The 144,179-nt window shown below is 44.9% G+C and overlaps 1 protein-coding gene across 2 annotated transcripts; it reads right to left on the reverse strand.

The window, feature by feature from the left end:
• Positions 1-8,303: 8,303 nt before the first annotated feature.
• On the reverse strand, positions 8,304-91,990 carry KCNT1 (potassium sodium-activated channel subfamily T member 1). 2 transcript variants are annotated; one of them, XM_063144792.1, is made up of 32 exons: positions 91,743-91,990; positions 69,369-69,410; positions 63,975-64,054; positions 61,332-61,428; positions 60,797-60,856; positions 58,965-59,013; positions 57,619-57,678; positions 56,208-56,282; positions 54,135-54,218; positions 52,487-52,581; positions 51,574-51,754; positions 46,481-46,645; positions 44,706-44,842; positions 42,826-42,889; positions 41,619-41,727; positions 38,008-38,116; positions 36,006-36,155; positions 34,815-35,053; positions 33,245-33,461; positions 29,825-29,930; positions 28,742-28,914; positions 27,915-27,986; positions 26,854-26,988; positions 24,900-25,011; positions 23,776-23,877; positions 22,353-22,436; positions 20,978-21,100; positions 18,843-18,862; positions 18,087-18,394; positions 16,180-16,242; positions 9,556-9,640; positions 8,304-8,424 (listed from the first exon to the last, which is right to left on the reverse strand). In XM_063144792.1, the coding sequence occupies exons 1-32, from the start codon at positions 91,892-91,894 to the stop codon at positions 8,304-8,306; spliced, it is 3,669 nt and encodes a 1,222-aa protein (XP_063000862.1). In that variant the 5' UTR covers positions 91,895-91,990. The 2 variants fall into 2 exon arrangements, with proteins under 2 accessions (XP_063000862.1, XP_063000863.1); XM_063144793.1 differs by lacking the exon at positions 16,180-16,242 and having other exon boundaries at positions 20,972-21,100.
• Between the last annotated feature and the right edge of the window lie 52,189 nt (positions 91,991-144,179).

A 144,179-nucleotide genomic window follows, 5' to 3' on the forward strand; every position in this document is an offset into this window, starting at 1 on the left:
CTTGGCTCACTCCACTCTTTGCTTTCCATTTCTGCCTGAATAAAAAGCTTTGCCAAAGGTGAAAAGGATGCCGCCTCTTTCCTTCATGGAAGGTGATTCTATTAATAATAATTTTAAAAAGCAAAGAGATTCTCCCCAACTTGGGTTGTTTTAGCTTGTGACCAAAACCATCAACAGCTAATCCCCTTACATGCAGCTGGATACAACACCAGAGTCAACCCAACGTCGCTCAGGTCTTAGCTAGACCTACCTTTTGTTCCGGGACAGAGGAGGGGAGATCTCGCGTTGGGATTAACACGAGATCTCTCCCCCATTTACATGTAAGGCGCGACGACCTCAGGAAGAGAGGCGTCACGCCCGCCATTTTTTATTTTCTTAAAGTGACGGCAGCGCATGAACGGTCGTGCGCAAAGGTAAGTGTTTTTTCTTTATAAAAAAATTAAGTTAATTTCCTCATTTCCCCCCTCCTACCCCCGACGGGCGCAGCACTCCTGGCTCCACGCGATTACTCGTGGAGTAATCGTGGACTGTGGAAAAAGTGGGCCCAAAGGGGATGGCTCTATCCCGGGGCAAGGGAGGGATGATCCCTCACTGATCCCGGGATCCCCTGTGTATCATGTGGACGCACAGGGACGATCCCGGTGTTCGCCCCGGGATAAAGTCCCGTCTAGCTAAGGCCTAGACTATTAATTTATTTTGTTATATTTTTTATTCCACTCTTCATCGAAAATGCCCAGAGCTCTGTAAAGGCTTCTTTGTATGCTGTTTAAATTATAGTAACTATTAAATTATAGTAACTATTTCAAAAATGGCATCTAGACATATGAATTAGCACCTTGTTTGATGCAAATCAGTGTCCTCTTTTGGGGGGGGGCGATACATAAATGGCTATGCTAGTCCAAACCACTGTGAGCTTCAATGGCATTCTTTCACATCATATTTCTGCTTCTCAGGCTACTTCTACACTAAGGCCCTTCAGTGCTTCAGAGGCATTGCATTTCTGTAACCACCTCTAAACGGAAACAAAGTAGTGGTTCCACATGGCACTTAATATAGTGCTATATTATCTAACAATGCTGATCTCCATGCTGAATATCTTTCTGTAATGTTTATTCCAAAGCTGCCCCTTTCAGGAAAGGTCCTCTGTAATGTTAGTTAGAAGTTTCCTCCTTGTAGGTTCTCCCTCTTTTAATACTTCTGGTCCAGTGAAGCCACCACGTTGCTGATTAACCTGTTCTTAACCAGTGCACAGAGAAAAATTAAATCTAATGAGAAGTTTAACTTAACTAATTGCTGCCTTTATTGAAACATTCAAAGTGTAACATCTTTTATCTTTATAAAAGTTCCTTAAATACTACGTTGTTGGTGAAGATTCCAGGGCGGCTACTGTAATGTCCTAGTTCTACTCCATCAACGACTTGAATCTTGAGGTTTGCCAATGAACGCACACGACTCATGGCAGAAGACAAGTGTAGACAGCTAGATGAAAACTTGGTCCCTAGTGACTCTGTTCAGACAACACGCTAAGCCACTTTGGTTAAGCATTTTGAGCTAAAGATTATGGCTTAGCATGTCATGTGAACCATGACTTAGCGTGTCACGTGAACTGTTCCTAACCATGGTAGCTACATAAATAAGGTTTAAACACGCACACTCACCATTTGCTGCAAAAGGGTTAGCAGCCTAACCATGGTTTATCGTGTTGTCTGAATAAGACCAGTCTATCCCTGATTTGTTTACAGGCCATATGAGACTACTTTGGCTTGCACCTGTGTTTATAAAGGTGTACAGGAGCTTTTTGTGTGAGTTCACATTTCATTTTGCTCCAGTTTGCAATTAGCTACGTTTGTTTAATTATACTCGATGTTAATATTAAAAATAAAACTTTATAGTACGTTGTTATAGAAAACAGTCTGATTCTTAAAAAAAGAAGTTTACGGACATAAATTCCTGACTTTGAATTATAGTGAAAGCTATTGTCATTCATGGAATCTGCATGTAAAGAGACTTCCAATGAAGTGTGCTTCATGAGAATTGGTCAACAGAAAGGCAGTCAAAAGGGATGATCAACTAACTCCTAACTTTGAATATGTAACATTATCCCGCAATTAGACAATTCTTGTTTTCTGAGGGCAGTAGCTTTAACTACTGCTTAAGGTGACCATACAGAAAGGAGGACATGTCTCCTGTGACAGTTGTATAGAAAAGGGAATTCCAGCAGGTGTCATTTGTATGCATGCAGCACCTGGTGAAATTCCCTCTTCATCACAACAGTTAAAGCTGCAGGAGCCCTGCCGTCTTTAACTAGAGTGACCAGATATAACAGAGGGCAGGGCTCCTGCAGCTTTAACTGTTGTAATGAAGAGGGAATTTCACCAGGCGCTGCATGCATACAAATTACATTTGCTGAAATTCCCTTTTCTGTACAACTGTTAAAGCCCTGTCCTCCTTTCCATATGGTCCTCCTAGTTACGACATTTTAAAGTAAGTGAAATAATTTACATTATTGGATAATGAGTGTCTGTAAGTTTGCTCTAAATTTCAGGAAGTTATTTGGATTTTTTTTAACCCAGAATGAAAATATTTATGACACTGCAATTTTGAGTTCAAAATTACAAAGGATTCTGAATGATTTTTTTCTTTATTGCCAACATGTTTTTGTTCAAATACAATTTTTAAAAAACACAAACAAATCCCGCCCCCCACCAAATATCTCTACAGTCTGACAAAAAGTTTGTTTGTTAGAACAAAGAGCCTCTATTTCTGATGTAGGCCTATGAATTGAAGTAAGGCTTTCCTTACGTACACTGCAAATCTATGCATTCTTTGAGTATAATAAAAATGTATATCATTTTATGAAGGGATCAAATTCCTCATATCAATAATATAACTGAGTGAAGGTACATTTTTCTTGACAGAATGTGTAGTAGATAAAGTCTCCCAGTTAGGAATGTCCACATGGCAGGACTATTACAAAAATAAAATATTTATTTTACATAGGTTGTCAGTTTGAAGGAATTAGAAAAGCAAGCATTTTATCTCAGTAGTCCGTTAACCATAGCTAAATACATTGCTTAAATCATTTTACACCGCATTAAGATGTAAATTTACACTGTAGAAATGTGCAAGGTAAGGGGGGTACACAAGCATTGCTTTATATAAAGATTAATAGAACTAAAGGAGACCACCAATGAACTATGGTGTAAACTATCTTGTTTTAAACGTTATTTAATCAAATGGGTGTGTGTGTGTGTGTGTGTGGGTGTGTGAATGAATTTGACTTTTTGCAGTCATGTTGGTCCCACCGAATGAAAAACGGAGTAAAATTAATGTGTATCTTCAAAGTAGGGTGACCATATGGAAATGAGGACAGGGCTCCTGTATCTTTAACAGTTGTGTAGAAAAGGGAATTTCAGCAGGTGTCCTTTGCATGCGTGCAGCACCTGGTGGAATTCCCTCTTCATCACAACAGCTAAAGCTTCAGGAGCCCTGCTCTCTTTAACTAGAGTGATGAGAGGCAAAAGAGGGCAGGGCTCCTGCAGCTTTCACTGTTGCGATGAGAGAATTTCACCAGGGGCTTCATGCATGCAAATGACATTCTGGCTGCCATCCTGTTCTCCAGCCAGCCCCCTGCCCTGGCGGAGGGCGATCAATCACAGGTCGCCGTCCACCGGGAACACCCAGGAGCAAGGCTCCTGAGTGATGACAGACCAGCAGAAGAGCAGGGCTGCCCTCGCTCTGGCTGGAAAAGTCAGGGTAAGTCTCCGGCTTTTCAGCTGCACATTTTCAGCTTTTTGCCCTGGGGTGGCTTTGAACCCGCTGTTGCGTCATCTAAACAGATGCTGTGGCAATTGGAAGCCACCCCGGGGCGAAGAAGTCATCAAGACAGCCTCCAGTTATCTAGCATGATGCTTCTGGAGAGATGCCTCCATTGTCCAGGTGAGTGGAAAAGCCTCCATGTGGCTCGAATGTTCTTGGACAAATTTGAGCAACCTGCATTTGTGGTTAATGCCTGCAGAGGGTATTAGAAGTGATGCAAAATGTTGGTGTTTCCTAGCGAGCAAAGTCTTATGGCACTTCCAGTTTGGATGTGATTAGAATCACAGTGAATCAATTGTGCTCTGGAGTTTAAAAAAAATGCTTCCATATGTGGACAGGTATCACAACATAAGGAATCCTCAACGCCCTCTGCGCAAATCCCATGTGGAATGCCAAGCACGAGGCAAAATTGAACTAACTGGCACCTGCTATGACCATTTTTACTCACCTAAGTTTAACCACCATCTCAGGATCAGGGCCACAGGGCCCTTTAATGACACCTACCGAGAACGATGTTCAATAATACACTACCGATGAAAAAGGAAAAACAAAAAAAAACAGGCATCCTGGAAAAGGCATAGTAACTCACAGCATCCTTTTAGTCACGTTTACTCAGAAGTAAGCCCACCCTTAGCACATGCTGGCTGGGGAATTCGGGAGTTATGGGGCTTTTTTCCTATCTAAACATGCATGGGATTGCAACCTAAGTGTGTTAAAGGATTGCAGCCTTGAAATGCAACCCGAAGTCAAACCTATTGAATTCAATTGGGCATATCTTTAAAAGATGATTATCTGTTGGCATGTTCTAATCCCCTGACCCTTGCTACATCTGGCCATCATGGTCCTCCTTTGTTTTTCCTTTGCCCTCGCTGCTTTTTAATCCCATTTGTTTGCCAGCGAGTGGATGGTCAACAGGGATGAAACGACCTGGGTTTGGCAAATAACTGTTCTGTTGCATTCACTTTTAGTTGGACGCAAATCTCACAGGACTATCGGTCAAAGTGTCGCTTGTGAAGTGGCCTAAAAATTAACCTGGATACTTAATGAGGGATACTCTTCTTTTCTCATGTTTTTTGGAGAGTAGCTAAGGATGAGAACGGGGAATAGATTTCTGCTTTCTAATGTCCAGTTCACTGCCGTCATTCATTCCCTCTGTTAGGGAAAGGGTGAGAAATCAGAGGTGTCCCTGGGGAAAGACCTTAGATTGGACACAGATTTAGTCATGCTTCGAGTAGACCCATTGAAATAAATTGGACTTCAGTTAATCGTGAGCCAACTTAAGTCCCACTGATTTGAATGGGTCTACTCTGCGTATGACTGAAAGAACTGAGCATGTTTAGCCTTGAGAAGACTGAAGCACTCTTCAAATACTTGAAAGGTTGTCACACAGCGGAGGGCCAGGATCTCTTCTCGATCACCCCAGAGGTCAGGACATGGAATAATGGGCTCAAGTTACAGGAAGCCAGATTCCAGCTGGACATCAGGAAAAACTTCCTGACTGTTAGAACAGTACGACCATAGTACCCATGACCTAGGGAGGTCATGGGTACTCCCACACTAGAGGCCTTCAAGAGGCAGCTGGACAGCCACCTGTCAGGGATGCTTTAAGGTGGATTCCTGCATTGAGCAGGGGGTTGGACTTGATGGCCTTATAGGCCCCTTCCAACTCTACTATTCTATGATTCTATGATCCAACGCCTTAGGTTTTGTGAATGGTGGCATACTACAATCGTTACTAGAATAGAATGAGTTGCCTCCCTGCTTCCATACAAACCGAAGGTGCCTACAGCAATAATGGAACTCTCTTCTTTGACAGTTTTCTAGAAAAGTATAAATGATCTGTTTTTGAGCCTGCTTCAGATTATGTCTTGCCATCTCGTGGAAAGTGGTGTTAGGGCTTTTCTTCACAAGATTGTTAATCCGCTGCACCTACTTTTGGTTTTGTTGCAGCGTTGAGATTCAAGCGTTACAGGAAGAGGGCGTCCTGCTTTTCTGTTACGTAACCTCTAGGTGGCACTATGGAATAGCGTAAGAGAAAAGAGCACTTTCTGTTGCTATCAGAAATAATACCCTGATCTAAAAAGAAAAAAGAAAAACCTTGCAGAAAATGCTGTTTACAAACAGAAGTGGAACAGGAGGGTCACAACATTGTCTAAAGAATTTGTAAACAACCATAAGTAGAGGACGATGAGCGCAGAACCAATATTTCACGTACAGAAGCCTGTAGTGATGCCAAGATATAGATGTGGAGTTTTTCTAGATGAGGCTTTTATTGTGTATTTGGTGTGACATCCATGGATGTTTAAAGGGCCTTTCGACTTCGTTGTTATCTTCCTGTGATCCTCTTGTTGTCTCCAATGTTGTCTCCTCTTGTTGTCTCCGTTTTTTTACAGAACGGGGAAAATGTGGTATTTGGGGAGGAATCATAAAACTTAAACCAACACCATTAGCCATTGTAGTTGAAGTTCTAAAGTTGTGCAAAGCGGCATACTAGTAAAAATAATAATATTTTTTTTTAGAATTGCACACATGCAGAACCGTGTGCAAGGAAAGATGGAGTTTCATGGAGAGAAAGGGGAGGAAGGAGCTCTATCCGAGGGGGTGGGCAGTGGGCAGGCAATGATTTCGATATTTTGGAAGATCCCGCCAGGCTCCACCCACCAGTATAAATAGTGGTACCCAGCAATATGCAGCAAAAGAAAAACACAACACTGGATAGAGGACCCATCAAAATCCCACATGCGTTTCAAAAGCAAAAGCAGTGGTAGGTGGCGTGTTAAAAAGCCACATCTAAAAAACCTCCGGATTTCCTGCATTGAGCAGGGGGGTTGGACTAGATAGTCTCTGAGACCCTTCCAACCCTAGGAAGCTGTGCGCAAACCACATTCAAGAACTCTGAGAAGGAAGACAGCAATTATGACTAAGCAAAGTGGGCCTCCAATTTCATTCTAGCTTTTCTTTTGTAGGCTGGGGGGCATGTCTACGATTTTCCAGGGAAGTTGTGACGTTTCCTCTTCTTACGGTGGTCCCTCCGGCAGCACCCATTGTGCTCTGAGGTGCTGTTGGGCGTGTTTAAAAGGTTTTTACCCAGAAGTCACTAGAATGCGGGCAGGAAGCATTGGGCATATTTTGATTTTGCTTGATGAGCCAAACTTCACATAACCAAATTTCATTGGCTACGTGAAGCAAATCTGCGTGAGACCAACGAGAAGGATCAGGAGTCTGGAAACAAAGCCCTATGAGGAGAGGTGGAAAGATCTGGGCCTGTTTAGCCTGGAGAAGAGAAGATTAAGGGGAGACATGAGAGCACTCTTCAAAGATTTGAAAGGTTGTCACACAGAGGAGAGCCAGGATCTCTTCTCAATCATCCCAGAGTGCAGGACACAGAATAACAGGCTCAAGTGACAGGAAGCCAGATTCCGGCTGGACAGCAGGAAAAACGTCCTGACTGTTAGAGCAGTACGGCGATGGAACCAATGACCTAGGGAGGTCGTGGGCTCTCCCACACTAGAGGCCTGCAAGAGGCAGCTGGATAGTGGTGTGTAGAAACTTACACACACACACACACACACACACACACTACCGTTGAGTTGAGTAAGTTTACTCAGAAACGTGTGGCTCAGATTCGATGAAATGCCTAGTAGATGAATGCCTGTCACAACTAGACACATTTGATTAGTTTACAGGATACAACTAGTAGACCTCTGTTAACAGAGAGAGGTGTTCTTCTTAACCTGTAGGGGTTGGCACTCAAGAAACATATTTAGCCAAGACTCCCTATGCTTTCAGTGCCCATCCATCAGTTTTTATCTGAGGGGACATCTTGAATCTGGTAGCATTGTTGATGGGCAGCTGTTTTGGCCGTTTTGAACACTTTCAACATGTTCTCTTCGGTCTGCCAGATTTCCTTTGAGAGGTCGTGTCAATGCACACGTACACACTGCACATCAGTGTTGGGAGAATCAAAGCCTTGGCAAAAGACAAGTGGTGGCTACAAAAATGCCACATGGATCTTGATGTTCTTCGGCTTTGTCGAACGTGACTTCACTTCCGGATCCAAGAGCTGAGGTTTCTTTGTGTGCGAGCCTGCAGTCTGTGCCAATGGAGATATTTCCACGAGTTGTGGGACGTTTTTATCCTTCCCGCCCATCCCTCGAAAATGAAAAACAAAACCTGGGAAAACCAAGACTTGTAGGCACCATCCAGTCTTCGATTAGATTCTGAACCCTCTTGGGTCTTGCCACTGGACTCCCTTTCGGGCGACACGGAACGAGGTTGGGAATGTGACCTTTCTCAGTGCCTCAGAGTTAGGATCCCAACCAAGTGGTCAACTTCATGAGCCTTTCTGACAGAAGGTCCGTCTTAAGTCTGCTCAGAAAGCTCCTCCTCCCTTTCAGCACATAGTTCATCATTCGTTCTGTTGTAGGTCCATGCATGAACGGGGAGGGGAGGCCAAGGCATTCCATGCAAAAGAGTGGAGGTGCTCAGAGCTGTGTCTCGTCTCTTGTTTCAGGGCTACAAGGGTCCAGTTTGTTACTGCAGCTGCTCTTTCGACTGTGAGCTTCATTTTCCACGTGAGCTAAGGGATCAGGTCGTATTAAATACCTGGGTAGAAACGAAGAAATTGACACTGTAAGTAAGCGATAGGCAAACTTCAGGCTTGCAAGATCTACTTCGTTTTTTTTTTTTACTTGAACCCCAAGATCTGTTAACCAAAGCCTGGTGCAGAAGAAATGCACTTAAAAGCCAATTCCTGGGCTCAGTTTCTTTGATTCTGTGAACCAGAACTGAACGGAGCTCACAGTCCTTCCGTACAAAAATCTACTCCCGGCCACCCCAAGTTTTAGTCATGTCAGCAATATAATTTTGGCTAGGAGAGGCTGAGTCACATTGTTGTTGTTAAACTAGCCTTTCCCAATTTTGGCTCCCCAAATGTTGATGGATTTCAGCTCCCATCATCCATAATTATGCTTTCTGGGGATGATGAGAGTTTATTTATTTATTTATTTATTTATTTATTACATTTTTATACTGCCCAACAGCCGAAGCTCTCTGGGCGGTTCACAAAAATTAAAACCATAATAAAACCACCAACAGGTTTAAAGTAGTATGACAATGGAACCAGTTACCTAGGGAGGTTGTGGGCTCTCCCACACTAGAGGCATTCAAGAGGCAGCTGGACAGCCATCTGTTAGGGATGCTTTAAGGTGGATTCCTGCACTGAGCAGGCGGTTGGACTCGATGGCCTTAGAGGTCCCTTCCAACTCTACTATTGCAACCTAATGCAGCCATAACGCAACCATCCATCTGTCAGGGATGCTTTAAGGTGGATTCCTGCATTGAGCAGGGGGTTGGACGCGATGGCCTTATAGGCCCCTTCCAACTCTACTATTCTATGATTCTATGGATTGAGTCTCAGTTTATTGGCCTAATCTAGCCCATTACTGAATCCAATCTTTGACGCTTCGGAAAAGCAACCAGAGTATCTGGTCTTGAAGAAAAATTCCTGCCCGATTTTGAACACCAGCGTCAACACGTATTGGTCTGTCTGATCTCCAACAAGAAAAAAGGCAGCACTACTGTTTGATTTGAAATACTGATTCATCATTCTATGCCCAGCTCATATATAGTTAGAGAGACCTCCTTTCATACTTTGCTGGCTTATTCGATCTTGGTCCATTCACACACAATATACGGCTTGGGCTCATCAGATTCTTCCGTCAATTTTATACATACACGATGTCGTTGAGTTCCAGCCGTGTGTCAGGAGGAGGGTTGATGAGGACATAGGACAATGTGTTCTGGTGGTCGTTCATTTCATCTACAAGGAAAGACGCAGATCACTGAATCAGTGGCTAGGTAAAACAACAGATGCTAGATAAAGAAGGGTAAACCTTTGGGGCCATTGAACACTCTGTCTTTAAATCATAATCACAAATAAAAGCCATTATTATTATTATTATTATTATTATTATTATTATTATTATTATTATTATTATATTTATTTATTTATATAGCACCATCAATGTACATGGTGCTGTACAGAGTAAAACAGTAAATAGCAAGGCCCTGCTGCATAGGCTTACAATAGTGTTCAATTAGGGTGACCATATGACCGGATTTGCCCGGATTTGTCCGGGGTTTTGGTGACAAATCCGGGAGGGGGAGGGGAAATCCGGATTTTTCCAATCTTCCCCAGCCAAAGAGCAACTCTAATGGGAATTAACAAAAATGTTTATAACTCCGTCATTTTTAAAGATAAGGACATGAAACCTGGCACGATGGTAGCTCATAGGAAGGGCTTTAGGCATACCAAATTTTAAACAGATCCGTTCATCCATTGGTTTTGTAGGAATTTTTTAATAATTGAGGTTTTAAAATGATTATTTTTATAATCGTCATTTTTAAAGATAAAGAGGTGAAACTTTGCACCATGATAAGTTTTAGGTAGAGCTTTAGCCATACCAAATTTGAAACAGATCCATTCATCCATTGATTTTTTAAGGATTTTTTTAAAAAATTGAGGTTTTAAAATTATTTTGTAGAACAGATTTGTCTTAAATGTGTGCTGAAAAATCAGACACGTGACCAAGGCTATGTTCAGGTGGGCACGCCCCCTTGGTGCTAGACACGCCCCCTTGGAGGCCGACCATGTAGTCCTCCTTTTTGGTTTCCAAAATATGGTCACCCTAGTTCAATGAGACCCCTCAGATCTACCTCAGGTAGAGCGCCAGGCATGCAGAAGTAGCCACGGTCAGGCTAGGCCTTACGTCTTGCAGTTGTCTTTAGTGCAAAACAGGCCACACGGAATCCCACCCAGAATGGCACGAGTTTGGCTTAAGAGCAAGCACTCCTCCCCAAAAGGGAATGGACAGTTTCAAAACTCAAGTCTGAGAAACTGGGGCTCCCCCCACCCCCCTGAGAGGTGGTGGTCCACAAAGACAGAAGCATAGACGAAGAAAAGGGGGCAGATGTTCATAGCAGGAAGAGCATCAACGTATCACAGATGCATGAGTGGAAATGCTTGTACTTGTTCATAAGGAGGACGCGCACTCTTCTTTCAAATGTGGACTTTTTGTTGAACGGGTGCTATGGCATTATTATCTAAGATGGGACCTTTGCGGTGGGTGCCCACATGCTAACTGATTCTATCCAGCAATTCTGTGTCTGAATGTCTGGAGCCCATTTTGACAGGCTCATCTATGGACAACTTCAAAGGCCTCCAGTGAGGAGGATCTTCAGAATCAGAGGCTATGCTTAGGACGAGGTGAGAGGTCTCCGTGGGCCAGGCTGAGCCCCTGGGCTGCCTGTTGCTAACCCCACCTGTATACCATCCGTCCCTCTAGCCATGCACCACCGTCCTAACCACTGCTGATTCCTCACACATATATACCTTTCATTTTTGCACAAAACTGTTCCGGCTAGTGGGATCTTTTTATATCAGTAAATCGATATTGATTTTATGCAGAGGGAAATGGGGGACCCACGACAAACGTGGTGGTGTATCCAGGGTGCATCTGTTCAGAGCTCCCACCAGCCTAAAATAAGAGACTTGTGGCACTTTTGGGGGGTCTGCAGACAATGGGCGGGGGGAGAGAGAAAAGGCATATTTTTGTTTTTCCCATCCTCTTACAAATCTTCCGTTATGTTTGTATGTGTTTGGCTGCTGCTGGACACACAAGACATGGGATGGACACGCTCCCCCCAAAGGTGCATTCTGAATGGGATGGAAAGCTTGTAAAAAAGATTAAAAAAGGAAAAGGGGTGGCAAAGGGCATGCCATACAGATTACTGCAAGGCTTTTGACAGGGCAAAGTACCCATATAGTAAAACGTTTCAATATTAAAAATTCTGGGCGCAATTCGTCTTTGACAGGATTGAGGAGACCTGTGGCAAAGGGCCATTCTGTGGGGACCCCCTGCCGACAGGCATTCCCCCTCCTATCCTTGACAGCGGCCAGATTGATAACTGGAACCAGAAGGTTCGAACATATAACACTGATTCTGGCCCGCTTGCATTGGCTGCCTATACATTTCCGAGCCCAGTTCAAAGTGCTGGTTTTAACCTATAAAGCCCTACATGGCTTGGGACCACAATACATGATGGAACGCCTCTCCTGACATGAACCTACCCGTACACTGCACTCAACATCTAAGGTCCTCCTCCAAGTGCCTCCTCCGAGGGAAGCTCAGAGGATGGCAACAAGGGAGAGGGCCTTTTCAGTGGTGGCCCCCCAATTATGGAATGATCTCCCCAATGAGGCTCTCCTGGCGCCAACGTTGTTATCTTTTCAGCGCCAGGTCAAGACTTTTCTCTTCTCCCAGGCATTTAACAACATTTAACAACATATGCTAAGTTTGTTTTTCAACGGACCCCCAGAACTGTTGTTCTTTAAATGGATACTGTTGTTTTTATATTTTTGATGGTTTAAAATTTTGTATATTTCTTTTTAATGTTCACTGTTAACTTTTGTAAACCGCCCAGAAAGCTTCGCCTATGGGGCGGTATATAAATTTAATAAATAAATAAATAAATAAAATAAAATACATCTGTCTGGGGCCCTATTTAATTCAAGCGCTATGTCGCTTCTGGATGCCATTTTGAATTTGCCCCTACAAAATTTGCTACTGCAAAAACATGGTGTGATTTGGTGGGCCCTCTCTTTCCTCCCAATAACACTGTGTTGCCCATCCTCCCCTCACCTAACTCTCCAAAATGGCTGGGAGGAGATCCAAGCCAGTGCCTGGAACCTGTTTCGTACTGGAGCACTACAGGAAAAAGAAGTTAAACAATTTTAACTTTAAAATGGGGCTACGGGTAGGGTGACCATATTGAGAAGGAGGGCAGAGCTCCTGCATCTTTAACAGTTGCATAGAAAAGGGAATATCAGCAGGTGTCATTTGTGTGCATGCAGCACCTGGTGAAAGTCCCTCTTCATCACAATGGTTAAAGCTGCAGGAGCCTTGCCACAGAGTGACCAGATACGCGCCGACCCTTGGCAATTTTGCCACTGGAGCATAGAGGCCAAGCAATGGATGCCTGAAATCTCTGCTTCGGATGTCACCTCTGCCACAGACTCACTAGGTGGTCCTAAGCGAGACTCTCTCTCTTTTAGCCTCAACTGCCTGTGTGCAATATGGGGACAATGATACTGGCTTAACTTACTGGGCTCTTATAAGGACCGTTAAGATCACAGAATCATAGAGTAGTAGAGTTGGAAGGGGCCTATAAGGCCATCAAGTCCAACCCCCTGCTCAATGCAGGAATCCACCTTAAAGCATCCCTGACTGATGGCTGTCCAGCTGCCTCTTGAAGGCCTCTAGGGTGGGAGAGCCCACCACCTCCCTAGGTAACTGGTTCCACTGTCGTGCTGCTCTAACAGGATGTTTTTCCTGATGTCCAGCTGGAATCTGGCTTCCTGTAACTTGAGAGGTTGGTTCCCGATTTAGCCATACTTAGAGTAGACCTATTTAAATTTAGTCATGACAAATTTAAGCCCCATTGATTTCAATGGGTCTACTCTAAGTACTGTGATATCTGGAATCAATCAGTTGTGCTGGTGGACGTGAACTTCTCTGTCCTCCTTTCCACAGCAGTTCCTCCACAGAGGACCAGGAGACCCCGTTGAGATGAGCTGGAGTATGTGTGGGAGAGGGGAGGATCAACCGGAATCAGGCAGAGGGACCTTTTGCAAGAAGAACCTCTCCTCTTGTGGATGGCAGATCCTGAATCCAAACCAATGTATGTGAAACACTTTGAACACTCAGTAGTGACTGCTACTACTAGGGTGATGAGGACATCAACTACTAAAAACCCAGCTTCTTCTGGTCTGGTGGTTGAAATCCAACCATGAACTGTCCACGCCTTCCCACGCTTGAGGGCTAGCAACTTGATGGATTTTTTTAAAAATCAACAACAAAACCAAACAATGAAAGTTATCTGAGATTTTCAAGGATGCTGATGTCCAAGTTCTGTGCAACGGTGGCTTCGTTACATACGCATATAGTGCGATTCATAATCGTGAACATTCCTCTGAGGCAACTGAACTGGGCATCAGTAACTCTTCACATTTGCCTTGGAAATGGTATTGTCACCCTGAAAATGAGGAGCGTCATGACAAAGCCAGGCTAAGAAGCACAGGATGACAGGATGAGGACTGCAGGGATCTTCGATGAACGAAAACATGCATGTGTGAATGTGAACCAGCCAGCCGTTACAATGAGAAAGTTCAGCCTAACTCATTTCTTCCTGTCTGGGGTTTCTCGGTCCATTATTCCATGCCTTGGACTCCGCAGACATGGAGAGAATAATGTCACTTAGTGGTAGAGCACATGTTTTGTATGTGGACAGCCTCAAATTCAAACCCCAGGATGTCTAGCTTAAAGGACCACAGGTAGCAGAAACGGTTAAAAAACACACGACCATCTGGCTGACACTGTGAAGGTATGAATCTGCCTCATACAGAGGGCCTGTTCAGACAACATGTTAAACCATGGTTACACGGCTAACCCTTTTGCAGCAATTGGTTAGTGACCATGTTTAAACTATTTATGGAGCCACCACGGGCTCACGCTGCAAGATGGAAAAAGATATACAGGAATGGCAAGAACAGATGGATATGAAAATGGCAACCAGCTACAATTAAAGCTTCCTAGCAATTTTTCTGCACAAGCAGCTGAACTCGTAGCATGCACAGAGGCCCTGAAACTTGCTTCAGGCAAAAGACTAAATTTATTACACACTGAGCGTGTCACACGACATGCTAAGCCATAACGTTTAGCTCAAAATGCTTAACCATTGTGGTTTAGTGTGGTGTCTGAACAGGGCCAATGTAGAATTTTAGGATATTTTAGTATGTTTTTAGGATGCTTTTAGGATGTTTTTAAACAGTATATTCCATGTTTTTAATCAGTATTTTATGTATTTTATGCTTACTGTTGTTCTCTGCCTCGATCCAATCAGAGAGGTGCGTAAGAAATATATTATTATTATTATTATTATTATTATTATTATTATTATTATTATTTAAAATGCTTAACCATAATGGCTTAGTGTGTTGTCTGAACAGGTCTAATGTTTGACCACTGGTCCATTTATACTGGAACGCTGTACTCTGTTAGACAGTAGCTACGGATGCCAGGGTGTGGGGAATTCATTTGGTTTGCATTTTAATGTGCAATTCCCTAATTTCACACTTTTGAAACAATACTTCAAAATTCACATTTCTCCAAATTTTGATCTCCAAATATATATATATATATATATATATATGTATTTATAACGGCACACAAAAATGCTTTTATTGAGGAACACAAGAATGTGCAAATTAGAAAAAATAAAATGCATTGTATTAGAATATTGCTCGCCAAAAATATATATATGGTAGTTGTGTATGTCATTTGTTAGGCAAAATGGCATACAAAAATGCATGTATTAGGAGAAACTCGCACAAAATGCATGTGAACTTCCAAGCAAATTTTTAAAAATAAATCCTCAAAGTTCAGAACGAACCAAATTTAAGATTGGAAAAATGAAAAACTCGAATAAACTGAAATTAACAGATTCAGCTGCAGGTCTTGGGCAGAAGTTCCTGAGGTTCTGAAGGTGGGCCTTCTGCATGCAACGTACGTGCCCTAATCACCGGCCACACAGCCCTTGAAGAGCGAAGTAGACAACTATCAGGCAGTTGTGTACGGATAAGCACCTGCGTTGCACGCAAAAGCCATGGTTCAATCCATAGCATTTCCACTTGCAACCATTGTAGGTAGCAGGTGACGGGGAAGACCCTTCCAATGCCAGAGAATCAAGAGAACCTACTCTAAGCACAACTAAGTCTATAGCCAACCTGATAATTTAAAGAGAAATACAAAACATCTCACTCTACAAGGGAAGACTATGGATGTCTCTATATTAAGGAAAAAACCCTGCATCCTTACCAGGGTTTCTTCTTCTGTAGTTTTTCTGTCTGGCTCCTTTAGATGGCAACCACTTTATTTTGAATTGAAAACTTCCCCTCTCGGCAATGCTATTCTGTTCAATGAAACAGTGCCGTCTAGTGGTGGAATTATAGCACTATGCCAGCTTTACACACTGGGGACAGCCTGCAATTATTTTAAATACTGGGTTATCTCTAGGTTGTGTTAAAAGCAAGGTTACCAGGGGAAAGTGTGGGAGACATCCTGGAGGTTGACAGCATTATGTAAAGGACTCTCAAACTTCCATGAGTGGTCAATCACGAGCAGGCAGTCATGGGCCTCCCATCTGGCATGCATCTCATGTGAGAGGCCTGCAGCTGGCATGTTCATTGTCATGCTGTTATGCCACGAGTCAAACCTGACTCCCAGGGGAGATGAAATTTACCTTGCAAATATCCAAGGTTTACCCGATTCATCACATCACAGGCTGTTAAATTTGCTACATCCTCTACAGAACATACAAAGAAGGGAACAGAACGGAACAGAATGAAAAGAAAAAAAGAAAAAAAAGGCACAGACATAAACAGAGAAAAAGAGAAGAGAAAGATCAGCAAGCAGCGATTCAGAAAGTATCCAGAAACCAGCTTTGGTGATTACATGGGCAAAAATGTAGTAAAAGCTATATACAGATACAAAAGGGGGAAAAAGAAACAGAAAGAAAGAAAGCAAAAAAGAAGGAAGCCAGACTCATGTGTTCGGTCCATGGTGTTGTGCAGATTTGGACACTAACAGGTGATCGCAAGAATGGAATCAACAGAGTACCATTGAGATTATCAGTTGCATTGATCCATGATTAATCCTTGTAGCCGCCCTGGGCTTCTTGTGAGGAAGGGCAGGATATACATCAAATAAATAAATGATCCTTTCTCTCCCCTTGCACGCTGCTCCACCCCGTATTTTCCATCCTCACACCCACCATCTCTCCAAGATATCTTAGCTTTGGGACCAGTTTTGTCTGTACGTTATTTTCACCGAGTTTCTATAATCCTGACTGGATTCCTGTTTGATGATTAACATTCCTTTCTGTATCTAGCTAGGTGTTCCGTGGTTCATACTTGGTTATTAGATATGAAACCTTCCAGTTCCTCTTCCTTTATGACCTGGTCCTTTTTGCCAAATGGTTTCATTTGGGGAAAGGATCTTTCTAAAGCAGTGCACCCTTCCCTAGTACACACTGAGGACAAGTGGCAGAAGATGGGTATTACCCTATGTCATGCTTATGGGATTCCACAAACACACAGGAGGCCTGTTCTTACTGGTCTTATATCTGTACAAAACTGTGCCATGCTGACTTTTTAAGGGAGAATTCAGCGAGGAAGACTGGCACAATCCAGGCGGAGAGACCTGTTGCTTCAGGAAGGCCAATGAACAGGCAAAAATGTCATTTTGGAAGCTTCATAGAAGACTAGAATAGTAGAGTTGGCAGGAGCCTATAAGGCCATCATGTCCAACCACCTGCTAGGAATCCACCTTAAAGCATCCCTGACAGATGACTGAGGGACAGAAGATTGAGGGGAGACATGATAGCACTCTTCAAATACTTAAGAGGGTGTCACACAGAGGAGGGCCAGGATCTCTTCTCAATCATCCCAGAGTACAGGACACGGAATAACGGGCTCAAATGACAGGAAGCCAGATTCCAGCTGGACATCAGGAAAAACTTCCTGACTGTTAGAGCAGTACGACAATGGAATCAGTTGCCTGGTGAGGTTGTGGGCTCTCCCACACTAGAGGCCTTCAAGAGGCAGCTAGACAACCATCTGTCAGGGATGCTTTAGGGTGGATTCCTGCATTGAGCAGGGGGTTGGACTCGATGGCCTTGTAGGCCCCTTCCAACTCTGCTATTCTATGATCCTATGATTCTATGACTGTCCGGCTGCCTCTAGGGTGGGAGAGCCCACAACCTCCCTAGGTTATTGGTTCCATTGTTGTACTGCTCGAACAGTCAGGACGTTTTTCCTGATGTCCAGCCAGAATCTGGCTTCCTATCACTTGAGCCCGTTATTCTGCATCCTGCACTCTGGGAGGATCGAGAAGAAATCCTGGCCCTCCTCTGTGTGACAGCTTTTCAAGTCCTCGAAGAGTGCTCTCATGTCTCCCTTCAATCTTCTCTTCTCCTGGCTTAAACGTGCCCAGTTCTTTCAGTTTCTCCTCATAGGGCTTTGTTTCCATACCCCTGATCCTCCTCGTTGAAATCCCTGCAAGAAAAGTAAAAGGCCGCGGAACCCTAAACTGCACCGGATAGCAGGCGAACGCAGAGGCCCTGCTGAAGATGAAGGGAGGCCCACTTACCGTACCCTGCCGTGGGCAAGCCCAGATGTTTCATCCGGTTCTTCACCAGCTCTGACAGCTCCTGCCGCTCCGACCGCCGGTAAAGGCTCAACCTCTGCTGGTTGATCCACTCGGCGGTTTTGGCCGTGGGCTTGTGGTTCCCTTTCCGGCTCAGCCTGCGCGCCCACTGCATGCTCTTACGCCGAAGCAACGGGTGCTCCGTCGGGTCAGTGGAATACGAGTTTCGGTGGTGATTCGTTTTGGCGTTCCAGTACTCCTTCACCTCTTTGGTGTCCTCGCAGTCTTCCACATTGATTGAAATCTGTGATGGGGAACATCAGTAGGCCATGAGGGAAAGCAAGAGAGGTTTTTTCAGATCCCAGGAAGGGTTGTGCCTCCATGGCATGATAGGGAAAGCCTTTCATTTAAACCACCGCCACCGGCAAGCTTTTCTTGGGCAGGGGGGCACCGCTCAGCAGAAGACTCCACTAGGGTGAAGCCAGCTTTTCTATGCTGGGGAGGATTTGTCTGTATCAGCTCACACCTCCAGTCTGCATTGTAAGCCCAGAACGAAGATGCAGGATTTATTTCAGATTAATGAAGCTAACAATGCCAAGTGAGATCTTGAGGACATGCCCCAGAAATGATGGTGACGTTTGCACTGGTTGCAGCAGAAAGGGGAAGACATCCTTCTTCTGCCATTTAGCAGGAAAGCCTGAACTTTTAACAGAACTTTTAGCAAAGCAGATACGTTTTAAGCAGAAACCCATACTCACCTGGGTTCTGGTGTCATGAGGCTGTGGGAAGAAAGAAAGAAAGATAGAAAGAACTTGAAATTTTTTACTTGAAGAAGTGCATCATTGTTTTGCCCTGGTAACCATTTGCTGAAATCTAGTGTGGCCCTGTTCAAAAGACACCTTAAGCCATGGCTTTAACCACTGTGGTTAAGCCAGAAAGCCAGGCTGTGTTCAGAAGACACCTTAAGCCATGGCTTTAACCACGGTGAATAAAGCAAAAAGCCTTATTTACTGTGATTAAAGTTGTGGTTTAAGTTGTCTTCTGAACACAGCCTGGCTTTCTGGCTTAACCACCATGGTTAAAGCCATGGTTTAAGGTGTCTTCTGAAAGGGCCCTATGAAGAGGACCCTAGTTTAGGTGCCCAGCACTTTAATTTTTCTACTCCATTCTCATAAAAATGCACAATATGTTGAAAAGTGCCATCTATCAGGTATGGTGTAGTTGCATCCTGCACTGAGTGGGGGGTTGGACTAAATGACCTCCAAGGAACCTTTTGACATTTATGATTCTGCTTCGCTTGTCATTTGCAAGCCCCACTTAGTCACTGGCAACGTTGGACTCTGTGAAAGGACCTTCTAGAGCAGGCTTCCACAACCTGGGTCCTCCAGATGTTTGGGATAACAAATCCCATTATCCTGATTGTTGGCCATACTGGCAAAGGCAGATGGGAACTGTAGCCCCAAACATCTGTGAGAGGGACTTGACAATTTGACCATGGAACTAATTACCCAGAAGGGTGGTGGGTTCCCCCTCGCTGGAGGTCTTCAAGCAGAGGCTGGACGGTCATCTGTTAGGAATGCTCCAACCCTGTATTTTCTGCATCAAGGCCTCCAAGTGGGTTCTAATATTGAATGTTCATGAACATTCCAGGCCTTTATTCCATGAACATTCCAGACCTTCATGAACATTCCAAGGCCTTCAAGTGGGTTCTAATATTGAATGTTCATGAACATTCCAGGCTGTTCAGCAATGGAACCTTGACATATAATCTAAACCATGCTCTGGGCAGAGAAAGAACAGGCAGGCAAGGGGGCGTGTGGGTTCTAGAGGACCATGAATGGTAACAGAGGTGGAGGTGGGTGACAAAGAGATCTGAATTTCACATCCTAATTTTTGTAATGACAAGGCCACTCTTTGGCTGCAAGTCCCAGGTTGGGGGGGAAAAACTGATAGCAGAGAGGAAGGAGAAATCTCTCCCTAAAGGATCGGGTTTGTAGTTTGGGGGTGCTCTTGGATCCAGAACTGTCACTTGAGGCACAGTTGAACTCAGTGGCAAAGAGCACCTTTTATCAGCTCAGGCTAATATACCAGCTGGACAGAGATAGCCTAGCTACAGTGATCCATGCTCTGATAACCTCTCATTTGGATTACTGCAATGCGTTATACATGGGGCTGCCTTTGAAAACGGTCCGGAAACTTCAGCTGGTACAAAACAGGGCAGCACGGTTACTAACAGGGACTGGCCTGCGAAACCACATCACGCCAGTCCTTTTACAACTTCATTGGATGCCAGTCCAGGTCTGGGCCTGATTCAAAGTGCTGGTACTAACATTCAAAGCCCTAAACGGCTTGGGGCCAGGTTATTTGACGGAACGCCTCCTCCTATATGTACCTGCCCGGACCTTAAGATCATCCACAGGGGTCCTCCTCTGTGAGCCCCTGCCAAAGGAAGTGAGGCAGGTGGCTACTAGGAGGAGGGCCTTCTCTGCTGTGGCACCCCGGCTGTGGAACGAGCTCCCCAGAGAGGTCCGCCTGGCGCCTACACTGTATTCCTTCCGTCACCCGCTGAAGACCTTTTTATTTTCTCAGTGTTTTAACACCTAATTTAACTTAAAATTTAAACTTTGCTGTTTTAATTCCGCATTTGAATCTATATCAATTTCTGCTGTGTGGTTTTATCCTGGTTGTGCTTTTTATATTGTATTTTGCATTTGTGTTTTCCGACTGTTGGTTGTTTTATTATGCTTTTCATGCTTTTAATTTTTGTGAACCGCCCAGAGAGCTTCGGCTCTTGGGCGGTATAAAAATGTAATAAAATAAATAAATAAAATCTGGATTTCTGAGGTGCTGGCAGGGTGTAAGGAAAGCTGTTTCTCTCTCCTTCTTACGTCAGCAGTAGAAAACATGTGAGACTCAGTCCTATAGATGCCGATGGGGATTTCAGCACTAGAAGAGCACAGCTTCTGGAAGAGACGCCCGTACGTTCGGATCCACAGGTCATTTTCAGTGATTTTCATCTATCCAATAAAGGAGGAAAGAAAGAAAGAAAGATTGAGAAGTCTTCTGTGCTCTTTCCAACAGGGAACAAAACAGACACGTGCTTATTGAGAGAATTGTGCTGAGGCAGATCAAGCAAATCTTTCATATTTGAATCATCTAATCCCCCTGCTGCTCAATTAGGAAATTCTGCAATCAAATGCCTGCAAGAGAATTCTGGAATTAAAAATGAGAGATTCCCCCATGGCTAATGCAACACAGCTTAACCTCCTGAGTTGCGAATAATGAAGACGCCTCTGTGCCCCTGTTTTGGGAGAAGGTGTTTCAGGTAATCAATCAGAATCAGATTCAGAACTAGAAGACATAGCGCCAGACACCAGCCAGCCTGTACCAGTGGGGGAGGAAGCTCTCACGGGCGATTCCTCAGCTGGGAGTCAGCTCTCTCCAGAGCTTATCTCCTCAAGGCCAAATCCTACACACTCGGTGGGAAGTGAGCTTTCTTCTGGAGGTGAGCGTCCTGACAAGCTAGCTGATGCTAGGGTCTGCCGGAAGCTCAAACGCACGGGGTAGAAGGGAGGCGTGAGAAAGTCAGTTTGATTATGCCAGAACCTGCCTCCGCACCAAGCTCTCTGAAGTTACAGGCATTTGGGAAGTGGCTTCCTATTCTTCCTGAGTGGACAATTGTCTTGCTTAGTTTGCATAGTTTTGCCTAGGGGGATGTTTCCAAGAGGTTAGACTCTCTTCAGGTAGAAGAGACGTTTGTTGCTTAATAAAAACTTTGTAGATTACTTAGCAAGCCTCGTCATTTTCCTCCCATCGAAAGCAAGAGTTTTCTGCGAAACATGACAGTATGTAATCTTTACCTCTTAAAAACAAAACCCTGGTTTTGTTAATCTGGATGATATTGTTAGCTGCTCTGAGTGCCATTTTTTTTTTTTTGGTAGAAAGCTGCACCAGAAATTAAATAATTAAAGAATGAAAGAAATTTGCATGTAAGAAAAATGTTTATTGTTTTTATTTTTATATATTTGTATGGCAACTTTAAGGGCTACCAAGCCCTTATCATGAACCAAGTCGTGATATGTTCGTATGGTTTTATTATCACAACATAGTGATAATAAAACCATGCGGCCATCTCACTTCTCCGTCCATGACATGCCGGACTCCAGAATCAGGAATGCAAAGTATAGCATTCGATCATGCCTCCCACAATCAAGAGAAATTTGGATGGGGGGGAGGGATTGGAAAAGAATGGGAAAATTAAACACTTACTGCACAGAGGTAGCCAGAACCTGGGGTGGTGTCAAGGCCTAGAAGCAATCTTGTGATGGTGATCATGTAATCCTTCACAAACGACTGTAAGGAAAAAAGGCAACACCCATCAATCATTTGCTAGAGGTCTGTCTGAGGGCTGCAGTCCTAAAATCTCTTCACTGGCTGCCGATTAGTTTCCGGGCGAAGTATAAAGTGTTGGTTATCACCTTTAGAGCCCTACATGGTTTGGGTCCAGGCTACCTGCGGGATCGCCTTCTCCCGTACAATCCGCCCCACACACTCAGGTGCTCTGGGAAGAATCTACTTCAGCTAGCAAGAACTAGATTAACAACTGTTACCCAGAGGACCTTCTCTTCTGCTGCTCCCAGACTGTGGAACGGCCTGCCGGAGGAGACTCATCAACTTAACAGTCTACTAGCATTCAAGAAAGGATCAAGACTGATCTCTTCCGGCAGGCCTGTCTAGTGGAATTTTAGGATATTTTTAGGATGCTTTTAGGATGTTTTTAAACAGTGTGTGCCATGTTTTTAATCAGTATTTTGTGTGTTTTATGCTTGTTGTTCTCCACCTTGATCCAATCGGAGAGGCGGGTAAAAAAATAAATTATTATTATTATTATTATTATTATTATTATTATTATTGGATTAGATTCATTGATTCAGTTCAACATTTGAATTGATAAAAAAGCCCCTCCGCCAATTAACCAAGGAGCAAATATTTCATGTTTTTAAATTATTTTTAATGCAAGTACTTCTAAACCCTGCAGACGACAAGTGGCAGATTTAAAAAGGAGGCTTTCCTCTCTGCAGGAGAGAGATGAAGGAATGCCTCTCCCTCATTATGCATGCATGCATCACCTAAAAAACAAAATTCACGGGCGTATTCTTTCTCTCTTTTGAACATCTGGGCAAATTTATGTAATATGTGAGTAAATCAACTCATATTCATATAGGACAGGGCCTTTTCTGTGGTGGCCTCCCAATTTTGGAATGATCTCCCCTATGAGGCCCGCCTGGCACCAACATTGTTACCTTTTCGGCACCAGGTCAAGACTTTTCTTTTCTCCCAGGCATTTAACAGCATGCATTGAGTTTTAACTGACTCCAGAACTAGCTTTAGCCTGGCTAAGCGTTTAAAAATTGCTTTAAATGTTAGCTGTTTTTATGGTTTTAAATTTTGCATATGGGTTTTTAATGTTCAGTCCTTTAATCTTTGTAAACCGCCCAGAGAACTTTGGCTATGGGTCGGTATATAAATGCAATAAATAATAATAATTAATAATAGTTCATTAACCAACATCGCTTTAACCACTAATAATAATTCGAAGGAAACAGGTACGTGGGATGAAGCTAAAAGAAAGACCTAAGGGCTCTTGCTTTAGAAAGGTGGGGTAAAAATTGCCCACTTCTTCTTTTCTGACCTGGTAAAGCAGCGTGTCCAACATGCTGATACTGAAAACTCTGCCAGCGGCAAATGGGAGCCGGAACATGAAGGCCAAGTTGGAGCCATTCTCTCGCTCTTTCTGCGGAGGACGAGAATGTAGAGATAAGGGGAATAGAACTGCCTTGCTGGATAAGACCATGTAGCCCAGTATTCCTGTTTCTAACAATAGGCAGCTCTGGGCATGAAGGCAACCCTTAATGAGAATTGAGGATACTCAGAATGCAGGGTGTCTGTTGCGGGGGAAATGGAGTGGAATATCCTGGGAAAGGGCCTGGCTGCTAGGGTGACCAACCGTCAGGATATCCCCGGATTTGGCAGGTTTTTTTTCTACCCTGGGTGTCTGGGGGGATTTTCTGTAAATCCCTATAATGTCTGGGAATGACGCGCTTTCTCCTTTAAATCCACCATTAGCATGAGGGAGGGAATGACGTGCTTTCTGGAGGCACATCATTTTTGCCCCCCACTGCTCCAATCGGGGCCTTAAAGGGGAAAGTGTGTCATTCCTAGATATTCTAGAAAAGGCCCCGATTGGATGCACTTCCTGAAAGCCCCGAAAAGCACACTTACCTGCCCCTCCCCAGGTATCCTCTTTTTTGGTTTCCCAAATATGGCCACCCTATGGGTGACACCCTCCCACCCTAGAACATTTTTTTGCAGGTCCCACTTGAATGTACAATTCTACTTTCACACATGTGCGCCCTTCTTATTTTCTAGTTTAAGCCACCCTGATGAGCAGCACATGTCCGTAAGAACTTGTGGCATTCTCCCATGAAGAAAGGGCAGAGCGCAAGAAAAACAGCACTTCGCCATGTGCCCTGCAGCCTGTGAGATGCTGCGGCGAAATCTCAGCATGAAATCCCATAAGAAAGGGATGGACAGGGCTGGTATTGGAGTTGTAGGACTGGGATTAAAGTACAACAAGAAAAGCTCGGAATCGAGGAATATTTGCACCAACGTTAGTTTTCTTCAGCGTTGGGGATCTCGGGATGGGGGTGGGGTGGACAAAAAAATCACTCCAACAAAAATATGCTTTTCTCTGAAAGGCCGGTCACCTTAAATTGGGACCCTAACAACTGGTAGGACAAGTTTTTGTTTTGTTACCTTTTCTAGCTTCGAAAGGGCCAACGAGTAGCTGTCCTTGGCCCGAAACTGCATGAACCTCATGTTGGATGGATGTGTCAGCTCTGTAATGATGCTCAGGCTTGGGAAAAGCCTGGAATAGGACAACAACGACAGTAATAATCAGATCAGATTTTGTGAACCGCCCAGAGAGCTTCGGCTTATTGGGCGGTATAAAAATGTAATAAATAAATAAATCATTTGGCCATTTCATGAATGTAAGAAGAGACCTTCTGGATCAAACCATCACCATCCTGTTCCCAGAAGTGAAATGTGGAAATGTTTAAAGTTCAGACAGTCATCATGAGAGCCATGCCCCCAAACGGAGTCCAAAAATTCAGGCAGCTGCATTGATCTATATCAACGGTAAGCAACTTGTGGCCCTCCAGATGTTTTGGCTCCAGATGTTTGGGTATATAACGCCTATCAGCCAGCATAGCCAATGATGAAGGATGGTTAGGGTTTTAGGCCAAAACACCTGAAGGGCTACAACTTTTACATTCCTGATGCAAACCTGTGGGTGTATGGATATATGACCCCACCCACACCCACACCCACACATACATATATCCCAAGAAGTAGCACAATACCCAATATATTAGGAGTAGTCCTAAAATAGTCACTGCCAAAGGTCACTGTAGTGTTTAGCATGTTAGACGTCTCCTGGAAAGACATGAGATAGCACGAGAAAGGAAAAGAGAGGGACAGAAAAGGTTCCCCAAGCACGGTAAGATCACCAGCTCGGGATTTTCAAGTTTCTTTTCCCAGTGTAAGCTAGTCCTAGTAGTATTTCCTCTTCATCCGTAGTAGGTCTTTTGTAAAGACGATGGGTCTAAACTGCCTATTCAAAACCAGGCCACTCCAAAACACACTGCATTGCAACAGGTATAGCTCACTGCAATATACAGTTGCGGAGAAAATCCATTTTATCTCACAGCTACTGTAAGGATTGCAGGTGAGCTCAGAGGGAGCAGGGGGTGGTGGATGACATCACTGTCCCTGCTAATCAAGAATCATAGAATCACAGAAAGGTAGAGTTGAAAGGGGCCTATAAGGCCATCGAGTCCAACCCCCTGCTCAATGCAGGAATCCACCTTAAAGCATACCTGACAGATGGTTGTCCATCTGCCTCTTGAATGCCTCTAGGGTGGGAGAGCCCACATCCTCCCTAGGTAACTGGTTCCATTGTCGCACTGCTCTAACAGTCAGGAAGTTTTTCCTGATGTCCAGCCGGAATCTGGCTTCCTGTAACTTGAGCCTGTTATTCCATGCCCTGCACTCTGGGATGATCGAGAAGAGATCCTGGCCCTCCTCTGTATGACAACCTTTTAAGTATTTGAAGAGTGCTATCATGCCTCTCCTCAATCTTCTCTTCTCCAGGCTAAACATGCCCAGGTCTTTCAGTCCCTCCTCATAGGGCTTTGTTTCCAGACCCCTGATCATCCTGGTTGCCCTCCTCTGAACACGCTCCAACTTGTCTGCATCCTTCTTGAATTGTGGAGCCCAGAACTGGACGCAATACTCTAGATGAGGCCTAACCAGGGCCGAATAGAGAGGAACCAGGACCTCACGCGATTTGGAAGCTAAGAAGTCCCGATACTTCAACCCTGTGGCTCCTGGCTCCGACTACATCAGTGCTGGGAAGAGCAGGGCATAAAGGTAAGACACCCTCCTTCTACTTTTTGCCCCCTAGCAACTCAGAGCTACACTGCTTCTGAAAGGAAGGTACTATTTAGTCATCCCCAATTACTAAGGGGAAACATTTTGCACGTTGTCTCTTTTTCTCACATGCCTTGGAGGCTGATTTGTTGAGCGAGAGCCTCCTTTCCTAACCCTTTAAAAACGACAACCAGCTCCCCCATTTTGGTATGCCAGGGAGGAGACAGATACCTGAAGCAGGCACCACCAAAAGCCAACCAAGCATGGCTTGACTCACCTGAACATGGTTTGGACATTGACGATGGTCTTGGCGTCAGCCATGTAATCCTCCTCTGCGCTCATGGTGCTCTCCTTGTCCACCACCACCAAATTGTCGGCATAAATGATCCCGCACTGCAGCAAACTGTCCAGGCTGGAAGAAGCCCCCAGAGGGAGGTGGTGATTTAGGGGGGGGGTGTTTCAGAAGGAACAGCAACAGCTTTGAGGAGTCCAGGGCTTGGAAAACACTTTTCTGGGACGTTTACTGAGAACGTTCTGCTTCAAGCTCTTCTTGAACTGTTGGAGAACCTCAGATCCACCTCCCCCCGCCACCCTGGGGAATATTCAGCTATTATTATTATTATTATTATTATTATTATTATTATTATTATCATCATCATCATCATCATCATTTATATACCGCCCCATAGCCGAAGTTGTCTGGGCGGTTTACAAAGATTAAAAACAGTGAACATTAAAAACAAATATACAAAATTTAAAACCATGAAAAGCATGAAAACAGACAATATCCATTTAAAACAACTATTCTGGGGGTCAGCTATTACCCACCAGCCATGAATAGAGGTTTTTTGTTGTTGTTGTTGATCTCTATGCTTGATCTCTCATTCTACCTCTGCTCACACTTCCATTCTAGCTAAGGTGTTGCCCTCCCCCCTCCCCCTCTCTTCTCTCGCCGGCAGCAGGAGCCACTCAGCGGAAGAAGGTGGGGCAGAGAGCGGAAGAAGCTCTCTGACCCGGGTGGCTTTTCGCTGGCAGCAGGAGGCCAGCAGGGAGGTGGGCGGCGGCGGCAAGGACGCGGCCGGATTCCCCAGCCGCCTCCTCCTCCGCCTCTTCCTTCCAGGATCTACACAATCGCTTTGGGGGCGCACTGAAGGCGCACGCAAGCGCCTTCAGTATGCAGTGTAGATCTGCTCCCAAAGGCAGAGCTTCTGTGCCTATTTATCAAACTGACGACACAACATCAGCTTAAAAGAAACCACAAATCCAAGTTTCTATCCCTCATGACAATGGTAATAGACTTGAGTGCTCTGAATGCAAAATAATAATAATAATACTTACTTATCGATTGTGCCTTCCATATAATAGACCATTGGGAAGCAGCAAATGGCTTCCAGAAAGTGGTGGTCAGGCCTGCAAAGGAGAGGTAAAAAAGCCGGGAGTTTCACAGAAGGCTCACCAGTATCTGGCACTCCGCTGTACAAAATGATGCGTGATGTACAAAATGATGCATGGTGTGTGTGAAGGATATGGGGCACTGCTGGCTGTACTGGCTCTTCAATTGTATTATTCTTCATTCTGTATCTGTTCTGGTATGTCTTATGTAGCTATGATGCTATATGAAGTGTGGGTGGGAGTGTGGAACTCTACGGGGTGTGGGGGGAGAGGGTTGTTAGGAGCCAGGCAGAGCTGGGGTTGGTTCGGGGAGGTCATGGGGCCCTAAAGTCAAAAAGGGGATAAAAATTTATTTATTTATTTATTTATTTATTACATTTTTATACCGCCCAATAGCCGAAGCTCTCTGGGCGGTTCACAAAAATTAAAACCATAATAAAACAACCAACAGGTTAAAAGCACAAATACAAAACACAGTATAAAAAGCACAACCAGGATAAAAACCACGCAGCAAAATTGATATAAGATTAAAATACAGAGTTAAAACAGTAAAAATTAAATTTAAGTTAAAATTAAGTGTTAAAATACTGAGAGAATAAATAGGTTTTCAGCTGGCGACGGAAGGAGTACAGTGTAGGCGCCAGGTGGACCTCTCTGGGGAGCTCGTTCCACAGCCGGGGTGCCACAGGTTTTGTTGTTGTCTTTACATGAGGATCTGATACAATGGTGTGTGTGTGTGTGTGTGTCGAACTGAATGGGAAAAAAGTACTTGCTTATTATCCAATAACAGCACGATGGGGTTTAACTCTTTGCGTGACCGATAGTACGCACGGAGAGGGACGATGAAGTTATACAAGCCGTTCCCAGCTGTCTCCGCCGACACAATGATCAACTTGTTCTTAAAGCCGTAGGCCTTGGCGTCTTCATAGCTGTTGTGCTTGCAGCCCTGGAGAGACATGGGAACGCATCGGATCTTTATCAATCACCTTTGGATGTATGCAGCCATATATTCCACCCTGTCTGCAAGGCTCAGGAGAGGGGGGAAATATTTTAAAAGTTTCCAACTGGAAGGAGAATGGACAAGTAGAGCCATCAAGCGGTTGAGTGACAGGGAAATCTGAAAAACCTTAAGACCCCTGACTGGGAGGAGATCTACCCTAGTCAAGTTAGAACGTGTCTTACCGTTTTTAAGTGTGCGTTTGGTAGTATTTTGCCACATGACGTATAGTTTGTGACGTTTTATTGTTGTCTGTTCTCCGGTTTTTATTTTGAACTTCTCTGAAATAAAGTCGTTCTATTTAGTACGATGTGGCCGATTTCATCGCATTAAATGGGTTTCCTGTAGTTCTTAATTAGCCAATTGCATTCCGGGGGGGGGGGCATGTTTATGTAATTTTCATGCCCAAAGTTGGAGCCGTTTCCTCCCCCCCTTTCAAGCCTCTTTTTTGCAGCCACTTCGAGTTTCACTTTTGGGAGGCTGCTGGCTGGTGGAGGATTGTCTCGGAGAGAAGAGGAAGTTAGCTTTCCCCCAGCTAACTGGGTACTCATCTTACCGACCTCGGGAGGATGGAAGGCTGAGTCAACCTGAGCCAGCTGCCTGAGAACCAGCTTCCTCTGGGATCGAACTCAGGCCATGGGGACAGTTTCAGCTGCAGAAACTGCTGCTTTACCACTCTGCACCACACGAGGCTCTTAGCAGGTAATAACGGCCGGGGAAGGCAACGGCAAACCACCCCGCTATAAGGCCTGCCAAGAAAACGTCAGCGAAAGCTGACGTCCCTCCAAGAGTCAGTAATGACTCAGTGCTTGCACGAGAGAGCTGAAGAACCTGTTCAGAAATGCCATGGAGGCTTTACCTTATCCAAGCGCAAGCAGCAGAATGGTGCTTTAACGGGCAAAAGGTGGCATAACGTTGGAGAACTTCCAATGTAGGGAGAGTTAGGAGGGTAACCTTTCACGTACCTATAGAATAAAAAGAGAGAGATCAGGATTTGCGCCACCATTTATTTATTTTTTTGGATGGTGGCCCCCTATTCCCATCACCACTGTCCCTTGGAACAGGGCATTCTGGGAAATCTAAAATGGCAGCTGCCACCCCAACAGGGCTTCATGAACTCTGGTCAGTTTGCCTCTTGCAGCCCTCAAAATAGTCAAACCCTGCTTTCACAACCTGCAAATAGGGCCACAAAAGTCAGGAGAGCCATTTTCACTCTGCCCTCAATTCATTTTAAGAATCGTTTACGGAGCGCTCAAACAGTTCGGCTATCGCTGACATGTCCATAAGATGGCAGTGCGGCATCATCTTAAAAACAGAACGGAGTTCCGTTCTCTTTAAATCTTTGGAATGGCAGAAGAATGCCACCCAGCAATGTAGCTGAAATGGAGCAGAAAACTGTTAATGGGAGGCTAATTTATGTAAATTGATCATTGGTGCAGGGCATCGTAATACATTTGCATGGCAGCACTTACACAGAATGGCAAACTGGATTTCTGCTGGGTCTTTTCATACACAGCAAAATCCTGGTGGCTCTTTCCTACGCTCCATTGAGCACCAGTGGCCACCTGGACTTTTTTCTGTGAATCACTGCACTTTGATATAGATAGGGTGGCCATATGGAAAAGAGGACGGGGCTGCTGTATCTTTAACAGTTGTATTGAAAAGGGAATTTCTGCAGGTGTCATTTGTATAGATGAGGAAACTGGTGAAATTCCCTCTTCATCACAACAGTTAAAGCTGCCCTCTTTTAAATCTGGTCACTCTAGTATAGCTCCTGCAGCTTTAACTGTTGTGATGAAGAGGGAATTTCACCAGGTTCTCCATATATAGGGAGACCCTATGAAAAGGAGGACAGGGCTCCTGTATCTCTAACAGTTGTATTGAAAAGGGAATTTCAGCAGGTGTCATTTGTATATATGGGGAACCTGGTGAAATTCCCTCTTCATCACAACAGTTAAAGCTGCCCTCTTTTAAATCTGGTCACTCTAGTATAGCTCCTGCAGCTTTAACTGTTGTGATGAAGAGGGAATTTCACCAGGTTCTCCATATATACAAATGACACCTGCTGAAATTCCCTTTTCTATGCAGCTGTTAAAGAGACAGGAGCCCTGTCCTCCTTTTCATAGGGTCACCCTAATTAAATATATATCCTGCCTTTCCCACAAAAATGGAGCTCAAGGCAGATCATAAAGAAAATGCAAGCTAAAATACATAATTGTAATCAAAACAGAAAAGCAATTTCATTTTTTAAAAAATGGGTCTTCGGTCATCCCAAGGCACAGCAAGCAAGATGTCATTGTCAGTTACTGGGTCATAGAGCTGTGCTTTCTCCTCTCCTTTATCCATTAGCCTTCCCTACAGCAGGAAGTGATTTTTTTTTTTTTGCCTGGTCATTCCTGGGAAGGACCAGCATCCCCGGGTTAATTTTCAAGGCAGTTTAGCCCCCTTTCTGCCCCCATGTTCCAGGATCCCTGACAACACATAAAACTTGGAATGGAGCAGTAGAATCATGGAATAGTAGAGTTGGAAGGGGCCTCTAAGGCCATCAAGTCCAACCCCTGCTCAATGCAGGAATCCACCTCAAAGCATCCCTGACAGATGGTTGTCCATCTGCCTCTTGAATGACTCTAGTGTGGGAGAGCCCACCACCTCCCTAAGTCATTGGTTCCATTGCCATACTGCTCTAACAGTCGGGATGTTTTTCCTGATGTCCAGCCAGAATCAGGCTTCCTGTAACTTGAGCCCGTTATTCTGTGTCCTGCTCTCTGGGGTGATGGAGAAGAGATCCTGGCCTTCAAGTCCTTTTAAGGACTTGAAGAGCGCTGGTAAGGTCGACCCAGGCATGCCTCCCCGATTCCTTCCCATCCACATGCCTTTCATGGGGAAGTTGTTCTGCGCTTGCATGCCTTGTACGCATGTATGCGCATAAATGGATAGTGAAGCTGAGCTCTGAACAGGGGGAAAACATCCCCCTGAACATCCTGTAGCAGCTGGATGGATGCTACACAAGGCTTGTGTTGCTAGGCAACACACTACAATTACATTTTAATTTGGGCAGTGGAGGGAAGGGTAATTTTGCATTGCTGCTGTTTTTATCTGGTTGAGCTTTTATATTGTATTTTATATTATGGTTTTATACTGTTGTTTTATACTTCGAATGTTTTTAATTTTTGTGAACCGCCCAGAGAGCTCCGGCTATTGGGCAGTATGGAAATGTAATAAATAAATAAATAAATAAATAAATAAATAAATAAATAACGCAGCCAGGAGCAGGTGTTCGTTGCACTCCTGCCCTGAAGACACCAGCCGTCCCTGCGTGCACTTTTGACAAATGGTCCCACAAAACTGTGCATGTGGGATTGGAGTCTAGTTCCACAGTGGCCCCATTCAGAAGACACCTTAAACCATGTCTTTAACTACGGTGAATAAATCAAAAAGCCTTATTCACTGTGGTTAAAGCCATGGTTTCAGGTGTCTTCTGAACACGGCCTGGCTTTCTGGCTTAACCACCATGGTTAAAGCCATGGTTTAAAGTGTCTTCTGAACGGGCCCAGGGTGTCCACGAGAACCCCAACTCTGAAATCACGCCGGGCACCAAATCACTCGCAGCTTCCATGCATTAAGGCCTAGTTGATCAGAGGTGAGGGGGCGGACGGATGGTTGGGAGCAGAAGAGGGCGCCTACACTGTACTCCTTTCGTCGCCAGCTGAAGACCTTTTTATTCTCTCAGTATTTTAACACTTAATTTTAACTTAAATTTAAATTATACGGTTTTAACTCTGTATTTTAACCTTATATCAATTTTGCTGCGTGGTTTTATCCTGGTTGTGCTTTTTATATTGTATTTTGTATTTGTGTTTTTAACTTGTTGGTTGTTTTATGATGGTTTTAATTTTTGTGAACCGTCCAGAGAGCTTCGGCTATTGGGCAGTATAAAAATGTAATAAATAAATAAATAAATAAGAGGCGCTTCAATGTCCCTGGATTGTATCGCTACAGACTGTGGGGGAAGGTGTGGCACAATCAAATTCTTCCCCAAGTCAACAATTCCCTACGTTGACTAAACTAACAGACTGGGAAGAAGGTTAGGCTAGAAGTTGTCTCCATGGCATGTAAATGTTCTATATGCGGCATTTAAAGAATAAATAGAGGGAGGTGCTTCCGGTCATGCATTCCACACACCCTCCAGCAGTCTGACATGGTAAAATCCAGGAACTGGCCCAACCATCTCAACTGCTTGTGGTTTGAACCCCGCCTGAAACCAAAGAGATGAACTGACTCTACAACAGTAAGGCCTTCGTCGTCTGACTGAGTCATCTCGTCCTCTGATTGGTCGCTGAGCATGTCACATGGTAAGAGGGAACAACTGTCGGCCACCTCCAGGACTGGGGCAATGCTGGGCCTCCTCTTGCCAGAGCCGTTCTCCGCGGGCAGGGTGAGCTTGCTGTTGCTGATGGGGTGGCACTCGGTGTTCTGAAGGTCCATGGCTACCGTGCCTGCAACAGAGGGAGAGGAGGATCAGGCACCGGCTCCTTCTTCACTGCGCCACAGGGACAGCTGGCCTGGAGGGGGAACACGCCTGCTCTCGTAGGAAACTGCCCTGTCTTTAAGATGTTCTCTGTCCCGCCCATCCAGGATGATAGGCAGGTGAGTATAGGTGACAGGGCCTTTTCGGAGGAGGCACCATAATTGTGGAACTCCCTCCCAAATGGAGATTTGCCAGGCGCCGTCCTTTCCTATCTTCCAACACAAGATTAAAAGAAAAAGGGTTTAAGTCTGTTGTTTTATTGAGATTGGTTTTGCTGTTTTATCTCATAGCCTGTTGCTGCTTAAATCTCCCTGACGAGGCTCGCCTGGCACTTTTCTCTTCTCCCAGGCATTTAACAGCATTTAACAACATATGATAAGTTTGTTTGTTTTTTAACGGTCCCCAGAACAATTGTTGTTTAAATGGATACTGTTGTTTTTATATTTTTGATGGTTTTAAATTTTGTACATTTTTTAATGTTCACTGTTTTAACTTTTGTTAACCACCAAGTGAGCTTCAGCTATGGGGTGATATATAAATTTAATAAATAAATAAATAAATAAATAAATAAATAAATAAATAAAATTAACATATTCACGGTTACTACATAGGGGTTGGTTGCAGTAATCTAATTTGGAGGTTACCAGAGCATTGTCAATTTCACTTTTATACACTTTCTCCTGCTCTCTACCAGAATTTTGCTTCAGCCTATATACTCATCAGTTTGCAAATTGGGCCAAAATAAAATCAGCATGAAAAATCATAAGCAGTTTCATGCCCATTTCCTCTAATATTTCTGTACATTATATCCTGGTGTGTACATATTTTTTTTTTTGCAACACTAAAACACCACATACCAAGTATATTATTATTATTATTATTATTATTATTATTATTATTATTATTATATTATTATTATTATTTCTTACCCGCCTCTCCCTTTGGATCAAATAAGAATATAAATAAGAATATTTATTGTTGTTGTTGTTATTATTTATTTCATTTATATATCGCGTCACAGCCTAAGTTCTCTGGACGGTTAACAAAAGTTTAAACAGTGAACATAGGGGAACCCTTCCAACTTGAAGTCTGTGTCCAAATTTCATATTTATAGTATGTCAATTCATTCATTTTCTACAATGACGATTTCTGGGAATTGGTTTAAAAATGAAATAATCTAATCTGGAAAGGACCTGGAAGCCACCAAAAAAAGACAGGATGGAGGAGACCTACTACTGGTTTTAAAATATAAGACTACCTTGCAATGTACCAGAGTCCCTGGGTAGGTGTTGCCAATCAGGGTAGACTGGAGAAAACTCACCCATGCTAGCAATGATGCTGTGGACTGGCAACCTTGAGGGCCCATCATAGATGCCTCTGCCCGCAAATCCTTTCTTTTTTTGCTTCTCTTCCTGCTTGAATATGAAAGCTGAGTTCTCCTCCTTCGTGATGTTGATGTAGAAGCAAGTGTCCGAAGCTGTCATGATGTGTCGTGGTCCAGGGTTGAGCAGGATGCTCTTGTTCTCCTCCCTCCTCACCCCCATCAAACAGACACCATACCTGAAAGGAGCATCGGATGATCTTTGACTAAAACCGCCACTGGCATGACCCAACACCGAGCCGCCCTGTTGATCTATGTCATGGGGTGGGGGAAATGGAGCGCGAAGCATTGATTGATCGCAGTGTGTGTGGCGTATCTTGCATTTTCACAAAGTGGTGCCCAAGACAGTTAAAATGCAGTTTGTGGAAAGGTCAAAAGAAGGTTCTCAGCCCCTCTTTGGAAGTTTCTCCTCTATATGTCCTGTCTAGCCCGGCTCAGGATTCCTAGGGGAGCCAATCTAAAGAAGTCAAGTCTAGCACAAGATGTGGTGATGGCCACCAATCTGGATGGCTTTCAAAGGGGTTAGATAAGTTCCTGGAGACAAAGGCTATCAGTGGCTACGAGCCTTGATGGTTGGTGTGCTTATTTGAGGCAATAAGCCCGTGTGCACCAATTGCTGGGGGACATGGGCGGGAGGGTGCCGTTGCACCATGTCCTGCTTGTTCATCCCTGGCCGATGGCTAGTTGGCCACTGTGTGAACAGAGTGCTGAACTAGATGGACCCTTGGTCTGATCCAGCAGGGCACTTCTGATGTTCTTATGGCATGCAGAGTCAAGTTTGGCATGCAGAACGGCAAAGGCCAGGAGTTTCAGGACCCTGGACAGATCTCTGCTGGTTAAAACTCATTCGGGAAAAGCTGTTCTCAAAGCAACAAGAGGGGAAAATCCCGGGGGACATGGGTTGGAGGGTGCTGTTGTACCATGTCCTGCTTGTGGGTCCCTGGTCGACAGCTGCTTGGCCAGAGCACTGGACTAGATGGACCCTTGTTCTGATCCATCAAGGCTCTTCTTATGATCATACCAGCATGCAGAAGCCTTCTGAAGCCTGGCAGGTCTTAGCCTGCTGTTACAGATGGGCACTTTCCCCATGGGACTTCCCCAACCCAAGAGTAACCTGGCTTTTCCGCTCACTTTTTGTGGGCATGGAAGGATGCATAGGTGAAGCTCTTCCCCTCGTACTCCATGAAGAACTTGCTGTCGCCCATACGGATGTGGTAGACCTCGTTGCCTGAGCAGCGGCCGTACATCCTTTGCCACTGCTCGGGAGATTCCTGTCCCTCTCTGGAAGCATGTTGAAGAAGGGGGAAAAAGATACCTGTTCACAAACTGATGTGGAAACGCGATATAACAAATGGATGTTTTTATTAAAAATGTGAATGTTACAGAAGTGAAACAGACAGGTTTGCCCATCCTGTACTAAATTTTCACCTTGGGCAGCAAAATGACTTGGATGTGCCTTAGAATCATAGAATCATAGAATAGTAGAGTTGGAAGGGGCCTATAAGGCCATCAAGTCCAACCCCCTGCTCAATGCAGGAATCCACCTTAAAGCATCCCTGACGGATGGTTGTCCAGCTGCCTCTTGAAGGCCTACTGGTGTGGGAGAGCCCACCACCTCCCTAGGTCACTGATTCCATTGTCGTACTGCTCTAACAGCCAGGAAGTTTTTCCTGATGTCCAGCCAGAATCTGGCTTCCTGTAACTTGAGCCCGTTATTCTGCGTCCTGCACTCTGGGAGGATCGAGAAGAGATCCTGGCCCTCCTCTCTGTGACAAACTTTCAAGTCTTTGAAGCGTGCTATCATGTCTCCCCTCAATCTTCTCTTCTCCAGGCTAAACAGGCCCAGTTCTTTCAGTCTCTCCTCATAGGGTTTTGTTTCCAGACCCCTGATCATCCTGGTTGCCCTCCTCTGAACATGCTCCAGCTTGTCTGCATCCTTCTTGAATTGTGGGGCCCAGAACTGGACGGAATACTCTCTCCTGCACTCTGGGAGGATCGAGAAGAGATCCTGGCCCTCCTCTGTGTGACAACCTTTTAAGTGTTTGAAGAGTCCACAATGGGGACAGAGCAGGCACCACCTGGATCGAATCTTGTTTGACCCCCATGTAAGGGGAAGCTTTCTGGACTAGCTTCCAAATGCCAAGAGGTAAGAAAAACAACTGGCTAAGGTTGCCAAGCGACACACCATTGCCCTCCTCTAACGCTTTGATTTTTTTCTTCATTGCTCAAAGCCCGCTCAGCCGAGACTCTAAAATGGCAGTAATAAGTAACCCACAGTGTCATCCATCATGATGTGCAGCAACAGAATCAGTCACTTAAAAGGATTTTATTGGCGCTTGCAATGTGTGACCAGGAGAGATTGGGCTGGAGGTGCATGAATCAAGCAGCCTGCCACGAAAACCCACAGCGCCATGAATAAAGATTTTTCCGGGTTTTCCTCCACCTCCCATCTTCAGAATGATGTCTTCTGGAGAATACCGTTTTATTCATTTTATTCTATGACCCTGCTCCCCCACACCCCTCAACAGCAACCCACTGCATCTTTCTACCTGCATTTTGATGATGAACATCCTGGCAAATTGAACATATTTGTAATTCAAGGCAATATAATTTCAATAAGAAGTGTGTGGCGATACCCACCTCTCTGTCCCTTAGGTATGTCTGAATTTGTATGTCTAGAGAGTGCGGAATGTTTGACTGAGTGGGTGTGGCTAGTGATGCGGTGAAAGAGGGGGAGGAAGGAGTATAAATAGGTTGGCTGAGGGGATTGTGGTCTAGTTTGGTCTAGTCTTGTCTGAGTCTGATTCTGATTATTATTCTTGTGGAGTGTGCTTAGAATCATAGAATAGTAGCTTTGGAAGGGGCCTATAAGGCCATCTAGTCCAACCCCCTGCTCAATGCAGGAATCCACCCTAAAGCATCCCTGACAGATGCTTGTCCAGCTGCCTCTTGAAGGCCTCTAGTGTGGGAGAGCCCACAGCCTCCCTAGGTAACTGGTTCCATTGTTGTACTGCTCTAACAGTCAGGAAGTTATTCCTGATGTCCATCCCAGAATCTGGCCTCCTGTACCTTGTAATCCAAACCATCTATAGGGCACCTGGTTGGGGCAAGTCTGGATTACTGCATTACTTACTGTCCTCTGGAAGTGTGAACGAGGAGAGTGATGAGCGTTGAGGTGGCCGGGCAGACACAGTTCAGAGCCAGCATGGCGTACTTGCATTCCTCTTCGCAAACCACATGATCTGAAAGTGAGAAGGGTCCTGCAATTATGCCCGAAGCCCAATTCGAAACATCGATGCCACCACCAGGGTTGGTCAGCACTTGAAATCATTCAGGTGGGCCTTCTCTGCTGTGGCACCCTGGCTGTGGAATGAGCTCCCTAAGGAGGTTCGCTTACACTATATGCTTTTAGACGCCAGGTGAAGACCTTTTTATTCTCCCAGCATTTTAACAGCCGATAAATAAATTTTAACTTGGTGTTTCAAATTCGTAATTTTGCATTGCTGCTGTTTTTATCTGGCTGAGCTTTTATATTGTATTTTATAGTAGGGTTTTATATTGTTGTTTTATACTTTGAATGTTTTTAATTTTTGTGAACCGCCCAGAGAGCTCCGGCTATTGGGCGGTATAGAAATGTAATAAATAAATAAATAAATAAATAAAATAAATAAATAAATAAGACCCTGGTCCTGGCCCATCTCCTCTTCAAGTCCCACCACCCAGTTCCGCCCACTCAGCCCCAGACTTTCCCACTCAGTTAACTGGGCTGCACTCACCTGGTCCCTCTCCCTTATTAAAATTATTGATTTAAAGTATATTTTACTGATAGACATTTATGCTCAGTGTCCCAGTGTGTGAGTAGAGTCACCACTGTGCATTCCTGATAGTAAATGCATATTCTTGACTGTGTCTCTGATGCTGTAAGCGGCCATTTCATATAGTTCTAATCTATTCAAATTACAAATTTGCTGAATTTAATTTTTAATTTTTAAAAATATAACTCTAGTTTTACGAGCAGACTAAGTTATGCATAAAATAGCTTCAGGAACAGAAAGGTTGCTCTATGTTCCTAAAGCAGCCCTCCCCAACCTGGTGCCCTCCAGATGTTTTGGACTACAGAGCCCAGCATGCCTGACCATTGGCCACGCTGCCTGAGGCTAATGGGAGCTGAAATCCAAAATATCTCAAGGACACCAGGTTAGGAGAGGCTATTTTTAAGCGACAAAGTGCCTTTAGATCTGTAAAGAGCACTAAAAAATAAGTATTGCTTATTTTTCATTTCCCACCCACCCCAAAATTTCCTTTTTCCTCCTGGAAAGAAACAGGAAAAAACAAACAGGTTTTTTTCCCACGGCCTCAAAATTTCTGGAAATTTTACATTTCCAGCCTGTGTGGGTGTTACGTTATTCAGGAGAGGCCCTTCTGTTGACACCACCACCTTCAGAGTAATGTTTGGTGGTTATGTGAGAAAAGGGCCTTCTCATAGTTAATTCGCCCTGCCTGAGCACAGCTCAGCTGCAATGCCTGTTCCAGGCTGGGGATCTCTCACGCAGTATGGTCCCTGCTATTTCCATCCATGTCTACGTCTCCGGCTTACATAAGCGCAATGATTGGCAATCCCTTTTTCATTCTATTCCATTTTGCCATTTCCACACAGCAGGGATCAGACACAGCTAGCAAACAAAGCTCACAACAGGGGAATCCAGACTTTGATTGGTTTAATGCCCCAATTCCTACTCAGTCGCCTGGCGTTGATTAGGCACAGGAGACAAAACACTTCAAGTTTTCGTCCCCCGTCATCCATGTTTTCGGCTGATAAGGTTTTTCAAAAGGGGGAAATCTACCCATGAAACAAATGAAAAGTGGGATGAAATAAATGGGAAATAGACTGGCAGTCGTGTTTCTCAGAAAACTCCTGCTTTTGATGGGAGACAATGACGAGGCCTGCTAAGTAATCTACAAAGCTTTTATTAAGCAACAAACGTCTCTTCTACCTGAAGAGACTCTAACCACTTGGAAACGTCCCCCTAGGCAAAACTATGCAAACTAAGCAAGACAACTGTCCGCTCAAGAAGAATAGGAAGCCACTTCCCAAATGCCTTTAACTTCAGAGAGCCTGGTGCGGAGGCAGGTTCTGGCGTAATCGAACTGACTTTCTCACACCATCCTTCTGCCCTGTGCATTTGAGCTTCCTGCTGATCCTAGCATCAGCTAGCTTGTCGGGATGCTCACCTCCGGAAGAAACATCACTTCCCACTGAGTGTGTAGGATTTGGCCTTGAGGAGATAAGCTCTGGAGAGGGCTGACTCCCAGCTGGGGAATCGCCCGAGAGAGCTTCCTCCCCCACTGGTACAGGCTGGCTGGTGTCTGGCGCTATGTCTTCTAGTTCTGAATCTGATTCTGATTGATTACCTGAAACACCTTCTCCCAAAACAGGAGCAGTAGGGTTAGACATAACACTGGCAAAGCAACCACAATCAAAGATGGACCACCGCGGAGGAGAGAAACGCAGGCAGGTAGAATGGGAAGCCAGTTTGAAGTAGTGGTTGCACCAAACTTTCCTCCTGGACTGGGGCCCTCTAAATGTGTTGGACTGCAGCTCCCATCATCCCCAGTCAGCACGGCTAAGGGACTACAACTCCAGTGCTGGTGGGGAATGACGGGCGTTGCTGTCCAACGTATCCCAGGAGACTGAAGTGTTCTGCCACGCTTTATGAATGTGGCCATTTCTGACACCGGACTTGTGACCATCCATTATTTTCCATAGAGACTAGTACAGAGGACTCCCGTGCAGCACCTTCCTGTGGGTTTTCAGTAGGGGGGCTTTTCCTTTCCCAACTGAGCAATTTCTCTATAAACAGGAATGAAAAAAGTACTCCCTGCTGAGAAACAGATGGTGTGTGTGGGTGTGGGTTTGTGGGTGTGAAATCCATTCATCACCATCAAGGACCCTGTTGCCCCAAAGGTCCTTGGTGTGTGTTTGTAGCAAACTTTGTCCCCTCCAGCCAATTTTCAGCAGGATTGCTTTTTCCTGCTCCGTGTAAATGAATGGGGAAATTGCTCCATTCACTTGCATGGGGATGCGAAGAAAGAAAGAAGGAGGGGTTAAGGGTGGAGAAAGAGAAAGGGGGCAGGCAGAAAGAGAGAGGGAGGGGCGTGGCCCCACCTTGTCTCCACCTTGTCTCCACCTACTGACCCCTGTGGCCCCACCTCCCATGCAACCTCCAACCGTTTATGCCTCCAGCATGCAACCTCCAATAGTTTACGCTTCCAAGGGAACACGGCCTTTGACAGGGAAAAGGTGTGAGTGATGTGTCATTTCCAGCTGAGGCTGAGCAGCCATGAGGAGCTCCCAAATTTTATCAGACCAGCTTTGAATTGAGGGAGGGTTTTTAAAGCATTTCCAACTTCGAGATGATTATTTATTTTAGTTATTATTGCATTTATATCCCGCCTCTTTTCCTGCAAGGAACCCAAGGCAGCATACATAATCCTCCTCCTCTCCACTTCATCCTCACAACAACAACAACCCTGTGAGGTGGGTTGGGCTGAGAGTCTGTGACTGGCCCAAAGTCACCCAGTGGGTTTCCATGGCCGAGTGGGGACGAGAACCCGGATCTCCCGACTCCCAGTCCGACGCTGTAGCCACTGCACCACACTGGCTCCCAATGATGACGTCCCCCCTCCCCTATCATTTCAGCGAACAGCACGACAGACAAGCAAAGAGGTGGGGAAACACCCTACCAGCAAATTTTACATGGAACTTATTCTCCGGCTTCAAGATCTGGACGTAGAGGGGACAGTTTGGAGCAAAGTCTTTCACCGCCCAAGCCCTGAGAATCGTCTGGTGATCCTACAGAAAGGAGAGGAAGACACCAATCAGAAACCTCTTTGGTGCATTCTACAAATCCCATCTCGGCCTTTTCCAACCCTTCCAGATGTGTTGGACTATAACTCCCATCATCCCTGGCCAGCAATGATGGGAGTGGTAGTCCAACACTTCTAGAGGGTGACGGGTCTGGGAAGGTGGAATTGCATCCTACGGACCCTTGGTGTGATCCCGCAGGGTCTTATTTTATCTTATGGTCTTATTTATTTATTACATTTCTATCTATGTCATCAGCAGAGGCCCTTCTTAACTGCTCCTTGCTAAGGGCAATTTGGATGGTGAGTTCAAGGGAGATGGCCTCCGTCAGCTTCCATCAGGTGGGTTGACAGGGCCCCTTCTGCACAGATTTTCAGGAGGGCTCTGAAGACCCACATGTTCACAGTGACTTTTCCATACTCTCAGGGCTGGCCATTTTATTGATGTCATCTCTTTTTGCTTTTTAAGTGTCTTCGCACATTTTGGGGGGGGGGGTATTTTCATCTTGTATGCCACGTTGAGAGGGTTCTACCCTTAAAGGCAGCCAAAAAAAATCTTTTAAAATAAAGATACATAAATATTTCACTATCCTGAGAATAGCCTGGAGCAGGAGGGGGCGGTGCTGTTTACCGTCTCAAAATTGTCAAGAGCAAAACTGTGAGAATAAATCATAGAATCATAGAATAGCAGAGTTGGAAGGGGCCTACAAGGCCATCGAGTCCAACCCCCTGCTCAATGCTGGAATCCACCCTAAAGCATCCCTGACAGATGGTTGTCCAGCTGCCTCTTGAAGGCCTCTAGTGTGGGAGAGCCCACAACCTCCCTAGGTAACTGGTTCCATTGTCGTACTGCTCTAACAGTCAGGAAGTTTTTCCTGATGTCCAGCCGGAATCTGGCTTCCTTTAACTTGAGCCCGTTATTCCATGTCCTGCACTCTGGGAGGATCGAGAAGAGATCCTGGCCCTCCCCTGTGTTTCAGCTTGACTTCTTTGTAGATCCAGATATTCAAAGCCAGTTTCTCAATGGTGTAAACCTCTTGGTTGTTAATCAGCAAAAGCTTTACCAGCCTCAAAAGGGCCCACTTACAGCAGCCGTGCGGTCCACCTCATTCCGGCTGCTCAGAATGAAGCAGGCTTCTCCGTTGTCCATCCTGAAAACATTAAAAAAAAAAACCCAAAAAGTTCTGTTAATCATACACTGCAAGAGACCAAAAGTCAGATCATCAGTTTTAAAATCTCTTGACTGGCTGCCCATTAGTTTCCAGGCAAAGTATAAAGTGTTGGTTATCACCTTTAAAGCCCTACATGGTTTGGGTCCAGGTTACCTGTGGGATCGCCTTCTCCCATACAATCCGCCCCACACACTCAGGTCCTCTGGGAAGAACTTCCTTCAGCCAGACAAAACTAGGCTGACAGGTATTACCCAAAGGACGTTTTACCTCTGCTGCTCCCAGACTGTGGAATGGCCTGCTGGAGGAGATTCGTTAACTCAACAGTCTTTTAGCATTAAGAAATCTATAAAGAATGAGCTCTTCTGGAAGGCCTATCCAGTGGAATTTTTGGTATTAACATTTAAAGCCCTAAACAGCTTGGGGCCAGGTTATCTGAAGGAACGCCTCCTCCCATATCTACCTCAGGAGTCCTTCTCCACAAGCCCCTGCCAAAGGAAGTGAGGCAGGTGGCTACCAGGAGCAGGGCCTTCTCTGCTGTGGCACCCCGGCTGTGGAATGAGCTCCCTAAGGAGGTTCGCTTGGCACCTACATTATATGCTTTTAGACGCCAGGTGAAGACCTTTTTATTCTCCCAGCATTTTAACAGTCTATAAATAAATTTTAACTTGGTGTTTTAAATTCGTAATTTTGCATTGCTGCTGTTTTTATCTGGTTGAGCTTTTATATTGTATTTTGTATTGTGGTTTTATACTGTTGTTTTATACTTTGAATGGTTTTAATTTTTGTGAACCGCCCAGAGAGCTCCGGCTATTGGGCGGTATAGAAATGTAATAAAATAAATAAATAAATAAATAGGATGCTTTTAGTATGTTTTTTAAGGAAGTTTTAACAATGTATACTGTGATTTTGATCAATATTTTATGTATTTTATACTTGTTGTTCCCTGCCTCGATCAGGATGGAGAGGCGGATAAGAAATAAAATTATTATTATTATTATTATTATTATTATTATTATTATTATTATTATCAGGCAACCAAGTGCAGCTTATAGCCAGAGCAAACACCAACAAGTAACATTCAGTACAATACAGTATATTAACAGTTAAAAAAATCTATCACAAAGTTAAATTTCCGTATACAAATACACAGGAATATATAATTGCAGGGACCACATTTCTCAGAACAATTGTCCTCTAGGGCTATTCTAAATTGGTCTGCAAATCAGCTGTGTTTAACATAATGAACTTGGATGGACTTGACAGCAAATACATAATTTTATCCATATCATTAAAGTCAGTTACCGGTGCTAGACATCTCATGAAGTATTTGTCTCTTGGGATTTTATATAACTTACAATGTAACATGTAGTATATAGTATCCTTAACCACGGGACTACCACAAATATGTATTTATTTAATTTATATCCCACCTTTTTTCCTCCAAGGAACCCAAGGTGGTGTACATAATCCTCCTCCCCTCCATGTTATCCTCACAACAACAACCCTGTGAGGTAGGTTGGGCTGAGACTCTGTGACTGGCCCAAAGTCACCCAGTGGGTTTCCATGGCCGAGTGGGGACTAGAACCCGGATCTCCCGACTCCCAGTCCAACACCTTAGCCACTACACCACACTACATAGACATTGTTCTCTAGGGATGTTCTTATAGCTCCCTTCTCCAAAGTTAGTTTTCATTGTCTGTGAAAGCCTTGCAAAGGATGTGATCTGAGACAGATACTTCTCTTCCCCATGTACTGTTGTTAGGGAAGCTAAGCTCTTCTCGCCTTTCCAACTCACTTTGCTCTCATGAGATCCTGATCTTTCAGGGCAGATCCCTGGAGATAGATCACACGCTGAGACCATAGTGGGATCTGAAGGACCCGTCGCACCTGAATATCCATCTCTGTCGGACAAAGGATAACCACATAATAATCCTGAAAGAGAAAGCCGGGTGTGTCACCATTAATTAAGGATCACTGTTTAACCTGGGTCTCGCTAGGGATGCTTTCAGCAACCAAAGCAGGTGACAATGTAACATTTTAGGGTTGCTTTTTGTAAAAAAAAAAAAAAAAACGGACCACAAACCTTTATGCTATTTAAGGGCACATTTACACAACTTGTATGTGTAAAATATATTTGAAACTTCCCACCCTACAAAGACACCGAGGAATTGTAGGTCTACGTAGGATGATATTAAATTTAAAAAGACCGCTTGCATCTTTTCACAACTGCAATTCTGAAGGTCAAAGAATATGATACATTCACAGCATCATTGCATTTCACGTGTCGTCTTTTTTTAAAAGCCACAGCAGGGCCCAATCTGGTTCAGGTCTACGGGATGGAGGGTAGGGAGTTAAACCTTTCTGGCAAAAATTGTGCCCTGAGCCTGCTACTCCAAGAAGGAAGAAGAGCTTGTAGGGAGAAGAGTTTTCATAGGGACCACAATATGGGGATCGAATGGAATAACTACCTTCACCAATTTCCTGGTCCTGTCCCCCACCACCCCACTGAGGGGTGCTTGGCTGTAGGGATGGCTGAGAATTGGGGTGGGTGGGTTGTTTTTTTATCAGAATTTACCAAAACCTACACATTTCTTCATGAATAGGACAAAAAAAAATTATTTTTAAAAAAATGGATGCAGGAGAAAGAAAAACTGTCATATTTGTCCACTCAGGCCCAGGGTTCAATTCTTAAAAACCTGGCTCTACATGCCTGTGCACTCAACCATGGTTATGGTGCTGAATTTGGGTTGCCTTTCCTAACAGGTTCATCTTAATGGCAGGCAGGTGCAACATAATCCCGTCCAAGCTGGGAACAGCGATGCCTATTGAATCTGACTGATGCAGACGGGTAAACAATTTCATTTAGGGCTTTTTGGGATGGAAAGAACTTGTGTGTGGAGGGGGGGCCGGAATTCAACAAAAATCAAATGCGGGAAAAAGTGAAATTGACACATTTGTCCATCTCTGGTTTAAGCAAGTACATTAAATGCATTTAATATTGCCTACTTAAGAACGTAAGAAGCGCCATGCTGGATCAGACCAAGGGTCCATCTAGTCCAGAACTCTGTTCACACAGCAGCCAACCAGCCGTCATCCAGGGGCCAGCAAAGCAGGACAGGGTAAAACAGCACCCTCCCGCCCATGTTCCCCAGCAACTGGTTCACACAGGCTTACTGCCTCGAATACTGGAGATAGCACACAATCATCAGGGCTAGTAGCCATCGATAGCTTTTGACTCAAGAATTTATCCAACCCCCTTTTAAAGCCATCCAAATGGGTGGCCATCACTATATCTTGTAGTAGCAAGTTCCATAATTTAACTATGCACTGTGTGAAGAAGGACTTCCTTTTATTTGTCCTGAAACTCCCGTCAATCAGCTTCCTTGGTTAGGAACTTGCCGGTTAAAAGAAGTTCAAAAACTCTGCTTTTAAACTTCTTTTAACTGGCAAGGTTCCTAACCAAGGAAATCCGGTCATGAATTTTCAGGCTTCCAAGCCTGGCTGCCTCTCTTTTTAGAAGCTAACACGTTGCATTGCACTCAACAGAGTCAGCCACAGCTAAGGGTTCACCTGCAGTCTAGGGTGAGCGTAGAATTCATTGAGGAAGTCCATGAGCAGGTCAATCTTGAGGGAGCTGACACAGAGGACCACGTGCTTCTCTGTCTGTGCCCGGTGGCGACTGTAGTTCCCTCCGGATTTCTGCCGCTCCATCCACAGGTAGACGAGTTCTTCAAACTGCGGGCAGGAGGGCAAATGGTTCACTCACCAGGGCGTCAGCCATTCAGGAAGCGGATAGGGTTTTCAGTCAAGGCATTGGTTTATCAGAGAATGAGATTTGAGCTGGGTAGACTTGGGGCCTTCCTACACCTAAGGGTTATCCCAGGAAAATGGAGGGATCGTCCCTGCCTGCTCCTGGGATCCTCTGTGTGGCATTGGGATGCACAGGAATGATCCCAGGACGATCCCAGGATATAGGGCTGGTATAGACATGCCCTCTGGTTCAAACCTCACACACCCATCCCCAAGCTCACTTGAGTCACCTTCACCAGACGGGGGTTGAGGCTCAGAGATATTAGGCCCTCTGTTGGCGGAAAATGCCACTTTGCCGCTGAGGATGCTGGGATGTGCAGTCCCAGCATGCCCCTCGACAGGAAAGGAAGTTCTGCTGATAAGCTAGAGCCATTTCCACAGCCACTGTTTCACCCTTCTCCTGGCCTGGGTTAAATTAAGAGGGACCTGGGTGGAACCATGCCGTGGCAGAGGCGAAAAAGGACATAATGGTGTGGTCTGAGCAGGGCCTTGCCTGTAAACGGGCTAATAAGTTGAAATGCACCCCACCCCCACAATACAAATAATAATTTCCCACCGAAATCTGCTACTTCTGGCTGGCAAATTATTATTATTATTATTATTATTATTATTATTATTATTTCAATAAGATAATAACAATAGTGATGCATACATTGCATTTTGTCAAGTGCATCTGAAGGTGCATTTTGAATATAATTACACACTATTAAAATCCCCTGAATTATTATTATTATTATTATTATTATTATTATTATTATTATTATTATTATTACATTTGTATACCACCCCATAGCCAAAGCTCTCTGGGCGGTTTGCATAAGATTAAAACACTTCCAAACATTATGCGAAATTTATTATTATTAAATAATAATAAAATTCTTATTCTTATTATTATTTCAATAAGATAATAACAATAGTGATGCATACATTGCATTTTGTCAAGTGCATCTGAAGGTGCATTTTGAATATAATTACACACTATTAAAATCCCCTGAATTATTATTATTATTATTATTATTATTATTATTATTATTATTACATCTGTATACCACCCCATAGCCAAAGCTCTCTGGGCGGTTTGCATAAGATTAAAACACTTCCAAACATTATGCAAAATTTATTATTATTAAATATTATTATTATTGTTATTTCAATAAGATAATAACAATAGTGATGCATACATTGCATTTTGTCAAGTGCATCTGAAGGTGCATTTTGAATATAATTACACACTATTAAAAACCTATTATTATTATTATTATTATTATTATTATTATTATTATTATTATTATATTTGTATACCGCCCCATAGCCAAAGTTCTCTGGGTGGGATTTACATAAGATTAAAACACTTCAAAACAATATGCAGAATTTAAAACTACAAAAACATACGACGTACACAGAAACATACATTTAAAACAACTATGAACGCCTTTAAAAACAAATCTAAGGATCAGTAAAGCTCATCATCTATTGCTAAATGCCTGGGAAAAGAGAAAAGTTTTTATCCAGGTCTCTCGCTAGAACTTACTCTGAATGATTGGGAGCAGAAGCCTCAGGACTGGATTTGTGCATACCTGGAATCTGTTTCCTGAGCCTATGCAGAAGGTTTTTCCCCCCTCCCTCACCACTGAGTAATGCACAGTTTTCCACTTAACATGAAGAATCAGTTTCCTGGGTCGTTGGCAGGGACATGTAGGGTTTATTACTCTCTCTCTCCCCACCGCATGGTCTTTTTTCTTTAGAATTTAAACCACTGGAATTGGCAGAGATGGCAAAACTTACATCAATAATGAGAGAAAGGTCTATATCCACGTTTATATCTGAATGGAAACCTCTTGATAGAATTTTTGCAAGAAACAGAGAGAAACGATGCATTTGTCTGTGGATTCGATGTATGAGATATAGTTAAGACAGAAGAAAGAAATGAATCTGCTTATTGTGTTAAATGTACTTTTTAAAATTTTGGTAAGAAACAGAGAGAAACGATGTATTTGGTTGTGGATTCAATGTATGAGGTATAGTTGAGACAGAGGCCACAGCTAGACCTAAAGTTTATCCTGGGATCATCCAGGGTTCACCCCTGCCTGAGGACTGGATCCCCTGTGTGTCACCTAGATGAACAGGTTTGACCCCTGGACGATCCAGGAATAAACCTTAGGTCTAGCTATGGCCAGAAAGAAGAAATGAATTTGATTCTGTGTTAAATGTAATTAAGCAATGAGAGAAGATAGCTCGCATTTCTCATACGAAGAAAGCCGAAAGTACACCTTAACCTTTGATGTTTTTTATTGTGTTTCTGTGTGTTTGTATTTCTGTTTGCGTTTTATGTAATGACTTTGTGGCATGTATATCTAGGAGGTTTGAAATAATAAAATCATTTAAACCAAAGAACTTCAACCACTGGAGAGCTCACACTGACAGCCAGAGCTCTGAACAACAAAACCCAACGGTCGTTCAGTTTTCTCCCTGGCCATCCACCAGCCACAGCTCAATGTTTTTGTGACAGTTTCTCAGCCAAGTGAAAACACTGGGGGTCACTGGGTATTGGCTGGTGAGAACACTTGTCTGCTCTGAAAGGTCAAGCCACGTCAACTTGGCCAGCCGAGGAGAACATCTCCTATTGGACCTGTCCAGCTCAAAAACCGCAACAGGGAACTATATGCCGACAGATCCGGCAACTTGCCCTGCTTTGCTCAGGATACATCTGGCCAACGTCACCCTTTTCACCACTGGTCTCCTAGCTGGGCTCCGTTTCCCATAGATTTCCAGAGATTATGTTACTGGTGACCAAGCCTGTGCAAAAGCTGAGCTTGCTAAATCAAAGCAAAACATCTTGCCCCACAGCACAGCTGCTTTGCAAAAGAGCAAAGCCGTCCTGAAAAGTACATGCGCCTTACTTCTGGACATGCACAGGATTGCGCGGCCTGCACTTATAACCTGGGCCATGTCTTGATGGTGGGGCATCGGTGCTGTGAACCCTCGACCTCTCACATTTGCGCTCCTCCCCGTTATCCCCATGGCAAGGAACGCAAGTGTTCAAGAAGGACGCAGACAAGCTGGAGCATGTTCAGAGGAGGGCAACCAGGATGATCAGGGGTCTGGAAACAAAGCCCTATGAGGAGAGGCTGAAAGAACTGGCCATCTTTAGCCTGGAGAAGAGAAGATTGAGGGGAGACATGACAGCACTCTTCAAATACTTAAAAGGTTGTCACACAGAGGAGGGCCAGGATCTCTTCTCGATCCTCCCAGAGTGCAGGACACGGAATAATGGGCTCAAGTTACAGGAAGCCAGATTCCGGCTGGACATCAGGAAAAACTTCCTGACTGTTAGAGCAGTGTGACAATGGAATCAGTTACCTAGGGAGGCTGTGGGCTCTCCCACACTAGAGGCCTTCAAGAGGCAGCTGGACAAGCATCTGTCAGGGATGCTTTAGGGTGGATTCCTGCATTGAGCAGGGGGTTGGACTCGATGGCCTTGTAGGCCCCTTCGAACTCTGCTATTCTATGATTCTATGATTTGCAGGAAGGAGCCGCCGCTGTGCCCATACACCCACGCCCATCCACTGCCACACGTCATCGCACGTCCACGCATCCCCACTTTGTAAAGAATATTTTAAAAAAATCTTTTACGTTTATGTGCCTCTCCGGCATGGCATCCTTCTGCCACGCCGGAGAGGCGCAGCAGCATTATTCCATGGGCGGCTCAGTGTGTCTGCGCATCCCCCAAGGGGGAGCTTCTGATATATATCACATGATGTTGAATTGTCAATTCCCAGATATGGGAGGGTTAAAAATGAGTTGGGAACATGATCTGTGCACCAGTTTCACTGAAGGTGAATGGAAAAACTTATGGCAATCAGCACCCTATAAAACAATATCAGCAAAAGTTAAAGAGCTCACTCTGAAAATCACTCACAGGTGGTATATCACTCCTGTTAGACTGCACCATATTAGTGGTGATATATCCCCGCTCTGTTGGCGTGGTTGCTCAGTTCCTGGCACTTATATTCATCTTTGGTGGGAATGTCAACAGGTCAAAACTTTTTGGTCAAAGGTTTTCCAAACCATTACAAACATTATTCATGTTGAAGTAGAAACTGATCCAGCATTGGCTCTACTTTCTATTTTTAGGAATGCCAATAGAAACATTATTCCCAAAGCCTTGGTCACCCATTTGCTGGTTGCAGCCAGGTGGGAAATTGCCCAATTCTGGAAAAGCGACAGACCTTTTGACCATCAACACTGGTTTGATAAGATTTGGAAACTAGCTTGAAATGATAAGTTGACACAACATAGCAGGTTAGCAAGAGGAGAAATAACATCAGACACATTTGTGGAAAACTGGTTGGACTTTTTCACATGTGTTAATATGAATCCTGGTGAACCTAGACCCCCAATGACTCAGGAATCCTTTTGGTCAGAGGTTCTAACTTAACCTGCATCTTTTTCTGTACCAACTGCTTATTGAAGGAATGAACACCCAGGCTTTTTTATAGTGGTGCTGCGGGAACATTTATATTGTTATTGAGTGTTTTCTTTTACTCTGTGTGTTTATTGTATTTGTCCTTACTTGAAAATCAATAAAAATAGTATTAAAAAAAATCTTATTTTTGCCTTTTTTTAAAAAACATTTACGTGCTTCCCCAGCCCTTCTGCACTACCGAAGAGCTAAATCGGCTAGATCAAAGCAAAACACTTGTTGCAAGATTACTGCTGCTTTGCGATGCTTTTTGCAACTCTGTTCTGGGGCTTCGTGAGCTCAGCTCAGCTCCCGAACTGCCTTAATTCTACAAGCACATCGTAATTATAGATCATCTAATAGTGCCATAACTATAGGAAGTTATTCTTACCTGCAGCGGTAATACCACCAGGGCCACGCATATCATAATCACCACTAACAGCTGGGACGGCCAAATCTTGGGTGTGACATCGCCGTAGCCCACCGTGGAGAAGGTGACAATGCAGAAATAAAACGACTTGAAGAGGGACAGGTTTTCACCAGCTCTTTCTAAGTGCTGGATGCCACAAGTTCTGGATAAAGTGGAGGAACAAACAGCAGCGATAATAATAATAATAATAATAGTAATAATAATTATAAATTTTTGAGCCTCGTGTGGCGCAGAGCAGTAAAGCAGCAGTTTCTGCAGCTGAAACTCTCCCCACGGCCTGAGTTCGATCCCAGCGGAAGCTGGTTTCAGGCAGCCGGCTCGGGTCGACTCAGCCTTCCATCCTCCCGAGGTCAGTAAAATGAGTACCCAGTTAGCTGGAGGAAAGGTAATAACAGCCGGGGAAGGCAATGGCAAACCACCCCGCTATAAGGCCTGCCAAGAAAACGTCAGCGAAAGCTGGCGTCCCTCCAAGAGTCAGTAGTGACTCAGTGCTTGCACGAGAGGTTCCTTTCCTTTCCTTTCCTTTCCCAATAATAAATTTATTTACTACCCGCTTCTCTCTCTGGATCGAGGCAGGGAACAACACCAAACACAATATAATACATAAAATATGATTCCATGCACAAAACTAGGACTCGTCCTGAAACGGATGAGAATTTGAACCCTGCCGAATTTTCAAATTCAAAACACACACTTTTATTTGGAGCCACAATTTCCCACGCAAACGTTCCATATTTGGGAATAGTTTAAGGATTCCGCATCTCCCCATTCACTGTGCCCGGGAAAGAACAGCCCATATGTGTTCCCCCAAAAGGAGCATCCCCTGTTGTTGTTGTTGTTGTTGTTTAAAAAATTCATCCTAGCGAGATCTTACCCAGTGAAAACAAGACACAGCAGGGTGCAAATCAAAATGAGCACCTGGTTGAACATAGCAGATTGGGTTCTTTGTATCGCTCGGTGTAGATCATTCTGGAAGGAAGGAAGGAAAGAGAGAATCTCCATATGTACCAAAATGGGGTAATTGTCATGTTTCTCAGAAAACTCCTGCTTGCAATGGGAGGCAAATGACGGGGCTTGCTAAGTAATCCACAAAGCTTTTATTAAACAACAAACGTCTCTTCTACCTGAAGGGAGTCTAACCTCTTGGAAATTTCTCCTTAGGCAAAACTGTGCAAACTAAGCAAGACAATTGTCCGCTCAAGAAGAATAGGAAGCCACTTCCCAAATGCCCATAACTTCAGAGAGCCTGGTGTGGAGGCAGGTTCTGGGTAATTGAACCGACTTTCTCATACCTTCCTTCTGCCCTGTGAGTTTGAGCTTCCGGCGGACTCTAGCATCAGCTAGCTTGTCAGGACACTCGCCCCCGGAAGAAACCTCACTTCCCACCGAGTGTGTAGGATTTGGCCTTGAGGAGATAAGCTCTGGAGTGGGCTGATTTTCAGCTGGGGAATTGCCTGTGAGAGCTTCCTCCCCCACTGTTACGGTCTGGCTGGTGTCTGGCGCTGCGTCTTCTAGTTCTGAATCTGATTCTGATTGATTACCTGAAACATCTTCTCCCAAAACAGGGGCAGTAGGGTTAGACATGACAGTAATAGGGCTAGCTTCAAATTGTTGCAACTACTTCTGTCTTCCACCATCCACAGAGTGAAAGGTACCATATGCGGTCCTGTGGCTCCTGCCCCCAACTAGGACTGCCACTTCTCCATCACCCCAAAGCCTGTCACCCCACCAGTGGGGCCTGGTGATATCTCAGGCTGGCCAACTCTTGACAGTGAAAGATGACGTGATTTGTGGGTTCGGTTTGGGAGAATGTCTCAGCGGCAAAAGGGTGGAGCTAAATGGGGTGGGCGGGAGGATAGGTCAGGAGGTAACCCACATTTTAAATAGTTTTTGGGACGGGTGAGAGAGAAAACTGAAAACCTCTTGTGAGTGATGAGTGAGTTCCTTTTTGAGCAAGTCCACCAGATTCATGTGCTTCTCTGTCCAACAGGTTAGTGGCAACGCAGACGCCACACACCGCATCACTACTTTTATTTATGGCAATTGCTTCTGCATGAACAGCCTCCATGTGGGATAATTACCCCAGGCAGGCTCGTGTCAGCAAGAAATGTGGGGAGAAAGGGGTTTATTTGGCTCGCATTTTAATACGAATTGGCCTAATTCACAATTTCCAAACTAATATGCAATGCAAACGCTGGTCCGTTTCCGAACGTTCTCCAATCAAAACATATTCACACTCTATGGAAAATGAGGTATAAAATGAACGGATCTGAAGGAATTGCTTGCCAAAAATATATATGGGGATATTGGAGAAATATGTGCAGTACTGGTTTGGCTTCATACTTCTTTGCAATCATATGCTCTGGAAAGGTCTACAAAGACCATCCTACGGCTCTTGCCTTGACCCACCTTTCCCCAAATGGACCATTCCAATCCAGTGCAGAGAAAAACACAAGAAATGAAGGGACCTGAGCAATTCTACCTGGCGAAGGGGTGACGAGAGTTGTTCTCTGGTTACTTACAATCATGTTTTCCAAAGCGTGCTTTGCCAGCCAGCAATTCAGGAAAACGGGAATAAATAAGTTGCGTAGAGGCGACCAAAATATCTAGAAAAAACAAACTCTGGTTAAGGGCATGTTTGCTTTGGTGCGTTTTTGCACTGCCATGTTCAAAAGCAACAAGCTTCATTTTGGAGTGGCTTTGGTTCTGCTTGCCAATCCGCAAGCCCAAAACCACAGACAAAGCAATGGTTTGTTTGATCACGAAACAAACACGAAACATATCTATAATAACTACAGAAGTAGCACGACTAACGTGCTCCCTGCAAGTAACTTTCAACTTTAAAAGCTTTATAAAAGCAACTATGCAGGTTGAACCGCCCAGAGAGCTTCGGCTATTGGGCGGTATAAAAATGTAATAAATAAAATAAAAAACAAGCTGATACAAGAGAGAGGTGGAGTTTACTGTATCAGGCTACTTTGAATAAGGACACAAGGTGCTTTTGGAATATGGTATCTAAAATATCAGATAAGAAGGCTCCTGACTGTTGTATTTCGACTACGGTGTGGGAGAACTACTTTGCTGAAATCTTCCTTGACTCTAATTGTGTAAATGTAGCCCCAATTGAAATGACAGACCATCTACCAGATTGGCCTGATGTCCGTCCAAAAGAGATTATGGATCAAATTAGCCAGCTCAAAAACAATAAAGCTTTGGACCTGATAGTATCCCATCTAATGTATTTATTTATTTATTACATTTTTATACTGCCCAATAGCCGAAGCTCTCTGGGCGGTTCACAAAAATTAAAACCGTAATAAAACAACCAGACAGGTTAAAAACACAAATACAAAATACAGTATAAAAAGCACAACCAGGACAAAAACCACGCAGCAAAATTGATGTAAGATTAAAATACAGAGTTAGAACAGTAAGATTTAAATTTAAGTTAAAATTAAGTGTTAAAATACTGAGAGAATAAAAAGGTCTTCAGCTGGTGACGAAAAGAATACAGTGTAGGCGCCAGACAGACCTCTCTGGGGAGCTCATTCCACAGCCGGGGTGCCACAGCGGAGAAGGCCCTGCTCCTAGTAGCCACCTGCCTCACTTCCTTTGGCAGGGGCTCACCGAGAAGGGGCCCACGGAGTGGGTGGGCCTCTCTTTTAGCACTTTTCATTACATTGTGCAATAGTAGTAAGTAAAGAAAGTTTATTTGTGTAGCCGAAGCCATTACAAACATATATATAATCAAATAAAACAGAATAATCAAATATATTACAAATATATAAGATTACATTACAAGTCACACAGAAGAGGGCCAGGATCTTGTCTCGATCATCCCAGAGTGCAGGACATGGAATAATGGGCTCAAGTTAAAGGAAGCCAGATTCCGGCTGGACATCAGGAAAAACTTCCTGACTGTTAGAGCAGTACAACAATGGATCCAGTGACCTAGGGAGGTGGTGGGCTCTCCCACACTGGAGGCCTTCAAGAGGCAGCTGGACAACCATCTGTCAGGGATGCTTTAGGGTGGATTCCTGCATTGAGCAGGGGGTTGGACTCGATGGCCTTATAGGCCCCTTCCAACGCTACTATTCTATGATTCGAGGATTCTAGGACAGGCCATCTCCCACATATTTGGTGCAAGGCAATTTTAGTTCCCATATATAAGAATGGTGAGAGGCAGGACCCCAATAATTCCACCCCACCCCCCATTAGCCTTCTCTCTATAATTGGGAGGATTTACACCAAACTGCTTTTGAAGTGTCTCTTGGAATGGATGCATGGTTCTGCTTTGCCTCAGGACCCAACAGAACCAGAACCAGCTCGATTCTGCTTGGGCTGCAGTCTTGGCCAGAATCCGACGTTCATCCTTACTAGCAACTCTGCTCTTGCAAAGTGCATGCGTATTTTGGATGAGCTGGTGGTGGTGCACAATACCAGCCACTGTGCTCTTGCCAAGACCGTGTATATTTTGAATGAGCTGTGAGAGCAAAGCTCAAGAATGCTTCGAACGAGCAAGAGGATTTCTCCAAGAATTGGGCCCCAAATCAGCTTTGGAAAGAAAATTGTCGCGTCAGTCACACAGAACTTACTGTGATGATGAAGGGCACAGTGTTGATCATTTCAAGGATGAAGGACACACGGAAGACCTGCTCCCAAATGTTTCCCTGAAATGAGAAAGCGGGTCATATTTGGCCTGGGTCTGCACATGCACGTATCATCAATGGTTTGTTAGTGCTTGGAGGACAGCAGATTGGAGAAGGCTGGCAGAAACCCTATGATGTAGAGGACTGTGATCGCATGATGGATTCCATACCTAACTCTGCATATTCTCTATGTACTCCTGACTTCCATGCAGTGGTCACAACATCTACACATTGGCCTATGCGTGAAGGCAGAAATTGTGCGAATAGCAGGCTACAAATTAGGAGTTGTATCAGTGTCACAGTCACCATCAATGTGCCATTATGTACATCAAGAGGCAGCTGGACAACCATCTGTCAGGGATGCTTTAGGGTGGATTCCTGCATTGAGCAGGGGGTTGGACTCGATGGCCTTGTAGGCCCCTTCCAGCTCTGCTATTCTATGATTCTATGATCTTCTGAACAATTCATGGAGGGTCAGGAATGCAGAGGGTCAAGCGATGGGCGGCACCAGTGGAGCAAAATCCCCTCCTCACCACAAATAGAGAATATTATCTACACAGGACACTACTAACATCAGACGAGCGTTATGGATGTTCACGGGTCTTTTTGATTACGACATCCGCTGCCCCGCCCCCCCATACGTTTACACTCCTTTTTGCCTTCTTTCCATCACAAAATAGACCCCTTTAAATCCATTTTTTTTAAAAAAAAATGGAATATGATACCATTTCCTCCTAATTGCAAGAAAAGCGGCACGATAAAAACAGCCAATGAATGGGCCACGTGGTCATTGTTTACTTCCTCTTTCTTCTCCTGTGCGAAGAAAGAGGAAGTATCATGGGACAGGAGCAGTGGGGAAAGCGACGGTAAGGAAACGCGATTCCTGCCCCGTCTGATGAGGCTCTGGGTGTATGAATAACATCCATTGGACACATTGGCAAAAATGTTAAGAAGATGGTGAGATTTGGATATTTGTGGCCATGTCATTCATGTGCAGGGGTGGATCTACCATTGCGCTAACCTGATTTGGAGTGTCATGATAGGGCAGCAAATTTTGTGTTATTTCATATATTATTATTGTTGTTGTTGTTGCATTTATACTCCTAGGGAGAGGTGCTTGGGGGATTTTTTTTTGCTTCAGGTGTCAAAATAAGTTGCCCAACCTTAGCTACTGTACACCTTGATTTGGGGTAGTGGGAGGGGTACCATCTGATGTTCTGCCACAGGTAGAAAAATGTCTTGGGCCATCCCTGATGTCCTCGCTTGACACTGACACCTTTGGGTGACAGCCAAGAGTGCGTGACTCTTGCGTGTCAAGGTGTGTCTCAATCCAACTCCTTCGACACCTTCTTCTTACCTTGTAGCTGAGATAGATCAGTAGCATTGTCTCGAGGAAGCTAATTATTGCTACGCTGACCTGGAAGGAGAGGAAAGAAGTCACAGTGTCACTGGTGGACACGATAGGAACATTCTGCAACTTGTTTAGCCCGGGGACGGTCAACTCCTTAGGGTGTGCACAGACATATGCAGTGGTGTCATGGTAAATAAAGTGCTGGAACTCATCATGGAATAACGGGCTCAAGTTACAGGAAGCCAGATTCCGTCTGGATATCAGGAAAAACTTCCTGACTGTTAGAGCAGTACGACAATGGAACCAGTTACCTAGGGAGGTGGTGGGCTCTCCCACACTAGAGGCATTCAAGATGCAGCTGGACAACCACCTGTCAGGGATGCAGGTGGATTCCTGCATTGAACAGTGGGTTGGACTCGATGGCCTTATAGGCCTCTTCTATTCTACGATTCTATGATTCTATGACAGCGCCCATACCCAAGCCTTCTCCAACCAGTGGTCATGCCCCCATCTATAATATAATCTCTCTCTATAAAATGCTAAGGCAATGCGTGGCCCCATGGTTTCGAGGGAAAACCATTTGTTGCTAAGCAACAGGAGATATGAGAAGAACGTTGTGTTCCTCAGCAACCGGAGATATAAGCAGGGCTGACACAGCTGGCATTGAAAGATGCCATTGCTGAACCAGGGGAGGGGAGTGGCTGGGACAGGGGGCGGAGTCCAATGGACTCCCAATTGGCCTCGTGCCGAGGGTAACTATGGCAGTCCAGAGAGGAGGCCGGGAGACTCACAGGTGTGCACAAAGGCCTCAGGTAAGTCCTACGGGTTGGCAGGAAGGTGAGGGGGCAGCTGCTAGTATTGAACTGGGTGGAGCATGGGGGAATGGCTGGGTGGGGGGGGTGTCCAATAGACTCCTGGTTGGCCTTGTGCCGGCTTCCCCGTGTGCCTACGGCCACCCCTGCATGTACAGAGAAATGTATTATACTGAGCAATAAAGTACTAGCACACAAATGCTCTGTGCAGGTCAAGCTAATATAATTCATCCCGCTTTTCTATTAGTTATACTCAAAGGAGCTAACACTCTGATTAAAAACTTCGGCGTAATTCACAAGCATCAAAGCCAAACAAAGCACTAATAAAACATCATTACGTTTAGAGACCATTAGTGCAATTCTATGCATGGCTGCCTCGGGGTTCCTCTTCCACTATTCCTCTGTGTTTTGCGTTAAGAAAAAAATATATGTGTCCGGAAAACTGTGCTGATTACATTCATTTGTAAATCTCAGCTGAATTTATGCCTGAGGATCTTTCACACACACACACACACACACACACACACCATTTTTACTTACTTGTATCGCCCATAACGGTTTGTTCCGGTCCACCCACACGATCGGATCCCTGTTGAGAATATTTGAAGAATAAAAAGACCAAACCTTAGTTCGAGAACTTGACATTACACCGGGCAAGGAAATATCATTTGGTTTGGCCATATTAAACTAAATCCCCATTTATTTATTTATTTATTTATTACATTTATTATATTTATATTTTCCTCTTCCAAGATGCCTTACATGAGCCTCCTCCTCTTCCGCTCCATTTTATCCTCACAACAACAACCCTGTGGGGTGGGCTAGGCTGAGTGTCAGTGACCGGCCCAAAGTCACCCAGTGGGCTTCCTGGCTGAGTGGGGATTTGAACCTGGTTCTCCTCACCCCCAGTCTAATAAACTAACCACTACACCATATTGGCTCTCACTGAACCCGATAGGGCTTAAGATAGATTTGGTTAAAGTATTTTACCCTGCTTCTCGGTGAAAAAAGGGCTTCCGCGGCAGCTGACAATCAATCAGCAAAGAAGACGGACCCTGGCCTCAGGCTTACAATCTCAAAAAGACACGGCACACAAAGAGGGTGGCATGGGAGATTGGATAAATTCCTGGAGGAGAAGGCTATCAATTGCTTCAGTATCCGAGGCAGTAAGCCTGTGTGCACCAGTTGCTGGGGAACATGGGTGGGAGGGTGCTGTTGCACCATGTCCTGCTTTGTTGGTCCCTGGTCGACAGCTGGTTGGCCACTGCGTGACCAGTGGACCCTTGGTCTGATGGACCCTTGATGGACCCTTGGTCTGAGGCTTTTAACTGATGGCTGCTTTCACCTGTTTTATTATGCTGCTTTTGTTTGGATTTATATGGATTTAAATTTTATTTATGTTTTTATTTTATAGAGCCTCGTGTGGCGCAGAGCGGTAAAGCAGCAGTTTCTGCAGCTGAAACTCTCCCCACGACCTGAGTTCAATCCCAGCGGAAGCTGGTTTCAGGCAACCGGCTCGGGTCGACTCAGCCTTCCATCCTCCCGAGGTCGGTAAAATGAGTACCCAGTTAGCTGGGGGAAAGGTAATAATGGCCGGGGAAGGCAACGGCAAACCACCCCGCTATAAGGCCTGCCAAGAAAATGTCAGCGAAAGCTGGCGTCCCTCCAAGAGTCAGTAATGACTCAGTGCTTACACGAGAGGTTCCTTTCCTTTTTATTTTATAGCACCCTGAGAGCTATTAGCTATAAGGCAAATGATACATCTTTTCTCTTCTCCCAGGCAGTTAACAGCATTTAACAGCATATGCTGAGTTTTTAACTGACCCGAGAATAGTTGTTTTAAATGGATATTGTTGTGGTTTTATACATTTGGTGGTTTTAAATTTTGTATATCTGTTTTTAATGTTCATTGTTTTTAACTTTTGTAAACTGCCCAGAGAGCTTCGGCTATGGGGCGGTATATAAATGAAATAAATAAATAAATAAATAAATAAATAAATAAATAAAATCTCCAAAATAAATAAACCAGTGACGCATTGTGCGTACCAAATTTTCCTGGGAATAAAAGTGCAAAAGGGTGTACTGCAAATGGCACTGTATTTTGTTAGAAATTACCAACCACCAGCAGAATCAACGATAAAACTTTTGTTAGACTGTACGACTTCTGGCTAAGCTAGTACAGCAGGAAAAAGGATTCATCTTAAAACTCCCTGAGATGCTATTTTCCTATGCGCAAGAACGATGTTTTTGGGAAAGCATTCAAATGTGCAATTCCCCTGCACCCCTGAAGTAGTTCTGCCTAGGAAACGTTTGCTTGATTTTACAAATGGTATAAACTGAGCCATAGTTGAGAAAGGCTGAGAATGACTTACCAATTAATTATTGTAGACGACTGGTTGAAGGTTGAATAATTGTGTTTTTCACATTCCCAACTGAGTCAAAAGAAAAGAAAAGAAAAGAAAAGAAAAGGTGTTTTAGAAAGGAAATGTTGGCCTTGGGAAGTTGTAGCAACCAAGCAATGATTTAGAAAAAGGGATAAAAGGCGTAAACCGAACAGAGCAGCAATAAAAACAGGTTCTAACGCGCACTTGGGGAACTTGGAGAAGGTCCTTCTGTCCAGATTGTTAAATCTTCTCCGTCTCTTTCTTGCTAACTCATCCCATCCCCCAGCTGCAATTAACCAAGGGGGGAGGACTTCCATTGGCATCAATGGAATGGGCTTGTTAAAGATTTTTGTTTCAGATTGCCATGTGGAAGGAAGGGTTTTTTTTTGTGGGGGAGGGCAAAGCACACCGGGACGAGAAGATTCCTCCCCATGGGGTCAGGCCTCGCAATGTGCCTGCAGGGCTCCTATGTCTTCAAAACTGGCCCATCCCACACAAAAAGAGCATGAATGACGGCTCTCACCACCCTATCCGTTCTGGGTCGTCAAGCAGAACGCGGACGATATAAAGAAGGCAGGTAAGAAGCTTTAGGGAGAAGTTGAAGAGACGGATCCTCAGACCTGTAGGGAGAAATGTTATTAGTGGCAGAGGGGGAGGAACAGAAACTAATCTAAATATCCTTGGGCCTGGGTCATAGAATCATAGAATCGTAGAGTTGGAAGGGGCCTATAAGGCCGTCAAGTCCAACCCCCTGCTCATTTGCAGGAATCTACCTTAAAGCATCCCTGGCAGATGGCTGTCCAGCTGCCTCTTGAAGGCCTCTCATGTGGGAGAGCCCACCACCTCCCTAGGTAACTGGTTCCATGGTCGTACTACTCTAACAGATAGGAAGTTTTTCCTGATGTCCAGCCGGAATCTGGCTTCCTGTCACTTGAGCCCGTTATTCCGTGTCCTGCACTCTGGGATGATTGAGAAGAGATCCTGGCCCTCCTCTGTGTGACAACCTTTTAAGTTTTTGAAGAGTGCTATCATGTCTCCCCTCAATCTTCTCTTCTCCAGGCTAAACATGCCCAGTTCTTTCAGTCTCTCTTCATAGGGCTTTGTTTCCAGACCCCTGATCACCCTCGTTGCCCTCCTCTGAACACGCTCCAGCTTGTCTGTGTCCTTCTTGAAGCATGGAGCCCAGTCAACCCTGGTGTTTCAGTACCAAGAGCTGGAGCAGTCCAGAATCAGGATGGATGAGAAATTTATTTGGTTTGCCTCTCACTATGAACTTACCAAATGCACATTTCATGAACATAGTTAGACACTGAAATCTGTGCTTCTCTGAAGTTTGCAATGGAGTTTGTAACTTAAAAACTGCATGCAAAAAATGAAGTGTGCGCAAAGTACAGTTATTTTGAATATTTGCAACCAGCAGATGGCGGTGTCGTTCTGAAACGGCACTCCCGGGAAGACAGATGAAGGATGTAATAAAATTTCATTTCTGTTTACAAATCATGCAAACACGTCCTGTTCGCAATCCTGAACATGAATGTGAGCAGCAGCAATTTTTTCTAGAAATGTTAGCAAAGTCCCAGATTTGCAATTGCATTTGAAAAAATGCATATATTCTTTCAAATGTGCATATATATTTTTCCAAAATACACATTTTCGTGCTTTAGTTAATGGGGGGAAGGGTACACATTTGGAAAGTATGCACAGAAAAGGGAATTTCAGCACGTGTCATTTGTATATATGGGGAACCTGGTGAAATTCCCTCTTCATCACAGCAGTTAAAGCTGCAGGAGCTATTCTAGAGTGACCAGATTTAAAAGAGGGCAGGGCTCCTGCATCTTTAACTGTTGTGATGAAGAGGGGATTTCACCAGGTTCTCTATATATACAAATGACACCTGCTGAAATTTCCTTTTCAATACAACTGTTAAAGATACAGGAGCCCTGTCCTCCTTTCCATATGGTCACCCTGGCTTATTCCCCTCTTCCAGCTCTCTCGACATTTCAATCCAGAATTGGGACTGCAGGTGTCATGTCTAGCTTTGCTCCCCCTGGGTTGGAAGAAGGCATTTCAGGTGATCAGTCAGAATCAGACTCTGAAGTCAAGGAGTCGGTGCCAGACAAAGGCCAGCCTGTACCAGTGGGGGAGAAACCTCTCTCGGGCTCTTCACCAGCTGGGAGTGAACCCTCTCCAGAGCTTATCTCGACAAGGGCAAACAATACACAGTCAGTGGGAAGCCAATATTCTTCCAAGGGAGAGAGCATGGAGAGGTTAGCTGATCCTAGAGTATGCTGCAAAATAAAACAGGCAGAGCTAAAAGAAGGCGAGAGAAAGTCAGCCCGACTAGCATCCCGTTAGAAGCTGCCTCGAAACTAGTCTCTCTGAAGTTGGGAAAAAGCTTTCTATTCTTCTTGAAAGAACAATTGTCTCGCTTAGTTTGCATAGTTTTGCCTAGGAGGAAAGTTACAAGAGATTAGACTTTCTTCAGGTGGGAAGAGATGTTTATTGCTTGAATAAAGCTTTGTGGATTACTTAGCAGGGATTGTTATTGTCCCCCAAGAAGGCAGGAGGGTATTGAGAAACACAACAGCAGGCATTTTGACACATGCGCCTGACTGCAAGCTGGGTGTGCATTCACCTGTCACTTCACTGGCTGTAACTACCAAAGCTCTTTTTGAAGTATGATCATAAATGCTAGGTTATTGAGAAGCAAGTTAGGAACACAGAAAGCCTGATGGCCCATCTAGTGTAGTATTAAGAGCTTTCCCCATCCTGAGCTCCCCACCCCACATGGGAAAATGTGTGGGGCAGGCAAAGCCAGGTCCCTGACTTAAGCACCATCTGGAGGCACTTCAGCCTTGGACTGATGGCACCAGAGGCCATGACCTGCCCCCGACATCAGGGGGTGGGGACACGCCCACTCATATTGGCAGGCACAAGATCATTCGGCCCCCACACCAACAAACACCTACCTGAAAAGGGCTGAACAAAATTTACATTTTCAACTCGCGCTTTTAAAAGTGTTCTGAGTCAAGGTTTTTGTGAGATGGGTTTAGTGCACAGCCAGGCACTCACTGGTCTATGAGTTTGTCTGGCCCCATCTGTTCTAAATATCTGTGCACACGTGCACACTCAGAGTTGTATGGGGCCCGCTGGCCGAAATACTTACTTGATCTTTGGTTTTTGATGAAGAATAGCTTGAGACGCTCCTTAAATGTGTTTTCATTCACATAAAACTCCACTTGCACCCTGCCGGGGAATGAAAAAAAATAAGCAGAGAATTAACGAGAGCCATAATAATGTCGTTGTGAGTAAGAGATCAATCCTACGGCAGCCGCTAGGATTGTAGAATAGTAGAGCTGGAAGGGGCCTATAAGGCCATCAAGTCCAACCCTCTGCTCAATGCAGGAATCCACATTAAAGCATCCCTGACAGATGGCTGTTCCAGCTGCCTCTTGAAGGCCTCTATGGTGGGAGAGCCCACCACCTCCTTGGGTCATGGGTTCCATTGTCGTAGTGTTCTAGATCTGAGTGTATTTTACATTGGAGGGCACTCGTTGTCCAGCTGCCTTTTGAATGCTTCTAGTGTGGGAGAGCCCACCACTTCCCTAGGTCATTGGTTCCATTGTCATACTGCTCTAATGATCAGGAAGTTTTTCCTGACGTGCAGCCGGAATCTGGCTTCCTGTACCTTGAGCCCGTTATTCCGTGTCCTGCACTCTGGGATGATGGAGAAGAGATCCTGGCCCTCCTCTGTGTGACAACCTTTCAAGTATTTGAAGAGTGCTATCATGTCTCCCCTCAGCCTTCTCCTCTCCAGGCTAAACAGGCCCAGCTCTTTCAGTGTCTCCTCACAGGGCTGCAGATTTCCTACTCTGAGCCCACAGAGCTCAAATCTGTGGAACACCCCCCAACCCCAACCCCTCCAGCTGCTACAGAAATTTCCACAGGGGCTCCGTCTCCCAAGTTCGATGTGATAATCTTGGGAGAGGAGGAAATGTGTATGCATGGAGCAGGCCAGAAGGTTGTAGATCCACCAGGTCCAAAGGTTTCTCCATTCTCTTCTCCACTCCTAGCAAGATGAGTGGGTCAGATGGACTCTAACATAAAATGGGCTTCTCAAGGACGGGGAGGCTAAAAAGGCCTCTGCTGTTCCTTCCAGCTTGCCAGCTTCTTGCTGGCAGGACTTAGGATGGATGGAGGGCTCTGAGTCCAGAGCCCTCTCTCCTACGTGTGTCAGAAACGGGACAGAACAGACGCATGAATGAGCAGATGCAAAACTCACCCAGACTAGAGAAATAGACTGACCCACCCCACCCCACCCACATCCAGCTCCCAGCCTGTCAAGTGGCCCTCCATGATTTGCAGCAAATGTCCTGTTATTGTAATGAGAAACAGTTGTACTCGCAGTGGGAAAAGTTTCAGAGAAGGGCAGAGACGGGCACACTTGATAGGCCACTTTTTGTTTCACCTTTGGCCTGTCTCTTAAGATAAATCAGAGAGAGGGCCTTCTCTGTGGTGGCCCCCCAACTGTGGAACGATCTCCCTTACGAGGCCTGCCTGGCACCAACACGTACCTTTTCAGCGCCAGGTCAAGACTTTTCTCTTCTCCCAGGCATTTAGCAATATGTGATGAGCCTGGGTCTGGTTTTTTAGGCTCATGGGTGTTTTTTTAAAGTTGTTATAGTGGTTTTAAAAGTATTGATGCTAAAAATGGGAAGAGGTTCTATCTGCATATTTAAGCTGACTTGATGTGCAAATACATAATGAATTAATACATGGCTTGGGACACAGTTATTCTTCCGGTTACACACCCGATACAGTTCTTGGCTCAAAAACGCCCCTGTCCATTACGAAAATGTATATTTAACTACATATCAAAATGCAAACTTTAATGCAGCTTTTAAAAATAAAATAATAAAATTAGCAGATTGAGGAAATGGGAGGGGGGAATCATTGATGTATGAACATATGTAAACCTGACCTGGAACAGAATTATAAGGATCCGTTTGGAGAAGGAATGACTAGTGCTTTTGATCCTTTATTGAAAGAAAGTCTTACTAGAATCATAGAATCACAGAATAGTAGAGTTGGAAGGGTCCTATAAGGCTATCGAGTCCAACCCCCTGCTCAGTGCAGGAATCCACCCTAAAGCATCCCTGATAGATGGTTGTCCAGCTGCTAAGATATACTAATTCAATCTTTACACTGCTGATTTCCATTTTCTTAAATTAATGAAATAATCACCACTGAGTATAAGTTATAATAAATTAAATAAATATGGAAGGGCGGCACCCTGATACAGTAAGCAGGAATCATCGCTGCCATTCAGGGTGGGGGGATGAATTGTCAACCCTGTAGGCTCCAGAGGATGGGGAATGAGTGAGTCAACTTAGCATGGTGAGTCAACGCAACGCTGATCCTAATCCACACAACGGTTGGTTATTATCATGTTGTACGGGGAGCACCCCCTAAATAAACAACAGCCGAGTTGATTATTACCCCACCGTTGATGATTGTCTGAACACAGGATTCAAGGGTCTCCTCCCTCTCTGTGGCATAGTGGCTAAAGTGTTGGACTGGGAGTCCGGAGATCCGGGTTCTAGTCCCCACTCGGCTATGGAAACCCATTGGGTGACTTTGGGCCAGTCACAGACTCTCAGCTCAACCTACCTCGCAGGGTTGTTGTTGTGAGGATAAAATGGAGAGGAGGAGGAGGAGGAGGAGAATTATGTACGCCGCCTTGGGGTTCCTTGGAGGAAAAAAGGCGGGATAGAAATGTAATAAATAAATAAATAAATAAATAAATGCTTCGATTACAAGGAACCTGACGGGGTGTGTGGAATTGTGACCTCCCTGCCTTTTGTGATGGCTGTTAGGAGTCTGATGTATTGCACTCCCTCAGAGCATGCACAGAGTGCAAGCACACGTCAGCAGAGACAGAGGTCACTGGCAGCAAGCAGATGTTCACGAAGTGAAGGAATACTCAGACATTTTGAACTACTCATCTAAGTTTACTTTACAAATATTTACATAGAGCATAACGTAGTTGAGGAACTTTGCACAATAACTCTTCACACAAACTCTCCACACTCTTCAATCACATGTCACATATTAATCGCCTTGGGAGCCAATCATAGTGTCCGCATGCAATATGAACACCGGATTGCATCACCGGGCTTGTGTTGCTATGCCTCAAGGGAAAAAAACCATGGGCAAACGGCCTTGGTCAGAGAGCCCCCCAGCTGCACATCCTGGCCGCTCTCTCAAAGACCTTGAGATGACTATCTCAAAAATTATCCACTTTGTTCTTCAGTTCCAGAAAAACCTCCACTTAGATATGAACACTTTCAAATCAAATACCTGACAATGGCAACCTTAGCTATTGTTGTAAAATGCTACCCAGGAGGAGGACAAAATTTGGCTTAACTTTAGCTGTCATCTTGGCCCTGTGGGGAAGAAGGAAGAGCAAAAGGACAGGAGCAGGCGGAGGAAACTTCGGGGCCCTGCTCCAGTTGGACTCCCCTCCTTCCGGAGCACGACAATCCCATCAGCCCTGTTCCCGGTCCACATAATCTCTCTCTCTCTCTCTCTCTCCCTCTTCCCTCTTAGACTCCTTTTCCTTGTGTATCGTGTCTTTCTTAGACTGTAAGCCTGAGGGCAGGGACTGTCTTTTTTGCTAACTAATTGTAAGCCGCTCTGAGAGCCTTTTTTGGTATAGATCATAGAATCATAGAATCGCAGAGTTGGAAGGGGCCTACAAGGCCATCAAGTCCAACCCCCTCTCCAGGCTAAACATGCCCAGTTCTTTCAGTCTCTCCTCATAAGGTTTTGTTTCCAGACCCCTGATCATCCTGGTTGCCCTCCTCTGAACACGCTCCAGCTTGTCATAAATATGATAAATAAATAAATAAATAAATAAAGTCATTGGACTTGTAGAGTTCATCAATGGCTCTTCTACTCCCCCACCCCCAATTGCTGGTGGCAGGGATTGGCCTGCTGAAAAATACACCACCACAACAACCCATACCACCACCCAGCCCAGTTCAACCGCTTTCCAGATCTGGAGCACAGACGCCACAATCACTAACTGGGTATACTTCTGAGGCTACCTGGGGGCAGCATTGCTATGTTCATTGTGCCTGGGCATAAACCCAATGGTCTTGATTGCCCAGGACGTGTCACCTCCCCCTCCTACATAAAGGAGAACCGGGAGGAATTGACAGGACCGCGGAGGAAGGAAGCCAACGTGGCATTTTGAAATGGAAGAGGCCAGTACAGCGCTTCACTCAGATTCCAAATCAATATCTGTAACGCTCCGAAGCCGCGGGTCATTCATACATGCGTATGGCTGCATCGCCACCAACTCTGTTAAGCGCCTTCCCATAAACCAATCGCTTCTTGTCGTTGAGAACGAACAAGAAGGTGCATGCAGCAGCATTGCCTGACTCCATCCCAATCATGTCAATTCATATTATCCGCCTGGGAATCTCCCAATATATTTACCAAATGGATTTTTTTTATGGAGTGGAACAGTAGCACTAGCTCTCCATCCATCACTTACAAACAGCTGCCATCCCCTGGTTAGGTCAATATCGGTCTGCAGCAGTTTCAGCCTCCTTAATCTTTTCAGAACCAGGGCACACCTTAAATCGAAACCTGTAAAATTGGATCCAGTTTTAATTCATCGTCATCTCTGGTTCCTGCTTTTCTCTCCTGGGCAGGAGTAGTCAGCAGAGTTAATGGTGGAGGAATGTGGGCATTGTAGTCCCAAACACCTGGAGGGCACCAGGTGCCCCACCATGTGTGGGGCGACTGGAGGTAAGGAAGAAGAGGCCTCCTCCCCCTTAATAGTTGTGCGAAAAAGAGGCATGTTTAGTAAACATGTGTCAGACTGGGAGTTGGGAGATCCGGGTTCTAGTCCCCACTCGGCCATGGAAACCCACTGGGTGACTTTGGGCCAGTCACAAACTCTCAGCCCAGCCTACCTCACAGGGTTGTTGTTGTGAGGATAAAATGGAGAGGAGGAGGAAGAGGAGGAGGAGGATTATGTACGCCGCCTTGGGTTCCTTGGAAGAAAAAGGCAGGATATAAATGCAATAAATAAATAAATAAATAAATAAACTTCTGAAGATAAAAGATGCAAATGGCCCCTGCCCCACCCTCATATTGTATATAGTTTGGAACTTGGGAGGAAATAATGTGTCGACATCTATAATCTATTTTAAACAGCTTTAAACTGACATGGCTTCCCCCCAAAGCATTCTGGGAACTGTAGTTTGCCGAGAGCATTCCAAATTCTCCACTAGTAACCTCTAAACCTCTCTCCTTTCACAGAACTTCAGTCCCCACGAAGTCCCCCGGCTCAGAGGAAATGAGTATTGAAACCAGTTGAAATCTGAAGCACCATGAATAATTTCAGTCCATGGTCTCGCAAAGACACGCACCATAACGATATTTTTAAAGGATCTCAACAACTCCAACGGGCGTGAAAGCAAAACAAGTTTCTCGCAACGGAGCGCCCGCACCAGCTCGAAGCACATGCCGTGTGAAACTGACTTACTGCGAGAGGGAAGAATCCATGCTGAAATCTTCAATATGTGGCCTACGGACATAGGGCAAAAGGAGCATTAACAAGTCAAACACACATCAACAGAACATTGAGACGGATTTCAGATACCACCGGTAGGATTGGACAGGGCTGAGAGGCACAAAGGTCTATGAGTGCTGGCGGAAACCACAAATCTCTACTCTCCTATCCTAAGTGAGATACCATTGAGGACCAAGGAACACATCACTCGAGTGGAATGGGAAAGTGCTTGCCCACATTCCGGGCACGTCACTACCTCGGTTATGTCTGTACATAGTAACCATGTGAGTGGGTTAAATGTAGGGCTGTGCACGGACCCCCCTGAACTGCTTCGTGGCCTGATCCAGAACTTTTGGATCGGGCCCAAACCGCTTGGGGTTGATCCGACCCTCCCCCGCTCCGCTCGGCAGAGCGAGATCCGGAGAGGTGGATCGAGATTTTGCCCCCCCTTCCCTACTTACTTGCCTCCGCGGCAGGCGGCGGCAGGTGAGCCCCCCTCACCCCATTTACCTGCATTCGGGAGAAATAAATGGGCACAAGAACAGTTTCTGAATCTTTTCTTAATAGTGGGAACTTTGTCGTTGCATCCTGCTTGCAAGTTTATGGATGGTAATTCTGATGATTTTCATGCACAGAAAAAGGAGGGAGTCTTTCTACAACCCTATCCAGTAGAATTTTAGGATGTTTTTAACTGTTTATACTATGTTTTTTATCAGTATTTTATGTATTTTATGCTTGCTGTTGCTCCCCGGCTCAATCCAATCGGAGAGACGGGTAAGAAATAAATTATTATTATTATTATTATTATTATTATTATTATTATTATTATTATTATTATCATCAGTTTTAATTCTAAATGCCTTCAAAACCAACCCCAAATGAGCAGGATATTTATTGCACTGGTCTCCATAGTGATCAGCGTTAAAGTTTGAAAGCTTCTCGTGATATATCAGATTCTAGTATTGTAGCCTTTCTTAATCTGTCGCCCTCTAGTTGTGTCATGTTACAATATCGTCAATGACCATACTAACTGGGGGTGATGGGGCTTGTAGTTCAACACATTTGGAAGGCAGCAGATTGTGGAAGGCTGTACTAATGAGACTTCTTTCCATGTATTCTCTATTTTTTTGGAATTATTTTAACCCCTTCCTTTCCCTTTCTTCAATGTGTAGGCTAATGTCCATTAGGCAGTGAATGGTCCCTATACTCTCTGTTGAACTCAATGGAACTTACTTCTGAGTAGACATGTATAGGATTGTGCAGATATTTGTTAGTTTGATAATATAAAGGCCCACAGAAAAGTGCTTCTAAAAATCAAAATCCTTTTTTTAAAAATCCAAATTATAAAAGTTAAAACTATGTTAGAGTAGGCTGACCATATGAAAAGGAGGACAAGGCTCCTGCATCTTTAACAGTTGTATTGAAAAGGGAATTTCAGCAGGTGTCATTTGTATATATGGGGAACCTGGTGGAATTTCCTCTTCATCACAACAGTTAAAGCTGCAGGTGCCCTGCCCTCTTTGAAATCTGGTCACTCTAGTATAGTTCCTGCACTTTAACTGTTGTGATGAAGACGGAATTTCACCAGGTTCTCCATATATACAAATGACACCTGCTGAAATCCCCTTTTCTATGCAACTGTTAAAGATACAGGAACCTTGTCCTCCTTTTCATATGGTCACCCTATGCTAGAGCAAAGTCAAAACACCTCGTTTCATTTGTGTTTTGTGTGTGTAAAAAATAAAGCCTTCCATTCTTAGTTTTTTTTTTTTTTTTTTTTGGCATTCATTGCTAATGTATTTGTGTATTTTGATGCTGTTCCTCCTGATATTTCCCCCCGTCACATTTGTGCTCATAGTTCTTGGCCTCATTTACCACTGATTGTATTTTATTTTCTTGACTGATTGATTGTATTTCTATACCATCTTTCAGGGATCAACAAAAACATAATCAAATAGAATAGTAGAGTTGGAAGGGGCTTCTAAGGCCATTGAGTCCAACGCCCTGCTCAATGCAGGAATACACCTTAAAGCATCCCTGACTGATGGTTGTCCAGCTGCCGCTTGAATGACTCTAGGGTGGGAGAGCCCACAACCTCCCTAGGTGTAACTGGTTCCATTGTCGTACCACTCTAACAGTCAGGATGTTTTTCCTGATGTCCAGCCGGAATCTGGCTTCACGTGAGCCCGTTCTTCCGCATCTGGCACTCTGAGAGGATTGAGAAGAGATCCTGGCTCTCCTCTGTGGGATAACCTTTCTAGTATTTGAAGAGTGCTATCATGTCTCCCCTCAATCTTCTCTCCTCCAGGCTAATCATGCCCAATTCTTTGTCTCTCCTCATAGGGCTTTGTTTTCAGAACCCTGATCATCCTTGTCGATCAACCATAGTGAAATGTTAAACACCATAATAACGATTTTTTAAAAGCCAATTTAAAAAGACGCGTCTGGATCCTCTTCGTGAACTCGAAGAGAGTGGGGCCCAGTGGCAACCGCACAGGCAGTGTGCTCCAGAGTTTGGAAGCAACACAGCAGAAAGTCCTTTTTTTGCATGCCCTGCTGGTCTTAACGACTGAGCAGGTTCATACAAAGGAGGGTAAGCCTTGTAATGGCCACATTGGAATCTCCTATCAGCTGGGGGATCCCGTCACCAATCTGATGTGTAGAGGATATGGCTGCTTGTCAACAAAATCATCCCAAGCAATTGAATTGGATGGTAGCATGGGCAAGTGAGGCCGAGGCACTGAGCGGCAGTGAAACAATTTTCGGTGTGATGGAACACTTTGGGGGCCATCTGCTCCAATGCTTCTTTTGAAGCAAAAATTGAATTTGGAGAACATTTGCAGCAATGTTCCTAAAATAACAATGGGCACAGCAGACATTAGGACTAAGCTGAAAGGTGGATGAGATGTGCTCCATTCCAAATCAATATTGCCCTGCATGGACAAATCCTTAGTGAATGTTTTCACTGAGTGCAGAAAAGGGCAAGTAAAATGATGAAGGGGCTGGAGCATCTCCCCAACGAGGGAAGGTTACATCAACTCGGATTGTTTAGTTTGGGGAAAAGGAGACCAAAGGGAGACATGATAGAGGTGTACAAAATGATGCCTGGTGTGGAGAAGGTGGACAGGGAGACATTTTTCTCCCTCTAGAACCCAGGGTCATCCCTTGAAGCTGATTGGTGGGAGATCCAGGACAAATAAGAGGAAGGACTTCTTCACACGGTGCATAGATAAATTATGGAATTCACTACCACAAGATGTAGTGATGGTCACCCATTTGGATGGCTTTAAAAGTGGCGTTGGATAAATTCCCGAAGGGTACCAATGGCTGCTAGCCCTGATGGTTGTGTGCTATCTCCGGTATTCGAGGCAGTAAGCCTGTGTGCACCTGTTGCTGGGGAACATGGGTGGGAGGGTGCTGTTGCACCATGTCCTGCTTGTTCATCCCTGGCCGATGGCTGGTTGGCCACTGTGTGAACAGAGTGCTGGACTAGATGGACCTTTGGTCTGATTCAGCATCAGGGCTCTTCTGTTCTTATGTTCTACATTCTCTTCCCTTATAGTTAAGAACAGCATGCAAATTACAGCATGAAAGGAACATACTAAACTCTGTAAACCGCCCAGAGAGCTTTGGCTGTGGGGCGATATATAAATGTAATAAATAATAATAATAATAATAATAATAATAATAATAATAATAATAATAGATATTGAGGCCACAATCAAGCAAAACGGTCACATTTAAAACCTTTAAAAATCAATGGCACTGAATTGTACCTGACTTGTCCCAATAGGCCTTAAGTGCAAACGTATTTTATTTTAGATTGAGGCCTAAACATTCATCAGTGTCACGCAATTTTCCCCTTTGGTCTTAATTCAGCTTATAGACAGTTAAAATATCTCAGTGAGATTTGGGAAAGCGAAAGCTGACAGGGCAATCCCATAGATAACTATTCATAAGGAAGTCCCATTAAGTTCACAGTGTAATTCTACATACACTTACCTGGGAGTAAGTCTCACTGAATACTGTTAAGTGTCAAGTAAACATGTATAGGATTGCTCTGCAAGTAACTGGTGTTTTTTTTAAAAATCGTGTGTTCCGTCTAATGAGGTACAATAAAAGGGTATTTTGGGCACTAGATTTATTTTCTGAGCATCCGAAATTTTACACGATTGGTCCAAGAGAGAGAGAGAGAGAGAGAGAGAGGAAGCAGAATGCAGACCCAGGGATGGGGTTAATGGCATGAGACAAATGTACGTATAAACGATACAATCAGTCACAGGAAACACTCCATTCCCAATAGCCACATATATGTACTGCATATTTCCCATTGCGTAAGTTTGGTGCTCGGGAGCATTGAGCTTGCCGTCCCAGACAACCCCCATTCCGCGTTACATTCAGGTATTTCCAGAGCACTCGTACGGCAATATTGCTGCATTCGTACATTCGCTACCTGGATCAAACCATTTATTTATTTTATTTATTTATTTATTACATTTTTATACCGCCCAATAGCCGAAGCTCTCTGGGCGGTTCACAAAAATTAAAACCATCATAAAACAACCTACAAGTTAAAAACACAAATACAAAATACAGTATAAAAAGCACAACCAGGATAAAACCACGCAGCAAAATTGATATAAGGTTAAAATACAGAGTTAAAACAGTAAGGTTTAAATTTAAGTTAAAATTAAGTGTTAAAATAATAAGTGATTTCATTTACATAGGATCATAGAACCATAAAGTTGGAAAGACGTTTGCACAACATTACGTCCGACCCCCCAGCTAACACAGGAAGTATGCTACAACATATATCTTACATTTAAAAATAAATCAATCCCATCCTTCCTTGAAATTGTTCAGGGGGTATACAAGGAACTTTCGCCCTACACCTAAAGTTATCCTCACAACAACCCTGGGCAAAAGTATGAAATATCCTCTCTTGCCAAGGCCTAAAGGACATTTTCTACGAATGCAACAAAATGAGCAAAAAATTAATAACCAGAGATTTCAAGCAAGAATCAACACGCAATAGTTTGGGAGGTCAGCTATTGACAGCCCTGGAACTCCCTCTCTCAAAATACTAGAACCTGGGGTCATCCCATGAAACTGATTGGTGGGAGATCCAGGACGAATAAAAGGAAGTCCTTTTTCACACAGCGCAGAGTTAAATTATGGAACTCACTACCACAAGATGGCGTGATGGCCACCAATCTGGATGGCTTTAAAAGTGGGGTTGGATCAATTCCTGGAGGCGAAGGCTATCCATGGCTACTAGTCCTGATGGTTGTGTGCTATCCATTCGAGACAATAAGCCTGTGTGCACCAGTTTCTGGGGAACATGGGTGGGAGGGTGCTGTTGCACCATGTCCTGCTTGTTCATCCCTGGCCGATGGCTGGTTGGCCACTGTGTGAACAGAGTGCTGGACTAGATGGACCCTTGGTCTGATCCAGCATCTGGGCTCTTCTCATGTTCTAAATCCAGCCCATGAAAGGCTGTTGGCTAACTCACCCAAATCAAGGCTGGCCGAAAAAAGGGAAATGGAGCACCATGGTGAGGAACTGGTACATATGGCATGGTGTGAGTAGTAGAAAAGGGAGGAAATACATAGATGTGTGCCTATGGATGTACACTTAACTCTTGATTGGCATGCTGGCAAATCTTGGTGAGAGGCTAAAGATTATTCCAAGGAGAGGCACCTGTCAGAAAGACATGGCAACCCTAACTCTACACCACAAACATGTCTGAAAACACAGAAGCCGAATCTACACCAAGCAGGATATTGCACTATGAAAGCGGTATATAAAAGGCATAAGCCACACCAAGCAAAGTCTAACACCATGAAAGGGGTATGAAAGCATTATATGGTCTGTGGCCATAGCTAGACCTAAGGTTTATCCCTGGATTGTCCAGGGGTCAAACCTGTTCATCTAGGTGACACACAGGGGATCCAGTGCTCAGGCAGGGGCGAACCCTGGATGATCCCAGGATAAACCTTAGGTCTAGCTGTGGCCTAAGTCAATGGGCCCCAACAGTTGTCAGTGCACTTCAATACCGCAATAAAGCAGCCATGTGGCTCCTGCCTCTTATATACCGCTTTCATAGTGCAATATCCTGTTTGGTGCAGATTAGACCAGAGATTCAAAGCCAGACTTTTAACAGCTAAGAGCTCGAAGGCCTGGATGGATGAATCTATTTGTTTCAGTTTCTCCCACTTTGGAATTCTCACACACACCCCTTCCCGGGTCATGAATCTGAAGGAATAAAATTGTCAGCCATCTCATGGGGTGGCTGGTAGGTGGGTTGCATGTGGTCTGTTCTGCTTTTATCGCTCCAGAAGTGAGTAAATGTTCAGATCTGCAGAGATCTCCATGTCATTCTCCTTCATTGCATTGCTCCAGAGACATCCAGTACATTGGCTGCAAGCCAGTTTGGAAACAGGCAAACGCAGAGAGTCTCAGAAGGATTTAAAAAAAAACACAAGCAGCTTTGACAAGGTAGGAGAGTTCATGTGCCTCTAGAGACACAGTAAAAGAACAATGGGATGTACTAAACACATAGATGAGTTAACTTTTAATTTGCTGTCAGAATTTTTTAAAAAGAGAAAATCAAAGGGGTTATTTATTTTCCTTTTTTTTTTAAAAAAAAAAAAAACTGCCTGTGCTCAGTTTTGGGGTTGTCGTATTTTAAACATATTTCAAGTTCTCCACCAAAGGTAATCCAAATTTTGGACCAAAATTCATAATAAAATAAATACATTTAGGCAGAATAACTATATTTGCATAGATATGTAAGCTGGTAAGATAGCAGCCAGTGTGGTGTAGTGGCTAGAGTGTTGGACTGGGAGTTGGGAGTTCCGGGTTCTAGTCCCAACTTGGCCATGGAAACCCACTGGGTGACTTTGGGGATAGTCACAGAGTCTCAGCCCAGCCTACCTTACAGGGTTATTGTTGTGAGGATAGAAATGGAGAGGAGGATTGTGTATGCCGCCTTGGGTTCTTTGGAGGAAAAAAGGCAGGATATGAATGTAATAAATAATCATCATTATAGAATCATAGAATAGTAGAGTTGGAAGGGGCCTGTAAGGCCATCGAGTCCAACCCCCTGCTCAATGCAGGAATCCACCCTAAAGCATCCCTGACAGATGGTTGTCCAGCTGCCTCTTGAAGGCCTCTAGCGTGGGAGAGCCTACATCCTCCCTAGGTAACTGGTTCTATTGTCGTACTGCTCTAACAGTCAGGAAGTTTTTCCTGATGTCCAGCCGGAATCTGGCTTCCTGTAACTTCAGCCTGTTATTCCATGTCCTGCACTCTGGGATGATCGAGAAGAGATCCTGTCCCTCCTCTGTGTGACAACCTTTTAAGTCTTTCAAGAGTGCTCTCATGTCTCCCCTCAATCTTCCCTTCTCCAGGCTAAACATGCCCAGTTCTTTCAGTCTCTCTTCCTAGGGCTTTGTTTCCAGACCCCTGATCATCCTGGTTGCCCTCCTCTGAACACAATCATGATGATGCCAGGTGTAACTCTTTATTTGCCTCTGCAGTCAGAATGCACTTGAGGACTTGCTGTCCAGGTGGTACCTGGGGGGGACTGTGTCCCTGACTGCTCCGTTGGGAGTTAATTTGGACTCTCAATGAACTTACAGAACTGACCACAAGATCTAACTGAAATCCAGCGAAGCACAATTGCTGCTAAAAGGCTCCGTACGTAGAGTACTCAAACCCCCATTTTCAGATATTAAAACATAACTCAGTCGCTGACCAGCCACTTGGAATGTCCCATGAGGAAAGCGCTGAATGAAAATTAAAGAGCATCTGACAGATTCAGAGCCATTATGTAAGCCATAGTAAAATGATGGCGTGTCATGCAGTCCAGGGAGGTGAGGACCAAATTGTGAAGTGGCGATGGGGGAAGAAAGGGAGGCAGAGAAATAAAAAAATTGACCAATTGTATCTCCATAATCTGGTTTTCAGCTAAGATTGCATTTCACGCCTGGCAACTTGCCCACTTTCTCTCAAGCTCTGCAGAATGCCAAGCAGAAGGAGCTGCTCAGCAACTGTAGGACTCGTTGTTCATGAAACAGAACCAGGGAGAAACACAGAATCATAGAATCATAGAATCATAGAATAGCAGAGTTGGAAGTGGCCTACAAGGCCATCGAGTCCAACCCCCTGCTCAATGCAGGAATCCACCCGAATGCATCCCTGGCAGATGGTTGTCCAGCTGCCTCTTGAAGGCCTCTAGTGTGGGAGACCTCCCTAGGTAACCTCCCTAGGTAACTGTTTCCATTGTCGTACTGCTCTTATAGTCAGGAAGTTTTTCCTGATGTCCAGCTGGAATCTGGCTTCCTTTAACTTGAGCCCATTATTCCAGCCTAACCATGGCTTAGTGTGGTGTCTGAACAGGCCCAGTGTGGGGGGAAAGGAGCCATGTGTAAATCCATCTCTGACTGGGGACAATTCTGAAGGCTTTTCCAGAGATGGACACAGAAAGCTGGAGAGAATTGTAGAGCCCATGGATGCCTTTCCATTCCATTTTAGTCATTTCATTTATTACATTTCTATACCAACCACAGGGCCGGTGCCAGACTATTTTTCACCCTAGGCAAGGTGAGCTACTTTCACACACACACACACACACACTCAATGCCAACTTTGATTTTTAAGATCATATGTTTCCTGGAAAAAATAAGAAGCACAAAACTTGAAACTGCTAAATTTATTTTAAAGTGCAAAAAATACGTCATGCCAATTATAGCAAACAAATTGGAAGGGAACGTCTATGGGTCTAAAATGCATTATTTAATAGGAATATCACCTCCAAATCACCCCCCCAACTCACACACGTGCACACACACACACTCAGCATCACTCACTCCAAACAAACACAAGCGTGAACACATGCATTCACTCAAAGACCCCATGCACCCCATTCACCCATACATTCTCTCTCTCTCTCTCTCTCTCTCTCTCTCTTCTGGGTGCGTTCTGGAAGTCCGAACAAGTCCTCCGCGCCAGGCGCTCTGAAGTTACGGGCATTTGGGAAGTGGCTTCCTATTCTTCTTGAGCAGACAATTGTCTTGCTTAGTTTGCATAGTTTTGCCTAGGAGGACATTTCCAAGAGGTTAGACTCTCTTCAGGTAGAAGAGACGTTGTTTATTGCTTAATAAAAGCTTTGTAGATTATTTAGCAAGCCTCGTCATTTGCCTCCCATCAAAAGCAGGAGTTTTCTGAGAAACACGACAGCACATATCTCTGCATGTAACTCCTACAGTGCTGTTGCAACAATTATTAAGAAAATGTTTTGAACACTCATGAAAAGTGCTAAAAGACTGATGATTGTGATTCACTCCTACTACTATTAATGTTTAAATTACCAGAACAACCTTGCAGCCTCTTTCCTGGAAATGGGCAGAAAAAAATAAAATGGACGGTGTGCCCAGACATTATGTATAATGATAAATTGCTTTGTGGATGGATTGTTTTATCAAACCATTATATCAATACCGGGTCTTGAGGGTCACGAGCTTGGGGAAACCTGTTTTGAAAACAGATGGGTGAATAGATGAGGTGCATTTTGCTCCCAGAAGCTATCATTACTGGAAGTTCACAGCTGTATCAGAGTTAAAAGCCCAAACCAAAAGGTTTCAACTGGAAAGAGTTACCAGAGGTCTGATAGTAAGAAACTCAAATTCCTAAGAACCTTTTATATTTTATGCTTTTAAGAAAACAATCTCCTATTAAGAATGCAAACTTTGTGCAAATGGATTTCAGAATTGAAAGTGGTGGTTAAAATAAATAAATAAACTTCCCTTATTTATTTATTTGTTTTTAAATCTTCCCAATAATCAATGTTCCCTGGGAACATTACAGTTCCCCAAAATGCTGAAATTCTGAAAACAGGCAGCTTCAAATCCAGGCTTCTCCTTATTGTATGATTTCTGACACAGAAATACTTCCAAGCGCCTCCCCCGTCAGCCCTGCAGCTTTGCCAAAGCAAACTAAAAAGCTGAAATTCAGAGCACAAATTTCACTAGCTCGGTTGCCCACACATTATGGACCAGCCCTCTGCCTGTTCACTTTGAAATAAGCCCCATTGAACCCTGTGTGGGACTTCCAAATAAACATTCCTAGGATTTGCATTGAAAGGACATCCTAATTGCAGCCTTCGTCATTTTATAGCACATCCATGTCCTGACTACGTTTGTTGTACTTTGCCTGGATGCCAGAAAGGTATTCTAAGATGCCACAGGAGACCAGGAAAGTGGCTATTTATAGGCCGGCACCACTGACATTCTTAGTGCAATTTATTTGACTTCCACGAGATGTGACAATCCCTTGCACACGTTTAATGGCATACGGGATGTCTTTCTGGAGTACTTTTGAGTATGCAAACAGAACTGATGAAGAAGAAAAACTGTTGTAAGCTCTGAGTTTCTACACCCAGTTTACACCATCCCATCTTATCATCTTCTAAATTGTTACTCCTCTGTATACTTATCTGGCTGAGGACAAAAGGCTGAATTTTCAGTCATTTCCACATCAGCCCCAAATCATAACAGTGACATAATAAAATTAAGAAAAACATTTGATAAAATGCATACAGGTCAATCCATGTTTATCAGCCAACAAGGCTAACAATGGCAACTATAGCTTCCAAATCATGTGAGGTACTGGCTCCTCTCTATTCGGCCCTGGTTAGGCCTCATCTTGAGTATTGCATCCAGTTCTGGGCTCCACAATTCAAGAAAGAAGCAGACAAGCTGGAGCGTGTTCAGAGGAGGGCAACCAGGATGATGAAGGGTCTGGAAACAAAGCCCTATGAAGAGAGACTGAAACAACTGGGTCTGTTTAGACTGGAGAAGAGAAGACTGAGGGGAGACATGATAGCACTCTTCAAAGACTTGAAACATTGCCACACAGAGGAGGGCCAGGATCTTTTCTCAATCCTCCCAGAGTGCAGGGCACGGACTAATGGGCTCAAGTGACAGGAAGCCAGATTCCGGCTGGACATCAGGAAAAGCTTCCTGGCTGTTAGAGCAGTACGACAATGGAACCAGTTACCTAGGGAGGTTGTAGGCTCTCCCACACTAGAGGCCTTCAAGAGGCAGCTGGACAGCCATCAGTCAGGTATGCTTTAAGGTGGATTCCTGCATTGAGCAGAGGGTTGGACTCGATGGCCCTTCCAACTCTACTGTTCTATGATTCTATGATTCTATACATGTTCATACTTCTAGCAAGGGCTGGGCCTACCATTAAGCAAAGTGAGGTACTATCTCTGAGAACTATGTTCATATCCAATGATATTAGCAGCATGTTTCACTTCTCTGTTTGATTCCATTCAGCCCAACTGAGCCAGCAAGCTGCAACTCAGAAGCCTGTGGCTTGCAGGCTTAAGTTGCAGCTGCTTCTCTCCCCATCCAAGGCAGACAGAATGGCCATCCTCACTGATAGCTCCCTGCAGCTTTGACATAATATATCTGGGCAATCCAGTTAAGTCCCACAGCTGCTTCAACTTGACTGTGAAATTTGGCTCGGTAGAAACCTTAGCTTCAACGCCTAGCAGAGACTCATATCCTCGTACCTTCTTCCCATCCCATAACTCTAGAGCTGTAATGACTGCTGATCTTGAGCGGAAACACAGCAGGACGACTCTGACTTGGGGGGCAGGGAGAAGAACTCCTCAGGAAGGAAGAAGCAAAAGCCGCAGAGCTTCTGGATCTAGACACAAGCTCCAACACCAAGCCAGGAACCTATCACACCAGAGATCCCCCAACTAGAACACCTAGAGACAGCACCACTTGCCCCAGATATCCCCGAGGACCTGGGGCCCTTTACACCGGTGTTTCCTCTGCAACACACAAGGCTGGAGGTGACTAATCCCTAGATGAAAGAGGGGATGGGGCAGAAAGCTCCAGGCAGGAGGGCCTCTGCCTTTAAGGTTCTGGAAGGGGTGAGCCTGGGAGCATAAACAGCCGCAGTCAAGATCCAGACTCACGGTCTGCTTGGTGCTGTCCAAGGTCCTGAAAATACAGCCTTTTTCCTTCCTCCTGTGCAATTGTTTATGTCAGACCTCTCAGACTGCTTTCAAATATTATTAACAAAATCATGATAAACGTTTTAAAAAACAACTGACCAAGGGCTCATCTACACCAAGCAGATATTCCGCTATGAAAGTGGTATGAAAGCGGTATATAAAAGGCAGGAGCCACACGACTGCTTTATAGCGGTATTGAAGTGCACTGACAATTGTTGGGACTCATTGACACATGCCATATACTGCTTTCATACCACTTTCATAGTGTTGTATCCTGCTTGGTGTAGATGTCTCCTGGGCCCCAACAGTTGTCAGTGCACTTCAGTACCACTATAAAGCAGTAGCGTAGATCCTGCAGTGCACTTCAATACCGCTATAAAGCAGTAGTGTGGCAGCTGGCTTGTATATACTGCTTTCATACTACTTTCATAGTGGAATATCTGCTTGGTGTAGATGATCCCCAAGATCCAGGTAGATGGTGATAGAGGGGGCAGTTCAGCTGGAACAGGCTCTGAGGTGGTATTTGCCTGCCGCCTCTCTCTCCCTATCTGCTACCTGTGAATGGACCGACTAATAGGGCAACCCTGTACACACTTACCTGGAAGTCCAGCCCATCGGACTCAGCAGGGTATGAATAGGATTGTGGCCTCGCTTATGGTCAGGTCAAGACAATATTCCATCCAACATCCATCCCCCCCTGCCCTCCTCGCAATCCATTTCCTCTAGAGAGGCCTCCATGAGTAGATTTCCTCTAGAGAACACCTAAAAGTTTCATTTGCATGTCGATCAGACGGGATCCCCTGGAACTAATTTCCTGCAGTTTCATTTTCTGCCCAAATGCTTAGAAAATGCGTGCCTTTGCCATTATCATAAGCTCTTGCCTGGGTGAAAGCAATTTCCTAACAGCAAAGACATTAGCTTTGAAATCTTGCAGGTCAGCAGTACAGAGCAGGCGCAACCCTCAAGTGGAATTTACATCTGAGAGACTAAAGGGCTTTCTTGGCATGGAGCGAGATTCTGGAGAGCGCTAAAGGAAAGCTAAATAGCTCTTTCGCACAAAGGATTGCAGCAAGCCTGCCACATCCCCCCTCCAAGATATATAGAAAGATCAGCAAAGTTCACAAAGTGGCAGAGTGCACACTTTCAACGTGACATCTATAGGTTTACCTGGTACCATGCATGTGTGAATGAGACATTTTCCTGTATTAGTCTTATAAAAAGAGGTTAACTCACTCACTCACTCCATCTTCTGTCAACACAATTAAAATGTCGAAAAAAAATAAAATAAGTAAAAAAAATACAAATAGAACAGACACAGAAGTAAAATAAAACTGAGGAGTAGCCTGGAGAAAGATAAAACCACTATAAAATGAAGAACAGACAAATCAGTCAAACAGAGCGACTAAATGGAGCTGTTTCCCGTCACCATTTTGCATCCAGTATACTAATCCTTGTATCTGGTCAGTGTATATTCATATAAGTGAATGCATGTGAAATGCATATATATGAGTATACGATTTATCTAAGGTAAAATGAGACTAGAGAACACCCAAATTGATCCAGTGGAATAAAGCGACAAAGGCCTTAGCTAGACCTAAGGTTTATCCCGGGATCGTCCCAGGGTCATCCTTGTTCATGTAAATGACACACAGGATATCCTGGGAGCAGGCAGGGACGACCCCGGGATAAACCTTAGGTATAGCTAAGGCCAAAGTCTCAAGATGTTTTTTGATCAGACGGCACAAAGCAAATTGGAACCCAACAACCAAGTCAAGAAAAAGATCAGGACTATAACCACAAAAATTAAGCACAAGCAGTTTAACCCATTTCTAAAAATAAAAATGCTGATATATAGCAAACACCAAATGTGTTTCAACCACAAATTGATCTCTTTCCATGGCCTATTAGTAATATACAACACATTTTCTCACATATGGATATATGAACATGCATTGTGCACCTGTCTAAAACACAGATGCATTGTGCAGGTGTTTAAACCCCAGAGAGAGTACAGGTGAGACGCCAAATATTCCTGAGCATGTGCCCAATAATTGATGGCATTCCCCAGTGAATGCCAGCATTCAGAAAATCTGTCTGGCTTTGTTGACATTTGCATGTTAATGTTCACCAAATTTCAGGCACTCATGATAACATATTTACATTAGAAACAATCCCAGTTGATGTAACCCTCCGTCATAGGGGAGATGTTCCTGCCCCTTCATCATTTTAGTTTTCCATATGCCTCAGGTGCCCACCTGCACAGTCTAGGAAACCAACCAAGGAGTAGCCCTGAGTGCCATGGTGCCTCCTGTCCCCACACGTACCAAGCACAGCCCTGCAAATCAACATCAGGACCCAAGGGGCATCAATGCGCTTCCCAGGGAGCCGTTATTATAACTGAGGTTCTGTAAGGACAGCTGCGATTAGACCGCCTGGGAGTCACCTCCACTACTTTGGGATGCAGTCCTAGACAGCAGATGAGGCTGGTTTTGGGAGCCCTGCCAACGGTGCCTTCCTCTGCCCGCCTCCACCTGGGACACTTCCTAGAGGGCATAACATATTTGTCATGCCTTCCCAGCCCTTCCGGAGCTTACAAGAGAAGAATACAGATCCGTGGAGGTAAGCAGTGGAGTAGAGGAGGGCAAATGGAAGAGAAGGCCTATTATCAGAGCAGGAGTGATGAAGTCATCGGCCAGAGCAACAGGGTCATCAACAAACCCTCCTTGATCAGGCCCGGGAATGCGGGGATAACAACCTCTTAGGTTTTACGACTCTGAATCTTCTCCTTGCCCCCTTTGGTATAAGAGGGAAGCCTGGGTGAAGCCAGCAGTAGAGTAGTGGAGGGGGAATCCCAAAGAAGGCAGCTCCAGGAAGTTTTTCAGAGCAGGAGCAATAACATCATGTGCTGAAACGCCAGGCGAATCGATCAACTCTCCTTGCTCTGGCGAGTGAATGAGATAATGACTAGGCTTTCAAGTTTTACCCTTGTTTGTGACGTATCAGCACAGGGGAGGCCAGAGCGTGCTTTCCATTCCTTTGCTGGGGTTCCCAGTTCCCAGTCCCAGTTTAAACGGTAACCCTTCTCTGAGGACTGTTTGTCTTTCTAATGAAAAGCTGAAGTCTGCCTTTCAACTGCCTGAAGATCTTTTATTAAAGTTCAATGCGTTGTTGTTGTTTTCTATTTGATCATACACAGTCAGATGCAAGGATTGCTGAGTTTCATGGGAGCTGATCCCAGGTAACGATGCCTAGGATGGCAGTCAGGCCATCCCATAAATGTAACTAAAAGATCTTTGTCTTGGATACCTGTGTGTTTTGTGGTGGGTTTTCTAAAAGGGCATCAGCTTCTTTGAGTACAAATAATAGAAAAGCTGTGTGTGTGTGCATGACTGTAGATTCTCCTTGGGGCTGGGCTATGGGACTGAGCCCTTGGACTATGGATAGAAAAAGGAGCAAGCAGTAGGCCTGGCATAAGCGAGGTGCCAGAGAAAAGCATAAGAACATCAGAAGTGCCCTGCTGGATCAGACCAAGGGTCCATCTAGTCCAGCACTCTGTTCACACAGTGGTCAACCAGGGATAAACAAGCAGGACATGGTGCAACAGCACCCTCCCGCCCATGTTCCCCAGCAACTGGTGTACACAGGCTTACTGCCTCGAATACTGGAGGTAGCACACAACCATCAGGGCTAGTAGCCATCGATAGCCTTCTCCTTCAGGAATTTATCCACCTTCCTTTTAAAGCCATCCAAATTGGTGGCCATCACCACATCTTGCACTGCAAAGTTCAAAGGTGGTGTGGAAACAGGTGAAAAATGATGAACGGCGCCTGTGAGATGCAGGCATGTGACGCTTACTTTGTACCACAACATTTATCAACAGGAGGGGGAAGTTATACAGGAGAGGGCAGAGCAGGAATCAATCACAGGGGAGGGGATGGAGCAAGGCAAAGACCCAGAGGACTTAAAGAGGCTTATATAGGTCTAAATAGACTTATGGATTTTCCAAACCAAACCATGGAGAACACAGGGCCCCAGTCCACCTCCCAGAAGATCAAGAGTTCAAAGCAACAGAGGACCTTAGCAGCCCCCCTTAAGAGCACATAGTGGATTGAACTTGGGGAATCATCATCCATCTCTATTCCTGAAGATCACCAGGAGTAAATGCTGGAGGACAGGGAGACCTGTAAACAAATCCAGCAAAAGGCAGCATAGTTTTCCATACTTAACAGATCATAGAATCATAGAATAGTTGAGCTGGAAGGGGCCTCTAAGGCCATCGAGTCCAACCCCTTGCTCAGTGCAGGAATCCACCTTAAAGCATCCCTAACAGATGGTTGTCCAGTTGCCTCTTGAAGGCCTCTAGTGTGGGAGAGCCCACAACCTCTCTAGGTAACTGATTCCATTGTCGTACTGCTCTAACAGTCAGGAAGTTTTTCCTGCTGTCCAGCCGAATCTGGCTTCCTGTAACTTGAGCCCATTATTCCGTTATTACACCACCACTGTATTTAGAAAGGAATTAGACAAATTCATGAAGGAGGAGGAGCAGAAGACTTGAACCCTGGTATTGACATAGAATCGCCACCTTCAGTGCTAATGTACCTCTCAATACCAGGTGCTGGTGTGTGTGGAGAGGGAATTAGTACACAAGGCCACAGCCTACATGACCTGCATGTAGATTTCCTGGAACGCATCTGGTCCATTTTATTGTATCAATTCATGCAATGTACTTATCAGCCACCTTTCAAGAACATGGATATAAATCAAATTATATCCACGTTTTCTTACGTCCAGCTGCCTTTCAATACCATGGTCTTCCCAAAGCGGCTTACAACGCATAAAACACCATTATGAATATATTAATCATATCATATTTGATGCAAGAAACGTATTAATAAAACCATTTTGTTTGGCCACTGTGGTTTTGGCCACAAGATGCTAGGCTAGATGCCGCTTTGTTCTGATGGAGCAGATATCTTCTTAGGTTCTTTTAAAGAGGATGATGTCTAGCTCTCAAGAGCTCAGGAGTTCTGGGCTTTGGTTCCGGCCCAACGATGCAGAAGCAATTCATTTCTGCTGCAGCAAGAGCTGGTCCTTCACTTCTGGCAGGCCTGCCCAGATGAATTTTAAGATGTTTGACTGTTACTTTAATATTGTAGGTAGTGATGGCCAACAATCTGGATGGCTTTAAAAGGGGGTTGGATAAATTCCTGGAGGTGAAGGCTATCCATGGCTACTAGCCCTGATGGTTGTGTGCTATCTCCAGTATTCGAGGCAATAAGCCTGTGTGCACCAGTTGCTGGGGAACATGGGCGGGAGGGTGCTGTTGCATCATGTCCTGCTTGTTCATCCCTGGCCGATGGCTGGTTGGCCACTGTGTGAACAGAGTGCTGGACTAGATGGACCCTTGGTCTGATCCAGCATGGCACTTCTAACATTCTTAAATGGTTCTCATCAGTTTTATGTATTTTATGGTATTTGTAGCTAATGTTGTTCCCTGCCTTGATCCACAGGAAGAGGCAGGTAAGAAATAAATTATTATTATTATTATTATTATTATTGGTGGTCTCTATCAACACCCACCCCCCTCCACTACGAACTCCATGCCCCATAATAGGGGGCTAACATAAAATAAGATCAACCATGCTGGATCGAAATGAAGGCCTGATCTAGGATAGGGTGAGCAACCTGCTTTTGGTTGAGGACCGCATTCTGTCGTGGGTCACCCCTTTTCTGTTTCTGCCACCCACATTTCTCTCTTTCTCTTCCTGCCCACGCAGGAGACTGCCATGGGAGGGACAGATACCTCTTGCCAGTGGTCTGAACTGGTCGCACGCAGAGGACTTTTAAATTAGGCCAAGAGTTTCCTGTCCCTGACCTGTCTTGTCCAGCACTCTGTTCCCAACTAGATGCCGGTGGTGGGAAGCCGAGAAGAAGGAGAAAACCCTCCTGCTTGTATGCTCCAGCAGAGGACAAATAACTCCAAGCTCTCTTGGGGGCTAAACACTCCTCTGTTAATAAGTGCACAAATGAAATGATTCCTGATACCCAGAAATAGAACTTAATTTATTTCATTCGTTCATTTTAAATGATTTTTAAGCAGGCCTTCAGTAAAAGACGGATGTGGAATGAATGTGTTCAGCAAAAAAAATTCAGCATGACTGATAAAATATATCCAGCCAGTTCACATTCTGTGCTGGAAGGCCTGGGCAAACATCCGTCTGCCTAAATCTTTGCCATGCACTGAAGAGACAACACAGTTGGCCACCGAAAGCGTGTCAACTTCATGGCCTCTGCTGGTAAAAGGTTTTCTGTAGGTCGGGTGCCACCACTGAGGAGACCCTCTTGGTAACTAAGGCACACCTAACTTTAGATGTGGGGGGACTTGGAGAAGAATCTTGGATGATGGACACAGTGTTCAAGCATGGTTAAATTGTACCTCCTAAGCTCCTGCAGCTGGTCCTCATGACTTCAGTTGACGTCTGAAAGCAATAATCAGAATCCCACTAGGCTAGGTGGCATGAATTAGGAGTCTCATGGGGGGCCTGGCAGCTGTTCCCTATTCCTTGTGCCCACTACAGCAGCAGGTTCGAGGCTGGTGCTGATGGTGGGGTGAAGTTACTAAGGGACTCCTATGTACCTGAATACCAGTTGCCCCCTCTCATGTACTTGCTACCACTCATGCGATCGGATGCTATAGTCTACATTTCACCAGCCCTTCCACCTGGACACCTGCCTGCTACCACTGAACCTCTGCCTTTTCCTGTCAACTTACATGCAAGCCACCGAAAGCACGTCAACTTCATGGCCTCCAGAAGGAACTTAAAAGGATTCTCTTAATCCCAGCAAGAAAACTTCCAGGTTAAAAAAAAAATGGGTCTGCAGGTGAAATTCAGAAATTAGCTCTCCCCAGCACCTTGGCACGGATTCTATGCTACGCGGGTGGAATTCGTCAGAGAGCACATCTTCCAGGTAAGACTGCAGGAGCCATTGGAGAATCAACAAATGCACTATGTCATTTAACATTGCCTGTGGATGGGGGAACTCCAGCATGTGAGCTTAATGCGGACCTCCACAGCTCTCAGTTCACACCTGTGGCCACCCCTCCTCACCTGCCCTGCTCCAGGTTTTGATATGATTCACTCTGTCCTGCAGTGCCCCACAACTGCAAAGCTGGTGGGGGGAACCTTGCACTAGCTGGAGAAGGAGAATGCTCCCACTGCATACAGAATGTAACTCTGCCTACTTCTGGCTCTGGCCTGCTCACTTCCGGCACGCAGACCCTGACGGGTTTGGGTACAGATAACACAGAACTTGACACCCATGCCATACATCCTCCCAAAATGCTCAGGATCACTTGCTTGGGTTGTCCCAACTGATTTTATCCTCTCAGGCTAAGAGAGAGAACCACTCAACCGACACCATGCATGTGTGTCATGGCTGAATTGAGGTTTCAAACAGCAGGCCTGCCCAGCATTCTCCCAACCTGGTTCTGCTCCAGAAGTTTTGGACCCTAACTCTGATCATTGGCCAGGCTGTCCGGGGCTGATGGGAGTCCGTTAAAGTCCCAAAACATCTGGAGGGCACCAGTTCGGGAGCTGGCTGGCTGATGACTTAACGCAGGGATGTTGAGCCTCTTTCAGCTCCAGGGGCTGGATTCAATTTCAGTGGTGCCCTTAGGGAGCACATTCCAAGAAAATGAGGTGGAGCCCAAATACCACAGCATAATTCAGGTTCAAGCTCTAACCGTGCAAAAGCCAGAAAGCTACCCAATGATTGGCAGGTGGGGGAAATGGTCAGACCAGAAGGGGAAGGGGCCATCTGGGGAGACCCTCAGAGTCAGATCAGGACCCCAGGTGGACAGGATTTGGCCCAGGGCCAGAAGTTCAGCACTCCTGCCGTAAGAAATGCATTGGCCTTTATAAAACCTTATGGTTGTTTTGGCTGCCGCAGACAAAGATGGCTCCCCCTGTGGGAGCCATGCCACTGGAGGAGAGCAAAAACGCCATTATGCGCAGCCTGGCCAAGGAGTGGGGTTACGCAACTCCCTCTTTCCAGAGCATGTATAGCTCCAGCAAACCATTAAGGAACGGCCAGATCAAAGGAACCCAATCAAGGACGTGTCGAGCAGCCCAACATTTTAGGCAGGGCCCGAAGAGATGACAACTGCCTTGGAACTGGTCATCTCAAGTCATGTCAGGATGTACAGCCAAGGGGAGAAGACAGGGAACCATGGCAAGACAGTTGGGGTCAATGGCAGGAGGTGCTCCCCCACCCCTGCCCCAGACATATGGTAGTGGTTGGGAAGGAGTTATAAGAACATCAGAAGAGCCCTGCTGGATCAGACTGAGGGTCCATCTAGTCCAGCACTCTGTTCACACAGTGGCCAACCAGCCATCGGCAAGGGATGAACAAGCAGGACATGGTGCAACAGCACCCTCCCGCCCATGTTCCCCAGCAACTGGTGCACACAGCCTTACTGCCTCAAATACTAGAGAAGATACTGGAGACAACCATCAGGGCTAGTAGCCATGGATAGCCTTCGCCTCCAGGAATTTATCCAACCCCCTTTTGAAGCCATCCAGATTGGTGGCCATCACCTCTCTCCCTCATCATAAGTACATAAGAACATCAGAAGTGCCCTGATGCTGGATCAGACCAAGGGTCCATCTAGTCCAACACTCTATTCACACAGTGGCCAACCAGCCGTCATCCAGGGACCAACAAGGCAGGACACGGTGCAACAGCACCCTCCCACCCATGTTCCCCAGCAACTGGTGAGCACCAGGCTTATTGCCTCGAATACTGGAGATAGCACACAACCATCAGGACTCATAGACATGGATAGCCTTTGCCTCCAGGAATTTATCCACCTCCCTTTTGAATCCATCCAGATTGGTGGCCATCACTACATCTTATGGTAGTGAGTTCCATAATTTAGCTATGTTGAAGGCGCCATGAACCCAACTCAACCCCGTATCCCCTTCTCTGCCCGTTACTCATCACGGGAAGGATTGAGGGCTTTGGGACAGTGAGAAACAGGCTAAAAGGGACAATTCGCAGCATCCTTCTCAAGCACTTGGCTCTTCAGCTCAGTCAAGAGTGATGCATGGTTTCTGCATGGGGGAAGATGGGCTATATCCAACCCAAGGCTACTGCTGCTGGCACCTGTCCATCACTGCCCTTGTTGAGATCAGCCACCAGTATGAAACCATCAATTGGAGAAGCAAAAAAAGTAACCAGATGGCATTTCCATAGTTGTTGCTTTTAGCTGTGAGCAATGCCACCCCCCTACCCTTTAAGTTATTAGAATATCAAATCACACACTCCATAGGGGTTAATACTGCCCCTCCCTCCAAGCAAATGCCAACCCAGTTCAACTACTCTATCTTTTTGTTCAGACTCACCACTGACGCCTTCATTTGGCAAACCGGAGCACCAACATTGCGATTGAGCAAATATGCAGTACATATTTCAAGAAGGGAGGAAGAGAAACCGATTTACAAAAAGAAGACAGGATATGTTGATGGGGTGGAGGTGTGTGTGTGGGGGGGGGAAGGATGGACAGGACAGAAAGGATGGCGAGAGAGGATGAAACGGAACGGAGGTAGCAAACAACTCATGGCTCTATGCGCATTGCTAGGGCGATTAATGTTATTTTCAAGGGAAATTGCAATAGCACAGGCGGTCTTCGAAGAAAAGGTCTCTCTCCCCCCCTCCCTCTCTTGTCTCGGCATGTTTTGTGCATCCAGGAGACAGCTGCAGCGTTTTGCTTTGTTCTCTCACTCACACTCTTTCTCCCCCTCTCTTGTTTTGCAGGCACAAGAGACAGAAAACAGAGAGATTGTACACCATTTAGTTCAAACCCTGGGCTCCTGCCTCTCCCACGTCCGATTCCAAAGATGGTGCATAAGCACAAGCCGAGAGAGCCAGAGAGAAAGGGATTCAGCGTTATTATTTTTATATTATTTTGACTGCACAGATTAATATATGCCCTGCAACTTCACAGTGCTGAAGTCACGGCTCCCAGGATATCCCCGTAACTGGCACGCATCCGTTGGGTTGTTTTGTTTAATTTCAAAAGGAAGTGTTAGCTTTTTAAGCTTCCACTCTAATTTACAAAGCCAAGAAAGGAAGAAAGAAAGGGGAGATTAAAGGGCTTGGGTGTGGGTTTACAAAAGAGGTAATCCAATTCTCCGTCTCTCTCATCCGATTCTCCATCTCTCCCATCCAATCGGCCAATTCTGGCTCCTGCTATGTTATGTCAACCACAGGGGCTGTCCGTCTCCATCCCAAGGCATGCAACATTGCAGTACCTGTGTCCAGTTTCGCTCCCTAAGGATCCCATCCTTCGGGCGGGCAACAGGGGGCTGACCCCTGGGACATCCTCTATCGTTGCCAGGGGTGGGATGGTTTTCTGGTGGGCATTGCTGTCGGACGGCGACTTCTTCAGCTTTGCTCTGGCCATCCTGGAGAGGTTTTGGGAGTAGGGGGCAGCCTTCACTTTCCCTCCCAACCAGAACTCTGCTGCCTTCTGTCATTCATGGCAATCCATTGCTCTCAATGCAGCTGGGCTCAGAGCAGGAGGCATGTACCATCTTCTCTTTTCCAGACTCACTCTCTCACATACACACCCCCAAGCACGGCTGCGCAGTGGAACCACCTGGCTCTCGTAGATTTATTGTGGTAGCAAGGAAGGAAGGTTGGGGCGGTGCTCCTGTCATGCAGCAGAACTGTGACAAGATGAGAAATTGCTTCCCAGAGCTAAAAGCATAGTATGTATTCCAGGCCTTGACCAATCCATAGAATGGATGATACTATTCTTCCTCCAGAAAAGTCTTATTGGAATGAGCAGCGTGCATCCGTATTATCTGATTCTCAATAGCATTTGCATTCACTGCTACTCCACACACATCTTCATCTCATCTGTCAGTCCCTGGGCTCTGCCTCCTAATATATGGGGAGATTTAATATAGGGGGAATTTAATATTTCTGGCTTGGGGGGGCAGATTTGCCCTTCTCAGATCAACCTTTTGCATCCGTCTCTACGATTTAACGCTACATGTCTGAGAAGATGCCATCAGCACACAGCAGTAGACTAATGCCTGCATACCCTCTTCAACTTTAAAAGCCACCTTTATAGGGATTGGCCTTGTAGGGAGCAATTGAACAAACAAAAGCTACCACCCGTCATCAGAGAGAAAGGCAATCTATCATATTTAAGAACATAAGAAGTGCAATGCTGGATCAGACCAAGGGTCCATCTAGTCCAGCACTCTGTTCACACAGTGGCCAACCAGCCATCGGCCAGGGACCAGCAAAGCAGGACATGGTGCAACAGCACCCTCCCACCCATGTTCCCCAGCAACTGGGGCACACAGGCTTCTTGCCTCGAATACTGGAGATAGCACACAACCATCAGGGCTAGTAGCCATTGATAGCCTTCGCCTCCAGGAATTTATCCACCCCCCTTTTGAAGCCATCCAGATTGGTGGCCATCACTACATCTTGTGGGAGTGAGTTCCATAATTTAACTATGTGCTGTGTGAAGAAGGACTTCCTTTTATTTGTCCTGGATCTCCCAGCAATCAGTTTCATGGGATGACCCCAGATTCTAGTATTTTGAGAGAGGGAGAAAAATGTCTCCCTGTCCACATTCTCTATACCGTGCATTTACTTTTTCATTTCCTATGACAGAAGCATGCCTGAACCACAAGCATAACATAAACAAGTGTGTCTAACTTGTCTGCCCCAACTAGCAATTAATCAACTTAAAGAGCAATCCCATGTGTCCGAGGCAGCGTCGGGGGGGGGGGGGGGTATGTAGGATTGATTGGTTTGTGGGGATTCGAAGTTGGAACCAGGGCTCCAACCTTGGAGTCCAGAAATCATGCTCCCTGCCCCACCCATTATAGTATAGTCTGTAATGGATCGTGTCCTCCACCTCCTGACTTCCACAGATGCATAAGCGTTGCTCTCTGGGGATGTTCTTAGATCTCCCATCTCTAAAATGTGTTTTCATTGTCTGGAAACGCAAATCAATAACGGCTTTACAGGAGAGGGGGACGTAATTGCTGAGAGATATTTCTCTTCCCGATGAGCGAATTTTAAGCAAGGGAAGCTAGAAGCGCATTTCGATATTCTAATTGCGTCCATGTCCAGCTTAGCATAATATTCCTTTAATAATTTTGCGGCTGTGTTGAGTAGCAGTTACCACTACCGCTTTAGAGTCAAGCCCAAGGTTCTTCAAACCGGATCCGCAACGACTCAGCCAGTGGTTTTTAAAGGGGAAATTTCTCTGCTCCGTTACACAAAGAGTTACCAGTCTGTTAGATGTATATTTCAATTTAACATAGTAAAAGGACATTGTTCGCCAGATAGAATATATTATTGGCATTACCCCCCAAGTTCTGCCCTTAGCCTTGTAATTTTACTATAGCCCTGTATCCTACTCGTTGCACAAGGAAGTCACCGCCGAACGCACTCAGGAGCCTCACTTCTAGTTATAGAATCAAACAGTTTGAAAGGACTTCAGCATCATCTAATCCAAGCTCCTGTTCAAGACATGTTTTCTGATGCAACCACAGCATCCCTCACAGATGACTATCCATCCTCTGGTTAAATATCTCCAGCAAAGGAGAGCTCACCACCTCCTGAGCCAGTCTGTGCTACTTGCCAGCAGCTTTCACCATGAAGAACGTTCTCTGAACGTTTCTCTAAAATGTGCTGGTGGCCATTCCCATTGGTTCCACTCTATTCTGTGTTGGTCAGGCTGCATTTGATGGATTGGGTCCAGTTCTGACCACGAGATTTTAAGAAGTGTGTCCAGGGAAGACTGTCCAAGACACTGGGGGTTCTGGAAACCAAATCTAATGGAAAATTGGAAGGGACCTACAAGGCCATCAAGTCCAACCCCCTGCTCAATGCAGGAATCCACACTAAAGCATCCCTGACAGATGGTTATCCAGCTGCTTCTTGAAGGCCTCTAGGGTGGGAGAGCTCATGACCTCCCTAGGTAACTGGTTCCATTGTCGTACTGCTCTAACAGTTAGGAAGTTTTTCCTGATGTCCAGCCGGAATCTGGCTTCCTTTAACTTCAGCCCGTTATTTCGTGTCCTGCACTCTGGGAGGATCGAGAAGAGATCCTGGCCCTCCTCTGTGTGACACCCTTTTAAGAGTGCTATCATGTCTCCCCTCAATCATCTCTTCTCCAGGCTACACATGCCCAGTTCTTTCAGTCTCTCTTCATAGGGCTTTGTTTCCAGACCCCTGATCATCCAGGTTGCCCTCTTCTGAACACGCTCCAGCTTGTCTGCATCCTTCTTGAATTGTGGAGCCCAGAACTGGACGCAATACTCTAGATGAGGCCTAACCAGGGCTGAATAGAGAGGAACCAGTACGTCACGTGATTTGGAAGCTATACTTCTATTAATGCAGCCCCAAATAGCATTTGCCTTTCTTGATGCCATATCACACTGTTGGCTCATATTCAGCTTGTGATCTACAACAATTCCAAGATCCTTCTCGTTTGTAGTATTGCTGAGCTAAGTATCCCCCATCTTGTAACTGTTCCTTTGGTTTCTATTTCCTAAATGTAGAACTTGGCATTTATGCCTATTAAATTTCATTCTGTTGTTTTCAGCCCAGCACTCCAGCCTATCAAGATCACTTTGAAGTTTGTTTCTGTCCTCCACGGTATTAGCTATTCCACCCAATTTTGTGTCATCTGCAAATTTGATAAGTGTTCCCTGCACCTCCTTGCCCAAATCATTAATAAAAATGTTGACGACCACTGGGCCCAGGACTGAGCCCTGCGGCACCCCTCTCATTGCCTCTCCCCAGTTTGAGAAGGTTTCATTGATAGGTACTCTTTGAGTCCGATTCTGTAGCCAATTGTGAATCCACCTAATAGTTCTTCCATCTAGCCCACTTTTAGCTATTTTGTTAATCAGAATGTCATGTGGTACTTTGTCAAAAGCTTTGCTGAAGTCAAGATATATGACATCCACAGCATTCCCGCAGTCCACAAGGGAGGTTACCTTATCAAAAAATGTGATCGAATTACACATCTGAAGGGTGGTCATGGAAAGCTGGTTTGCTATAAGGAGATATTAATGGCACACTGCCAAGGAAACTCTGCAAACACTGATGTTAAAGTCTTTCCAAAAATTAGACAAACAAAGCGCTCTCAGTATAACCATCATTTCAGCAATTAGCCTAATGACTGCCTCTAGCGCAGTGCTGTCTTTGATGTATCTTCAAATTATGTGGTATGGGCCAGAGCCCATGCTGGTCACCATGACCAGAGTCAATGGCAGAGAGGGCAAAGGTATGTGGCACTGGGGGGAAAGGAAGAAGAGGAGGAAGAAGAAGAAGAAAACTAGGCGAATAAAAAGCCACCAATGGTGATACATGTACAACAAGCGTCAACATATTGATGAAAAAAGGAGTTGTTTCTTGGTACTTGTGAAAAAAAACTGGGGCTCAAGCCAAAATGAAACGGCGGCTACACAAATCAAGATGATGCGACAATACAAGTCCCAGCTGCCGTTCAAAATTTGTGGTTTCAATGAAAAACAAAGAAGTATATTGGTAGCAAATTGAACTTACCCGTATGAGCTCAAACATATTAGTAGTAGTAGTAGTAGTAGTAGTAGTAGTAGTAGTAGTAGTATATTTCTGTATCTTTCTCGCTGAAGCTGAAGAACATCATAACGAGATGTATCATGTCATGTATGGTTTGGTATATTTACCCATGAATAGGGTGACCCTATGAAAAGGAGGACAGGGTTCCTGTAACTTTAACAGTTGCATAGAAAAGGGAATTTCAGCAGGTGTCATTTGCTTATATAGAGAACCTGGTGAAATTTCCTCTTCATCACAACAGTTAAAGCTGCAGGAGCTATACTGTCATAGAATCATAGAATCATAGAGCTGGAAGGGGCCTACAAGGCCATCGAGTCCAACCCCCTGCTCAATACAGGAATTCACCCTAAAGCATCCCTGACAGATGGTTGTCCAGCGGCCTCTTGAAGGCCTCTAGTGTGGGAGAGCCCACAACCTCCCTAGGTAACTGATTCCATTGTCGTACTGCTCTAACAGTCAGGAAGTTTTTCCTGATGTCCAGCCGGAATCTGGTTTCTTTTAACTTGAGCCCGTTATTCCGTGTCCTGCACTGTGGGAGGATCGAGAAGAGATCCTGGCCCTCCTCTGTGTGACACCCTTTCAAGTATTTGAAGAGTGCTCTCATGTCTCCCCTCAATCTTCTTGGATTTTAAAGAAGATTTTAAACCTTCTTGGATTTTAAAGATTTAAAAGAGGGCAGGGCACCTGCAGCTTTAACTGTTATGATGAAGAGGAAATTTCATCAGGTTCTCCATATATACAAATGACACCTGCTGAAATTCCCTTTTCAATACAACTGTTTAAGATACAGGAGCCCTGTCCTCCTTTCCATAAGGTCACCCTACCCATGAAGTTGTCTTCAAACTGGTTGTAAGATTGTTTTAATATTGAAAATCAATAAAAAAGGATTTTTTTTAAAAAAAAAATGAAACGGTGGGGAGCTGAACACCCACAGCTATAGCACAGTCATGAAACTCAGTCTTCTGTCCCTTTCATTTAGATGCTGGTTTGCTATAACGAAATATTAATGGCAACAGTTTCTCTCCAGCCCCAACCAAGCACCACAGCTAATCCTTCCACTTTTCCTACACACCGTAGGCGATCGCGGTACATTCCATTGTAAAAAAGATTAAAAGGGGTCTATTTTGCTATGGAAAAACAAGCAGAAAGAGCAGGTGGTCCGCGGGAGGCGGACACCATCATCTAAACGGAGAGGTGGGTAAGAAATAAATTATTATTATTATTATTTGCACACACATCCATAAGAGGACAGTAGTGAGCAATAGAGCGCTCCTCTGATGAACCTCTAGGAGCCCACATGTGAAATCCCAGGCTAACTCTTTGTACAAGTTCATCCTAGAAGCATTTTCCTCAGGCTCTGCCCAAAACAGAAGCTGCCTGCTTCTAAGTGATTGAACGCTTCTCAGTGTGATCTGAGCTGTTGAGATTTGTTTTTCCCCCTATTTCCATTTCAGCAGCAAATTGCCTGTAAACAAGCCCTTTCCCAGTTAACATTCGCCTTCCAAGGCACTGCGTATTTTTATGCAATTCTGTGAGCCTGAGGCCTCCAGAAAGATTACATCACTCAGTCAAAATCCAAGACGAATACATGTGGATGGAATTGATTTCCTCTATCAGGCCTCAGTAATTGCTTCTTTCTAATTGTTATCTGCAGTTGGGAAATAAAAGGGATTTTTTTCTTTGTTCATATTGCTGAAATATTTCTCCCAATAATGATATCTGAAAATGCCCCTGTTGAAGCCCCTCAATTTGATGTGAATAAATTGCTCAAACACACTCCTGACACTTTTCCTCTAGCCCTTACCTTCATGCCTCTAAAAACAAAGAGACACGGGAAGCCTCAAGGCTGTCCTGATCTCTTGGCTCCTTATCTGCCATGGTCATGTGCTACTTTTTCCTTAAACACTCTGCTTGTGTTTAGGAACCAGGCTGGGTAACATAGACTCTTCAAATACTTAAAAGGTTGTCACACAGAGGAGGGCCCGGAGCTCTTCTCAATCATCCCAGAGTGCAGGACATGGAATAACAGGCTCAAGTTACAGGAAGCCAGATTCCGGCTGGACATCAGGAAAAACGTCCTGACTGTTAGAGCAGTACGACAATAGAACCAGTGACCTAGGGAGGTTGCGGGCTCTCCCACACTAGAAGCATTCAAGAGGCAGCTGGACAACCATCTGTCAGGGATGCTTTCAGGTGGATTCCTGCATTGAGCAGGGGGTTGGACTCGATGGCCTTATAGGCCCCTTCCAAATCTACTATTCTATGATTCTATGACTTAGACGTGCATCATGTCATCTATTTACCATCTAAAGCCCTCTGACTAGGCATTTCTGAAGGGTCAGAGCATACTCTGGACTTCTCATTTCTCCTTGAGTTGCTTATCAAAGAACAGAATGCAACATTTTGTACTGGTCATAGGCTACCAAAATATGGCAATGTTTACATAAGAATGGGTTTCTGTTTATGGAACATGTATGGGACTTGTGATCAGTCACGAGAGGGAGGAGGGAAAAGTATGACTTCATCGGAGCAACTTTGATGAGTATAAAAGTATGCTGATGTGGACAATGGATGGAGAGTTTTTGTCATCGATTTGTACAAAGTGGACCTTTCTCCTAAGCATGTAGTAAAATAAAGAGTCTCTGTGTCTGGACCAGTTGTGAAGTCGTTCCGTCCCCCATCAGGTTAGGGGAATTTCCCTAACAGAACCATCAAAGCTTTCGAATCTTGCATCTGTCCTCACTTACAATTCTTCTACAGAGCATTTTATAACCCATCTCTCCTCTATCTTCACAACAGCAGAGGCGTCATCGTTAGCACTATTTTACACAACGGGAACAGAAGCTGATGGACACTGACCATTGAGTGTGAGGGTACAATTCTCTAATCATATCATGCACGCATGTATTCAGAAAAAGGCACTGACTCCAGAAATTGACATCCTGGGAAATCTCATCTTTCTGTTGACAACAAGGTTTTTGCAGACACCTTCCTACAAGCCCTTGAAGAAGGCCTTGAAAAGATATAGGCTGAAACGCGTCAGGCTCTTCAACCTACAAATAAAAAGTTCAGCATCCTGAGAATTTGCTTCTCTCTTTTTTTCCCCACCATCCTCTTCCAGGATCAACTAGCTGCAACCATGCCAATTCTAGCTCTTGATAATAATAATTAACACAGAGAGAGGGGCAGGACTAATATTCTCATGGTGTCATCTACTCAGCTCCCACACCTTTGGCTCTGGAGATTTCTCATCCTAGCAGCCATGAACACCGATGGATAGAAAGATAGATAGTGCACTCACTAATGTCCAATTCAGCCTGGAAGCAGATCCACAAACACAGTCTAGAATCCAGCTTCCGACAAAAACACCATTTCCAGTGATGCAGCACAAGGTATATATAAATGTCACACTCAATGATCAGACCCAATGCATTGTGAATTCAATTTCACGGGAAACTATGCTATTAGTTTTAGCTTGTAGACACCGACAAAGCCGGCCATGACTGACTGTGCTGAGTTAAACTCACGGTGTAGGAACTGATGATTCTCCACCTAAGACCATTTCTCTCAGCAGAACAGGAGAGGCAGACAATGTCCTGCCCACATGGTCCCTTGGCAGAGAAGACACTCTGCCCATCTAACTGAAGGGCGCCATGCCTCTCCTCTCTTCAACGTGCCAATTAGATCACACAATTGAGAGTGGATCTGGCGTGGACAGCTGGCGCATCACAGCAGGTGTCTTCTCCAGGAGTTTCTTCCCACGACAAGGCACAAAAGGCACCCACCTTTCCACCTGCTCTTTCTGGCGAGAGAAATGGCATCCCTTCTGTACCCCCATTATGAAATCCCCATCAACAGGTGGCATGGTCCATGGTCCAAGGGGCTAGTTTTCATCTAAATTTTCAGTGGTATAGGTACAGGAGCGCATCACAATGCCTCCTGCATCCCTACCATGCAAAGAAGATCTACAGGCACACCCCAAGGAGATAGACAGATTGTGTGTGTGTGTGTGTGTTTGCTGTCTTTCTTTTGTTTGGAACTTTTAAGTCAGTCCCAAGAAAAATTATCCCACGGTACTAATCAGCTTAGCACACTGGCCATTGAGGAAGACCAAGGCCACAGTTAGACCTAAGGTTTATCCTGGGATCATCCAGGGTTTGCCCCTGCCTGAGCACTGGATCCCCTGTGTGTCACCTAGACGAACAGGTTTGGCCCCAGGGATAAACCTTCGGTCCAGCTATGGCCCAAGAGTCGAAATGTGTCTGGTCAAATTGATTAAGTCTACTGAGCATTTTCTGTCTAGCAGTTTGATTGTTTTGTTGTGTTATTGTACATGTGAAACGCTCTGTGTGTGTTACTTTTAACATTATGTTTTAGTTTATAAAATTGCATTTTTAAAACCTGTTTCCTTAACTTCTTTGCTTTCATTTATATTGTGTTAGGTTAAGGTTATCACCTTTTTGTTGCATCTAGAAGGAGGCAAAGCCAATCATGCAGAGATGCAACGGGCATCCTCCTCTGGGTATAGCCAGTTCTGTAGTGCCTCTGAGTCATTTAATGCTCTAGCAAAGCCTGATGCTAAGGCAACTTGCCTGTCACTAGGAGACGCCGGTTAGAAGGATGCAATTCATGCCCAGATATAGTGAGGCCACCTCGTCTGTGGATGGATGCTTTGGGCCTACACAACCTTTGAAGCATGTCATTATGAATCATCCTGCTAAAAAAGATGAATCTCAAAACACATTCGGGCTGGCAGGTTTTCATTTCCTCCAGCTGCACTACGAGTGCTTCTATTTCCAAAGCTCAGGCTGTGAATGTAGCCAAAATGGCACCACCCCATGGCAGCAGCAAGCTTGGGGAAACCCCAAGGTTTGCAGAAGTACCGACACGTCTTTACAAGGAAGAAAACACATCCTAATACGGGGAAACCATAAACAGCCCAATGATGACTGAGCATCTCAGCACCCAGGGAATGTCGACTGACTGTCACAAAGGGGTCGGGCAGCAGGTGGGGTGACAGAAAACCATGAGGGATGGAATGGGCTACCTTGGGGGGGGGGAAGGGCTTGTCTGGCTCAAAGCCTGAACCAGGAATACACCAAGGGAGGCTGGTGGATCCGATATCGTGGGACAAATATTCCATTCTGGGTTTTAGTTAAAACCAGCCAGAAGTCTAAAGAAGCTGTCCAAGGTCCTGGACACTGTCAATTCAGTACCCTGGATAGCTCCTTTAGACATCAGGCTGGCTGTAACTGAAACCCAGAATAAAAGCTCTGCCCCACAAGAATTAGACCCACCAGCCTCCCTTGGGATATCCCATTCTGAAACATTTTGTTACAGACTCAGAGCTCCATCACACCAGCAATTTAGTGCACTCTCGCCATGCCTGGGGTGCAGATTTGCAGCACGGTGCTCACATGACGCCGCGCCTGTCCTGCTGACACCCCACCTCTTCCCCAGGCTTTTCCGTCTTTTCCTAGAACACCTAAAGTCTGGATTATTTTCCCTAAGTGTGTTTTCCTTTGTTGGGGGCATGTGCTGTGATGGGAGCTTAAATGGATTGCAACAGGTCCTGGCAGGGAAAAGCGATCTCTCCCAACAGCTGGCTCCAAGCCTCAATAAAAAACCCAAACTTTGCATCCCAGGCTTGAAAGTGTTGTTTTTTTAATCGTACAATGCCTGAATCTCTGCAGAGACAGGATTGTACTCCCTCGATGCCCTCAAAGAGCCAGACTAAAGGGTCATTCCACCTTTGCCGGGCAGAAAGGCAGTCTGGTTGAAGTACTCATCTGACAGGATCTGTCTTGTTAAAGGGGGGAAGGAGCAACCAATGAACTGGAGGGAGAAAGACAAGGGGGTGGAAGAGCAAATGACCGTAAGAGCATTGGAGGTAAAAAACACGGAGACAAAGCAAGGTAAAAAACACGGAGACAAATTCCTCCTTTCTGCCAAATGTTGTTCAATGTGGCTACAAGTCAATTACAAGCAAACAATGAAAAATGTCACAACAAGGCACATCAGCGAAACCAACAAAAGCGACAACCAGTGAAAACAATTTCAGCAAACTTCCAACCGCCATAAGCTGTCACTTCTGAGGCCAGAGGCTTGTCTCAATAAAAAGAAAAAGTATTTGCCTGCCAGGTGAAAATCATCCGTGAAGTGCAAAGAGGGTCCTCCCTTGCCTGGAGATGTGTGGGGAATTTTCTTACGTTTTGTTTAAGACCGGACCTTTGCCACATTGGTACCCCTGAACATGGATGTGAGCACATTTTGTGGGCAAAGCTTCCACATTCCTGGGCTTATGATGCTCATTCGTAAAATGCATACTTTAGAAAAATGTGCATTTTTATGATTTACTGAAGGGGAGAATTATGCATTTGGGTGTGCAATTTTTAAAAATATGCACCCAAATGCTTACTTTTCCCATTCAAATGGAGGGAAAGGGGGAGAGGGGGGATTCAGAAGACACCTTAAACCACAGATTTAACCATGGTGAATAAGGCTGTTTGCATTAGTCACCATAGTTTAAGGTGTCTTCAGAGAGACAGAGGGAAACAGGCTCCGTTCCGAAGACACCTTAAACCACAACTTTAACCATGGTGCATCCCAGAGTGCAGGACACAGAATAATGGGCTCAAGTGACAGGAAGCCAGATTCCAGCTGGACATCAGGAAAAACTTCCTGACCGTTAGAGCAGTACGACAATAGAACCAGTGACCTAGGGAGGTTGTGGGCTCTCCCACACTAGAGGCATCCAAGAGGCAGCTGGGCAACCATCTATCAGGGATGCTTTAGGGTGTATTCCTGCATTGAGCGGGGTGTTGAACGTGATGGCCTCATAGGCCCTTTCTAACTCTACTATTCTATGATTCTAAGGCTTTTTGCCTTAGTCACCATAGTTTAAGGTGTCTTCTGAACACAGCCCAGTTTTCTAGCTTAACCACTGTGGTTAAAGCTGTGGTTTAAGGTGTCTTCTGAATGGAGAGAGAGAGAGAGAGAGAGAGTCACATTTGGGAATAGGGAGATGACGACAAGGCTTCAGTGTGGAACTCAGAGAACCTTCACAAGCTCAAACCTGGCTGATTCTCCCATTTCTTGGCAAGACATTCCGGAGCGACAGAGCTGCCACCAGAAGGCTCTCTCTTAAATCCCCGGCATATGTGCTATAGACGTCACTGGGACGGAAGGAAAGGCCTTATCCGGAGGTCACAAAACGAGGGACGGGCCATATGGAAGAACACAGCCTTCCAGATGGTTTGTTTGCAAATGGTGTAGGGCTTTGTAGGTCATAACCAGCGCTTTAGATGGTGACCAGAAAAGTAGCAGTAACTAGTGACACTGTTGTCCCATGGGGGCCAAACCAAGAGTAGGCTCCAAAACGTAGTCCCAAAAAATTTGGAGGGCACCAGTTTTTCTACCTTTGTAAACCAATTGGCCATTTTAATTGAGAACATTTGGTTTTTCTTTTCTAAGCACGGGCATTTAGATGTCCTCAACCTGCCAAGGGAGTAGAGATAAAACCCCGGATCATAGAGGGAACAGCGCAATTTTAATCAACAACATTTGGTTTTTCTTTTCTAAGCAGGGGCATTTAGATGTCCTCAACCTGCCAAGGGAGTAGAGGTAAAACCCCAGATCATAGGGGGAACAGCGCAATTGCTGAGTAAAGGAAGCCATAAACTATTCAAGAGCACCATGAAAAAGCATCTCCTTCCAAAAGCAAGGCTGCAATATAATGAAATAATGACCTTTTAACTGAACCTCTTTCTCCAAACCAAATGGCTTTTCTGGCTGCTCAATCCATGCTCCACAGGCCCAGGAGTCCACATCTCTTTCCTTCAAAACACACACGCTCTCAAACCTCTTTGACATTTGGAATTAAAATGAGGACATTTGAGCGCGTCCCCCATTCCATTCCTATTCCTGCCTCTTCGACGAAAACAAGGAGTTTCTCAAACATCACAGCCTGTTCTGAAACAGAGGCTTCTGCCTAAGAATGAACAGCAGGTGAACCGTCCATTTGCACATGCAGCCAAAAGGGCTTTTTGTTCGTCTGGCCAAAAGCATCTCCTCTCTTTAAAATAATGAATATGTACTCTCCAGTTCTTGGCAAGCAACAGTCAAAATGTCAAGCACAGAGAAATCCCCACTGGAAATAAAATATTTCAGGCAATATTATTTTCATAGGCTGCATTTAGAGTATTGCGTCCAGTTCTGGGCTCCACAATTCAAGAAGGACGCAGATAAGCTGGCGCGTGTTCAGAGGAGGGCAACCAGGATGATCAGGGATCTGGAAACAAAGCCCTATGAAGAGAGGCTGAAAGAACTGGGCATGTTTAGCCTGGAGAAGAGAAGATTGAGGGGAAACATGAGAGCACTCTTCAAATACTTCAAAGGTTGTCACACAGAGGAGGGCCAGGATCTCTTCTCGATCCTCCCAGAGTGCAGGACACAGAATAACGGGCTCAAGTGACAGGAAGCCAGTTTCCAGCTGGACATCAGGAAAAACTTCCCGACTGTCAGAGCAGTACGACAATGAAACCAATGACCTAGGGAGGTTGTGGGCTCTCCCACCCTAAAGGCCTTCAGGAGGCAGCTGGACAACCATCTGTCAGGTATGCTTTAGGGTGGATTCCTGCATTGAGCAGGGGGTTGGACTTGATGGCCTTATAGGCCCCTTCCAACTCTACTATTCTATGATTTAATTTTCCCATCACCAGCTACCTGAGCCTTTGAACTAGAGATGCTGGGGTTTGAAACTGGGACCTTCTGAAAGCAAACAGGTGCCCTGTCACTGACCCACAGTCTTCCTAACCCTATGGTTTAGTGTCTAGGGCAAGGATGCACTCTGAAAAGACATGTTTTCCTGATCTTCAGGCACAAGCCCACTTTCCCAAAGTTCAGTGGTGGCCACCTCTAGAGAATTTTCATTTTAATGAGAGCTTACCTAATTTCACACTTTCAAAACAATACAATCCTTCAAAATTCACTGAACTTCTCCAAACTTTGCAATGGAATTCTTGGGTGTGTGTGCTTATCTTAGGGAAAATACACACAAAAATGCACAAACCAATGAAAGTAACACTCAAAAATTGGATTGTATTAGAAAAAAAAGGCTTGGGGGAAAATCTGTAAATAAGACAAAATTGTGTGTACAAAATACATATATTCGGAAAATGCAAGAAAAAACGTGTATGAAGTTTGAACACAAAAACACACAAAATTTTTAAATCAACATGCAGGACGCACTGAACCTACCAGTGGAAAAATGAAAAATTGTGTTAAACCGCATTTGACAGAATCATCTATTTCTAATGAAGAATTCTTTCATGAATGCAATGGGGCTATCGGGCTCTAGAGGGCGCCATCAGAGTAGGAAAGCATTTAAAATGCATAAACCAGACCTAGGTTTGTACAGCTAAAGGTTGCTACTGCATGGCAGAATAAAAACTAATACAAGGCTAAGTCACTTAGCTATTCGAGGCACAAACATAGAATCATACAATAATAGAGTTGGAAGGGGCCTCTAAGGCCATTGAGTCCAACCCCCTACTCAATGCAGGAATCCACCCTAAAGCATCCCTGACAGGTGGTTGTCCAGTTGCTTCTTGAAGGCCTCTAGGGTGGGAGAGCCCACCACCTCCCTAGGTAACTGGTTCCATTGTCGTACTGCTCTAACAGTCAGGATGCTTTCCTGATGTCCAGCTGGAATCTGGCTTCCTGTAACTTGAGCCCGTTATTCCGTGTCCTGCAATCTGGGAGGATCGAGAAGAGATCCTGGCCCTCCTCTGTGTGACAACCTTTTAAGTATTTGAAGAGTGCTATCATGTCTCCCCTCCATCTTCTCTCCTCCAGGCTAAACATGCCCAGTTCTTTCAGTCTCTCTTCATAGGGCTTTGTTTCCAGACCTCTGATCCTCCACATCTTCAGGAGACAGGTTTTCAAACACTGCCAAGAATCAGGAGCAAGAAAGGGCATTATATGCTCTGGGCCCAGTTGGAAGCATGTATTAATGTTTTGGTTTTTTAAGGGCTGCAATGCTTAATCACTGGAGCGATTAATTAAAAAGCATTTGAATGACCAAAAGGATGCTCCAGTTAATCAATCAGCAGGCTTCCTATTTTTTTTTTAAAAAAAAAAACAGATTATCTTAAGATAAGCACTTATAAACATTGCAGATCCAAGCACCGTTGGTGAAAGAAGAGGCATTCCCTCTTGCTTGAGAAAGAACGGGGGAATCTCATCTAAGATGACTATGAGCTTCATCACACCAGGGTTATACTGTGCAATCACTGCGAATTGCGTGCAAAGGACTCCGAAGTTTTCCAGCTTATAATCTGCTTTGACTGTGAAGCACTCCCATGCATCCTGCTTTAATTGTGCTATAAAGAGGAAAGTATCGAGGTATTTAGCTACTAGTTTTCAAGCGAATCATTTGTTGTTTTCCAAGCGGCCACTGGGGGGCGCAGGAGCAGGATTTGATATGTTTAAAGAAAAATTAAACAAATGCTTACGTCTGCGTAAGTTTTAAAGATAAAGACATCAAAATTGGCACAGTCATAGATATTAAGGAAAGCTTTAAGCATAACAAATTTGAATTGGATTGGGTCTTCCGTTGATTTTTTATGATTTTTTACATTTCCCTCCTTAAAACTCTTTCCTGATATGCAAAGGATCTTAGGAGCGCTGCCGCCCAAGGTGTGATTTAGCTAACAACAACTATGACAGCTTAGCGCTGTAGGGGTTAATTCGAGGGAAACAGGTACGTGGGATGAAGCTCTCTGAGGCACTAAAAGCCACTGTACAAATAGAGAGAAAAGCTGATGCCATAAATAAACTGATCATTATAGATCGTCAGAAATCTTCAGCGCTTTCCACTCCAAATGAAAACTCAGTTTAGGCAACAGCCCTAGGGAACAATCCCATGATCTCTACACAGAGTCTGGGAGGTGGGGTGTAGGGTATTTTGGAATCTGAGCTCTTCTACCCCTCGCAGTGTCCTCAGAGAGGGGGTTAAGGCAATGTGCCAGTGGTTGGGGAGAGGAGAGGATGGAGGAGGTTGTCATGATGTATCCTCAGGGCTCCCTAGCCTCCTTCCCTCCCGCTCTGACATGCTCCAGCTAGTTGGGGGGGTGGGAGGGAGCCCGTATAGGCAAAATACAGAGCAGGAAAAGCACGGAGGCAACAATTGCTTCTGCCATCCCTCCCACCTCTGCTTTGGATGGCTGCAAACTTTGGCGCTTGGAGGCTTACAGCCTTCCAAATAGGACTGCCTCCTCAGTTTCTAAGAGAGCTGATTGCAGTCGGAGTGAGGCTCCACCGGACATGATGTGCACGTGTATCCTTTCTATTGTACCAGAGGCACCTCTGGTACAATAGGTTTGGCAAGTTTTTGAAACAAGGCAAAAAACTGCCAAACCTGTTTACTCAGAGGCACAAACTGGGGTAGTGCACAAAGTCGGGTGGGCAAGCAGTCCCAAAGCTGGGCAGGCAGGTAGGTGGGTGGCCTGATTTAGCCTCACCCTCCACAGTCACTCCGTCACCCACCTCCACAGCCTCAGTTATATTCCCCCCCACCCCTCAAATTTGGCACCCCACCTAATGAGGTGACAAGGTGTGGGGAGATGTTCCCTATTTCAACTCAGCAGCCTGAACTTTGAGTGCAAATCTGTGAGAGCCAGTGTGGTGTAGTGGCTGGCGTGTTGAACTGGGAGTCGGGAGATCCGGGTTCTAGTCTCCACTTGGCCGTGGAAACCCACTGGGTGACTTTGGGCCAGTCACAGACTCTCAGCCCAACCCACCTCACAGGGTTGTTGTTGTGAGGATAACATGGAGAGGAAGAGGATTATGTACGCCGCCTTGGGTTCCTTGGAGGGAAAAAGGCAAGATATAAATGCTACAAATAAATAATAATGTTCTTGTTATGGCTGTAGTCAGTAACTTGATGTGCTGTCTCCTTGTGATTGGCTGGCTGCCTTGCATGACCTGTTCTCCCCTCTCTCACTGGTCTAATTGTGTGGGGGGGGACGACACCCCCCTCTCAACAACCTACATACAAAACTCGCATCTGCCACCCAGGAAAAAGCCCAGCTGCTTGGGAAACATCAGGAACACCATCCACTGAACGGAACAAACCCAGCCAGGCTAATCAAGGAAGAGCGACGTTCTGCAAATTGTAATTATGCTCCATTCAGCTACAGCGAGGTGGACATCTGGGTCAGAGACGGTTGCTGCTGTCAGTTTCAATTTGAGCGGATCCCAGTGGTTCAGGGGTGGCCAGAGGTTGCTGAAGGTTGTAGGTTGTAGGTCATGGGCTCTCCCGCCCTAGAGGCCTTCAAGAGGCAGCTGGACAGCCATCTGTCAGGGATGCTTTAAGGTGGGTTGGACTTGATGACCTTAGAGGCCCCTGCCAACTGTATTATTCTATGATTCTGTGAACTATCTTGGGCTCTGCAGCTGCCAAACTGCACAACCAACCAACCACCCAGTCATCACCACCACTACTGAACCCCCCTCTAATTTAAGCAAGGTACGATTCAAGCTGACCTGTGCAACTACTGACAGCAGGGTCAAGGCAAGGTATCTCCCCTCCAGGCCTGACAGGACGCAAACTGGAACTGCATTAGTGCCCCCTTGTGGTGGTTTTCCCCTTTCAAAATCAAAGTGGTCCATTTACATTTTTAAAAAAATTCATAGAATCATAGAAAAGTAGAGTTGGAAGGGGCCTATAAGGCCATCGAGTCCAACCCCTGCTCAATGCAGGAATCCACCTTAAAGCATCCCTGACAGATGGCTGCCCACCTGCCTCTTGAATGCCTCTAGTGTGGGAGAGCCCATGACCTCCCTAGGTCATTCATTCCATTGTCATACTGCTCTAACAGTCAGGAAGTTTTTCCTGATGTCCAGCCGGAATCTGGCTTCCTGTAACTTGAGCCTATTATTCCTCATTATTCTATCAATGATAGTTCTCCTAATTCAGAACATTCCTCCAAAATGTCCTGTATCAAGAGCCAATTGGGTAACTACGTAGTTCCCATGACAATGTATTGCCCGTATTCCAGTGTCGTACTGCTCGAACAGTCAGGAAGTTTTTCCTGATGTCCAGCCGGAATCTGGCTTCCTGTCACTTGAGCCCATTATTCCTCATTATTCTATCAATGATCGTTCTCCTAATTCAGAACATTCCTCCAAAACGTCCTGTATCAAGAGCCAATTGGGTCACTACGTAGTTCCCATGACAATGTATTGCCTATATTGTACATAACAAAGGGTGTGCCAGGCTTGTCCAGTAGGTTAAACATGTTATTTAGTCATGCAACAGTGGAGAAACCTTCAGCTCCCTGCAAGGTTGCTGTCAAGGGCTGTCTGTTGAAATGTGCTCCTTCGTATGCCGAATTACCCATTCAAATTCCTTTTCCACCCGCATTATATTACCATTATTACCCGTTTTAAATGGAGGAAAGCCTTTGCAAAAGCCTTGAGATTTCAGTCCATGAGCTCTGCTATAGTTGAAGGACGCTGTCGTCGGATTCCTTATGAACGGTGGGTTTGTCTGTGCGGGACCAATGTGCCTGAAGACCCAACCCACGACCCATTTATTGGCCTAATTTCATAAAATCATAGAATCATGGAAGGGACCACGAAGGTCATCTAGTCTAACCCTCTGCAATGTGCAGGGAAACGAATTCAACCATCCATGAGAGGTGGCTGTCCAGCGTCTTCTTAAAACCTCCAGAGATGGAGAACCCACAACCTCCAAAGGTAGACCGTTCCACTCTTGTACAGAACTTACTATCAGGAATCTATGAGAACTTAAGAACTGCCTTGCTTAGAAAACTGGATATTTGATTAATATTTATTGGGGGACAGGTCCTCTGACGTTTACGAGAAGTTGGCCAGCTTTGCTTGTAGAGCAGCAATTTTAAGGCAAAAAGTTTGTGATGATAAGTTGAACTGCCTAGATGAGTGATGCTCTCTCTCTTCTTTTTTTTTAGCATGCTAGGTTTAATTAATCATTTTCACGGAATAATTATTTTAACTGACTAATGCATTTTTAGTGTGTTCTTTGCCGTGTTCCGTTTCATAACGGCTTCAGCGACATAAAATTAACTGTATTTCATTTGATTTGTAACCTAAGCAGACGGCAAAGCAATAGCAATCCCAAGCCCATTGAAGACTGTGTACGCTCAGTGAGCAAGCCAGGGCAGTGACTCACGCAGAGAATCCATAGAGAGCCACCTCTAAAAGCAGGGAATTCTGAGGTGTCTTCTCACATTGGGAGTGATCTAAAGGGTCTATGTACACCCGGCTGCAGGAATGTGGTGAACTGCCCTTAACATCGGCTGATTTGGGGGCAGGTAAATACAAAACATTAACACAGATGCAACAGAAGGGGCAATTCGATAAAGCCGCTATGATCTGGGCTGTGTGTGTGTAATAGTTTCCCTCCCTCGCAATAATAAGCTACAGGTATTATATCTGCTCTTAATAATTTAATTGCCACCTTCATATCAGTCTCTTCAACCTCTATCTACAGTTTCCTAAACGTACACGCAGACACTTCAGGAATTGTATACCCTCTAATCTGCTCAATTTACTACAAAAGAGTCATACTTTGTAATGCACCATTTTTTCCCATTTTGAAAAAAAAAATGTCATTGACATTGCATAAGAGTTCCTGCACTGCTAACGAGAGTCATTATCAAAGTCAAAAATCCATTTTCAACAGATGCGGTGTCAAGGACTACTGGCAGTGCATTTTTAATACGTTTTCGTTCACGTGTGCAGTTCTTAAATTGCTAGAGACATGTGTTGATTCCTCCAGATCCGTTGGCAAGCACAACGTGAGGTTGGGCCGAATTTGCCCCCCCGGGGCTGCTGAGTTGAAGTATCGCACACGTGGCCATCTGCTGTCAGCTACAAGACTGAGGAGGCACCTGGGAAGCTGTTTCCCCTGCCTTGCAGGAAAAATATCACAGCAATGTGAAGACCAGCCCGGGCCCTTCCATCAGCCACAGAAAGGCCATCTGCAGGGAGATCATTTCCCCCCCTCCCTGTCAACACTGATTGACAGTTGCCCTGGGCCTGCAAACCTGAAGGGAAGCCCGCTGTAGCCTTGTGGTCCAGTGCCACAGGGCATCTACAATCCCTGCTTCACAGTGAGGGGAAGGCCATCCATCCCCAGAGAGGAGCTACCACTCCAATGCTTCCTTTCCTCTTCCCTCCTCTTCCCTTTTTCCTTTTGTATCATGTATACTACTTATCATAGAACCATAGAATAGCAGAGTTGGAAGGGGCCTACAACGCCATCGAGTCCAACCCCCTGCTCCATGCAGGAATCCACCCTAAAGCATCCCCGACAGATGCTTGTCCAGCTGCCTCTTGAAGGCCTCTAGTGTGGGAGAGCCCACAACCTCCCTAGGTAATTGATTCCATTGTCGTACTGCTCTAAGATTCAGGAAGTTTTTCCTGATGTCCAGTTGGAATCTGGCTTCCTGTCACTTGAGCCCGTTATTCCGTGTCCTGCACTCTGGGAGGATCGAGAAGAGATCCTGGCCCTCCTCTGTGTGACACCCTTTCAAGTCTTTGAAGAATGCTCTCATGTCTCCCCTCCGTCTTCTCTTCTCCAGGCTAAATATGCCCAGTTGTTTCAGTCTCTCTTCATAGGGCTTTGTTTCCAGACCCCTGATCATCCTCGTTGCCCTCCTCCTACTTATACTTTGCCAACTCAAAAACAAAAGGCTAACATTCTGTGGACAATATGAAGTTGGTAGGAGGGAAAACCAAGTAGATCCACGTTGTGTCAGCTGCGGGGAAGAAAATGTATCAATGTTCTTCCTTCATCAAGGTTCCTGCAGCACGAAAACAAGTGACATTTGCCAGACTTTTTTTTCTAAACACCTCATTGCACTGTTTCTTGGTACAAATAGCCCTGGCGGCTTGACAGAAAGCAACAGCAATGGAAGCCTAAGTGAAGAAAATAGCACCTCGCCGGTATAAAATTAAATACAATTATATGAGCAATCACTTGTACCATTCATAATAACCCAGCAATCTCATAAATTTGAGAAGTCTCTCTTCCTACTTAATCTCAGGCAGACACCCATTCTTATTCTTCATGGGGACCTCATTAGTTCCCACACAAATATGAAGTGGGGGGGGCACTGCAAAATGGAACCATTTGCTATTTTCTTTTATTATTGTTATTATTTTTAAATGGCACTTTCTCCCAAACCCACTGAGTCAATAATTACTGGAAGGAACCTCCCCAAGCATCAAATGAACAACAATTAAACATATTTTTGTACATGTATTAAAAATTATAGAACATATCACACACAGACACACACACATTTGACTATAAGGGTGCCCTCCAAATCGTTTCTCAGCACCTACATCGGATGGGAATTAGCACATGATCACACCCTATTAGAGATGTGGGCAGAACGAACACGCATGGAGAGAAAGGTCTCTAAATGCTGCACTCAGCATGCAGATTTGGAAGTGACTCACGATTTTTCCTTTAGAAAAGAAAGAAACCCCTCACCCGTTCATGAGCACGTTAATGGGTTATATGTTTACTTGGGCTTGAAGCCCAATTGCCACTTGTCAGGCCTGTCTCTTGGAGGCATTTTAAACGGCAAAATCACACACCGCGGATCTTTGGGGGCATTCATTGAATGCGTGGAGTGGATTCGGAATTGGAATCACCCACGCAGTCCACTCTTAGCCAACTCCAAACTGGTCTTACAGTCCCCCAGCTTTAGAATGTGATGTGGAGATTGGAACCCAAGTCTCCTTGGCCCAGGTCCAAGACGCTGAACCAAAAACTTGAAAGGTTGTCACACGGAGGAGGGCCAGGGTCTCTTCTCGATCATCCCAGAGTGCAGGACACGGAATCATGGGCTCAAGTTACAGGCAGCCAGATTCCGTCTGGACATCAGGAAAAACCTCCTGACTGTTAGAGCAGTATGACAATAGAACCAGTGACCTAGGGAGGTGGTGGGCTCTCTCACCCTAGAGGCTTTCAAACGGCAGCTGGACAGCCATCTGTCAGGGATGCTTTAAGGTGGATTCCCACATTGAACAGGGGGTTGGACTTAGATTTCCTTCATCGGGCAACAATGTGCCCTTGTCAATTTTAAACAGTAAAATTTTAAACATCCAGTAAATCAGCCGTCCCCAACTTGACCCCTTCCAGCTCTTTAGACTTCAACTCCCATCAGCCCCTGCCAGCATGGCCAGAAGTCAGGGATGATGAGAGTAGTCCAAAACACGTGCAGTGCCCCAGACTGGGGAAGGCTGCAGTCAATAATGTAAACCCTGCGAGATGGAATTTGCAAGATGCAAAATGACAGGCCCTCTGTTTGCCTAAACCAACGTTCGTTCAGGCCTTGACAGCGGACCAAAACACAGTCTCGTTTACTAGCAACCATTTTCAAAGCTCTCCCTGCTAGACGTTCAACAGAGCCTTCTGGATCGTTCCTCCCAGCTAACCTCACAACAGCTGTTTGGTTGGCCCATATAAAACCATGCCGTGATTAAATCGGGCGGTGTTTCAACGTGGGCTACTCCCCTGCTGGTTTCGCGCTCCCTGAATAGTGAGATTCAGGTTGTGTATATCTGGGGTTTTATTTTTTTAGTTTTTTAGTTTTTATTTATTTGGGTGATCACATTACACGAGTCTTAAAATCTCTTGACTGGCTGCCAATTAGTTTCCGGTTGAAGAATAAAGTGTTGGTTATCACCTTTAAAGCCCTACATGGTTTGGGTCCAGGCTACCTGCGGGATCGCCTTCTCCTGTACAATCCACCCCACACACTCAGGTCCTCTGGGAAGAATTTCCTTCAGCTAGCCCAAACTAGATTAACAACTGTTACCCAGAGGACCTTCTCTCCTTCTGCTCCCAGACTGTGGAATGGCCTGCCGGAGGAGATTTGTCAACCTAACAGTCTACCAGCGTTCACAAGACTGATCTCTTCCGGCAGGCCTATCCAGTGAAATTTTAGGATACTTTTAGTATGCTTTTAGGATGTTTTTAACAGTGTATACTATGTTTTTAATCAGTATTTTATGTATTTTATGCTTGCTGTTGTTCAAATTGTTGTTGTTGTTGTTATTATTATTATTATTGATGGTGCTATATTAATAATAATAATAATAATAATAATAATAATAATAATAATATCATCATCATTTATTTACCACCCCATCGATGAAGCTCTCTGGGTAGTTTACATCCAGTAGACATATTATTGTTGTTGTTGTTGCATTTATATCCCGCCTTTTTCCCTCCAAGGAACCCAAGGCAGCGTACATAATCCTCCTCCTCTCCATTTTATCCTCACAGCAACAACCCTGTGAGGTAGGTTGGGCTGAGAATAAGTGACTGGCCCAAAGTCACCCAGTGGGTTTCCATGGCCGAGTGGGGACTAGAATCCAGATCTCCCAATTCCCAGTCCAACACTTTAGCCACTCCACCACACTGGCTGTCCATGCACCAGTTGCTGGGGAACATGGGCGGGAGGGTGCTGTTGCACCATGTCCTGCCTTGTTGGTCCCTGGCCAATGGCTGGTTGGCCACTGTGTGAACAGAGTGCTGGACTAGACGGACCCTTGGTCTGATCCCAGCAGGGCTCTTATATCCTTACAGCATCATTTGTATGCTGCCCCATAACATCGTCTGAGCGACTTACAACAAACAAATATAAAAACCATTTAGATACAAAATCAAAAAATAAAACCATAAAAGTGAAACAGGCATGAAATGTACATAGAACACAGCAAAAATAAAAACAGCAACATAGGTTTTTAAACGCAGCACCCCACACCGCATTTAAAAGACCACATGGATTGTTGCCCCTCTCTGGAAAAGCTGTGCTATTACTAGGGTGGTGCTAGCAAGGCATCCTCTCTTCCGTAGGTAGCCCTTCAGGTAGCCTTGGGCCAGTCACTCTCTCCCAACTTACTCCATACCTCACAGGGTTGTTGTGGGGGCAAAAATGTGGAGAGGACAACCACATATGGCATTGAAGGCCAGATTCAGGCTTCTAGGCTCAAAATTGCTGTTGGACTAGAACCCAGGTCCACCAACTAGAGCCAGGCAACAAACAGCAGTTTAGGGGCACAGACGTACACTTGGAATTAAAGAACAGAGGGTCTCTGAGCATGTGCCCAGTGCAGGCGTTCGGTTTCCGAGTGCCTCCTGAAAGTGAGCCTTCAGCCCTTTCACAAAAATATCAACACCTGCTTGCTCTTCCTGCATCCCCAGCCCAGCCCAGCTTTCTGAAGTAGAGCAGCTTGTGTAGAAATCAGGGAAGAGGCCTGCTGTTAAACAATTAGGAGTCAGAAACCCTGGCAGATACACTATGGGTCATTAAATTAGATTATTGCAATGTGCTGTACGTGGGGCTGCCTTTGAAGGTGGTTCGGAAGCAGCAGCTTGTGCAAAACACAGCGTCCAGATTGATAACTGGAACCAGAAGGTTTGAACATTTAAGACCGATTCTGGCCCGCTTGCATTGGCTGCCTATACATTTCCAAGCCCAATTCAAGGTGCTATAAAGTCTTACATGGATTGGCACCACAATGCCTGATGGAACGCCTCTCCCGACATGAACCTACCCGTACACTGCGCTCTACATCTAAGGTCCTCCTCCGAGTGCCTACTCCGAGGGAAGCTCAGAGGATGGCAACAAGGGAGAGGGCCTTCTCAGTGGTGGCCCCCTAATTATGGAATAATCTCCCCGATGAGGCTCACCTGGCACCAACATTATCTTTTCGGCACCAGGTCAAGATTTTTCTCTTCTCCCAGGCAGTTGTTTTAAATGGATATTGTTGGTTTTATGCTTTTGTACATTTGTTTTTAATGTTCACTGTTTTTAAATTTTGTAAACTGCCCAGAGAGCTTCGGCTATGGGGGTGGTATGTAAATGTAATAATAAATAAATCCTGATCTACCATTGCTTCAGCCTATCCCTGATGAGTAACACTTTGGAGGAAGGGGGTGAAATCCAAACGCAAAAAGTAAATAAAACGAAGTTATCCCCTCGCTGCTTAGCTGCACAATCTAGAGCATGGATAATAAGAGCGAAGAAGAAGAAGGGGGGAAAAAGACACCACAGCTCTGTTTAACCTAGAAAGACAGGATGGGAGGTGGAGTTTGAAAAGAGGAGTGTGTGTGTGTGTGTTGTGTGTTTCAATCCCCCAGGGCATCATTATGCAATGTCAGCAGAACCATTGCTTCAAAAGGAAGAAATGATAAATCCTTTAGACAGAAGTTCCTCGCCTTCCTTCAATGGATTTTCCTCTCTTCCCCTGCCCTCAAAGAAATTCTCTGTTGATTATTAGATGGCAGGAGAATGTATTTAATCAGAGAGGCGGCCATGATCCCTGCCGCCGCCGTAAATGACCTTTGCGGTTCCCAACACTGGTTTCCTGGAAAAACAGGACAGTTATAAAACTTGAAGCAAAGGCAGTGGCTCCTATCTAGATCATTTTGTTCCCAGCTACATGAGGTCCCCTCAGACAGACTAAGTGAAATGGTGGGATTTATTGGATCAATAAAATTGGTCTAGCCAGGTCGTTGATGCTCTTTGCGAAAAAAAACCTTCAGATTTTGTAGCCGAAACAGCCACATATCCAGACTGAAATACATTAAACAAATCATGCACTGATCTCTATCATGATTCTACTTCTGGAAATAATACAGAGTAGCCCCCATAATATAGGTGCATCTGGTGTGTGGCCTGCTGTACCCCTCGCCTAATTCTCTGGAGATTCTGTATACATCGCCCCGCAGCAATTCTTGTGCTTTCTCAAAGCAAACACGGAGACGTGCAGCCTAATCTCTTCAGAGTTGTGCATGATTGAAACATCCAAGATAGACTACTGCAACACACTTTAAGTGGGACTCCCTTGGAAAGAGATTGGAAACGCATCTGGGCTGAAATACTTCGGATGTACTCCTGACGGGGACCAGGTGGAGAGATCATATCTTGTCTTTACAAAAAGAACACCACTGGCTCCCAATATGTAAATATCCAAGCTCGGTTCAAAGTGCTGGCTGTAATCTCTAATGCTTGGGACTCAAATACCTGTTGGACTGCCACCTTCTCCAGTGTTTAATAAATAAATGGGGGGAAATAATGTCCTTTATGACTGAGTTTTCAATAAATGTTCACCTCTAAAAAAAAAGTTTTTTTAAAATTACCTGGGTGCACACCCTAATGAAATGTACTATGCAAGCCTATGCATGCATCATACCAGCATAGAATCATAGAATAGTAGAGTTGGAAGGGGCCTATAAGGCCATCGAGTCCAACCCCCTGCTCAATGTAGGAATCCACCCTAAAGCATCCCTGACAGAGGGTTGTCCAGCTGCCTCTTGAAGGCCTCTAGGGTGGGAGAAGAGCCCACCACCTCCCTAGGTAACTGCTTCCATTGTCGTACTGCTCTAACAGTCAGGAAGTTTTTCCTGATGTCCAGCTGGAATCTGGCTTCCTATAACTTGAGCCCGTTATTCTGTGTCCTGCATTCTGGGAGGATCAAGAAGAGATCCTGGCCCTCCTCTGTGTGACAACCTTTCAAGTATTTGAAGAGTGCTATCATGTCTCCCCTCAATCTTCTCTTCTCCAGGCTAAACATGCCCAGTTGCTTCGGTCTCTCTTCATAGGGCTTTGTTTCCAGACCCCTGATCATCCTCATGGCCCTCTGAACCCGCTCCAGCTTGTCTGCATCCTTCTTGAATTGTGGAGCCCAGAACTGGACGCAATACTCTAGATGAGGCCTAACCAGGGCCGAATAGAGAGGAACCAGTACCTCGCGCGGTTTGGAAGCTATACTTCTATTAATGCAGCCCCAAATAGCATTTGCCTTTCTTGCAGCCTTATCACACTGTTGGCTCATATTCAGCTTGTGATCTACAACAATTCCAAGATCCTTCTCATCTTCAGTAGGCTGTTCTCCTCATCCCCAATACTTTATCCTATCACCCCCCAAAGATTCAAGCAGCACTCCTCTTCTCCTCTTTCTGTGCCCTACCCCACCCCACACAAAACAAGGTTTGGATGTAGGTTTCTCCCCAATATTTCCTGCTTGATGAGCCGTCAGACATCTAATTCCACCACCACCCCAAGCTGTCACCCTGGCCTAGCCACTAATACAAACCATTCTAATGATTATGCTCAGAGCTAATCACCACCATCATGTTTTCTCTCTCCAAAGTGAACATTGCTCTAGAGCCCTTAGGAGATGGTTCGGCTCCACTTCCAGAACAGAAGCAACAAAATCCCAGGAAAACATTCTCACACTAGGAGAGCAATCAGCCAGACAAACAAAAAAGCCACGTTGCTGATTTCCCCAGACCCAAGCTGGCTTTCAAAAGGAAAGAAAACCAGATGTTTATAGCCATTGAATACAGTCTGATCAGAAATGCCAGCTCTCAGATTCTGCATGCTCTCAAAAAATAAAAAGAAGGTAGACCTGAGTATCATCAGCATACTGATGGCATCCAACCCCCAAACCCCTAATGACCTCACCCAACAGCTTCATATAGATGTTAAACAGCATGGGGGATAGAATAGGGCCCTGTGGCACCCCACAACTTAATAGCTGTGGGGTGGAACAAGAATCCCACCATACAACATGATAAAACACAGTGGCTTAAATAAGCAACTGTCGACTATTTAAAGCACCATTGATTATCGCATTATCTGAATCCACTCACTGAGCTCTATTGCACCTACTTTTTTTCTTGAAATGTACCTGTGATTTTGACCTCTGTTTCATTAGCGCAGCAAGCGCTGGTCACTTTCATGTGCATGCATTGTTGCGCTACTTTCATGTGCATGCATTGTTGCGCTACTTCATCTCATTGCTTATTCACCCTTCCACTCCACCATGCCCTATCCCACCCCTTCTCCTTCCCCCTCCAGTTCGTTGGTTCTTGTCCTTAGTGGATATCGTGACGGACATGGCGTGCGCGTGGCCATCTCTGTTCCGCTTTTCCAATAACCGCTTCATTACAGCCTATTGGAATTAACCAAAATGCTTACAGCTCCCTCATTTTAAAGACAAAGAGATAAAACTTGGCATGATAGCTGTTAAGTAGGGCTTTAGGCATGCCAAGTTTGAAGTCAATCCCTTCATTGGTTGATTTTTTAAATTTTCTCTCTCTCAACCATCCATCAGGTATGCTTTAAGGTAGAGTCCTGCACTGAGCAGGGGGTTGGACTCGATGGCCTTATAGGCCCCTTCCAACTCTACTATTCTATGATTCTATGATTCTATCCCCCAATACCACTCTCTGGAATCAGCCCTGCGAGTAGGCGCAAAATCACCATAACACAGTGCCTCCTACTCCCGTCTCGCAGATCCAATCCAGTAAGATACTATGATCAATGTTATCAAAAGCTACTGAGAGATCCAGGATGATCAACAGGGTAGCCCTTCTGCTTCCTTTCATCCGGTCAGAGCAAGCAAGGCTGTTTCAGTGGCGTGGCCTGGAACCAGACTGAAACAGGTCTAGATAATCAGTTTCCTCCAAGAATGTCTGAAGTTGCCCAGCTACCACATGCTCAAGAACCTTGCACAAAAAGGGGATGTTAGCAATGGGGTGGTAGTTCTCACATACCCCTGGGTCCAGGGAGGTCCTCTTCAGGAGAGGACACACTACAGCCTCATTCAAGGCAGCAGGCACCACCACCCTGACAAAGTGAGGCATTTACCATCCCCTGGACCCACCCAATCAATCCACCTCTGCTAGATCATTTAGCCAAGATGGGCAAAGATCACGCTAATGTGATTGGCAGTATGCATGTACACACACATACACACACACACATGTCAAGGGACACCCATCCAGTGGTGCCGTTAGGTCATTGTGGAGTTTGGAAACAATGGCTAGGGAGGAATGACTTCCATGACGGTATTATTTCATTTCCTTCAAAATACTTTAAGTGTTGTACTTGGGGGCCCTTCTGTTCATTCTGCATTCCCCCCCCCCCAAAAAAATCCTGCCCTGCCTGCACCACTGCCCAGACCACCACTTCTCCCTTTCAGAAATGGTAGAGCAATTTGCAGAGAGAGATGTGTGAGACAGGCAGGTGTATTTAAACCTCTCCCCAATCAACAGCCATTCAACCATACCTTCCAATTTCATGCAAAGAACAGGCATCTCAGAATAAAGGAGTGAATAAGCAAAGTAAGGTGGGGTAGGGAGTAAATCTAAGCCTGCCACCCTGCCTTGCAAATTCCTCCATGGCTGCTTTGCTGTGGAGAAGTAGCGGCCCAAATCCCCCCCATGTTCAGCTAAATCCACTGTGACAATGGAAGATGCTTCGCAGAGACCCACAAAAAGAACCATTCCTTATGAGATGAAGTTCATCCGTGGAGAAAATAACACACCATATTGCAGAACACCTCCTTTGGCAATAAATTATTGCAAGTCTAACGATTACGACAAGCACACATTTCACCAGAGAGCAATCGCTTAGGTATTGCTATTTGCCTTAACTTTCTTCTCTGGAAATCATTTGCAGCTAAGCAACTATGTTCTTAGTTTGGTTATAATTTCACAGGCAGTTCAATAAATCATGGCAAATTGGGCAAAGGGGGAAAGGAAGGAACGAAGCTTAAGAACAACAATCCATACCCCAAACCATTTTCAAATAAAAATAATGAGCATTTACCTCCTACACACAAACACACACACACACACAGAGAGAGAGAAAGGTTTATTTACACTCAACTGAAAGTGCCATCAGCAATCATAAATGAACCTTTGCTATTTATACAGAGCCAAACACGGATTCTTAAAGTGAATGCAAACCACATGATCCTAAACATGCAACCGAAATTTCAGATGTGTGCAATTCTCCAAATCCATACAAGCGAAAATCACCAGATCTCAGCAGTCATTGGACTTAAGTATGACAGGGTTGGGAGGGAAAGTTCTGTAACATTCAGAGCAAGAGAACAGATGAAAAGCGATCAGGATTTGTGAAGTCCTTGGCAACAAAGGTAACAACTTGGGTAATTCTGGGGGCAGATTTAGGAGAGAATGTCTAGTGGCTGACAAAATGGTACAGAGAGAGAAAGAGAAGAAAATCAAAGGAAGAGTATCGAGGTTGCCAACTGCCCTGTGTTCTCTCAAAAATAATGATGGGAGTTATTATTATTTCTTAGATTTCTTAGACACCTTCCCCCCCACACACACACACCCAAGGCAACTTACAACGGAATTAAACATACAAAAATTTAAAACAGCTTAAAACCATTATCCACTGAAATGCAAGCACTCCACAAAACTAAAACGTCAGTGTCCACCTTAAACCGATTAAACTGATGTGTTAAACATCCCGTCAAATGCTTAGGGATAGAGGAAAGTGTTAACATGGCACCAAAAGACGAGAAGGTTGGCACCAGGCGGACCTTGCAAATCACAACCCAGGAAGACATGGAAGGTCCACGTTGGAGGCCTTTGAAGAGAGCCTGACGCCCAGGTTGAGCACAGGACAAAGGAGCAGCCTCTATAAGCCACCTCAAGGCCATTTGCAATGAAAAGCAGGACAGACGTCCTTGGAGTAAGCACTCCAGGTGCAAACTTATTCACATTTCAGGCTCCCCAGGACAATCCTGTGCGTATGTATTTATTTATTTATTTAAAACTTTTATAGCCCCGCCCTATATCAATAAGATCTCAGGGCAGTGTACAGATAAATAAATACTTAGTCAGAAGTATGTCCCACTGAGTTCAGTGAGGCTTACTCCCAAGTAAGTGTGCATAGGATTGCAGGTGTTGGTGTTGTTACATGACCATTACACGTACATAGGATAGAATATATTTTGCATTTTAAGTCACCTCTCCGGTTTCTTGCTGGTCCCAGTCTCCCCACCTCTCCCCCACCCCCGCCACATACGGAGTGTGGACAAGTGGCTCCACAGACACCCCAATGTGTCTTAAGCGTCACGTGTGAAGCCTCGCTCTGGCAAAGGGAACGGAGAGCACCCAGGAAGCCGAAAAGAGAGCAGCCTCCGGCGGGCACTTCGGTAGGGAAGAGCTTCAGGAGAGCGCCCTCCTCATGGGGGTGGGGTGGGGGCGCTGTGGAGATCTCCAACCCCCCAGCCCGACCAGGATCCCAGAAGGCGAGCGGGGCTCTTCCAGAGCGCGCGCCTTGCAAAGGATCAGCACCTTGGAGAGCGGAGGGGAGCGCAACGGCGCTGCGCGTAAACGCGAAAAGCAGCGGTCAGCACCTTGGAGAGCCCCGGCTTCTGATGGCCCCACACCCGGCCCCTGTCCTTCTTCTGCCCTCCGCCGCCGCGATCCCCTTACCTCTCGTCGTTCTGGAAGCTCTGGTCCCCCAAGAGCAAGTCCCGGAAGCGGTAGCGAGGCGGCAGGGGCAACACCTCGGAGTCCAGCTCGCTCATCGTCAAGGCGGAGATGTCCAGAATGACCCCGCTGCTCTTGCTGCTGCGGCTACCGGTGGTGGCTCCTCCGCCGCCGCCCGGGGACGACTTGAACCTGCGAGAGGGGGGAAAAAGGGGGCGAAAGCAGTGAAGGGATGGAAGGAAGGGTTGGAGGAGACGCTGCGCTCTTCCCCGGGCTCGTGGACGGAGGAGGGAGACCGCTGCCCGCCCTCCCGCTCAGGCGCCTCCTCTGCAGGACTTGGCACCGGGGACTCTCTCTTCCCCCCACCCCACCCCACCCCACGCTCCCTCTGGGTTAGTGCGAAGCCATTTCCCCAGGGAGAGCGAGAGCAACCTCCTTCCGAGGGGGACCCCCCCCCCAGTTCCAAAAATAAGGAGAACCTCCCGAGCTCTGCCCGAGCTCCCATCCTTCCGTGTCTGCTCCCCTCTCGGGGGCAGAAAGACGCACACGCACATAGCAGCCCCCTCGGAGCCGAGCAGGGCACGGGCGGGCGCCGTTCCCCCGGCAGAGCCACGAGCAACTCCAGGCTGACCAGGAAATCAGGTCGAAGGGGTGAAAGTTGCCCTGGGAGCGGAAAGCAAACGTAGCCAAGGAGAGACACCGTCTCCAGAGCTGGAGTTTGACTTGCACCCATCACCGGATCGTATCCCGGTTTCAGAACCGATTCAAGCCAAAGCAGGTATCGCCCGCTGCTCGATACACTTGCAACAAAACAGCCGACCAGACTGGAGTCAAAGCATGAAAACCAGCAGGGAAGGGGTTTTCTTAGGACCAACGGAGGTGTTGCAAAGTAGCAAGGAAATGCTCAGGACCCTCCACCTTTTCTTCAGGCTCAATGGTAAGCAAGAAGGGTGAGGGAGATGTTCCTGGACTTTTTGGGGGGGGGTGAGGCCCCAGTCTATGCAATGAGAAATGCAGGAAGCGTTATGCAGAGCGACGGTGCAATTCTATAATTTTTTGGAGAAGAAAGCCCCACTGATTACAGTGGGACTCGTGCCCAGGTAGGAAGAACATCAGAAGAGCCCTGCTGGATCAGACCAAGGGTCCATCTAGTCCAGCACTCTGTTCACACAGTGGCCAACCAGCCATCGGCCAGGGATGAACAAGCAGGACATGGTGCAACAGCACCCTCCCGCCCATGTTCCCCAGCAACTGGTGCACACAGCCTTACTGCCGCAAATACTGGAGAAGATACTGGAGACAACCATCAGGGCTAGTAGCCATGGATAGCCTTCGCCTCCAGGAATTTATCCAACCCCCTTTGAAAGCCATCCAAATGGGTGGCCATCACGACATCCTGTGGTAGTGAGTTCCATAATTTAACTATGCACCGTGTGAAGAAGTCCTTCCTTTTATTTGTCCTGGATCTCCCACCCATCAGCTTCATGGGATGACTACGGATTCTAGTATTTTGAGAGAGGGAGAAAAATGTCTCCCTATCCACCTTCTCCACACCATGCATAATTTTGTACACCTCTATCCTGTCTCCCCTTCGCCTCCTTTTTTCCAAGCTAAACAATCCCAGTTGATGTAACCTTCTCTCATAGGGGAGATGCTCCAGCCCCTTGATCATTTTAGTAGCCTAGGATTGCAGCCTTAATTAGGTTACATGTCACTGTGCTGGGTGCAAACTGATCTCAGGTTGCAGCACCAAATGCTGCCAGGAGAACAAAAATGCAAGCAGTTATTGGGCCCCAAACCAGCTTTCCCGTATTATAGAATCATAGAATAGAAAAGTTGGAAGGGGCCTATAAGGCCATCAAGTCCAACCCCCTGCTCAATGCAGGAATCCACCCTAAAGCATCCCTGATGGATGGCTGTCCAGCTGCCTCTTGAATGCCTCTGGCATTTTTCAGCTGGGTGTAGACTACAACACCATCAGCCCCAACCAGCATGGCAGAGACTAGGAATGATGAGGGTTGTAACCCAACTCATCTGAAAGGTTGAGAAAGGCTTTCCTAAGCATCAATGAGAACAGAGATACCTTGTTCTGGGGATCTCAAAGGCTCTGTGGGCTGTTTTTGATGTTTTAGTTGGTCATGCTAAAGCTTTGAACTCTATTACTTCAAGATTTTTATTTTTATTTTCTAATGGACCTCCTATTCTTCTCCAAGGTGCAAACTCCTCCCATCTTCACAGGCACAGGGGAGATCCATTCCAAAAAATCTGCCTCCTTAAACAAAGGGTCATCTCTTCCCACCTGGTTTTGTTCAGAAAGGAGAGAAATGACGCTCTTCTCCTTCTTCTTTACAGAGCTAGAGAAGGCTGCCTGTTTGGAACCCCCCGACGTGGCTGTTGGCAACCTCGGTGTCAGGAATACCGGATCGCACAACAAACCTATGCATGGTTAAAGAAAGCAAAGAGAAGGCAAAGAGACAAGCCAGGGCTCTCTCTCTCACACACACACACACCGAAGAGTCTGAGCCACGTCCACCTCTGCAAGATGCTCTCCTGACCTTCTTATGGCCACGTGCACCTGGCTGATGCAAATAATAATAAAAAAGGCTTCAGATTCTCTGGAAGGGAGCCAACAATTCTCCATTTCTGGAAGTACAATCCAGTCATCTTCCTTGCACACATATGCTTATTATTAGTGTGCTTAGCCTGGAGAAGAAAGGAGTAAGGGAAGGCATGACAGCAGCCAGCAAATATCTGAAGGGCTGCCAGTTCTCCGTTGTTCCAGAGGGCAGGACTGGAGCCAAGGGGTGGGAATGGCAAGGAAGCAGACTTCATCCAAGCATTAGGGAGAAAAAATCCTGGTGATAAGAGCTGGCTGACTGTGAAACAGGTGGGCTCTCCTTCCCTGCATGCTGCATGGCACATTCTCAAGTTACAGGAAGCCAGATTCTGGCTGGACATCAGGAAAAATTTCCTGAGAGTTAGAGCGGTACAACAATGGAACCAATGACCTAAGGAGGTGGTGGGCTCTCCCACACTAGAGGTCTTCAAGAAGCAGCTGGGCAGCCATCGGTCAGGGATGCTTTGAGGTGGACTCCTAGCACTGAGCAGGGGGTTGGCCTCGATGGCCTTGTAGGCCCCTTCCAACTCGACTACTCTATGATTCTATGAATTGAGAAGTGTCACCACCTACAGCAGTCGAGGTGTGATTTATATTGTTAAATGTCCATTCAGTTAATAATCCGCAGGAATGACCACTCGCAAATTGAAGATAAGAATTGGAGAAACACTTGACAACATAAAACAAAATAGAGAAGATGAACACTTAGTCAACCATTAACTACAACATGGACATAAAGCAAGGGATATTTTATTTTGGGCCATAGAACAGATTACCCCAGAGAGGATGAAAGAGCTCTGTAGGAAGAATCAACTTAGGACGGAAGCGATGTGGACCTTGAGACTTGGTACCATAATCCCTTCAGGATTAAATGACAACATCGACAATCTCTCTCTCTCTCTCTCTCTCTTTCAGAATAGACTGTACAATGTACTTATGGAAGTCTTCACTTTAAACCTCTTGGAATAATCAGTATTTTGTTCCTCTGAAATGGAACCTATATATCTTGACATTGATCTTAATATAATCCCAAAGGCAGGATTCCTACCCTTGAGGACTGTGAGTCTTAGCAGGGTTTCCACCACTTTAAGATTAAAGACTAAGAAAAAGAAAACAATTAAGCTTCATTTAGTTTAGCCAAGATCAGGTGTTTAATAGGCATGCTATATATATATCTGGAAAGTTCTTCTTTGGATGAAGAAAGGGACTCCACCACCTGATTTGAGTGTTGAACAAATCTGAGTTATTAAGTGTGCATGTACCCAGGAAGACTGAAGTGAATCTTTCATGGAAAGAGAAGTTCTAGCAGAAGTAGAAAAGTGGTAGCAGTTTTGATTGTTCTTGTGAGTAATGATAAGAAGGATTCACCCCCTATTTCAACTGATGCAAATTTTGGGGTATCTAAGCCTCTGTCCCGAACAGACATAAGATATTTAGTTGAAGAAAATGGATCTCTGCCGAAGGAAACGAAACCAGTGTGCAATCTATGCGGTACAATATGCCCAGTGGTCTCAAATGTTAGCAGATTGAGTCCAAATATAGAAGCTATTGAATACCTAGAAGAAGCACATCAGAAGCTTCAGGAAGAAGTCCTCCACATGAGGAGATCTTTTCTCAGGAAGAACCTTCCTTTGTAAACACCCATTCCTTCTCACAGGGGTTGCTCTGGCCTGACTCTTAAGACGCAAACATGCTTGGGGAATAAGGGGTGGGACAAAGCCAGTGGTCGAGATGGAATAGGAAGTCAAGACCAGAGGTCAAACCATGAAGCATGGTTGAGAGAAGCAAGTCAGGACCAATGACAACCCAGAATACAGGAACATGGCAGAGCTCAGAAAGTAGGGTGACTATATGAAAAGGAGGACAGGGCTCCTGTATCTTTAACAGTTGCATAGAGAAGGTAATTTCAGCAGGTGTCGTTTGTATATATGGAGAACCTGGTGAAATTCCCTCTTCATCACAACAGTTAAAGCTGCAGGAGCTCTACTAGAGTGACCAGATTTAAGAGAGGGCAGGGCACCTGCAGCTTTAACTGTTGTGATGAAGAGGAAATTTCACCAGGTTCTCCATATATACAAATGACACCTGCTTGTTACAAGGTAGCTTCTGTGAGCAGTACTGACTCCATTTTGAAGCAACCCAAAACCCCACCTACAAACTGAGAGCATTCACAAAAGGCCTAGGTCAAGTAACCATTTCCTGATAGACCTCTTCAAATGCATTCCCCAGAGACAAACGTAGGGGTAAAACTAAGCAGAATATGAATGCTAGATAGCAAGAGTCATACCTGCTCATACACATGTTGCTGAACTCCAAGCTGCATCAAGTACAGCCATCATCCCAAATCACCCTCTTTTGTTCCCATAGCAAGTAGATCTTTAGATAAGTTCATACAAAAACCCTCAAGTTTGGAGGAAGGGAGGAGGCTAGCTCTCTCTCTCTCTCCAGAAACACAGAGCATACTACACATTCCAGCTTGTGCAAGCAAGCTGCCATGGGTGAGTGCTTTGCCTCACTGTATTCTTTTCCTCTTCACCTAAGACCAAGAGCTGCAACACTCACCAGTTCTGGTCTACAAGAAAGGGCTGCAGCCCAAGGAAAGGTATATTGCCTTTAAAGGTTCCCTCTGCTCTTTCCCCTGCTGTCTGTGTGTGTATGCTCTTAAGTCTCAAAAAGTCTATCTTTCAGTCTTGAAACTGCTTCTAAGCCTCCACTTGCTCAGCTAATTTCCCCAAAACTAGCTTGTGCCTTTGTATTTGTTCCAACCTCAATAAATGTGCCATTGTGGCGTTATCCCCTTCAGTGCTGTAAGTTTCTTGAGTAAGAATCGCCTCACTTAGCCACAGACGCTCTATTGCCAATGTCAAAAGATTCCTTATAAGCAGGTGTAAGTGTCATTAGAACGTGTGCAAGTTTGTACACGGGTCTAATGAGAGCACATCATGTAACATGCTGAAATTCCCTTTTCAATACAACTTTTAAAGATACAGGAGTCCCGTCCTCCTTTTCATAGGGTCACCCTACAGAAAGTTCATGTTGTTCAAGCAAGGCTCAACTGGAACCAGAAACCCTTTTGGACTCTTTCCTGTCCAGAAGAAACCAATGGCCATCCTGGATGGGTAGAGGTGGTCAAGGGCCTGGGGATACTTCACTGAAAAATGGCCAGTACAGTTCAAAAGTTCACCATACTGGGGAGCTGCAGACAGATCCAGCAACTCCTCCTGACACAGAGGGGCGTGTCAGTCTAGCTCCTAGAAGGTGCTTCCCTGAGATCAGGTGGTGTACTGTGTGGCTGGATTCCTCCCTTCATACCCAAGTTCTAAACAAAACCAGAGAATGTGGAGAGGTTCTGCCAGGAGGATTCCGAAACAGAAAAGCTGGCAATTTGCAAAGGTTATCCCCCAGTCCTGTTTCAGCTCTTGCCTCTGTTTCATAGTTGAGCTTGCCAACTTCACAAGTCATATGAGAAGGGAGCACAGCTCGGGCTATGTGCTTTAGATGCAAGGAAATTGAACTCTAGTGAACTTTGACATCCTTCCCAGGGCTAGCTCATTTGCTGATCTCAGGACTGGATCATTTTTCAGGAAGCTAGAACTAAATTTGTCAAGACAGCCAAGAAATGACTTGGTCAGTCCTGAAATTTCCCAGAATACATCAAATGTAGCATGCACCCAGTGGCAAAACTCGACTTGTTTTTCGGGAATCTAGAACTAAATTTGTCAAGACAGACAAGAAATGACTTGGTCAGTCCTGAAATTTCCCAGAATACATCAAATGTAGCATGCACCCAGTGGCAAAACTCGACTCGTTTTTCAGGAAGCTAGAACTAAATTTGTCAAGACAGCCAAGAAATGACTTGGTCAGTCCTGAAGTTTCCCAGAATACATCAACTGTAGCATGTACCCAGTGGCAAAACTTGCCCCACAGCAAAGATAACTTGGAATCAGGTTTTATTAATCACAGCAGGAAATGCTTGACCTGGGAGGTTATTAGTGCCAACCTAATATTAAAAGATTCGCTTCAGTCTTCCTGTGTACATGCACACTTAATAGCTCAGATTTGTTCAATGCTCAAGCGTTGGCGAATCACAGCATGCTAGCCACCTGCAACTTTAGGCTTCCTAGGAGCTAAGGGTAACTGGTCAAGAGATGCATCTTGAGATTGTGGTTGACAGATAAAAGAAAAGAAATTAAAGTATATGGCTGACGTAAAAAGGCAAATTCCATGTCAGGAAGAATTAGGAAAGGAGTTGAGAATAAAACTGCCAATATCATTCTGCCCTTATAGAGATCCATTGTACAATCATACTTGGAATACTGTGGACAGTTCTGGCCACTGCATCTAAAAAAAGATATTGTAGATTTGCAGGGGGGATGCAGAAAAGAGCAACTAAAATGGTCAAGGTGCTGAAGAAATCTCCCTAGGAGGAAAGGCAAGAACAACTGTTTAGCTTTGGGGTGAGGGTGGGAGGCTAGTAGCATAGGGAGACACAACATAGGTGTACAAAATTATGCATGGTGCAGAGAATGTGGATATGGAAACCTTTTTCTCCCTCTCTCATAATACTAGAACCTGAGATCATCCCATGAAGCTGATTGGTGGGAACTTCAGGAGAGATAAAAGGAAGGACTTCTTCACAAAGTGCTATGGAATTCGTCATCGCAAGATGTCGTGATGGCCACCAATCTGGATGGCTTTAAAACAGGGCTAAACAAATTCATGGAAGATAAGAACATAAGAAGTGCCATGCTGGATCAGACCAAGGGTCCATCTAGTCCAGCACTCTGTTGGCACAGTGGCCAACCAGCCATCGGCCAGGGATGAACAAGCAGGACATGGTGCAACAGCACCCTCCCACCCATGTTCCCCAGCAACTGGTGCACACAGGCTTATTGCCTTGAATACTGGAGATAGCACACAACCATCAGGGCTAGTAGCCATGGATAGCCTTTGCCTCCAGGCAAAGCCATCACGACATCTTGTGGTAGTGAGTTCCATAATTTAACTCTGCGCTGTGTGAAGAAGTCCTTCCTTTTATTTGTCCTGAATCTCTCACCAATCAGTTTCATGGGATGACCCCTTTGGGTTCTAGTATTTTGAGAGAGGGACAAAAATGTCTCCCTGTCCACATTCTCCACACCATGCATAATTTTGTACACCTCTATCCTGTCTCCCCTTAGCCTCCTTTTTTTCCAAGCTAAACAATCCCAGTTGTTGTAACCTTCCCTCGTAGGTGAGATGCTCCAGCCCCTTAATCATTTTAGTTGCCCTTTTCTGCACTTTTTCCAGCTCTATAATATCCTTTTTAGGTGTGGTGACGAGAGGCTGCCTCCAGTAGCAGGAGCAGTATACCTATGTACACCTGTTGCTGGGAACACAAGTTGGAGGGTGCTGTTGCACTCATGTTTACTTGGGCATTTGCCCACAGACAGCTGGTTGGCCACTGTGTGAATAGAATGCTGTATCAGATGGACCCCTGGTCTGATCCAGCATGGCTCTTCTTATATTCTTAATTCGATATGCTTCTTAAATCCTCTTCATCCAAATTTCTTCCCAGATTCTGGACTTCCAAAGGAGCTCGTCTCCCTTTGAAAGTGGAACTGACACATTGGGAATTCAATCCATCAAACATTTATTACGGTCCCCTAGACCAGCATAAATACAACTAAAGCTAAAATTAAAAACACGACATCGGCGTTTCTCCCATCTTATTCTCATTGCATTTACTCCGCTTTCTTTTTGCAAAAACTACATTTGGTATCTGTTATTTACAAAAAAATTAAACATCCGAGTAGCTTGTCCAAAGAATCCCTTAAACCCATCAGTAATTGCAATCTGGTCGCTGCATAAAATGGACAGTATAATAAGAGTGGCGTAACCGACGCAACCTCTCCAATCCCAAAAGGTCAGAAATGTGCAGCAAAAGCTATACCTTGAAATGGAGAATGAAATATTGAATTGAGCTAAAGTGGGAGCACAACAGTTTATTGTTCAAAGGAAGAATCACTCGGAATTCTCCAATATACATAGCTCGGTCTGTGTGCTGTCTGCCATGACTTGTAGTTCCTTTGGTTCATTCAACATACCGACACCGTTCACGGACATCAATAAAGCACGGCGAACAAACAACCTCAATATAATGGTTTCTATGGGTGTGTCAAAGTAATTTCTATGCTGTATTTTACTAATGCTCAGGAGCACATCTGCGCGTCCGTAAAATGCTACACAAAAAGGAACTTTGAGGCCATCATCACATGAATAGCTTGGTTCAGAGTGTAATAATAATAATAATAATAATAATAATAATAATAATAATAATAATAATATTTCTTACCCGCCTCTCCATTTTGATTGAGGCGGGGAATAATAGTAAATACTAAATACATAAAACTGAATTAAAACGTAATATACATTGTTAAAACATTCTAAAAACATCTTAAAATTCCACTGGATAGGCCTGCCAGAAGAGAACAGTCTTTACAGCTTTCTTGAACGCTAATAGACTGTTAAGTTGATGAGTCTCCTTGACGAGTGTATGGCCAAATATGATAGGTTACTTAGAATCCCCTTGGATCAAGCCACATCAGCTGTGCTTTAACAAAAGCACGGGCTTTCTTCACAGCAAAAAATTCCGACTACACAATGTGGTATGGCAGCCAACTGAAATAAAACAAGAAAAGGTCGTTCTAAACTTGCCCTAAGTGCTAACTTTTGTAAACCGCCCAGAGAGCTTCGGCTATGGGGCGGTATACAAATGTAATAAATCAAATCAAATCTAACAGGCTTCTCGGTAGCAATTACTGAGTCTGGAATCAGCAGAGACTCTCTTTCTACCCTCCTGATCCATGAACCAAGGCACTGCTTTACAGGCTAACTCCGGCACAGGACTTGGTGAAGCCTTTGTAGATCTTTGCCTGGGAAATGGACACAGCAGCCTAATCTGCTTCAGGATGTTGACAGGGGTGAAAGGTTAACCCCGATTGCAAACTCAGGGAGGAAGGAAGGAAGGAAGATGAGAAGGAACACTGGCACTTTGGGGACACAAGATAAAAAGTTGAACTTATGCACATTAGGCATTTTCTATCATTGAAACCCTAACATCCCAGTTCTCCAAGACAGCACCCTATCTATGGAACACCCCGCCTCATGACATTCGCTTGGCTGATTCTTTGGAGTCCTTAACCCAGCAGCAGCACTGGCTCCAGGAACATCTCTGGTCCGTCTTTGACCGAGGCAAAGCATGAAAACAGAAAATGCCCTTACGTTGCGCTTTTTTCTTCTTTCACATGCTCCGGGCAAAGTGAGAGTGGGCTTTCTTTTGCCAGCCAAATTCCTGGCTTCGCTGCCCTCTGGGAAGAGCCCTGGGTAGCCACCAGGCAGTTCTCTTTAGGAAAACTTTACAACAGTAGGGATAGTGAATTATTTGCATTAGTTATAAATAGCTGGTTATAAATAACTGCTTTCAGTTCTCCTTATGGGGAGATGGCCAATTTACAAAGGTGTCTCATCTCATTCCCCAAAGCAGCTATCAGTCAAATACCCCCAGCCAATTTTGAGGTATAAGTTCAATGTATCTGCCCAGGGTTCTGCCCCACCTGAAGCACCTTTGGGTCTCCCCACTCACCCACATACTCTGCTCCACTCCTGCTCAGCAAATCCTAAATACCGGAATGAGCGTACAGTAGCGTCAACTCTTCTGAAACCTGAGCCACATTTTCTCTCGGTCCCTACCAGCAAGCTGGGATTATTTTGGAGAGGGATGCCCTTCCTTTGCACCCGAACCATCCAGGGTTCCCTTACATGGTCAAGAGAAGGATTTGACAGTTCCCAGCAAGCAGATCTGTGCCTCGTACACAAACATTAGCACAGATTTCCCATGAGAAGGGAGCGCAGAGGGGGGGAAAGAGAGGGAGGGAGATGAATAACATGTGCAAACGCCAGAGATAGTTGCCGTGATCCAAAAAGATCTAGGCCAATTAGCCTGTGGCATTGCAGGGTCATTTTGCAAGCCCCCAATCCTTGCTGGAAGACTAAGGGTCCCATGGCTCAATCGCAGGGCACCTGCTTTGCATGTGGAATCCCGGTTCAGTCGCGGGCATCTCCGGTTTTCAAAGGATCACGTAGCAGCAGGTGATGGGAAAGGCCTGCCTCTCTCTCTCTCTCCTAGACCAAGTCCCCCCAAGAGCCGAGTAGACAATACTGGGCTAGGCAGACGAAGACCCTGGTGACAGGTCACTTCTTATGTGCAACTGAGAACTATTCAGAAGTAATGATTAACCGCTCAACCAACATTTGCTCACTTGTTGGTGACACCTGTCCTATCCCCCTAATCTTGCTTGCTTATATTGTTGGAGTTGCCTCTTCCATTCCTCCACTCCCCCATCTCTCTGCCTTGCCTCCCCCACGGTAAAAATGTAGATCGGAAGCAGTCCGATTAGGGCTGGACCTTGGACCAAGTGACCACCCAGAGGGCAGCAGGTGATGGGGTCAGTGCAAACAAGCCCACCCTCAGCCACCTCACAGTGATTAGGCAAGCTCAAAAACACAGCCAGGATCAATTCAAATTATATAATGTGCCATGAGAATGAGGCGGGGGAAATGGAAGCCCCTTTCATGGGGGAAGAAAACTTTCAGGAAATTGGAGGGCAGGTTTTGGCACAATGGGTCAACTCTAAGTATGACTAAGTCTGTATCCAATCTATTATTATTATTATTATTATTATTATTGGTTTGGATCCAGACTTAGTCACACTTAGAGTTGACCCATTGCAATGGATGAGATTTAAGTTAATTAGTAACGCAAGTCCTGTTCACCTCAAATGGGTCTACCCTAAGTATGTCTAAGTCTGGATCCAATCTATTATGTATTAATAATAATAATAATAATAATAATAATAATAATAATAACCATTATTGGTTTGGATCCAGACTTGGTCACGCTTAGAGTTGACCCATTGCAATGGATGGGACATAAGTTAATTACTAACGCAAGTCCTGTCCACCTCAAATGGGTCTACTTTAAGTATGACTAAGTCTGGATCCAAACCATTAACATCATTACTAGGTTAGATCTAGACTTTGTTATGGAGTTTTATAATCTTCATCATGATGCTGGATTCAAACTTAGTCATATTTAGTTTATGCATGACAAACCTGAATCAAACCTATTATTATTATTATCATCGTCGTCATCATTACTTGTAGTTGGTTTTTTAAAAAAATACATCTTTGTATGCTTTAATCCTTGCTGTAAAACACATTGCGTCTTTCTTAGTGAAAGGCGTCTAATCAACTTAATACATGAAATGAATGAATGAATGAATGGATGGATGGATTTACCTCTGTGAGTGGCCATCGTCAAACTCAAAGGTATGGTTTGTGTAGCATTCAGAAGAGGGTCGGGTCCCTTCCAGCTGTTGCTGACTGGTGGGTTTGTAGACCCCTGGCAGACCCCGACCTCCTTCCCCTGGAGAAGGCATCCCTCCGCATCTGAATAGGTGCGCTTCCTCCAAGCAGCCAGCCAACGCATAGGATCTCCAGCCCGGTGCCCGCCTGCCAGCAGCTATGCTCTGTCTGCCTTCCTGCCTGCCTGGGCTGGAGGTTCACTAAGAACGTCTCTGCCTGTCCCCAATTGAGGACCCCCAAGAAGGGAATTGATCGTCCAGCTGAGCAATGCCAAGGGCTGATGATGATGATGTCCAGCTCGGCTTCTCCTCTGTCCATGGCATGATGCCACAAGGCACAAGAACCAAGCGACCACTTGTTCCTCGGCAAAATCCCCCGTGCATTGCAAACAGTCCAGCTTGCCTGTCCTCCAGATCTGGATCTTACCTCCCTGAGATGGAGGAGCTCAACAAGTCAGGCCGGAGGGGATTGTGTGGGAAGGGGCGAGAATGTGGCACATCTTCAAGAAAATCAGGCTGATTTCCTCCTTGCCCTGAGGTTCAACCATTGGGGGAATTCTTGGCCGGCCCCTCCATCCTCCTGAGCAACGGCTAGGTGCAGGAGAAGGCAAGAGAGCCCATCACAGCCGTCAGCTACATCCCCGGAAAGGCGTCTGCAAAAATGCCAGTTTCACGCTCTAAGACATTGCATGTGCAATTCTTCTCTTCCATTCGCCCTGTTCTCCAGGTTGGTCTGAAAAAGCTGGTTCCTTGCATTCTGGTGCCATCTCTGGGTTGCAACAAGGAACGCACCGGTCAAAAGATGAATCCCAATAATAGGAAAAACGAAACATATTGATCGTTTATATTACTTTTACTATTCCTGTGCAAAGGTGCTCATCATTAATTGCCCTTGCATGGGCATCCACTCATAGGGGCAAGGTGGAGTAACTGCCATCACCACCCCCCACACACACCGGACTCCAGGGCATTATGCGATGTGCCAGCCCTATCTATCTCTACTTTCAGTTTAAGAACGTAAGAAGTGCCCTGCTGAATTTGGGTTGCCACCTCTTGTTTTCCTAAGGGGCTCATCGTGATGGCAGGCAGGTACAACATAATCCCGTCCAAGCTGGGAGCAGCAATGCCTATGGAATTTGACTGACGCAGAATGGTGAACAATTTCATTTAGGGCTTTTGGGGATGGAAAGAACTGGGGTGGGTGGGTAATAATTCAACAAAAATCAAATGTGGGAGAAAGTGAAGCCCATCTCTGACTTAAGCAAATGCATTAAATGAATTTAATATTGCCTACTTAAGAACATAAAAGCTCCATCGCACGGGGTGGTGGTGGTAACATGCTCCCTACCTTCGTGTTTTAGTTCCTCAGTTACTTCCTCTTTTCAGAAGAAGAATTACCCAACAAGCACGACGCCCATTGAGTCCACTGTTCTAATGGCGCTACTTCTCCTGCACGCAGCAGGAGAGAGCAGCGATTCCGAGTTTAAAAAAACATTGGACTTAATGAGGGTTTGTTTGTGTTTTTGTCGTGCAAGGAAGGCCAGAAGGGGCAGGAGGCAGACGATGTCATGTGAGGGACCTGAGCAAACTCCATGAGTGCCCAGTAAAGAGCGTGCAATAAAACACTCATTGGATGGAGCTTTAAGAAGAGCCCTGCTGGATCAGACCAAGGGTCCATCTAGTCCAGCACTCTGTTCACACAGCGGCCAACCAGCTGTCGGCCAGGGACCATCAAAGCAGAACATGGTGCAACAGAACCGTCCCACCCATGTTCCCCAGCAACTGGTGCACATAGGCTTACTGCCTCAAATACTGGAGGTAGCACACAACCATCAGGGCTAGTAGCCATTGATAGCTTACTCCTCCAGGATTGCACTGTGAATGTGTTCTTTGCACTATCTATCTATCTAAGAATTCCACTAATAGAATTATTCTACTATTAGAAAACAGGAAAAGTGGCTTTGCAATTCACAGCCACCTTGTCTCAGCACCGGTTTGCACCATTCCCTGGTCCCAGCTTTCCTTTTCCACATACCTGCCTTTTTATTTGCTCCTTTCTACTTGCCCCTTGGCAACTAGAGGCCAACACATTGGTCTATTCGGAGCTGTCAACACCTTGCTCTCTTGGCTTCCAAACTCTTGCTCTGAAGCTGACATGTCCCTGTGGGAAGATCCTCTGGCAAACGCTGTCCAGAAGGGAGCAAGCCAAGCACAGGAAATGTCACGTAAGAGCAAAAGAGTAGAAGACAGAAGAGATGAGTCACTCATCATAGGGCAGACTTTCATGCTACCAGCTATGTGGAACACAGAGTCTATTATCTGGCATATATACACTTAGAGGCAAAACTAGCCCATGACCTCTTATTTTCATTGTCATTGTTATTTATTACTGTCGCAGACCAGCAAAATCAACACCAAAACATGCAAAGGATAGATAAAAAGTGACATAAAAACAAAATACAACTTGGTGAGTTCCTTCTTTCCGGAGGATTGCAACAACGTCATTTTGCTAATTTGCACTGAGGTCATGAGAAACTTAGAGACCCTTTCAGTAATATGGGAGGACACATCCCTTAAACAGATTAATACCAACGTTGTGGGGTTACATCCAGAAAAGGCGGTTACTAAAGGAAAGGTTAACTTTTTTTCTGCATTCCTCATACATGTTACAATGCCAAATGACATGTTCAACAGATTCTGTTGCTCCAAAACCACAGGGACAGATCCGTTCATTAACCGGGATTTTACTAAATCATCCTTCTAGTAATGCTGATGGCAACACATTAAAGCAAGCGAGGGTAAATGCTCTCCTATACTTGGGAATGGTGAAAGCATACAGATATGAAGTTGCAGTGAGTCCAGAGTTATTAAAATTTTTGTAGAGCAGTGGAGAGCAAGATTTGTTAGCAGCAGTTTATTTATTTATTTATTACATTTTTTTATACTGCCCAATAGCCGAAGCTCTCTGGGTGGTTCACAAAAATTAAAACCCTGAAGAACATAATAAAACATCCAACAATCTAAAAACCCAAATACAAAATACAATATAAAAAGCACAACCAGGATAAAAAAAACCACACAGCAGAAATTGATATAGGATTAAAATACAGAATTAAAACAGCAAAGTTTAAATTTAGTTGTTAAAATACTGAGAAAATAAAAAGTTCTTCAGCTGGCGACGAAAAGAATACAGTGTAGGCACCAGGCGGACCTCTCTGGGGAGCACATTCCACAGCTGGGGTGCCACAGCAGAGAAGGCCCTCCTCCTGGTAGCCACCTGCCTCACTTCCTTTGGCAGGGGCTCACGGAGAAGGACCCCTGTGGATGATCTTAAGGTCCGGGCAGGTACATATGGGAGGAGGCATTCCTTCAATGCTGTAGATCTAGGTCTATTAATCTTTGAACAAGAGATGGGGCCTTCTGAAGCCCATAGCTTCTTCCCCGTCTCTCTCATCCAACGAGTGACATAGGGATCTAAAAGCAGTAAAAAGGTAGCTAGCAGGAGCTACCAGGAAGTGTAGCCTCTTATTTTCCTTCTTCATAACACTTCTATACTGCTGATTATAATAGAATCTCTCAGCGGTAGCATGCGGCCCCGTTCAGACAACACGCGAAACCTTGCTGCTTAACCACAAAATGGTTAACGGAATGCATTGACCTTACCTTTTGTGGTTAAGCAGCGTGGTTTCGCGTGTTGTCTGAACCAGGCCTGCGTCTTGTTATAGCTAAGATCCCTCGGAGAAGGTACGGTCAACACAAGCCAGCTTCATTTGCATTCCAGTATACCCAGAGAGTGCCTCTGGGGGGCTTTGCCATTCACTTGACCAGGTTATGGGATGGACCCATCGGTCATTTTCATGCTCCGGCTGGTGGCACAACTCTCAGGATTTCTGACATACATTTGAAGGAGATTCTAGTTTGCAGAGTCTATAGCCCGTCTTCTCTTTTCCGTCCCTGCTATTCCTCTCCTGTTTCTTAAAAGATTTTCTCTGGAGATTGAACAATAGATGTTGGTATATATTTGAGCCCCTTTTGATCTTTTTCTGTGTCTTCCTGTAATTTAAAGACAAAATGCCTAGTAGGGTGAATTTGCTGTGAACAACTTTTTTAAAAAAATTACACAGCAAGGCTGCTTGAGCGTGCAATAGGGCTATTTTTGTGCTGGGTAATTAGTAACCTGTTTTAAATGTGAAGTAGCTGGATAATTACAAAGATGCTACTTTGGGGGATTCTAACAAATAATATAGGGTTCATCACACACACCCTTTTTAAATAATATATGTTTACTCGTTTGAGATTGTACTGCTGTGGTGTACATTATGGAGAAACAAGTTTGACTCAGATGCAAAGTCTTGAACAGACTTATAAGATGATTATAACTTGTAAATCAAACTAAGGGCACAATCTTATGCATGTTTAGACAGAAATGAATGCTACAACTCCCAGGTCGGCTGGCTGGGGAATGCTGGGAGTTGTGGAACTTAAATGGTTCAGAATCATTAAATGGGGCCACTGTCGGTTGGAAAAGTTAGTTAGCGTGTAATAGCTGAGGCAGTTTCTGACTAGAAAAGAGACGGAATTAGTTGCCTGCCCTGGCCCAAAGACACAACCCGTTGAGGGAGGGGGCTGTCCACTTCATTCCCCTGAAGAAGGAGTACGAATTATATTATATTATTATTATTATTATTTATTATTATTATTATTATTTTTCCCGCCTTTTGTCCAATGCTGGGCCTCAAGGCGGCACTCCAAAATTTAAAACACAGACATTTAAAACCCTATACATAGAAATACACAAAGTTAAAAATGTATTAAATATATCCTGGTTGTGCTTTTTTTAATATTATATTTTGTACTTGTGTTTCTAGAGTGTTGGTTGTTTTATTATACTCTCCATGGTTTTTAATTTTCGTGAACCACCCAGAGAGCTTCGGCTATTGGGGGGGCGGGGTATAAAAATGTAATAAATAAAATAAATATATTCCAATATTTAAACATTTAAAATGACAAACACTTCACCTCCTTACTTCCTGTTTTTGAAATCTAATGGTTCAGAGTTATTGATAAGGGCAAAAGCAAAAACTTCTAATTTAAATCATCATAACACACATATATATATATATATATATATACCGTATTTCTTTGATTGTAAGACGCCATCGATTGTAAAACGCACATTAATTTCAGTACCACCAACAGAAAAAAAGCTTTGATTCTAAGAATACTAATCGCACCCGTGATTCTAAGACACACCCTGTTTTTAGAGATGTTTATATGAGGAAAAAAGTGTGTCTTAGAATCAAAGAAATATATATATAGTAACAGCCTATGTAACTCACCAGGACAAGTCATCTTTTTCTCCTGCTGAAGGCTCCCAGGCAGAGAGGCAGATGGGCCTGTGTATGAAGTTAAAATGGAGCCCTGTGTGGGAAAGGCTCCAGCTGAAAAGAGCATCCCAGCCCAGCTGTGGGAGAGTGAAGTAGCAGCAGCTGGGCCTCATCAAGGCGCTGCTCTGAAGCTCTGGGAAGGAGCCAGAAGGAGGGAAAATCAACCCACCCTCTCTGCTGCAGGTGAGTCCTGGAGGGATGACTTACCTGCAGCCACTGACCCCACCCACTCCAACTTCCTTTGCTGGGAGATTTGGAAAGTCCCATCTTTCTCTGAGGCACCCAAAGAGTGCAGCCCACTGCTTGGTCTGGAGACCTTCTCCCAAGCAGTTAACAACACGGGCTGAGTTCGTTCATTTCTAACTGACTGTTTTCACAAGGACACTGTTGTTTTTATGCTTCTTACGTGTGTGTTTTTAATTTTGTATATTTGCTTTTAACGTTTAACGTTTTTAACTTTTGTAAACCGCCCAGAGAGCTTCGGCTATGGGGCAGTATATAAATTTTTAGGGTGACCATATGAAAAGGAGGACAGGGCTCCTGTATCTTTAACAGTTGCATAGAAAAGGGAATTTCAGCAGGTGTCGTTTGTAAGCATGTCGCACCTGGTGAAATTTCCTCTTCATCACAACAGTTAAAGCTGCAGGTGCTATACTGCAGCTATACTGTGACCAGAATTAAAAGAGGGCAGGGCACCTGCAGCTTTAACTGCTGTGATGAAGAGTAAATTTCACCAGGTTCTCCACATATACAAATGACACCTGCTGAAATTCCCTTTTCAATACAACTGTTAAAGATACAGGAGCCCTGTCCTCCTTTTCATAGGGTCACCCTATATAAATGCAAAAAAAATAAATGTGTCAATGGGCCCAACAGTTGTCAGTGCACTTCAGTACCACTATAAAGCAGTAGTGTGGCTCCTGCCTTTGATATGCAGCTTTCATAGCACAATATTCTGCCTGGTGTAGATTAGGCCCAGGTCCATTTATTGAGCAAGAACAGAGGAGTAAAACCTAGCAAACACATCTCTGAGGCCAGGTCTACTTATCTTGAAGACTTGTTGCACAGGCCTTGTTCATAGTCAATCATCTGTTCTCTGACACTTTGGGGGGCATGCATATATATACATAATTTATTGTATTTATATCCTGGCTTTTTTCCTCCAAGGAACTCAAGGTGGCATACATAATCCTCCTCTCCATTTTTATCCTCACCACAACAACCCTGTGAGGTGGGTTGGGCTGAGAGTCTGTGACTGGCCCAAAGTCACCCAGGCCATAGCTAGATCTAAGGTTTATCCCTGGATCGTCCAGGGGTTTGTTTATCTAGGTGACACACAGGGGATCCAGTGCTCAGGCAGGGGTGAACCTTGGATGATCCCAGGACAAACCTTAGGCCTAGCTGTGGCCCCAGTCAGCTTCCATGGCTGAGTGGGGACTAGAACCCGGATCTCCAGACTCCCAGTCTAAGATTCTAGCCACTACACCACACTGGCTCTCTATATACGGTTCCACTTAAAGGTGCTACCAAGACAGAGGAAATACTAGAAAGGTTAGCTGGAAAGATGTATCAGTGCAGCACTGCTCTCTAGTGGGAGATACATGTCAAGCCAATTAATTTTCTTATTCAGCCCTTTAAATTGTTTATTCGCTCAGCCAAGTGGCAGAGGCGTGTGGTTTGGGCGATAGCCGTAATGCCTTGTTCATTTGCACTCTGAATTTTATACCTCGTTAGCCTGAAAGTTACTGTCCAACAGCATGCATCTTCTCCGTCATGGTGTCCTGCAGTTTCAAGAAAAACCCTGCTGCCAAAAGACGTAACGCAAGAATCCAGGGTCATTGGGTTCAAAATTGTGATGCAGCATCGTTTTAGAAGTTACCAGTGGTCTAAAATGGAGACATTCCTGGCAATAATCCGAAGCTATGTTCCAAGACTCCTGCATTGCTGAACATTCCCAACCAAAGGTGAAAGTGTGAATCAATCCAACCACAACTCTTCCAACAAGTTTGGCTATAGTTTGGATGTATTGGGTGAAGCTTTGCAGAGAGGTGAAGTAACATCTGCTGAGAACACTTTGTATTGTGCTTCCTTTATGTTATATAAAGATGCACAAGACGTCCAGATGCAGTGCCAATCACCTTCTTACAAAGACTCACCTGTCTCCCATATCCGCACATAGGATGACTCATCATTCTACAATGGTAGTTGGAAGATTTTATAAATAGATTTTTCCTTTCTTTTTTTATTTTATTTAAGGTGTTACAAAAGGGAGAATTAAAAAAAAAGATGAATACAAACAATCCCCTAACAATTATTATCAATCCATTGGTTATGTAAATATGTATAGTATAAAAAGATAAGAAAGGTTGATTACTACAGCTTCTAGGGGAAGGTAGCTAAACAAGAGAAAAAGAAAAATTATCTATAAATGTAACTAAATATACAATTAAACTAACTTATAAATGTGCTGTATTGCCTTCATTTACTGTTACAATGTCCATATACTTAAAGCTCAAGAAGGATGCAGACAAGCTGGAGCGTGTTCAAAGGAGGGCAACCAGGATGATCAGGGGTCTGGAAACAAAGCCCTATGAAGAGAGACTGGAAGAACTGGGCATGTTTAGCCTGGAGAAGAGAAGACTGAGGAGAGACATGATAGCACTCTTCAAATACTTAAAAGGTTGTCACACAGAGGAGGACCAGGATCTCTTCTCCATCATCCCAGAGTGCAGGACACGGAATAACGGGTTTAAGTTACAGGAAGCCAGATTCCGGCTGGACGTCAGGAAAAATTTCCTGACTGTTAGAGTAGTACGACAATGGAACCAGTTACCTAGGGAGGTTGTGGGCTCTCCCACACTAGAGGCCTTCAAGAGGCAGCTGGACAACCATCTGTCAGGTATGCTTTAGGGTGGATTCTGCCATTGAGCAGGGGGTTGGACTCGATGGCCTTATAGGCCCCTTCCAACTCTACTATTCTATGATTCTAAAGCTGAGGAGGCATATACCGTATTTCTTCGATTGTAAGACACCATTGATTGTAAGACGCATACTATTTTCAGTACCAACAGAAAAAAAAACCTAAGACACACCCGCAATTCTAAGACACACCCCATTTTTAGAGCTGTTTATATGGGGGGGAAAGTACGCCTTAGAATCGAAGAAATAGAGTATCACTGTATATCCAGATGTGACGCATATAGAACGAATCCCCCCATATAGCAGCAAATGATGTTGATTCTGATCATCCTTGGATTTGAAGCAAGTCATGAGTTATTTTTTCTAATATTGCCACAGACCATATATTTTGATACCATGCTGATAAATTCAAATTATCCAGTTTTTTCCACTGCTGTGTAATTGTCTGGCAAGCTGCCATCAACAGGAATACTAGTAGATCTTTACATTTCAATCCAGCATTATAAATAGGTGTTATTAGACCTTTATTTGAAGTAACAGCAACTTCCAGGAAGGATTCAAAAAGAATTAAGTAGGTGCTTGGCTGCCTACTTAATGTGATTCTGGCTAAGACAGTGACACAGTTGCAGGAACAAAGAAAAAGACAGCACAGCTGGCTCAGTGCTTTTCCAGACATCTGCATGGGAAACAGGTTTCCCTTTATCAAATAAATCCCTCTATAAACTGATTTCCAAGCACGGAAGCCTTGTAGATCGTGATGTGCTGCAAATTTTGGATGATGCAACACTGACATTCATGGGGTCAGATCTGGAGCCATTTTCCCCCTGTCAACATTTCCAAATAAGTATAGTGTCTAATACTTATTGAAAAGAGAATTTCTGCAGGTGTCATTTGTATATATGGAGAACCCGGCGAGATTCCCTCTTCATCACAACAGTTAAAGCTGCAGGAGCTATACTAGAGTGACCAGATTTAAAAGAGGGCTGGGTTCCTGCAGCTTTAACTGTTGTGATGAAGAGGGAATTTCGCCGGGTTCTCCATATATACAAATGACACCTGCAGAAATTCTCTTTTCAATACAACTGTTAAAGATACAGGAGTCCTGTCCTCCTTTTCATGTGGTCACCCTATTTTATATTCTCCATTTCCCTTGATAAAGACTCATGTCAAAACACATTGGGAACAACTAGTACAGCTGTTGGTTTTTCGTCTCCAGCTTTACAGCTGCTTTCTGAACCCTATTGCTATTGTTTTCATTCATTCTTCCCCCCCCCCTTCCTCTTCCTCAAGGTGGTTTAATAAACAGGTGACCCTAAAAATGTGTTTCTTTTTCCAAGAGGACAGAGTGGACTGAGACCAAAGAAGCTAGAGAGCATTCTTTTGTTAACTTCAACCGTCCTCCGTGCCTTGCTGAAGAAAAACTCAGTAGGAAGATTGAATGGAATTGCAAG

The sequence above is a fragment of the Elgaria multicarinata genome, chromosome 19 (assembly GCF_023053635.1).
Source record: "Elgaria multicarinata webbii isolate HBS135686 ecotype San Diego chromosome 19, rElgMul1.1.pri, whole genome shotgun sequence".
Lineage (NCBI taxonomy): Eukaryota > Metazoa > Chordata > Lepidosauria > Squamata > Anguidae > Elgaria > Elgaria multicarinata.

Coding starts and splice junctions, on each gene's coding strand:
- KCNT1 (XM_063144792.1), bottom strand. CDS start 91,894: ATGGCCAGAGCAAAGCTGAAGAAGTCGCCGTCCGACAGCAATGCCCAC. Junction 36,156..38,007: donor GTTCACACTTCCAGAGGACA/GTAAGTAATGCA, acceptor ACATGCTTCCAG/AGAGGGACAGGAATCTCCCG. Junction 25,012..26,853: donor AATGTCCAAACCATGTTCAG/GTGAGTCAAGCC, acceptor GTCCTATTCCAG/GCTTTTCCCAAGCCTGAGCA.